Source organism: Poecilia mexicana, unplaced genomic scaffold (genome assembly GCF_051168715.1).
Source record: "Poecilia mexicana isolate PSO_F unplaced genomic scaffold, ASM5116871v1 scaffold_17, whole genome shotgun sequence".
NCBI lineage: Eukaryota > Metazoa > Chordata > Actinopteri > Cyprinodontiformes > Poeciliidae > Poecilia > Poecilia mexicana.
Genome location: NW_028263386.1, coordinates 22147968 through 22269023, shown reverse-complemented (window position 1 = coordinate 22269023; position 121056 = coordinate 22147968). Strand labels below are relative to the sequence as shown.

The 121056-nt window shown below is 40.5% G+C and overlaps 1 protein-coding gene across 1 annotated transcript; it reads right to left on the bottom strand.

Moving 5' to 3' along the window:
* Positions 1–8219: 8219 nt before the first annotated feature.
* Positions 8220–120257, bottom strand: carmil3 (capping protein regulator and myosin 1 linker 3). Its single transcript, XM_088014549.1, has 39 exons — positions 119290–120257; positions 110856–110950; positions 97636–97686; positions 95598–95657; positions 95394–95515; positions 92238–92332; positions 91820–91890; positions 90375–90448; positions 77989–78064; positions 74753–74841; positions 71900–71994; positions 69115–69201; positions 61381–61490; positions 60102–60179; positions 52274–52350; positions 48011–48115; positions 40901–40970; positions 40711–40792; positions 37415–37511; positions 37239–37293; positions 35317–35489; positions 34381–34449; positions 33880–33973; positions 32085–32183; positions 31893–32012; positions 28731–28844; positions 28136–28311; positions 27963–28050; positions 24480–24605; positions 23450–23516; positions 23111–23298; positions 20854–20933; positions 15827–15946; positions 13731–13899; positions 11523–11883; positions 10389–10492; positions 10097–10292; positions 9073–9144; positions 8220–8779 (listed from the first exon to the last, which is right to left on the bottom strand). The coding sequence occupies exons 1-39, from the start codon at positions 119837–119839 to the stop codon at positions 8475–8477; spliced, it is 4860 nt and encodes a 1619-aa protein (XP_087870675.1). The 5' UTR covers positions 119840–120257; the 3' UTR covers positions 8220–8474.
* Positions 120258–121056: the final 799 nt, after the last annotated feature.

Genomic DNA, 121056 nt, shown 5'->3' with positions numbered 1-121056 from the left:
GCCTCCATTTTGAAAACGTAAACACACACCAAAACAGAAAAGGCTTGCAGACACCCACACAAGCACACCTGGCCACGCACACACACACGAACACATGCGCACACACACACTGCTTTAATCTACTCTAATTGCCGGCAGCAAGACGGAGTTGTTTTTAGGGAAACAAACACGCAGGTCAGAGCGTGATGGAGCGAGGCGAAGGAAAAGGTTGGAAGAGAGTTCAGAGCCAGGCAAAATGGCGTGATGGAAAAAGGTGTAAGGGGAAAAAAAACACAAAAAAACAACTGCTGCCAGAGAAGAGTGATTCGTGGAAGCCGCCAAACCCGCTTCCTGAGATCATAAAGATAGGTCAACCTGAGCGGGGAGGGCTTTATGAACCTGAGAGGAAAAACACAGTGACAGCTGTGTCACGGGGAGATGACTGAGTCGTGCAGACTCGAGACTGGAGCCGGAGGAATCCGGAGAGCGCGTTTAGCCGGGCTGTGTCACATTCTGTTCTCTGTTCAAGAAGCTCCAAAGGGCAGCTAATAGAGATGTGGCAGGGAGACGGAGGCATTTAGGTTTATGGGCTCTCTGGTTCACTTAGCAGTTCTAATTACAGAACACTAACATTGAAACTGTCTATTGTGATTATGTTTGTTTGTTTCTTTTAATGGTATCTTGTGCAAACTCTATTTCTAGAGGGTCACACAGGGCACAACGGTTATGTTTTACATTTAAGATAAAACCAAGATGTGCTGGGATTTTTTTTTTCTTTTAGCTGCAGATGCACCCTTTGCTACAAATGAAATGAAGACATTCAGCAAATGTCTCATCTTCCAAGGTGGACACACGGAGTGACATCAAGCATGATATTCAGTGAATGGGGAACAGCTTGATGTTTGAGAATAAAGCTGTCAGGAGGCGGTGGAGATACGCCGGCTATTTCTTAAAGAACCTGCCTGACACGCTGCTGGTGCTGGGAGGAAGACCTTACAGAGTCCAATCTCCATCTGGAGTGTGGTCCTGACCGACTCCTAGCAGAACAACACCTACAAGTAACTTTTCAGTAAGATATAGGAGTTTGTTTCAAGTCAATGATTCCTTAATGTTGAGGGAAAAAATACTTTCACTGGCAGAACTCTTCACTCTCCATAGATTCTGGGTCAGTAGATAAACAGCAGAACCAGAACCAGAACCAGACTGCTCCCAAAAGAGCGTTAGCTTGTGGCCAGGTACGCCCTATTGAAATCCACAGATGACCCTACAAAAAATGTAAAGAAATCATTTTTACTCTTTTTCATGTCATACCACCTCCCAAACTTTCTTCTCAACACAATGCTTGCTAGTCTATGCCCCTCAAGACCAGCCTCCAAGTATGCACTCCATTTTCCATAGTCAAGCTAGCATCACACCACCATGGCCAGAGTCAGAGCATCAGCAACCGTGCAGCATCTGTTTTCCCTTGGACAGTCACAGCACCCTTGTTTCCAGGACCTTCATCACCTCCACTGTAGCCGTCTTCTGTATCGTGGTTCCCATGACTTGAAACACTTCGGGGATGTAACATCAGAATCATCCTCATCAGCAGCGGCGTCCCCTGAGCATCCCTCATCAAATCATCCGTTGCCATGCCCACAGCCTTCATCCTGTCCTGTTTGATAAATGGTAATGAATGTACTTCTCTGCCACTTACTATGATCAACTGCAATCAAGTAGTTTTTCCTGAGGCGATAAAACTCTTCATGGCGGCGTTTGTTCTCTAAGGCCTTCACCAAACAGCTGGATGGGATGATCAACCAGGACACTCAGGCGGACCCTATTAACTAATTAGGTGACTTTTCAGGATAAATGGCCACCCTTCATAGGGGTATCAGGTAAAATGGGGCTAAAGATAAAGCCACATATATATGACTTTTTATGTAGGATGTTATTTTGTTAGCTCATCTCAAAACATACACTGAAATGTGTTGTTACAACAGGATAAAATATGAATATGTTTGCAGGGCACTGTTTTTATCATTCCCTTCGTGAGCCACTTGATTCATAATACTCCCTCCTGACTGTTTCTAGAGCTTACAGCCAGCAATTTGAAGGCTGGTCTTCACACAGCTGAGCATAAATAAGAACATGGCAGCCTTCAGGTTCACTCTTCCTCCGTTTGCATTACTGCCACCGACTTGCTCAGAACTCCTGGATAAAAGCTGCTTGTCCGCATGTAGATAAGCCAGCGCTTAGGTGTTTCAAAGAGGATTATTTGCACTATGTAGCATTTATGATGACAGTACCTCACTCTAAAGGCAACATTTTGGCTCCGACGCTAAGCCGAAGTCTTTTGTCAGGTGTATTATTACTGAACAGAGAGCCTTGTCAGGATACAAACCTCTTTTTTTTGGACTTAACAGGCTGTTACCTGGTGTAACGGGCTCAACACCAGCTTTTATAAACTCATTACCAGACAACCAGTGTTTGTGTAGAGGGGTCAAATGACTTGCTGCTGACCCATTTGTCTTGGTTAAACACACGTAACACACACCTTTCAGCAAACGCCGTGTGAGCCAACCTCAAACCATCTGAGTGAATACAAGAAAAAAAAAAACAGCTTTATTAGATCATCTTTATGTTAATGTGCAGGTTTACTTACACTGTGATGAAGCATTCACCTGAGCATATGGCATGCCGAACCGGCACCATATGGGTGTGTGTGTGTGTGTGTGTGTAGAGACAAAGAGGGACTTAACTGGGCTTATCTGAGGACACGTAGGATGTGAATGCTACACCCCTGGCTGTGATGAGGCCTGGCAGTGCAGGAGATCAGGTGACTGCATGGAGGGAATTAAAAGCTCCTCATTGTCAGGAGGATCGTCATTGTCTGGGAAAAGGCTGATGGACGTCCAAACGCCTGGGCTCACTTATGCACAGAGGGAGGAGGAAACACGTGTTCATCTGCAAAAACACATGCCAGACACGTGAATGTCTAATTCATCATGGTCGTGATGTCGGTAATATTTGGCAAGTCTCCATCGGATCACAAAACACTGATTTATCCACGACAGTATCGATGGAGCATCGTGGCTGGGCATCCACAGTAAAGAAGTGCAAATCTGAGAGTTTCAGGCCAAATAGTCAGTCTCTGCTGCCACCTGCTGTACAACAGCGGGAACGCTCATTTCAGAGGACCCTCTACTACCATCTGCACTTGGCGCTGTTTTATTTCAGTTTTTAAACAGTTTTTAGGTTTTGGTGAAGCTTCGACGACTGTGGACGTTACATTTTCTAAACATTAGTTGTTTGACATTTTGATACCTGTGGATATAAACTTGCCAGCCTCTCTGGTTAGGTTCCCCCGTTAGTATGGAGTTGGACCCCGTTTTGCCTCCAGAACAGCCTTAATTCTCCATGGAACAGATCCAGATATTCCCCCAATATTTTGGTCCACATGGACGGGACGGCATCACGTAGTTGCTGCAGATTTGTCATCTGTTCATCCGTGACGCAAACATCTTATTCCACCATGTTCTCAAGGTCTCCGATCCCACTGGGATATCTTGACTGTGGAGGTCGTCTCAATATCAGGGTTTCTGCGAGCTTCCCCAACTCAAATTTAAGACTCCTAAAGACCACTATGAATTAAATTTAAGACCTATATTGTGACAGAAAAAATACAAAAGAATTGATGTAAAATAAACTAGCCAGCTACTCTGGCTATCAAGGGCCACGACAAAATGTAAGACCTGTGATTAACATGTCCAAGGCTAACTAGTATATTTTTTCACGAATTTAAGACAATTTAAGGCCTTAATTTAACAATACATGAATTTAAGACGTTTTAAGGCTGTGTGGACACTGACCCAGAATACAGTGTACTCAGTTAAAAAAAAAAAAATCAAATTGAGGCGATTTAAGGTTTTTGACAGGGTGTGTTGTACTGCTGGAAGGAGCCACCAGAAGGAGCCTCGCAGTAATACCGAGAGTCAGTTAAATATTTTATCTTACAGTTACCGAAATACTTAGTGACTGAATGTGTGCCAAAAATATCCTCTAAACTATTACACTATCAGTTTGAACCGTTGATATTGCAGTTTCAGCAGCACCGTTTTAAAAGGTGCTGCTAAAATCGGGTCTCAACTGACAAGCGAATGATTTTCCAAGGAGTTATTGGCAAATTTTAGCAACGATCAAAAGGAACAGAAGATCTGGCTTTGGCACAGCTAAGTTATTCTTTCTCATTTGACCCTCTTCCCCCTTTCCAATCAAGCAAGTTACTGTGGCAGCAAACTGGCTACATAGAAAATCCATGCCATATTGTCCAGGGGAAGATGAGACCCAACAATGCGGATGAATTGAAGGCAGCTTTTAAATGCAACCTGGGCTTCCCTAACATCTCAGCAGAGCCACGGGCTAATCGCCTCCACACCACTTGTAATAACCATCTAAATAAGTGTTTGAAATAGTTGTGTAATCAATCTTCATCTATTTCACTTTCTGAAAGGAGTGAGGAAAAAACCCCACTTAACTTTATGATATTGCAATTTTTTAGATGTACTTGTTTGTCAAGCTTTTTTTTTTTTTTTTACATTTCTTTGGAAATATCTTTAACCAACAAAAAAACAAAATAGTTCTGCTCTCATTTTGTCTTTTTAATTCTTACATTTGATTTATCGATTTTTTTTTAAACGTAATTTTAGTGGCACTCTTGTGGTTCCATATTTTCTGCTCTGTATGACGCAGAGCTTGTAGATGTGGATCGCTGTAAGACTCGAAAACAGGCGAAAACTTAACTTTGACATTTCACACACTGCTGCCTTCTATTAATTCAATTTTATTTATTCTGATTCATAGAAGCATTTTTAGAAAATATAATTATTTTCCAGCAATTAAAATCAGATTAAAACCACCCGCCAGCTGATTTAAATACTCTAGAAGAGATGGGAGAGAGCTAAGTTCATGGTAACAAGTTTTCCAATCAACATCAGCATACATCGAAAAGAAAAGGACAAAAAACAAACAAACAAAAAAAGCATACTCACAAACACAGTTATCAAATATTCTATTATCATAAATTAAATCCTGATTGTGAACTAACAGCAGTACCACAATGGTTAGTGCATTTGATCTACATCTCATTAAAATAAATACAGTACAAACTCACTTTTAATAATCACAGATTGTCAGTAAAAGGTGGGGGAAGGCGACGAGGAGACATCTTTTAACATTAAACGACTCGCACAAATGCATAAAACTCCCTTGAGCTCACTGGAGAACAGAACTAATGCGAGCGCGCGTGTGTGAAAGAATCTTCTCGTTATGCGAGAGAAACTATAACGAGGGCAAGCAGTTAAAAAGAAGGTATACAGAACATGCACTTTCAGCAACAGATTGATGAAATGGCGAAGAATCCCCTGGATGAATCCGTTTTTCAGTTCGAGTCCGTGGTGGGAGAGGAGGCCGGGGTGTTAAAAGCTCGTCTCACTCCAGTTCTCCGTTCTCCAGTCTCTTCTTCCCAGCAGCGTCTTCTCCGTCCCCAGGTAATGTCATAATGCTCCGTCTCCGTTACCGCCTTCGTAACCTGCAGGAGAAAACGTAACGCGAGATGGAATAAAAGCTGGACTTATTGAATTGTCTTGTTAAGGGATCAAATTATAGGCAACACAGAAAGGGTTTCTGTTACAAAAGCAGAAGCGGAAAAGCAAAAGGTCCTAATAGTTTAAAGTGAGAGTAAGCCCAGACGTCTGGGCTCAAGGTTTTGATTTCGTGGCGTTTCGCATCCCGATCTGATGAAGGGTTACCAACGCCCGGTAACGAAGTGCTTTCTTTCCCAAGGACTCACATTTAATGGGATGCATGGCCATGACAATAAATAAAATGTTCATTTTTTATTGCTCTGTTGAAAGCATTTCCTCGGACGACGACAGTCTGACATTTAGGAACCTTGAGCTCAAGCCAAAACCGGCCTCCCATGCTTCCTGCCTTCCAAAGCTGCTTAATTAAAGGACAGTTTTCTTTTGCCATGTCTCTGTGAGCAATTTTTCGCCTTTAGTCATGCCTCCAGCAAGTGACATGCAGGTTGATTAGGTAGCAATTGACTACCCATCATAAACACTATCCTCTCATTAACACTGATGTCCTGTGTGTAGAAAGCTGTTTAAACAGCCTGAACATGATGTTACACTTGGAGTTCAAATCAGAGGGAATTAAGCAGATTTTGTAAAAATAAAAATAATAATTAATAAAAACAAAAAATCAAGCCCCGTCATGTACATGAGGTAAATGTGTGGCTTCTGATGGGCTCCCATTTTGTGTAGTTGATGCAAACTGGGATTAATGTCGTAGACTATACAGCGCTATAATGCAGAAAAAAACTTTTACCCTCCTACTGACTTTCTTTGGATGAAAATTCAATGTTCTATTGATGGTCTTTGATTGCCTTAAATCCACATAATTATATGACAGCCTGACATATAAATTTGTATCAAACTATTTATGCTAACACAGCAAATGGAGGCATAATACTAGAGTCAAGATGCTGATTTCTGATCCCTGATTTTGCAAAGCTGAATCTCTAGGTTAGATTTTAGCCAATCCTGACATCTCTTGATGAATGAGCAAACGAAAAAGTGTCCAGTATCAGCAATAAAAAAAATAAAAAAATAAAAAAAAGAACATTAGAAACATCCTAAAGTTAGAGTTGTGTCTCTGATGACTGAACATTGACAAACATGCAAAAACTAAAATCTTCCTGGCTATGGGACATCAAAACTCAAAAAGTAAAAAACAAAAACAACCCAAAAACACCATATTTAATTTACAACTTTACAAGACACATTGAGGAACATTAATGTTTGTTCTTGTTTAAAGAGATCCATTCAAGTGGAAAAATCAAACAAAAAAAAAAAACACTAAAACTGAATAAAACTAGCTGTGTCCAACTGGACATTTTAAAAGACTTTGTGCTGGTTAATTTTTCTGTTTGATGTAACTATAGAGTAGCTTCCATGCGTCTCTCTGTGATTATGAATTATTTATATGGGGACCAGAGGTGATGTCACACTGTGTGCGTATAAGAGAGAGGGTCGTGTTTGTGTGACACAGCTCTGCAGGTTAAAGAGGATGTTAGGACTACTTTAAAACAAATACAAAAGGATTAGAGTTGAAATGGAAAGTCTCTTGAATCAGCACTTAGCATGCTGAGCGTATGCTACTAAAGTCAGTATTTCCTGTCGACTGTTACAAGACAATTAGACTTCTGAAAGATGGTCATCTTCTCCCAACCCAGCAGGATGGAAACACCTAAATGGTCAAACAAAGCAACATCAGTTTTATACTTTTATACATTCGGCTTCCTGAAGAGAAAAAACAAAGCAGCAGCCAGGAAACTTCATCTGCCTTCATTACGAAATGCTTCAATTAAGCTAAAAATAATTAACTTTAAATCTTCCTCCCTCAGTGGCAACTTCCACACCAAAGAGTGTTGTTGTTTGAGTGACATGTTGACAAGTTTCCCGATTGGATAAAAGATCAGGTTTTCAGTCAACCGATTTCTTAGTGGCTCTCTATAAAGGAGCCTTTTCTCATCCATCGATATCACTCAAAATGTTTTTATTCTGGGTTTGTGTTTTAGGGGGAAAAAAAAGTCAAAAAGCTAATTTTCCACTTTTCTACCAATCCAGAGTATGATCTGTTGTTTGACATTTTTAGGCTTTCATATCAAAGACTGGCTTTCTTTTTCTCTTGCTTTCAGTGACCGCTTAACATTTTAGACGTTTAGATAACGTAAATGACAAATCTGGAACGAACGCCGGTCGTCTCCCTTTGTTTCTTCAAGTGTCTGCAGGAATTTCAATTTAAAATTCCAAACATTGGGAGACAAAGCCGTTTTCATCAGTCTTCAGAGGAAAACCTAATGGTGATATTTTACTTTTTCCACCAGGCAGACGTGTCAAGTATTGATCTGCAAGAGGGAGAAACCGAGACCTCGGTGTAATAACTGAAGCAAACGGTACGAGAGCACTGAATCCCTGATATGACGGATCACAGAGGGCGATCAGACCTTTCATACTTGAGATGATTAGCTCTAATACTACAAAGTCAAAGATGTGCAACCTCAATATGTTGAAGATTTTCTGCAGCAGAATTTTAAGATGCGCCGCTCTGGATTACAAGGGAAATTGGCAGTGGGCTTCGCCTCATCATTAGCATTCTTTCAGTTCCAGCAACCCCGAGGTCGACGTCTCCAGCACCGCGCTGCTCAGAGTGGAAAATGATGATGAATCAGCTAAACTCGTCTGCCAATTATCACAATAATGGAACCAAGGAAAAGAATTAAGCACGAGAAGTAAAAGGTGGAAATGAGGAAGTTGTCGTCTGCTTTGTCCCCGGAGGGTGCTAATGGAAGTGAGACATGCCTGGAAATTAGCCAGATTATTCCTTTAAATGCTATTCTATGGTCTCTTACTTTGATCAATCATTTATAAAGCGACTGTGCGGCCTTGCTTTTAATGCGCAGGGTGTGACTCGTGCGTGAGGGGCTTAATAAAAGCGAGCTTGAGCAAAAATAGCAAACACTGAAAAGTGAAAAAAAAGAAAGAACATTTTTTGTTCAAAAACACATGCAGTATAAAATCGGGTGGAGGGCAATTAGTGGTCACACCACATGCATCAGAAAGGGAATGGAGCAGATACATACACCCAGCAGGGAAGTCCAGGGATCTGTTTCTGTACTGGGGAAAGGTGGGCTTTTTCACAGGGAACCTGCGATCTGAGGGCCTCTCCAGATCACAGGGCATGTCTCTTTCCATGCCTGAGAGGGGAAATGTCAGGAGACACACACAGAGTGGGGTGTGGGAATTAAAATAAAGAAAAGGAAGAAATAAAGGTGGAGGAAGCGATAAGATGCCAGCACAGTCTAAAGGGTTGGAAGAAGCCAAAATAACAGACCCATGCTGAGTTCATTAGGTACAGAAATGAAAGGGAAAAAAAGGCATGATGACACTGTTTTAAACAAATGTAGAAAGAGATGCATTTATACTCCAGCATGCACAAAGGAACGCCACAGCAGGGGGCCGGAAACAGACCATGTCAGAGGAGCAGTACCTATGTCAAATGAGTTGGACTTCCTGGTGTGATGGGATGTTTTGGGGAATCCATTATGATCTGCTTCCTCATCTGTGGGTGTATATGGAAGGGGTCATCATCATTATTCACCACATTCTGCCCAAATGGTTTACTATCTTCATTTAAGAACAGGATTCATCTGTACGAGTAGAAATGAAGGTGATAAATAAGAAACATCTGACTTCTGCTGATCGGAATGAGGAGAATGTCTGAAAATCTTCAATAATAATAATAACATGAACTACAGACGAAGTAAGAATGGACATTCAAAAATTAATTTGAATCGCCTCAATTAAATATGTAACGGTGATCATTTTTAAAACACTTAACTTGATACACAGAAACTGCTCTCAACCTCTGTGGATTTTTATTAAAATATATTCTAGGATGTGGTAGCAAAATAAACGGTGAGGTGTATATACAGCTGCCAATATCTGATTTTAACTAAAAAGAGTTTTAGTTGGAAAACAGTGACTCTGCTTTTGTAACGGCAGAGTCAACATCGGTTTACGGCTGCGTCCAAATTGTTCACTCCTTAGTGAGGATTATTAGGAAACCATTTTCTAAAAACGGTATTAAAACTGTCAAATCTAGACAGTAAACATGTTCCAAGGTGCGATATAATTTACATAGTAAAGAGAAAGGAGCAGTGTAGTGACTCAATCAATGTAGGAAGTGTCTGTTTGTAATGATTATACTGTTTCACCATTTTTTTCCTGGTATTCAACCTATTTAACAACGTCCAGTCTGAGTCACAGACCACGGGGTTAGGGTGTTGGGGAGCCGTTGTTCTGCAACATTTAGGTACATCCCTGGTCCAACATGTCTGATTTAGCATATTTAGACAAACTTAGTAGATTCAGGTGTTTTGAAGACACATCTAAAGTTGCGGGACTCCGAGGATTGAGGACCTGAAGTTTGAAACCTCTGGTTTGGAGACCAAGTTTCGTCTGAAATCTAAGATTCGAGTCCCGATCTCTGGCTACGACCATTTTAATAATACCGTGGCTGATGACGGTGGGATCGGCATCCTCTAAGCCAAGGCTCCTTGTCTCGCTGCTCACGTTGTCATCAGACGCCGTCTGAGCCGGAGGCGAACTCTTCTGGTCGTTGTTCTGTTCTTCGAGACTCGCAGGAGTTTTCGGTGAAGTCCTGGTCATTTCCGGAGAGGTCTTGTCTCTCTGGAGGTCTACACTGGGCTAGCAGCAGAGGATAGCGTGTGTTTATTCCATTTTTCATGTCTATTGGCCTGCAGCAGAAAAAAAAAATTAGAATCCTATTTATTTACCACATACCTTTTTGGGAATGAGAGGACGCTGTCCCTCTGGGCCTCGCCCTCTCTGCTTCTCTTCCTGCAGTCTTTCACTCTGTTCTTCTCCCTCTGGCATTCCTGCCTCTTCTGGTAACAAAACCACAGGAAACTCCATCAACTCTGTGATCAATCAAACCTCCGTTTCTGATTCAAAACCAAAAGCCCCGAAGCAGAGACTCTGACAGAGAGACTTTATGGGTTCCGAGACGCGAGCCATGGCTGAAGAAATGCTGAAGTAAAAACAAACCACCTGTAACTATAGAAAGCTGCTCAGTTTTTAAAAGACAAACAAGTTATTCAGTCCATAAAAGCCAAATATTTGTGGATTTCTGTTGCTTATTAATAATTTGCTATTTGGGATTCCAACCTGCAGTGGAGACTGCAGCCAATAAACTGCCAATAGTCCTCGACTGTGACTCTGTGAATCTGGAGAACATCCAGATCATGTCTGAGTCATTAAATCACTTCATTGTACGCTACCACAGCCTTACTCTATCCAGCTACCAGCTCATTCATTTAAAACAATTTCAAACAATTCTGACGAGGCGCAGTTCCCAGATGAAGCCTCTACGTTTAGACCTGACAGCTTTTCTTTGTGGCTACGCTATAGGCAAAGCGGATTGTCTCAGAAGGTTGCTCTGCATGTTCAAGTTCGCATTTCAACCAGTTTGAAACTGTGAAGTATGCAGAGCCTTCAATCCCTTTGCATCCACATGATTCGAATTTGAAGCGGTTCAAACAAACCGAGGTTTTTTTAGGCAGACCAGAGTTTGCTTTTTTCGATTGTGCATTCAGAACTCCCCAAACAACCTGGACTTTCTAGGTAAACAAACTAGAGCTAGATTAAAGCGTACTAAGCAGGGTTATTGTGAATGCACCCTTAATGTGCGAAGCTGTAATTGCAGTTAAAATGATTCCAGAAAAAGAAGGCTAAATACAAATGGATGATACACTTGGCTTTTAACTTTTTTTTTCCATACTTCACAGTCACGCCCTTCCTTGCAGGCATCTATCAGAAATCACGCTTTTGCAAGACGCTGCACACCACAGAGGCTTTCCCGTCTCCAACAATGTGTCTGCTGACAGATCAAACTATTTGCCATAGAGGTTGCAGTACCTGAACTGTCCTGCAGATGTCTCTGCCTTATCACAGCCAGACTGGGCTTGGAGCTGTGCGGAGGCGGCTCCGGCCTGGCGCTGCTGACGCCGCTGCTCTGGACATCTTCTCCCGCCTCGGTCCGCGACTCAGTCAGTGGGACGATCCTCTCCTGCCTGGCCGTCTCCATCTGCCTGTCCGTCTGGTGTTTGGAGGACGCCACATGTCCGTTACTCCGCGGATCTGTCAGGGCGTCCGAGATGGCGTTTGATCCGTCGGCGCTGTGCTGCAACGACTCTTTGATGTCGCAGGTGCTGCTGCTGTCGGAGTCCTCGATTTCCGCCCCGATGCAGCTGTACACCATGCTGACCAGATCTGTGGACTGCAGCACAGGGGGAAGGCCGCACGCAGAATCCCAGTTAGGCAGAATCACATAAATGTTTGCATCGTTCACACTCGCAACTCTGCTTTTTGTGGACGTCCTGGAAAGATTTTGTTGACAACAAACCGAATACCTATTATGATTCCAAATATCTAATTATTGAAAGATTTCTAACTTAACCTGATAGGGAAAAGAGTCGGAGCAGACATTTTGGTTCTGTAAGAGTGTGCGGCAGAGATTTAAGATAAGCCTTAATGTCTATGTTTCACACAAGCAGCTGCACAAATCCCAGACATAAAAACGCTGGGAATAGCAGGTGGTGAGCACAGCAGGCAGCTCTGCTCCATGTCATCACATGGGACTACAGAGGTGGGAGCAGGGTGCTCAGGAACTGACATCTTCATTATAAAGCAAATTTAAAGCCTAGCTTTTATTGTTCTTTATATCCCTTCTTTAATCATGCAGTAATCTTCAAAGCACCAACTATTCTTGAAATCTGATTGGCCACCCTGCCTCTTCCCCACCATATGTGTTAGCTTGTTCATATCCATCTACGTCAGTAGATGACAGAAATGCTCCTTTTCACAACCGCCATTAATTATTTTGTTGTCATTGATTATTTCAAGTTTATATTTTTTAAAAAAGGACATTACATATCAATTAACATTTACATGTTATACATGAGATTATAGCCAAGTGGCTAATTTCCATCCCCAGTTCCATTAGCAGGTTGATGTACTGCATATGGTAGATGAAAAAGCAGCCTCAGTCTACTACACACACAAAAAACACTCTTCATAAAGAATAAAAGGGAGTAATTAAATAGTTATTTGCCATTTGTAGTTTATAAAAAGCTCAATAAGTTTGACTTTAAGTTGATAAGTTGAATAGAGTTAGCATAGCGGCGCTAAAAACAGTTGTATACAGAAAAGCAGCCTCAGACTACCATACAAAAAGCCTCTTTACTAATGAGAAAACAGAGTTATTAAACAGTTATTTGCAATTGTTTGCCGTCTGTAATGGTTCAGTAACTTTGACTTTAAGTTGATAAATTGAGTCAAACAATGACTGAGGCTGTTAAATGTAGCGTCCCATATTAAACCTATACGCAACGACAATTTGGTCCGTATTCTACAAATGTGTGTGTATGTAATAATAAAGAATTGGTCCCCGAGTAGTTTATATAGTAGACTGCCTCAGTCATTGTTTGACTCATGGTGTTGGTGTTGTGATATTGTGCCCAACTGCTTTCTGGGTAACACACACTAACCAACACTTCCGCCACAGCACCCCGCTTTACATATATAGGGACTGGTCCCTTATTTTAATTTCTGAAAGGTGGCAACCCTAAGCATTAGCAAAGCGGCATTAAAAAATTTAGTTGTATACAGTTAAGCTACGCTTAGCTAAACAAGCTAATTGTGTGATTTGAAACGTTACCTTGTGCCCTAATCCACTGTTTTGTTGTGCTAAACTGAGCCATGTCTTTTATTTGGGTAAATAAATAGTTTTGTTTTTCCAGTTTTGCAGGACAATTAGATGAAATTGCAATTTTAGTGTGCCACCCTTCTCCAGTTTGTGCCCCTGTAAAAGGGGCATAAAGTGTAGAAAAAATAATCTAGACACGTCTGAGTGTAACTGATGAAAGAACTAAGATAATAACAACAAAGGTCACATCATTCCTTTTAATGCTGCTATCTGCTGTTGCACAGTTCGGCTGCAGAATAATTTTGTTTTTAAAACTGAGCACACAGATCCACTTTCAAGGATGCCCGGCTCGGTCTCCAAACTAATCAGACAGCGTGTCAACAGCTGCCGGCTCCCAGGGATGCTCCGTTACACTGTACCTGTCTTTGGATGGAGCAGGGGGGGCTGGCGGTCCTCAGTCCGTGAGCAGGTACGCCCTGAGCTGGCCGAGGTGAGGACAAGGTCCCGTTTGCTCCCGGAACGGCGCTCTCTGGCCTCCCGGTGTCTTTAGGGTGCTGAATCATGGAGTAGACGTTCTCTGAGGCGCACCTGGAAACACACAAAGCCTTAGTGGTGACCTGACAGCTGAGGTACAAATATGTTGGTCAGATGCAGCTAACCATTAGCTTAGTGATCGATTTTTATGTAGATCATTCTGACGATTAATCAATTAATCGGATAAAACTATTTCCAATTAAGTTTATTTTACACAATACTAGAAATGCAAATAATTCAGCTTACTTTTCAAATAAGAAAATAAACATTTTATGGCTGAAAATGCGGTAACATTTAATACTGTTTTGTACACTTGATAATTTGTGGCAAAGCGTGAATCTGCAGCTAAAAGTAAACTTGTATCATCAACATGTGAGAAGCGCAGCCCTTTCTTCTCGACTCTGCATAAATACAGTGTGTGGCTGATCTGCCGACCATTTTTTGATTCAATTAATAATAACTGTATGGCAAAAAGTTCTTAACAGGATTTATTTTTGACCAAATTTTGAACCAGGTGAAGCTAAAACTATCACTTAAGGAGTTCCAGTCAGAACATATTTACAAACATAACGATTGTCATCTTAAAATGAAAAATGTAATTTTAAAAAAAGTTTTGGCTCAACATTGCTCTGAGGGTGCTTATATTTCAGCAAATGGCACATTGTAGAGTCTGAATACTCCAGTTAGCGATGAATCAATCACTAAATTAGTTGACGATTATTTCATTAACCAGTTAATCATGATTATTCAGTTTAATGGCTTCAGCCCTGCCTGATTTGTTTTCAAATTGCATTACGCTTTTGCAGTTTAAATAATCTAGTAAATTCTGTGTGTTTATTTATTTTTTAAAAACAGTTTATAGAATAAACGCTGTTTAAGTCAGAAGGTTAAAAACCATCATAATTAGAAGGAAGGTTAATGTCTTGAGCTTTTAGTGAGTCACAAACTTTTTTTTTATTTCGGGGTCAATCGGTCATATCATAATAATGACAAAAAAAATTAATTATTTTTTAATCAATATTTGGCAAAACAACTTTGAACTTATTGTGAATTTTCTCTGCTGTCCGACATATTTGAGGCTTTTAAGCTTACGATGGATTTACAACAGAGTCGAGGCCAAGTCATTCCTCAAGCTTGATATTCATCCAAATCCAGCTTTATTGTTTGGTTGGTTCACCTTCGTCATCTTTGTTTATTCCAGCTTTACCCACCATCACAAGAAGTACGACGGCCTTCATGCCGTAAAACCTTTCACAAAAGTTGTTGCAAGAAAGGTAAAAAAAAAAAAGCCATTGTGAAAATGAAGAGAAGATTTGAGCAAAAGCAGCGACAAACATCCCGTCTACCAATTTATTATCCGACATTAAACAACGTCACCTGTTTTCCAAGAGACAAATTAATGGGCTGGCCTTCAAGTGAGCAACCTCTTTAATTCTCCCTCTGATTAGCTCGAAAGTTTATGTAATGTCTTTTCACTGCTCAATAGAAGTGTTGTTTACCGGCAGAGCTAACGGCGTGACCGGTGTTCTAAGCAGACCTGTGAGCAGAAAAACAAACCGGAGCCTTCGTCAAGTGTCACCTTTTCCTTCTTTGATCAGTGACATAGTTTAATAAGCGAGCTCCCACTGAGTGCTGCCCTCGGCTCTCTTCTCAGAGAGGGTAACGATAAGTAGGGGGGGAAAAAAAAGAAACAACAAAAAAAAACCCAGTTTGCCGGCTTGTATTTCCTCCATTTGGCAACGAGCCGCAGTTTTAAAAGGTTGAGGAGTAAATAAGACCTGCCTGAACGTACAGAGAGCCGTAAATTCAAAGCGAAAAACAGCTGAAGACAAGGAAAACATTTCCCTCCGCTCAAATATTTATGAATAGTAAACGTTGTGAATGCATACGGCTGGCTTCCTTCAGCAGCCATCACAACGCGAGGCTTATTCGCCGCGCTTAAGCGTCCCTCCGGTCGCCTGCTCCAACGCGGCTCACTCACTCAGACTCCTGGTTGGAGAAGGTGGAGTTGCGGTTCTTGCGGAAGCCGGAGAAAATGGACAGAACGCTGCGCCTCTTCTTTCTCCTGAGTGATTGGGCCTGATGGAGGGATGACAGCTGACTGGAGGAAGAGGGAGATGAAAACAAAAAAGACAGAAGAAGTGTGAATGCTGGAGAGAAGATTGGAGGAGGAAAGTTAGATGGATTTTTTTTTTTTTTTTGTGGAGTTGCAATGATAAAACCTGTAAGAAAAAGAAGTATTCAGACAATGCAGTCATAAATTTTTATGTATTTTCTCAAAATTTTAAGTGCAAGCAACACCAAAGTCACAAACGGCCTCCATAGTAAAACACGGCGGTGGCAGGGTAATGCTGTTGGAAAGTTACTTTCAGCAGGAAGAGGGAATCTGTTTTGACGTAAAGTTGAAATAAACTAAACAAAATATAAACATGAATAAAATCTGTTAAAAAAAACAAAGTTGCAAAGGATTTGAGACTTTATGGAGGAGGTTCATCACCCTGAGGCAAAATTAAATGACCTAGTTAAAGTTTATACCTAAATCTAACTGAAAACCTGCAGCAGCACTTTAAAAAATGTCTTTTTTAATAGAAATTCTCCATCAAATCTGAAAGTTTGAGCTGTTTTTCAGTTGCTTACAAACCACGGTTCATTTTCTTCACCACTTTGTTCTAAAATAGAAAAAAGATACATTCAAGTTTTTTTGTTGTAGCGTAGCAAAACATGGAAAGGAACGTAGTGTTTCCCATTTTCCGAGATTTCTGCTGATTGTGAAACTCCAATCAATAGTTATTTATTTTTATCTATTATACAAGCAAAACAAAGGATAACAAAAACTCCCTGAAAAAACAAAGCATCTTTTATGAAAGGATATCAGGGCTGTTGAGAGGATGAACTGATTATGTAATATCAACATAGACGTTTTTGACACTAATGTGTTTCACAGATTTTGAATGAAAGGTTTATAAAAGGATTATGTTGCACACAAATGTATCATTACTGGATCAGGAAAAAAGTTTTTGCTGAAATAAGCGTGAGGGACGAATGAAGCCGACTGCGCCTCCAATCTGAACGCCTCCATGTGTAAATTACTCAAATCAAATCAAGCAGACTAGACGTGACAGATATTGAAGACGGTTGTTTATTTTGCTAAAAATAAATAAATAAAGACCCGATTTTTGCAAATCGTAGACATTTGTTGCCGGAGCGGGACGAGCCAGAGGGAGCAGCTTCCCGTCTACAAGCCGCGATTAAGGCGACCGCCATTTTTCTGGAAGTTCTCAGTCTGGCGTGTTTCAGATCCACCGTTGCTCCAGTGTGTCTGATTTAAAGTGACGGGCCATTAAACAGCCGCCAGCGATCCCAATGACCTGCTGAGGGACTAATTTAATCATTTAAATCGTCTGCGATGGAGCAGAAAAACATCTAAAACACACAGGAAGGCAAGTGCAAAGGACGAGGACAGGTGAAGACATGGGGACGCACTGTGACACTGATTTCCTTCTCAGTCATTTCATGAAAGGCTTAGAAATGTATAGTTTTGTGATTTATTCACCAACTATCGAGCAGATTGTTAAAGGACCAGGATCATTTAGGAATATGGTGGCGATACCGACATTGATTTTGTTCTGATGATGGAAAATACTCCGTGTAAGGTCTGATGTAAAACGGAAGATGTGAAACTGTGGGAAAGAACATCATGCCCCGTTTTAAGAACAAAGATAAACGACGCGCTTGGTCTTTTTCTATTCCAGGAGATTTTAAGCAAAATTCTAGCAAATTCTGCTTTTTTTTTTTAAAAAAAAAAACTGAAATAGGATGGTTATTGTGTAATAGATGAATAATAATCCAAAACCTATAAACAAAACCAAACTTTTTCACCAAATCCAAAATCGACTTCTTCTTCCATGACAATCATTGCTTTCTCCCCTAAAGCAATGACCTTCACCTAGATATAGTCATCACTAGTTTGATCGATTGGCTGGAAATTCATGCTTGCAGCGAATCAACAACGAGTTTTGCGGCCAAGGCTGGATTCACACGAAAGAAACAAAGCAAAACTCAAACTGTGGAGTGAGGCGAAGAGGAAAGACCATCCATACTTTAAAGATGACCCTCTGTACATTTTAACCTTCGACAATATTAGAAAATGTCTAAGCATCAGTTTTTTTTATAACATTTTTACTGAGAAAGCATATTACAATACAATTATATAATTATACTGATTACGTTCACATTTTTACATGCTTTCTCTGTTTTCTAATGTTGGCAAGAGAAAGAAAAAAAAACAAACAAACAAAACAACAACAACCAAAACTTAAATGGGAGTGGCGGGGTAAGCATCAGTTTTAAGTGTGACATGTAAGCAGCAGGGTGACCAACAGCTGTGGTTAGTAAAAAAAAAAAGCAAAGAAAAAAAAATCTCAGTGTTTTTTTTTTTTCTTTTACTGAGAAAAATCAACACAAAAGTTTGGATTTCTATCTTAAGACATGCTAATAAATCTGCTACATACAGACACACGCACACACACACAGCTAATGAGTTAGCTCGTTCTCCTCATGCAACATGTATTTGAGTGTCCAGCTAAAGAAATCTGAAAACTCTCATCTTTTTTTATCATTTTGACTTGGGTAAAGTAATAATGTTTTCTTTTAAAGCATAAAAGACCATCCTCATGAGATTCTCTGCAGAGGCTGTAAAACTGAATAACAATCTGCGGATTCTCCCCTAAAGCAATGACCTTCACGTAGATGTAGTCATCACTAGTTTGATCGATTGGCTGGAAATTCATGCTTGCAGCGAATCAACAACGAGTTTTGCGGCCAAGGCTGGATTCACAGACTTAATGGTTTGAACCGCGGCCGCGCGGCTCTTTGATCCAGCGTGCCACAACTCAGCGTCTCTGGTACGGCGTCACTTTGCCACAAATGGAGGCAAGGTCACATTTTTACTACGTAAAAATTAGTGGCACATTTCCCGCTGTGGAGTTTCAGAACAGAAAATAATAATGTTAAATAGAAAATGATAGTTACATTCATAAAGATTTGGGTTTTTACAATAAGAGACATCAACATTTTAGTCTGTATTTCTATGAATTTACACGTAGATCTGTTACCTAAAGCTCAGAAGATAAAGTTGGGCCAACATATCGGAACAGACAAATGGATGAAAGTGCATAAGCGATTACAATTATTCAATGATTAATTGATTAATCAGATTTAAAAAATTGTCACTCAGAAGATTTTTTATTTAACCACTGCACACAGAGATACAGCACTCTGTGATCATTTGTAGCAAAGATTGCATCTGCAGTATTTTTGCTCTTTCAGCAAAAGTCCTTTCATAGAGTCTCGATATTCAAGTTAACAATTAATCTATTACTAAATCAGTTGAAGATTATTTCAAACATCAATTAATCGCCATTAATTGTTTCTGTTCTATAATAAATTCTTTGCTTCCAGAAACTGCTTCAAATCTCTGACCCGCCAACGTCCAAAAAAAAAAAAGAAAAAAAAAAAGAAAAGAAGCATTTGCATTCTTCTTGTTCTGTGACGCTTTCAGCACAACCTCTTTCAGTCGATCCTTATTTCTGTTCATTAATTCTCCTCTTCAGGAGCTAAAATGAAAACTCTGTGGGTCTAAGTGTGGAGAGTAAGTGTGTTGTTGTTTTGGCAGTGGGTGTGTTGGGTCATTATCTTGCACCACAATGAAATATCTGCTGGTTTTGTTGCATTTTTATTTCTTTTTCTCAAATTTTTGTTAGATGTTTTTCTCTTAGCTTTTTGGACAAATTATTGACTATTATTAGCTATTACTATTAGCTATTAGCTCTAGCTAATAATGTTTTGCATCCTCTGGTGAACCCTCTATAATTTGGCCCATGTAACGTTCTTGTGACTCACTCCTGCCCTCTGCAGGTTGGCAATCGCATCACCAATGGTTGTTTTAGAGGGATTTCTTAATGAAAGCTCTCAATGTCTCTGCTGTCAGCTGCTAAATTTGCTCCTCGCTCCAACAGTTTGACAGATATTCCAAAATGGTTCTTCTGCTTCTTTTTTTTTTTTCAGTGTTTGTATAAAAAGGTCTGATTGATTTTCCATCTTCACGTTTGCTCGACTTTCATCCACAGGCAGCTGTCTGCTTCTTAATGTTAGTTACACCTGTTATTATGAAAGACGTCTTCAGCGTCATGACCTGACAGAGTGTAATTTCAGCAATACATCTCAGAGACATATTGCAGTACTTTTGCCCTTGAACAGTTACACATGATGCCATTTTTTTTTTTATTTGTCTAGATGTAAAAACCTGGGGGAAAAAAAGCGTCTAATATGCTTTGATTTCAAATCTAAATGTTTGCAATCTACAGGATAAAAACTGAAAACCCCAGTCTCCGTGTTCCTCTAGATGTGGAGGGGGAAATGCAAGAAATTTGTACAAAGCTACACGTACAAAGAGCCGTAAATGATTCTTCTTTCTATTGCAAATTGATTGATTTTGTGTCCATGTGATGAAGAAGCGCATACAGAGGCAGTCCAAGGCTGTTTGGTGAAATAATTAATTGAGCGTACTGAACTGTTTGGATAACTAGGATCGGTCGGACTGAATGTGTGATTGAATTGAATTGACTGGGTGACATAAATAAACTGAAATGAATTGAGTTTAAAGAAAAAGTGAAGTGTGACTCAATGTGAATCAGTGAGAAAAAAAGTCTTTTTTGTTTACAGTGAGTCTGCAAAAATACTTTTAACTTTATCAACTTAGTCTGTTAGAAACCCTAAAGCAGCTAGAAGGACAGTCGCTAATTTAAAAGAAGAATAACTTTGCGTTAGTCTAGCATAAAAATGAGTCAGTGATCCTAGCTGCTTCGAAAATTACATTTCTCAGTTTTTTTAGTGCCCAGGTAACCAAACTGAGAAGTCATTCAAGAGAAACCCTTGAATGGCTTCTTTAGCAGGTCAGAGGTCATAGAGCAACAGGTCAAAGGAAATAAATCCGAAGTGTGACCCCACCTGTCAGGCAGAACTCTCTTGCTGTAGAAATCTGGAAGTCCATCCTCCAGCATACTGACTCCTCCGTTCTCAGAGCAATGCTGTGCACACACACACACACACACACGCACACACACGCACACACACGCACACACACACACACACGCACACGCACACACACACACACACATAAGAAGGAGAACAAGAAATGATCAATCTGCCAAGTCCACAAGAAGCGGAAAGGATAACAAAAAGGTGCGATCTTTTCAAAAGGCTGGCTGGCGGATCTGAATCCAACGCCAGCAGAAGTCCGTCTGTAAAACACCTCCTTTAACACGCCGCCCCAAATAAATTTGCACCGATTTAGAAATGAGCTTTGAAAGAGACTAAACAAACAAACTGCTGTTTGTTGATGCCCTGCGGTCTCCCGGGGAGACGGCGGTTCGCTATTAACATTTGAGTCACAGAGACACATGTGGCAGCTTCCTACTTTGAAAGGAACTTATTTTTGGAAGGTGCCTCTGGCAACAAACACAAAATGAATACCAAAAGTTCACACGTAGAAAAGGAGAGAAGGAAAAAAAAATTAAAAATCCCTCAAAGTGGCACGTGTTGGGATTATGGTTGAATCGCTGTTGATGTGAGCTCAAAAACAAACAAAGGGTCTGTCTGTCAAACCTCTAGAAAACGTCAACATCTTTTTTCTACTAAAATATCCCCAAAAAACATAAACATGCTTTGATCAGCATGACGCTGCCACCACCATGTTTTACTGTGGCGATGTCGCATCAAAACAGCGTTTTGAATGTAGACTAAAAAGTTACATTTTGGTCTAATTTAACCACAGCAACATGTTTGCTGTGTCTTCTGTATGTGGCTTGTAGGAAACTGTTGAGATAAATTGTTACAGTGCCTATGAGAAAGTATTCACCCCTTTGGATGTCAGAGCCTTTTTGTTGCTTTTGCAAATCAATCAACAAAATTGGGCTTTTTTAACAAACAAAAAGCTGATTTCTAAAAAATGATGACAATTAAATGAAATTCTTTCCATAAAATAAGTAACTGTGTTACTATTCACCCTCTTCAGGTCACTATTTAGTAGATGTGGCTGCAGCTGCAGCATGGAGTCTGTGTGGATAGGTTTGCACATCTGGACATCGATTTTACTCCGTTCTTCCTCGCAAAACTGCTCAAGCTCTATCAAGCTGAGTGGGGATCAGTTGTGAACTGGGCTTTGGCTAGGCCACTTCTGAGCATCCACCTTCTTCTCTTCAAACCATTTAGTTGGACGTTTCAGGTTTGCTCTATTGCTGAAGTCATGGTTCTGTTGCAGATCGAAACAGATTGCTTTTACTCATTTTACCTTCTACTTTTACAAGCCTCTGAAATCCAGACAATGTTCTTAGGTTTTTTTATTATTTGTACCCATCCCCTGACTTATACTTATTTGCTTGGAGTGTCTGATTAACCACTGAATGCACCTTCCACAACCAGCTGACTTTATAGACACAGTCTCATTTGATCTCCACTACTGGCTCCAGTTGAAAGGACCTCTGTTTAATTAGGTCAGTCACTCCTAATTAAACAAACAGGTGATTATTTATGTAATCACCTGTTTATGTTTCATATTTTCATTTAGATATTATCTTGTAGAAATCTGTTTTCACTTGGACACTGAAAGATTTCTTTTTGTAAATTGATTGTTTTGCAATTAAAAGAGTAAAGCATCCAAAGAAGGGTGAATACTAACAAGTAGAAACTGGACGGGCGTTCCTTGCTTTCTTCTCACCACTGTTCCACAAATGCCAAATTTATGGAGTTCACGACTAATATTTGCCGTATCAACTGATTCTCCCACTTCGGCTGCTGATGTGAGATGACGGGTCGGAACCGAGCTCTGCGAGATGTTCAAGTTCTTCGATAAGCCAACCCTTCCTCACAGCTGTATTCCTGACCCGTCTGCCAGGTTTCTCTGTCTTTGGGATGCTGTTTGCTAATGTTCTCAAACCTCAGAGATTCACAGAACGGATCTCTCTCTCATTGGAATTCTACACACTTTTGAAATTTTTATTGACTTAAATTTTGGAAGCCATGAACCATTTTCCCTCCGATTATTAATCATGCACTACTTTGTGTTTGTATATCAGAAGACAAAAACAAAAACAAAAAAAAACCCAACACCTTCAGTTTGTGGAGGTAACATGACAAATTCTACTAAACTTTAACGGGAGGGGTGCGACTATTTCTTCTGCACGTCACGTCAGAGGAGTCTACTCACAGATTCAGGAGGAATGTGTGCAGCTCTGTGTCGTCGCGGCGGGCGTGGCCTGACGTGGGTCACGTGACGCAGAGGCGAGCCATTGGTGGGGAGAGTGGAAAGGGACTCCCAAGAGGCCGAGTGAGTGAGAGACGCCGAGTGGGAAGGAGCAGAGGGAGTGGGAGAGGGACTGGGTTCATCACCTAAACCTGGGAGACAGGAATTAACTGGGACAGAGATCTCTCTATCCTGTCGCGTTTGACCTGCAGTACATTAATCAAATATTCCTCTGCTTCTGCTTCACTCTCCTTTGATCTCAGCTGCGTCAAAAGCAAGATGGAACAGAGGCAGAAGACTCACTCATTCTGGTGGAGACCGGACGGATCCTTCTGGTTCGGGAGCTCCGCTTTTTGATCGCCATGGTATCCTTTACCAGGGAAGATGAAGACACGACATAAGTACAGTGCATTGGAAAAATGTGCATTACCCTTGAGCTTTCTGGCTTGCATGAACAGCATGAGGTGTGGTGGAAATATAACACAGTATTCACTTAAAACATAGTGGTGACAGCATCATGCTGTGGGATAACAGCGTCAAAGCTGGAGACGCTAGGAAGACACCTGAATACAAATGCCCAACACACTAAAAAGTCCAACTTAAGTTTTCAGATGTAATAAAAATGTAAAGGAATATAATCGTATTGCAATAAGTGTTTGCTTTGCATACAAAAATGCAATTGATCAATATCAGAAATTGGTCTGGTATCAGCCAAATAAAGAGCATCACATGGGAAAAATGTCTTTTAAGTGAAATAATCTGCCAGTAGAACTAGTACTTTTCTTAATCCATATTAAAAAATTGTTTTAAGGCCTAGTTTGACTTAAAACGAGGAAAATATTTAAAATTTCCTGCTAAAAATTTACTTGTAAGTTGGTTTTGTCTTATTTCAACCGTTTTAAGATATTTGGACTTGAAAAACAGACAAAAAAACTACTTGGTAAGAAGTTGTGTTTTTGCAGTGTACAATCACTGCCCCAGCATTTCAATCCAGCAGCACTTGTATCCTGAAAGTAGACCCAGTGGTTCATAATAAATGGGTCAGTAGTTCTCATATCTTTGGTGTTGAGTATTATCACTTGATCAAGTCTTTTCTAACATTTCAGGCTATAAAATACGTATTAAACGTCTATGACTCGTGCTGATATTGTATCGGGTCAATATCGGTATCGGCCAACACTCATAGCGATATGGGTATCATATCGGGATTTTAAAAAGTTGTATCGGGACACAGTGGTAAATTTTGTATGGTAGTGGGTTCTGTGTTAAAATCTTCATCATGCCATGAAGACGATAAACATATTTAGACTTCCCGTCATATTGTAACACTTACTATTCCAAGGTTCACTCCAAAGTCCTCATCGGGGAAATCCAGCGATTCAACAAGTCTCGAATGCCTGACGGATCGCCTACCCGTCCCGACATCGTCCCAGCGCTTTGCCTGAGAGACCTGTCGTAGCTGACGCAACACACACACACACACACATCAACAACATTCAACAACACTGTCATTCAAGTGTTCACATCAATCAAACGACTGTCCTTAAATGTAGTGTCCTAGGAGAGGTGGGTCTGTCCTCTCTGCGTGTCGGGTTCACAAACAAAACAAAAGGGCGATTTGGTTTGGAAAGCCTGAGACAAACATGAATTACACTCAGTTTCTTGATCATCAAAGCAAAGCGAGGGAAGATAGAGGACAGGCTGGCACTGCAGCAAAACACAGCGAGGAGAATGAGACATAACAGTGGAGATAGTGAACAGAATGCAAAGCAGAGCTGGCCAGGCGGCGATGCTGTTAGAAGCCTCTCCTGGTCTGCTTTCAAGCCGTGTTCATTTCAAAGATTACATTATGTAAAGATTGGACCCTGCAGCATCAGATCATAAAGTTAACTACCTCCAAACCAGGTTTCTGTGTTGCTTGAGAGCATAAATATTTCCCCTACAAGGAAGTAAACATTTCTACTGATGATGGTAAACACTAAAATCACAGCCACTTTGACATAACTCCAGATATTACAGGTTTCAATTTCTTCAAAATAAGATTTCTGCTGCTGGTTTTGATTCACTTTACATTTCCATCATTTTCATCCCGTTGAGCTTTGACTTTATGCGGCACAATCTGCATCATTGAGATGAGAGAAGTCGCTTTTCAATATTTTCTCTAGCTTACATGAAGGTGTTTACAAAAAACAGGCCAATGAAGGTAATTAATTATATAAAATTATAACCATCTCCATCAATCATTTATGCTTTTAAGATGCTTAGCAAAATTGATCCATCAAAATCTCCTGAATTATTTCATTATTTTATTTAACTAAGCTTATTAATACAGTAACGACTTGACATCAGGTGAAAGGAGTTTTAATTATGCTTTGAAGAGGCTGATGAAATTGAACTTTGAGGCTAAACATCAAGAGTCTTGAAGAATTCAGAGCAGTTTTTGTGAATCACCATGTATGGTGGCCGCAGAAAACGTATTAGCATCTGGAAGAATTGAGCTACAGAGTAAATTATTCTTGAAAGTAGAGATAGTCTACAGTTAGAGGGAAAACTTTTTTTCTGGTAAAAAAGAAAAAGAAGAACTAACTCAACATCTGTAACATGACACAATTAGATAATTAGCCAACAGCTAGCAACTCAACATAATGCAATGTTAGCATAGCACCTAGCATACAGAATGTGGTGATATAATAAGGTGTTATTTACAGTCTAACTCAAGATCCTTAGTGTAAGGCAGAGTTTTTATAAAAAATACATTAAGGTTTAATAAAACTGAAACATCTGCCCAGTTTTCAAGATGAAATACGTTAGCATGAAACGCTAATGGCAACAGCTGAGCTCATTTCACTCATTATGTTCCTGCAGCTCAATTAAGAGGAGCTAATATACAGTAATTCGTTATTTCACAGACAAAACCGGCCAGGGAAAGAGATCGCCGAACAGCTCTGGAAAAATTCAAGTCAACAGCATCGAATGGACTTAATAAAATAAAATGTTTACCTTCTTGTCAATATAGTGCTGGGGGAAAAACGCAGAGATCGTAACTTGATAGCTTGTAGAAAAACCAAATTTCTAGAAATTATATTGAAAAATTTGGATGTTTTAACTTTATCAATCCTCATATTTGTGCAAAACAATAACATAATATTATTCAGTGATTCTTGAGAATAGGGAAAAAATGGGTTTTAATTTTCCCATATTTTTTTTTTATTATTTCTCAACCTTATGTATGCAGATATGACAAATAATGTTTAGAAAATATGAAGATGCTAAGGTACAGGCTCCCAGTTGCGAATTTTTAAAAAAAAATTACATTTTTAATCTTCCTGACCCAAAACTTTGTCATCACCATCTGACAAAAATAAATCTAAAATGATTTTTAAAATACCCCATTAGCGATATTTTTACTCAATTTACAGACAAATGCTTCTCAAGAAATAAAATAAATATTATTTAAAACAAAAAACAAGAAAAAGTCCATCTGATGGAGTTGACAGTGCATAACGGAGTTGACACAGAACTGAAGGTGGTGACAAACTAGTGAGTAAAATGAAAAACTTGGTACATGTGAAGTAATGCAATTCATGTAAAATACATTAAAATGAATTAGTTGCACAATTAAGTGAGATTTGACAACAATTTCACTGAAAGAGTCAGAAAAACTCTGACGGAGTTGACGAAATGCCAAACTACCTCAATTTATATGTTATTCTGAAGGAGGCCATATTGTAGCTCGTCAGGTCCATGAAATCTTTACATTATACCAAAATTAAGCTTTTATTTCGCAAAATTTCATCAAAGTTTTGTAAATTGTCAGTTATGGAGTTGACACATCATGGTTGTGACAAACAACTTAGGAATAAAACAGAAGAAAAAACTAAAGAACAACTTAAGCTAACCGGAGCTAACTAGCCCTCTTAGCAAAGGAAGAGAAAAGACAACGTCATGGGGTCCTCAGAAGTTCTGGTGCCCCCCAATAATGCCTGATTTTTTTACTTTCTTTTCATTTCTGACGGTGTTGACAAAAACTAAGGACAAATTTCAACGGAGTTGGAAAATATCTAAAAATTATTTTTAATTCAATTTATCGATACTTTTATAATTATTTATATGACTACTTATACTTAATTGTCATAATATATAATTTTAGTATTTCTTTAATTGTTTTAAACTATAAGAATGTGTTGAGTTCTGCTCCTGGACAAGGGCTTTTACAGGCATAATCCACCGACTACAATGTTTAAAATAAAAAAATATTCAGCAAAAAAAAGAAAAATATACATTGTTGTGCTCACATGACCCAGGTTAGTTTAGTTAGATATTTGAAAAAAAATATATTTTGTGTATATTTTATTCAAATTTCATGCTTTATCCATAGGACCTGTTTTGTCCCTATTCTCAAGAATCACTGAGTTTATTAAGGTCTGCACAACTCTCCCTTATGTAAGATTTTAAGGTTTTTCCACTTGTGAATAACATTTCTCACCATACCACGATGGACTTCACGTTTTTAGAAACACAAACGGTCTTAATTCTCCTTGGATTTGTTGACAGGAACTTGAATGTCGATACCTTCTTGGTGTTAACAAATCAAGATACCTCACAATACCGCAAATTAGGAAATTACCAAAGTCTTTACTTTTTACAAATGTGGACAGTTATTTTTTCTCCAGAACAGTAAAAATATTGTGGTGGTTACCATTTAAGCACTGTGTTTAGTTCTTTAAAAAATAAAACAGAAAACTACAAACTACAACAAACACGTGTTTTCTACCGTCTAAAAAGAAGTCATGCATTAAAGGGATATTACCAGTACCAGGGTTTTATGGGTGGTGTAGAGCTCCTGCAGGATCTGATCCACAATAGAGTTTGTCAGATAGGAGACCACGGACAGCTTCACCTCCCTGCACACGAAGAAACGACAGTTCAATCAGGATGTTCCCCAGAGTCCTGCGTGATTGGAAGCTTTGAATCTGCTGCTGTTCTCACTCCAGAGCCTGGTTGATGTCTTCGGCCGCTCTCTCCATCAGAGCGCTGCGGATGGCTGAGCGAGGGATGGAGACTTGCTCGGAGATGGAGGAGAGAGGCGGGCTGAGTCTCTCGGCGGCCGAGCAGGACATGGGACACAGCTCTCGGCAGAGAGACACCATGGAGTCGACCACCACCTGAACAAGACGAGAACCAAAGATTGTTGGAAAAGTTACTGTTGGTTCGTCGAAATGTATTCATGGCTGCCTGTGCAACGCAGCTGTTCAATGTGTTATTAAGCTAATGAATCATATGGTCTGTTCGCACAGATGTTCACTTCATCTGTTGGACGCAAACGGCTGAAAAAGACCAACAAGCAAAGTAATTAAACTTTGCAAAGTCTTTTAGATTCTCGAGACATCCGCATTTCCGTCTCCCTTTGTAAATGATTTTCATAGGAAACATTAGCAAGTTTGTCTTTTTTTTTCCCCCTGTGGATTTAAAATGCAACACTTCTTTTGAAGTCAGCACGCAGCATTAATAGGCAATCTAAATGCAACCAGTTCGCTCCTATTTAAATAACAGTCGCGTAAACGGAAATAAAGCAGTGATTTACCTGCAGCTCTTTGTCTGCGGCCTTGGCCAGCTCTCCGGCCAGCGTGTCCAGCCGCTGCTTGACGGGTCCGTCCACCGACAGGACGTGGGCCAGCTCACACAGGGACGGGTACAGCTGACGGAGACACAAACAGCCAGCGCTCATTAAATTAAATTCATTAAGTCTCTGAGCTAACGATTAAAGATCTGCAGTTGTTGCATCAGCCTTCCAGACCTCTCAGGTCTTCTGGTTCTGGTTCTGCTCTGCATCCCCAGAACCAGAACCAAATGTGGAGAAGCAGCATTCACCTGCTATGCACCACAAATCTGGAACAAACTTCTAGAAAACTGAAAAACAGCTGAAACACTGAGTGCCTTTGAGTCTAGACTAAATCTAATCTCATTTTGACCCAATTTCTTTTGTCTGTGGGTAGCAGTTTGGAAATACTTAGGATTTTCTAAAGGGGCAATGATCTCAAGAACACCTAAAACTGGTGTTGAAACAGATCAAAGTAGGAAGTGCTGTTGTGGCGCAGGGGTTAAGCACAGTCCACATATGGAGGCCTCAGTCCTTGACGTGGCCATCGCAGGTTCGATTCCCTGCCTGGCGACCTTTGCCGAATGTCTTCCCCTTCTCTCATTACCCACTATCCTGTCAACTAACTATCAAATAAAGGCCACTAGAGCCGATAAAACTTAAAAAAAACAGATCAAAGTAACGCATCATGAAACTTTAATCTGGGCCGTGTGTAAATTTGCGTCTATGACGGGGGAGTGTAAATTTACAAGCGATGGAAGCTTTTCATCTCTAGTTGTTGGCTTTAATAATTCCATCCTGGATGTTTCACTAGTAAAAATTGTGCTATTTAAATCTTTTTTTTTTTGTATCATTATTGTTCTTCTTTCATTTTTTTAAGAACCGGTCTGTAGCTGACAAAGCTAACCAGAAATTAGCCGACCCAATCACCTGTAAGTGATCCAAGAAAATAAGATGAAAAAATAAATTACTCAAAAAAATGAACAGGGTCGCTCCTGAACACACCAAAAAATGCTGACACCACACACTAATGGCAGCAGTGCAGGAAGGCTGAATAATTAGTCCACTGACAATTTGTTTGTTTTTGTTTTTCTTACTTGCTTTAAGCTGAAACAAAAGGAAGCTTCTGTGTTTGTTTTCACCTCTGACAGCAGGGTCTGAAGCTCCAGAAAGAGCCTGTTGGTCTGTACATCGGAATCAACGCTTTAAGCTGGTTCGCGATACAGAAACACTAAATAAAAATACTCCTGTACTGTTATTTGATTTTTCACAGTATTTTTTTTAACCTGTTGATTTGAAACCATTTCTCCAGTTTGAAATGTTGGTACAGTAAACGTCCTGGTTGAGCAGGAAACACGTGAAATCTCCATCATCTTCTTGTGTCATAACAGACCAATCTGTAATTCGCAGGTCTGGTTTACTAACAATCACTGGCAGCTGTACGTACAGTTATTTTCTTTTTTATGCTCCACTCCACATCCTCTGTTCCACCCCAGTCTGGGGCAGTGGTTCGGTGCATGGATATTTGGGGCATAAACACTTAACTGGTTAAACTAGAGTCAGCTCATTTGCTTTCATCTTCTACCAAGCGTAGTTCAACCACCGTTTAAAAATGCATGAAACCTTTAATAATAGCCATTTGTCTGTAGCTGCTGCTGATTTCATTTACATCTAATCAGAAAGAAACATCCCAGCGTTACCTTCCTGCTGTTTGAGCTTTTATAAATTCTGTCCTTACACCGCAACTGCTGACCTGACGGCTTATTTAGCTTAATTACCTGAATATCAAACTATTGGCGATTCATTACAGGGGAGATCCGAAGCTCGCTGAGGCAAATTCTTCAAAATTACCCTGTATGGACTTTTCATTACAGACTCAATAACGTAATTGGCCATGACTAATTAAGCACAATCAATGCCATTGATCATACCTCGCTTTATATCGGAACTATCCATCCCAAATCCTGCGTTGATGTATGAGTGTACCAGACCAGTGGGGTTAGTACGTCCAGAGCGAAACAGAGAGAACATTCTTGAAACAAAAGCTCTTAAGAAAACTTTAAAAGTTTGGATTTTTCATGTCCAACGTTGTATGAGGAAATGTTTTACATCTGTAGAAGCCAACGCGCAGGATTTCAGCTTGTAGAAGCAGTATGCAGACAGGCTACATGCCGAAACTACTTCAAAAGTTTTTATTCATGATTCATTTATTATGTATTTTTCAGGCATATGGTGCCACTTTATAGCACAATCAAGCAAATATTTTACCTTCAGATGCAAAAAAAAAATAAAAAAAAAAATTGCTGTACATATCAAGCACTACTTTTAAAAAAAATTGACTCTGTATCATAGCTGTATGTGATGAAATTGGCCCCTGTCTCTTTAAGAACTTCCTTTCGGGCAAGTCATCACAACAACGCTTTTCCAAGTCGTCCATTGGTGCCGTTTCCAAACGTTCTCAGGAGCTCAGCAGATCCCCACTTCCACCAGGTGTTGGCTAATTGCTGCTGCCGCTATTCTGGGGGAGTTCAGCTGGAGACTAAAGCTCTAAGGCGGAGTTTTGGGCAAATGAGCAGCGCACTGTCTGAGCAGGCGTTGAACCACACCCACGGTGGTTGCCATGGGAGATTCAAGGATTTCTCAAACATGCATGAATGAGTCAAAGCAACGCTTGGGGTATGTTTTTTTATGATTAAATAACTTCATAGCATTATACAAAGCTAAAAAATAGTTGATTTTGTACTATTTAAAGAAAAAAAAAGAAGAAAAAACTCAGGACTGACCTTTGTTATTTTATGTGTTCACTTTGTCCGTCTTTGGGAAAATGTAAACCTTTTATTTAAACTAAAGGAATACTTTGCTGTTTGTCCACTGCCGAGCTCCTTTTCATTTACTGTAGCACTTAAAACTTCACCAGATACAATGACTTGAATAAACATTCTTGATTTTGTCAGATTGCAAGCGTAGACTTCAACGTCTATGACTTTGACAGTCGAGCACTGAAGTGAGTCAAAAAAAAAACAAAATCCAGTGGAAATAATTCCTGTAACTCTCATTTGAAACAGTATGCCCAGTTAGCCAAAGTATGAGCTTTTCTCACACACACACACACACACACACACACGCACACACACACAGCTCACTCACAGCTCTTGAGTTTCTGGCCTCTTTGAGGATTTGTCTGGCAGTCTGGACCTCGTCTCCGTCCTCGCAGGACTTCAGGACACAAAGCTGCTGCTGCACCCTCACGCAAAGACGCTCCATCACCTAAAATACCTAAGTTAATTTCAATGTCCAACCCAAATATTTCACACAGGCCACATATTTTTAGACGCAGACCTGTTCAGCGGTGCTGGTGACGAGACCCTGGTGCAGCCTGAGCGCCTGCTTCTGAGAGAAGCGCTGAGTCTGGTTGTTCCTGAGCAGTGCGCGCTGGATCTGGCCCCCCCACAGAAAAAACAAAACAAAGAAAAAACAAAACACAGGTTTGAGCATGAGGCAGAAGACAAGTTCATTTGCATGGTAATAGGGAAACAGGATTTAGATCCCTTGCAATAGAAAGGAGTGACTTTGATTTGTTTTCCTGACTCAGCAGATGGAAAACAAAGGCTGGGTCATCAAATTTTGCAAGACAGAACATTACGCAGGGAATTATGATGTTCAGACAGAGCAGGGGAGGGAAAAGAAAAACATTATATATATATATATATATATATATATATATATATATATATATATATATATATATATATATATATATATATATATATATATATATTTAAATTAACCAGAGAGTGCTATTACAACAGCAAAGGTGACCCGGCATAACAAGAGCCGACATATATCGTGCTAAAAGTGCATTCCGGCGCAGATATGCTGCTTATTTTTGGTTTCTCTGGCAAAGCAGAGCTTGACAAGGAATGTAAACAGACTGCAAAGTCTGTAGATGGCACTAACACCGACAGAGGCAACATTACTGACCCATTTCGGAACCAAAAAATACTAATTCAGGAACGGATTCTGTCCGGATCAGCTGCTATCACACGCCTCCCTCTGTCGTCGTCGCACATTCACAGGTTCCATCCAAGTGCAGAATAAATTTTGAATAAATTGGACCTTACAGATAAAAAATTTATGACTCTGATGTGGTTTCATTGTACAAAGTACACTGCTCCGCGAAAATGATTTCTCACTAGGCCTGCAGGATGTCAGGAAGCCTGGCGCTGGGATCCTTTTGCTGAATATGCGACAGTAACAATGATTACAGTTATAGAATCACTTTTCTCACATTACAGCCACAGATTTATTGTATTTATAAATCACTATATTTTCTTTAAATGCATGTTTTTAGCATACAATTATATGTGGCAAATCGATCAAAGGTTAAAGTGATTTTTGGTACATCAGCGGGGAAGTCGACAGCAAAATCATCCAACAGGGTAAACATATTTCTGGTGTACATAATTTGGATGAATGGAACTTAAAACATAGTATTCTTCCAAAGATTTCATTATTTTTATAATAGAAATACTACAAACACTGATTACAATGAGTGAACTGAGAAGCTCAAATTCTTATAGATTCCACTTTTTTTTAACATTTTGTGACAAACTAATGCATTTTGTTCAGATTCTGTGCAGTCAAGTGACAACGTAGTGTTACTTTGAAAATGTAAAATGAATATGTCTTGAGGCTGCAGAATTTCCCCTCTGTATGACAATAAAGGCTATTTCTGTTTTATTCTAAATGATACATGGCTTTATACTTTTTAAAATTAATTAATGGAAGAAATTTTAATTACTAGAAATGCGAGGCTACTATTAAAACCACAATAAAACTAGCTGCTGTACATGTAGCTACACCAACTGTTGACTGAGAAGAGATGAATACAAGTGGGCACCGCATTCTTTAAATTATTTGTAAAAATATATATATATTCAATCCATATATAATTTCCCTTCCACGTCACAGATATCCATCCTTTTGTGTCAGTCTGACACATAAAATCCCAATAAAATACACAGAGTTCAAAAAAGTTCAAGAGGCACCACAATCGAAATGACAGCATTAAAACGATAAGTACGTTAACCACACTGTGAAGTAAGTAAGTGAACGACGTGTTAGCACTTCTGACCTTGGCCAAGGCTTGTTCGGTCTTTTCCGGGGCACCGCGGTACGCCTGAGCGATGTCACAAAGGGGGAGGGGCATGAACTGCAGCGTGAAGTTGCTAAGCGATGGAGAGAGAAGAGAAAGAAAAGCCACTTTTGCATGGATGAAAAGAAAACGATCTTGATGCAAACTAGAACAAACAAACAATGCCCACAGCTCCTCTCTTACAGACGTAGCCGGTTCCCAAAGATGAAAAAACAAAAAATGAAAAAAGAAGAAAAAAAAAAAAAAACACCCACATGCCTTTGTGCACACAGACAAGTTTAGAAACTTTTGCACTTCCACAGATCTGACAGGCACACCAGTCAGAAGAGTGATGAAATGCTGTGAAACAGTAAACACTTCAGAAGGATGGTTATCTGCCTTTCATATGTCTCTGTGAGGGATCTGTTTTATGAGGGAGCCCCTTGTCTTCAAAAGGACAAAAAAATAAAAAACGGCTGGTATACGTCGCGTTCGGCTTACTGCTCCAGCGCTCTCGCCACGTCTTGGAAGCCGACTCCCGTGGTGTTGTTGCGATCCCACGTCACGCTCCTGAAGGGTGGGGGGGAGACAGACAGACAGGAAATAGAAAGGGACAGGCTCAGAAATCAGGAGGAAGTCGCTCAGCTGCCTTTCACACCTTCCTGCTGTAAGACGGTCACAGTAATTGGTTGGCTGTAGGACGATGATTGGATCGCTCTTTCCCTGCATTGAGGGAATACGGGACGCGAGAACAATATCCAGCCGTTTAATGAGCCCCTGTGAAATATTCTGCTTCCATCCAGCATCTGTCCAACCTTTTTATACCAGTTCTTGTCCATATTCCCTTTTTATCCGTCTCCCCGTCTCCGCCCCAACACGCTTTGCCCTAGAAACTCAAATCAACAAAACCCAAATCTCTCACTCTCTCCAGGTGGTCTTCCATCCCCGTTCCTTCCCTAACTTTCTTTCCTTCTTTCTTTCATCCCCATTTCCAACTATTCAATCATCCACTCCCCCCAATGTGGATTTTGTCCTCATTTGCGGCTTCTCGAGCTCCCATTATTTCTTTTCATACTTGTATTTCCAGGCACCTAAAGAGCTACTCAGCATCATTTCTCATATAACACACAGGATGCCTGAAGGACTTTTATTTTCTTATGATGATTCATCGCCGAATTCCCAGGAGTGCTCGGTTACATTTTCACCCCCTGCAATGGTGAGCCTTTCCTCTGAATCTCTGCCTCTAAGCAACTCTCCTGTCTGCGCTCCGCATCTTCATTTTTCTATTTATTCATACCCTTTCATCCGTGTCGACCAACTTCTGCAAGTTTGGTTGCTTGGTTCTCCACGGAAAATCTGTTGGAAATGCTATTGATCCCCTTAGAATTATATACATACAGTATATATATATATATAAAAATAAAATCAGGTGCATACCTGAGTGTCGTATTGATCTGCAGAGCCTTGCTCAGCATCTTGGCCCCGGAGTCCTCCAGCAGGTTGCCGCTCAGGTCCACCTTCCGGAGGCAGGCGTTGGAGCCCAGGGCGTTGACCAGCACTGTTCCCCGGTGGCGAAGCCTCGAGTCGGCCAGAGAGAGAGACTGCAGGGCCTGCCAGATTCAATGGGGGAAAAAAATGGGACAAATCTAGTAAAGGGTTAAGGATCTTTAGATGACAACTGTGGGAGAACAACCAATCAACGCCCAGGGAGGTGAACGGTGCTGCTGGATTGGCTGCTTTGTGAACGCCAGCCGATGTGAGTCAAGTAGCATTGCACCTTGGTATTTCGAATTCCCAAGCTGTGTTTTTTTCTTACAAATACTTCAATATCCTCTATGGAAAAAAAAAATGAAAATCTGAATAGGCATTTCCATGAATATTGGCAGGAAATCACAAACTAAAGAGAAACAAAAAATCCTTCAGCAGATTCTGGTTTTAGATCCAAATGAATTAATATTCATATCTTTTAATAACTTCTCCAACTTTGACAAAAACGTCTGTGCCACGGAGGGAAAATTAGTCCCCTAGCATGATCCTGCACCATTAGTTAGCATGCTAACAACTGAGAGCCACATCTTTCAGTGAGAGACGACTTGTGAATGGAAGAGACATGAAATGCCCCTTACCCTGTGAACAAGTCCTAGTCTAAGTTCAGCTTACGCCTTCTATTTTTCCATAAGCAGAACAAGAAGGCAGTTTATGAACTCATTAAATGCTATTTCTTCATTAGCAGTTTCTATTCTCACCTTTACGTTTTATGGCAAATTCCTTATACTCGTATACTTCATTATTAAAACAAGATAAAGAGTTTCTACACCTGATAGTCCAGGAGACATGATTGGGTTCGACTGTGGACCAAAACTGCAACATTTGTTACATTTTGTCAAACAAACCAAACCCTTTAAAAAACCTATTTCCCTTTTTCCCTTTGCCTACGGTGGAGTAACACCAAGAACCACTGAAGTCAACAACACGGAAACCTTCAAAGAAAAAACAGCGTCAGATTTCAGAGGTTGTAGGATTTCTCTTTGGTAAAAGACCACGAGTCATTTCTCCTGCTAGCACAAGACTCGCATTTCTGTTTTGCTTGTATTTACCCAAAATGCCTTGTGCTGTAGCACGCTTCCTGCTTATGGAGCAGTCGTTGATTTGCTTTGCATTCTTGCGTGTATTCAAACCACAGAGAGAGACCTCGGTTTTTGGGCGGACCAGAGTTCGATTGTGCATTCTCGCCTCCAAAACGGACCGAACTAGACTGATTAAAACACAACTCATGTGGATCCACACTGAGACTCGACGTTCGACACTTTTAAAGTTTGTGTCATTATCGCCTCGGCGTGTAAAAAAGGGACAGGCTGCCATGCGGCAAACTAGTCCAACCACGCAATCCCTTTAAACGTGCTCATTTACACTGATAGGCGCAAGAGTTCACGCGCACACGCTTTCGTTTTCACTGTGTGAAAGAGCGCTGTCGTGAGCCGCCGTCGCCATCAACAGCGGTAAATAATTGAGTAAGCGAGTTGTCATGCTGGATTTGCAGAGCTGAGAAAAACAGAGAGCCTCTGGAGTCTCCCGGATAGACTGAGACCAAACGAACCATTCATCAGGCCCGCAGACAACATGACTTGCGAGGATGTTTGCACCTTGTGTGTGTGGCAGGTGGGGGATTGAGCTTAAACAGGCATAAACGAGGACAAGGATTCAGCTCGGTGACAAGTGTGTGTCTCTGGGCGTGCGAAGCGCACGCGTGCGTGCGGCGACAAATTTGTGAGGCGTGTGTAGGCGTGCATCTGTGCATAACACCACAGAGAATATCTGCATGCGTGCATGTGTACAATATGTTACATAATCGAACTCACACACTCTTCTTCTTGCACCAAATGAACTAGTTTCTGCAGGATTTCATCCAGCACCCTGAGGAGGCATAAATGGGAGGGAAGGGGAAGGAGAAAGAAAAAAGAAAAAACATTCATCTGCATCAACTTCACCACCATCTGTGCCGCCGCTCCCCCGTACCCCCCACTGCGGTCCGTACCTGCCCTTGATGTTGAAGTTTTTCCCCAACATCACGTGTTTGAGGGAGGGGTGCCGGGAGAACGCCGGGATGACAGCCAACAAGTCGGCATCCAAACCTGAACCAAAACAGAGAAGCGCATCGAGTCAAAAAGCCAGCAGGACTAAGCTCTGTGGAGTCGTTCTGAGATCCCGCTTCAGAGAAGATCTTTAATCACCGCCATGCAAGTGCCAATAAAGCATGAGAACAGGTGTTCAACTTTAAGCGTTTTAGTTCTGGAAAGGAAAATAATAGCATATTCAGAGAATAAAAGTGGGTTTTGCCATGAGCTACAGTGCCGTAAATAAGTACGGAAATTTCTTGTTTTAGCGTTAAACAAATATAACCAGAGTTATAAATATATATATCATGTTCAAAAACACCTGGAGTGTTGTTTTGATTCTTTCACACATTCAATTCTTCCATCTCCCATGGCAACCACTCAGCTGTACAAAACGTCCGTTTGGACCAAGGACCACAGATCCTCCTCGCAATCGCAGTTTCCGAGCTCCTTCAGACTAGCCAGCAGCAATTAGCAAACACCTGGTGGAGCTGTGCATCTGCTCAGCTCATTATACGAGCTACTTCTCAGTGAAACGCTGGTAAAAATGTTGTTAAAGGGTTTAAAAGAGGAGCAATGTTGTGACGGCTTCCTGAAGGCGGATTGTCAGAAAGAGCATGAGTTTTTAGAAACAGAGGCCGAATTTTAAGGCATTAAATCAGGAGCCATGTTTGATATATGCAGCATTTTTATAAAAACTGAAGGTAACTTGATTACACTATCAAAATATCTCTTAAATTGAACCCATCCAACAACATGAAATTACTGTAGGTCTCAAAAAGCAACACCTCATAAATCGATCTAAAGAAAAAAGTGGTGAACCTTCCAATCAAACTTACTACAAAGGTGCATCAGTCACTCAATCAGATTGTTGCAAAAGATCTCAGAGCAACATGTAAAGTTCTGCAGCTCTCACCTGCCTCAATTAAGGTCAGAGTTCATGATTCAACAATAAGAGTAAAAATAGTATCCATGAGGAAGTTAAAGTAAAAATCTCAGCTGAGCAAAAGTGAACATAGAAGCTTCTCGTAGTTTTGCCAAAAACATCTCGGCGAGCCTGAAGATTTTTGGAAAAAAGTTTCTGTGGACTCATGAAACAGAAGTGGAACGCCTTGGATTCTGTGTGATTTGTTAAGTTTATGACGCAGCTAAAAGTATTTCTGAAACACATCGACATACTTACAGTCAAATGTGGTGGTTTATCAGTCAATCAATCGAGACTTTTTATTCTGATGCCGTTTAGTCGGAGATCTGATGGCTTTTTGTCTATGCACAGGAGAAAACTCAAAAAGACTCGTCATTGCAAATTATTGATGACTGTTCACCCCATCAAGTGTGAAAAGAACAGCAATTATGTTTAGTGGGCAATTATCACTTACACAAAGAGTTCTTATTAAATATAACAATTTGAAAACTACTTTTAATAATCACTTAGATTGTCTCAGATATTTAAAAAAATTTAGCGGTCTGAATCGTTTAAGTGTGACAAGTAAATTAAAAACTGAGAAAAATGGGGAAATACTTCCTCAAATCGCAGTAGGTGTGTGTGAACTTGTTTGTTTTTAATAAGTATGAACGGCTCAGAGAGGCAGTTTTTTTCTTCATTGTGAAAATGTCCAATTTTTGAAGAGAGAGAGACATTTTCACAATCCGCAAAAATTCCAAAATATTCCCAACTGCACGCCGACACACACCTACTCACCCTTTTTTGTAAAATGAGGGAGAAAAAGAGAAAGCGGTAACCATGGTAAAATGTGACTCCATCCAAGACTGAAAATGCTTCATTCAGAGAGCAAAAAAGATTATATATATATGAAGGCAGAAAACAGCTCAGATGATTAAGCGGGAAAAGGCGCAAAACTTATTTTCTCCACAGGTTATTGAAAAGACTAGTTTGATGTTACCGATTCTACGAAAACAACTCAAGGATTTATGCATGTATTGTCTTATGTGCTTTGTTGTAAAAGGTTTGCAGAAGTCAAACGTATTTGCTGTAGCTGTTGCAACATCATAGAATCTAGTCTGGTCTCGGCATGCAGTAGCTTCAAGGTGAATGGGAGTTCTTTCGAGTTTCATAACATTCCAGCTCTCTGGACATGAAATACTTGGAAACCCGCTGTGCATTACAAGGATAAAATGTTGAAAAATCAAAGTGCACTGAAAAACTGGAGATTTGTGGTTTTCTGTTACACACACCTGACACTACCCTGCACGACTGTTACAGGCACAAATATTACAGCGATCTGTTAACGTTTAGTCTGAGAGACTAAAAGAAAGCAGTACATAGTCGAAGAGAAGTGGGACGAAAATATTCACCCCTTTAGATGTTTTACTCTTTTTCATGCTTTTACAAATCAATCAGGAGCGACAAAAATAGGCCTTGTTGACAAAATATTTACCCAAAAAATAAAAAATAAAAAAATCTCCTCAATGTCAACGTAAAAACTGATTTCCAGGAAATAATGACAATTAAAACATGTCATTATTGTCATTCTTTCATGCATCTGTGAGAAATCCTTTAATCTCTCGTGGCAACCAGTCAGCTGTGCAAACAGAGCGCTGCCTTCGAGATGTAGCTGCGGTCTCCAAGCTTCTGCCTCACAGCCCTTCCCCACGGCTTCTCCATTCAGCTCCTTCAGACTAGCCAGCAGCAATTAGCAAACACCAGCAGCTGCTCGTCTCCGGAGCTCATTAAACGAGCTACTCCTCAGTGCAACACTGGTAAAAACGTCGCTAAAAGGTTATCAACATCAGAAGGACGATGTTGAGATGAGCATCAAAAAGAGAGCAAGAGTTCCTTAAAGAGACAGAGGCCCAATTTCAAGGCATTACATCAGGAAGGAAAATTTCTTTTAAGACATGTTTGACATATACAGTATTTTGTATAACAACTGAAGATAACAGTTAAGTGATTGAACTATAAATTGGCACTATGTGGTTGGAAAACACGTAATACTGCCTCTTTAAGGTTGGAACAAGACAACGTATATTAGTTCAATCTTCCACCATCTATACCCACCGTCAGCAGTCCGCATCAACACTTTCATATAAACATTAATGATTTGTACACAAACTGAAGCATTCACCCCTCAAATTTAAACAGGTGATATATGATGTATTTCCATTCGAAGCCTCTTCTTGTACGACTGAAAACCACCTCGGCTGTAACAGATAAAAACGCGCTGCGGGAGTGTGCCGACAGATTGAAGTTTCTCACCGTTATCAGAGACGTCTAAAGTCCCCACACACGAAACGCGAGGGAAGAGCTCCTGGATCACGGCGGCACCCGCCGACCTCAGCTGTGGGGAGGAACAAAAAGTGGAGCGGAGCATGATGGGAGGCTTATCTGAGAAAGATCACGAGTGGATTCATGCACATGCAAGCAGAAGAGGGCCGGCGGACGATACCTCACAGCCGCTGATGTCCAGGTGAAGGTCGGAGATGTGAGGGTTGTTGGACAAACCCAGGAAGAGAGCTCTGAAAGAAAACACGAGAAAAAAGAAAAGGGTGAAAAAACAGAGAAGAAAATAACAATGGCGGAAAATGTGTGTGGAAGAGGTGAGAACGCTGATAAGAAATGAAGAGAACAGGTCATTAAGAAAAGAGAAAACTGCAAAAAAATTTTTTAAAAATTAAAGATTCCTCCTCAACATAAATCCAATCTCAAATCTCCTCCCTCTGAGAATCTGAATGGGATCAACACCCTGGTGCATCTTGTTGCATATATGGCCGTGCACACCTAAACGTTTTAGAGCCTTCTTAAAAGATTAGAGAAAAGTAGCTTAGAAAGAAGAGTTGCTTCAAAAAGCTTTCAATATTTATTAAGGCCAAACAGCCAGTTGTAATGGGACATAAAAAATTATGCAAACGCACAAACTCAGCTGGATGCGTCAGCACAGCAGGAGCATGCAGGAAATTTATCTTCCTGTGAAAAAAAGAAGAAAAGTAAGAATGATGCACCAGAAGGAGGTAAGCAGTAAAAAAAGTCTGTTCCATTTTGGCTGGCATCCATCATGCAGCATGCAGCTCTCTGTTTGCTGCCAATTTTGCTTTGTTTTTTCTGTTATTGATTGTGGGGTTTTTTTTGTTGTTGTTATTTTTTGGCTCTTGCTTGTTAACAGCAGGCTTGTGCACCTTACAGGGGCAACTGGAAATTCACTGCGCTCCCCTTTATCCCTGTTGGAGAAATTCTCTCTGTTTTTGGCCACTGTGGTTTCAATAGCAGATCTCCTGAAGCTGCCGAGAACAGAGTCCAGTCGGCCAGGAAGCTTCGGTCCGGACCGTCTGATTGAAGGCCAGTCCACACGAACGTGTCAGTCGACTGGATCTACTGTAGAAGAAAACGTTGGAAGACTAATGCACAGATGGCGAGGGTGCAAACAACCCTCTGCACGCATGTGCTATTTTAGTCTGCAAACCTAAAACAATATGCAAAGAAAAAAAAAATCATCCACAGAAAGGAATGAAGATTAGTTTCAATGGTATAAAAATCTGAAGGCAGTCGATAGTCGATCTTTTAGGTCTCTATAAAGGCTCCCTCAGTCTAAATAATGCAGATATGAATACAAATTGAGAAAAAAAAAAATCCAGAGATGTGGAAGAGTATTTGCTCACTTTGGTTTGTGTTGTTTTTACTTTTTGGACACTTAAATCACACCTAATTTATTACCAAACAAAGACAATTTAATAACCAAATGAGAACTTAGAAAAAAAAAGAAAAGCTATCCAAACCAATAACGCCCTTTATTAAACCGAGTTATTAACCACATTTTTTGGCTCAGTTTTACTCCAAGGCGTCACTTCGAAAGTACCTGTTTGACAACATGAAATAGGCTACCAAAAGTCTCAAAAAGCAAGAAGTCCTGATGTGAAAGAAAGGCATGCACAGACATAAGAATAAAAAAGATCATAAATAAATGTTTTATGAAGAAAACAATGCCTAATTCAGAGAAATAAAAAAAATATGTCTACTTATGGAGAAGTAAAAGAGAAAATCAAAAAGACATCAAATTGATTATGTACGTAAAAAAAAATCCAAAATTACAAAAGTAAATGAGTAAATAAAAGTTCAATACCTAACGTGAAACATTAAAGCAGAGATTAAAATTTCTGACATTGTAACACACTAATTATTACCTAAATTAATCGTTTTTATGACTGCCGCCGTCACCGCTGCTACTTTTGTATTCGAGTTCTCACTCCAGCTTTAGACGTCGTCAATGTTCTCCTCAAGGCTTTTCACCAACAGCGCCTTCCAGCATCGTAGGTGGGTATATTTTTAGCAGGAGCGTCTCCGTGCAATGACAACAAACATGTTCTGACATTTCTACCAACCTTGACTGACAAACAGGTGGATCTGTCAAGACTGCTGAGGGATTTATTCAAGATGAGAGTGATGGATTCAATTAGATTTAGTTGTTTAGTTGCTAGGAGAGCTAATTCAGACTCTTCTTTTGAGGCTAATAGCATGTTGTAGTCTTTTTTTGTTCTTGTTTTTCTTTGTTTGTTTGCTTGCTTGACAATTTTGATTTTCTTTCCCAAGATGATGTCACCCATGAACTCATCTGATCAAATAACACTTTAATTCAAAAGTAGCGAGTCAGGTTGTTTTTAAAAGAAGAGGTTATAAGACCATGTCCCTAATCTTGCGTCTTATTTTTACAACACTCAAAACTGTGCAGTGAAACTCCCGCATGCACACATTGCAAAAACACAAAATCTTACCAAGTACTTCTGATCTAATATCAAGTGCAAATATCTCAGTACACTTGGAAAAAGACAAACTAACTTACAAGTAATTTTTAGCAAGAAATGGAGGATTATTTTAAGTAAATAATTCCTTAATATTGAAGTACTAGTTCCATTGGCAGATTATTTCACTTATATAACAAGACATTTCCCCATGTTACAAGTTAATTTTTCTGCCAATGAAACTAGTACTTTTTCATCAATATTAAGGACTTATTTACTTAAAATAGTCCTCCATTTCTTGCTAAAAATTACTTGTAAGTTTTTTTTTTTCCTAGTTTAAGTGTACTAAGATATTTGCAATAGAAACTAGACCAAAAGTAATTGGTAAGATTTTGTGTTTTTGCAGTGCGGAGTTTAAGGATGACAACCACCTACGAAAAGTTAGAATTCACCAACACGTGAGACCCCTTATAGGAACGCCTGTACCTGCTTTTTGCAAGAGTTCAAACACTAACGTTACCTTAACATGTATTAATATGCACAGTGGGAACCTTCTCAGAATGACCATGGAAGCTAACAAGCTAACACATTCCTTATTTTTGTTTTTGGGACGCCAACCAGCGTCAAGAAAAATCAATGACGCTCTTGGATTTGCTGCTTTGTGTACGTCAGCCAAGAGCATGTAAAGTAGCATTTCGCTAACATACTTCAGCAGCCACGTTCTTTCGAATATTATATGCTCTTTAAAAATAAAAAAAAACACAAACGGGCAAATTTTCCACAAATAATCTGTAGTTACATTCCACAAGAAAATAAAAAAATCAGAAAGAGCTGAATCTGCAAATACAGAAACACAAAATCAAGTTTGGTGAAATGTTACTTTTCTCACTTTTGATGCATTCAATGAAGAGAAAAAAAATCCTGATTTGTCAGTCACCACCGGTAAGAACTGTTGGCGAGAAAACCGGCTGATAACGACCACCGCCTGACTGATATGCGTTTTTTAAAACTACTTAGATATTTACTGTATGGGATCAAAACTGCTTGTATTGCAGTTTATTATTATTTTTTGCCAACTAAGTAGATGCCTCTTGTTCAAAGACATTCCAAATGAGAGGAGATTCAATTACCAAGTGGCTGTCACAGGTGGTGAAACATTAATCAGAGCGACACAGTCAGCAGAATGTTCCCAATACAGGCAGAACAGGAACACCACACACAATCAGTATGTTATATGTACATGATTAAAACAGAGGATATGGTCATATAATGAACAAGTGTTACATATCAGACATTATTTTTGTTATTTGTAACACTAAATCTTAATTGTGAGTTCAGCTCAGGGTACAGTTACCCTCACATGAACAGCATTAGATCCCATATCACACAGATCTCCATCTGCTGACTGCAGGGGCCCCGATTTACTGCTGGGTAATTAGAGCTGTGTGAAGTAGCAGAAATATGATCATTAAAGTGGTGTGTAAGTTCATCCACACAAATTCAGAGTTTTATTTCTAACCCCCATTATTTAATAATTCAAAAATGCATCTTTCTCATTTCTTCAACACTGAGCTTTTGAGCTTGTACAAAACGCAAATTTAAAGGCACTATGGCTCTCCATGCAGGGTGCCAAGAATTATGGGATTCCCCAAACATTCAAAATATTTAAAAATAATAATAATAAAAAAAAAAACTAGTGTTCACGTGCTTACAGTTGGAGAGTGGACAGTCCTTTTGTTGCGCAGACTGTAAACTCTTTGAGAACTCTTTGAGAACTGACGCTGCGTAAGTGGTAAATTAAAGGGTCATTTCAAACTAAAGGGGTAAGTAAAACGGTCTGGAATATGCTTGATCATGTATAGTTCAAAAATACTAAATATATAAACTGGTCAAATATCATTTGGATTGTTCTACACTGAAGAGAGATTCTTTAAAATACCAATAGAGATTCACAAAAGCCTTAAGGTATTTGTGAAAGTACAAAAAAAATGGGAAAAAACAAAACAAAAAACAAAACATAGTCTCATAGTCATCTTTAAGATGACTATGAGAACTGGAGATGCACCTTTCCAGCATCAATATCCGTCTTGGTCGTGATACTGAAAAAACATTAAATGTGCCAGATCCATACAGGCAGATCTATTCAGTCTAACTCTATGCTTTGTGCTCTGAGTAACATCATGCTTTATTTTTTATGCTACATTTCACTTAGATTCCTAATTGCACTTTCTAACCCATCTGACAGAAGGTTTGCTGAAGTTTTAATTTTATGTGTTTAGTCAACCTTTTGGTTTTTTGTCTTTATTATTTATTCAACATTGGCTGTTACACTCTTAGCTGAACTGACTAAACAAATTAAAGTTGTTTTTACATGTCTGACCAAGTGTGTGTGAAGTTATTGATGTAACTAACGTGTGCTGGATTGGTGCAGGGTTATTAAATTAATTTGTAATTCAGTATATTTATATTTGTATTTAAAAGAAAGAAACGTTTTAAGTCAATTCAGCACTCAGATTTAGTATCAGTTTTGGTCGATACTAAATCTGAGATATCTAAATTAGTATCGGCTGTAAAAACAAATAGAACCATGTCATACAGATTACTCAAAGTTGGACTTCTTAATGTTATCATAGATGCTTTAAAACACTTTTGGATTAGTGAAACTTGAGTATTGATTAAAGGTTTTGGAGATATTTTAGTTTCTCCAAAATATCATCTGTCGATAAATACAAACTAACGCTATTTTTAGTTCAGAATATCTTCAATTAAATTTTTTTTGGTTGTGAGTTTGTGAATTAGGTGACAGAAGAAAAGCACTCGGATAGGTTGCCTTTCGTGGAAGAACCGCCACAGCTGAGAGCTCTTTTTTTCCCCCTCAGGCAGTGGGAGCAGCTACAGGATGGTATTCCTTAAACTGTAAATTTTTGGTGAAATAAATAATATATAAATGAAATAAAATCCTATACTTCTTAGATGCAAGAAGTTGTAATCAAAGTGCTTGGATTGCAAGAGTGTCCCAGGCAGCAATTTCTTTTACTTGTGAGTTCAGCGAGAGGTGAGAGGCTGGTGGAGTGTGTGTGTGTGTGTGTGTCTGTGACATTCAGCATAAAAAGTAAAGAGAGATGAACAGCACTGCACAAGGGTTATCAATAAGAGATAACATTACCATTATGGATGTTAAACATCGTGTCCATGCATCAAGTGGGCAGAAAAACAGCTTCTTCACCGTCTTTAAAGAATCCACATTCATGTCAGTGAAAAGGTGTTTGTGTCAGTTCAAAGTGCCTCTGTGATTTTGGGAGTCTGCCTCTCATTTTTTCGGTGCCACACTGAAGCTTTCTGGATATTTATCTGCTGCCGTTTTTGCATCTGATAGTCTAGTAGACTGGGCTTGATTGGGGACCAAAATGGCAACATTTGCTACATTTTCAGCTGGTACAGTTTGCTTTCACACTGCACTGTGTCAAACGATCCAGTGGAGTGTCGGCGGATTTTAGCGGTTGTAGGGTTTCTCTTCTGTCTTCGGTGAAACATCGTGTGTCGTTACTCCAGCTAGTGGAAGACTTGCGGGTTTGTTTTGGTTGTATTTACCACTAAAACAAGCAAAGTGAACAATATTGCGCTGCAACTGGATGACAAATTTACTGAATGAGACGTTTCTAGTGATTTATAGAGAACCACCGGTTTTTCTCAGGACTTAAGGAACAAATCCACCCACAAAATCTTTGGAGAATTAAACACCTATTTTAATACTTCAAACAACAAATACACCTTTAATAAGTATTACACACAGTGAGCACCGTCTTAGCACGACCGCAGAAGCTAACATCTACAGGTTTCTTTATCTCCGCGATCATCAACCAATCATTGCCAAGCAAAAGAAAGGCTGCTTCTGGATTGGCTGCTTTGCCAACTACAGCCAATAGTGTGTCAATGAGCACTGCATCAAGGTATTACAGCTTCCCTAGCTGCAGTTTGTGTTGAATATTTTAGATATGCCCTATTTAAAAAAAAAAAAGTAAATAGGTGGATTTTCCACAAATAATTTGGGGTCAAGTTCCATAAAAACATCCACAAACAGGCGAATATGTGAATAACTAAACCACTAAAAGGTGGAAGTCCGCTGTAATTACAAGGGAATAAGCTACTTCTCTGGCTATGGAAACCCAAACAGGTCATTTTATGGAAGCAGTTGGGTTTAGTTCAAGCAGCAGTCCTTGTTGAGAACTGGAACAGTTTTAGTAGAAAATCCCCTTTATTCTACAGCGTGTTTCCACTCAGTCTTTATCTCCCCTGGGCTCAGGAACAATGCTCTGCAGACATTAACTAGAGATCGTTTGAATACAAAAGGCTAAAAAAAAATAAAGAAAAGCTTCCTCTGTGTGTATTCTGAGGGATCTGCATCAATAGGCTGACTAAAACCGTGATTTACACTTGCAAGGTGTACGGTACCTATGTTTTATAGAAATCTAATTTTGTAGCTACTTCACTTTAAACTTTAATGCGACTATTTTTATAAATGATCTTAACACGCCGCATTACTGACGATACTGCTTTACTGCCTTCATTAGAACAGAGTCTGGCAGGGATGCTGATTTATGCATCACTTGAAAAGCGACAGATCTTTAAAAGGTATTCATTTATTATTTTACAGGTCACTTTGTCTGTAAAACCGGCTTTTAAACTGAACGCGTTCTTTCGAAATTCAATTAAAAACGATTAGAGAATTAATTAATTACAGCCGCTTTGTCCAGCCTATAGATGTCACTTGCAACAAAGTCTGGCTGGCAGACTTTTGAGAGAGGCCGCTGAAGCCCACGTCTCACCTCAGAGAATCCGGCGGGACCTTCATGGAGGCCAGGCTGACGTGGGTCAGGCTGAAGGCCGAGCTGAAGAACTGGCGGAAAGTCGGCAGAGAGTCTCTCCCTCTCCTGGGAAGGGAAGGCACAACAGAGCAGAAAAAAAAAGAAAGAAAGAGACGTTTAAATAGAGAGAGACGGATCACAGCCAGCCAGACACGACAGTACATAAAAAGTGCTTAGATGAGAACAAGAACAGATGGAAGACTGAACGAGAAACAGAGAGAGAACGACATAAGGAAGAGGAGGGGGGGGCAAAAAAAGCTTATAAAGAGCGACGGAAAGCGTTCAGCAGATGAACAGGGAGGAAATGTGGCTGTGCTAAAGCAGACAGATGCCGGCGGAGACATTTAGGTCAGTATTACATCCAGGAGGCGCTATATAGTACTGGGTCTTGGCATTTATTACTGCCACCACCTTAAAAGGTAAGAATAACAAATCAGCCAACCATCTGCTTGGCAAATACAGTAAATTAGCCTGTCAACAGGGGACAGAGAGAGAGGGAGAAAGAGCTGGTTCGGATGTGTTTAGCACTCGTCACGGCAACCGATCTGCCACTTCTGCTTCCCGCAGTACGGGTAATTCACCCCATCGGTGGATGGGGGTAAAAGGGTTTCTTGGGAATGCAGGGTGAAGTGATGAGCGGCAGAGGAAAGATGGAGGTGGTTTTTTTCAGGAAATGATCACCTGCTTCATCTTTTTTTTTCTTCATGAAGCTGGTATTTTGAAAAGATGCCTTTTCCTGTCTGTTCATCCTGAGTTCATCTAATACAGCGAGGTTAATCAGAAATACCCGGCCTGCAGCCACAGCTGTAATATCACCTGAACCTTGGATATGGATTGTCAAGCTGCACTCTGCTCTCCTCTTTGATTGCTGAGCCAATTTAAAAATAAAAAATAAAAAATTCCCCACGTCTTCATGCATTTGCCACAGCTGGTGCGTGGATATGAAAGCGGTAATGTAACGTATTAGGAATAAAATGACGAATCATTCTGCCTTCCTGGTCCCTGGCTCAGTTCAGAACATTTCATGCTCCGTGCCCACCCCGCACACCCACCCCCACCCGTCCCGTCCTTGTGTATGTCGTGACCCAATGCTTTATGATGATTAGGAGTCAAAATTAGAACAATCAGAGCTTGACTGATAGCATGCCAACTTGGGCTTTAGGGATAATGAAAGATTACAAGCTTCAATGGATTTTGTTTTGGATTGTGTTTCGTTTTATTTTTTTTTCCATTTCCACAGGCTGTAGGTTCACACGCACGCACGCACACACGCACACACGCACGCACGCACGCACACACACACACACACACACACACAGGATATTACTAGAATGAAGGATCATTATTTTCACTATAACTCTTTAGGAATCCTCCCATCTTCAGCCTGCGACAGATAAAAACTTTATCTTGTAATAATACTGAATAAAAGCATCTTGTGGTTATTGAAAAAAAAAAGTAGGATTAATTAGGTTGCAATGCCTTGAATTGTTTAGACAAATAAACATCTTTCATTTTGTCAAATACAAATAGAAATCTGAAAAGTGTGGTGTGAATTTCCATTTAGTCCCCCGATTCAAAATGAATTAATTTTTTTGTACATCGTTTCCAAATCAGCTCAAACTGTGTTGAACGTATTTGCATTCACAACAGTTGTGCTTATTCCAACTCAATCAAGCTCTCGTTTGTTTGAGGAGGTGTGGAAGCCTAACTGGACGCTCCAAAAAAGTGAACTCTGGTCTGCATAAAAACCTAGGTCTCCGTTTGGTGGAAGTGAACTCAGGCGTGGTTCAAATACACATGTGGATGGCCAAGGCAGCTCCAAATGCAAGAAGTGGACTGTAGCGCAGGGCCTGCTGGGTAAATGCAACCAAAACAAAAACGCTAGCGCTAGTGGGAGAAACACCTTCCAGTCTTTTGACAGAGACAAAAAGAAAAGTCCTATAAGCTCTAAAATCTGACGCCGCTCCAATGTTTTTAACATTTGGTGAAGAAGAAAGCAGCACTTGGTAGCTGTGTTTTCATAAGCCATAAAATTACACAACCTGAAATCATAAAAATAAATTTGCTTCATGTAAACATATCAATTTTGAAAACAAAACAAAAACAAATCAACAGAAAGTAGAAGGAGGAATTGGAGATTGTGCTTCTGCTTCTGGCTCCACCAGAGCTCTCACAGCAAGGCACAGTTCATAACAATTTTGTGTCATTCAAATGTGTTGAATCCATGGCTCTTCTGTGAGATCACAGACTACAATTTCCCCAACACGATGCATATGATCCAAATATAAGGTCCGCCTGAAAAATGTCTGCTCTGATGGCTGACAGATGATGGTTGAAATATTAATATGTGTTTATATTCGTCATTTTTAATGACTCATCGCGTGAACAAGTTCATTCACATTTAATTGTCATTTCATTTCCTAGTGGAAATTTGGAAATTCCCTAATTGTAAAATTGTGGGGGTTTTTTTTACCACCTCAGCAAAAGATAGACAAAGATTTGCACACATTTGTAACGGAAACGCAGCTGTTGTCTTCTTCAGAGGTTTTCTTATCGTTTCCTTCATCGGTTCTTGGTGCAGCGCCACCACAGGCGAGGAGGTGAACAGGTTTTTCAAAAGGTTTGGTTCATTTGACAGAAGAGCAGTATGAATGCAAATTGAAAATCTAACAAATGCTGCAATTTTGGTCCCCAGTCAGACTGAGTCTGCTGGACCATCAGGGGTGAAATGAAAACACCCTGACAGAATTTCCTCAAACCTGCATAAAAGCTATGCATCATCTTCCTTACGCTTGACAATTCTGAACCACTTTGTCTCGATTCTTGTCCCAATGATCCTGGTAAAATCCAGATAATGGCTGTAAAGTGACAACACACGAAATCCTCTAGCATATTCACCCTGCAGAGATAAAAGCATGTTAACTTGGCACGGCGATAAAAGTGAATAAACGAGGCACGAGATAAAGACGGAGAAAATGGAGAGCAAATGAAGTTATGCAGGCTAAAAATGGAAAGGGTCAATAGAGAAAAGGAAGACAGAGCCATCGAGATAGCTATGAGGGGAGAAGCAGGGGAGCCGCATTACAGCCGCAGTTAGAGCGATAACCTCCCTCTCTTCTTTTTTTCGGTTCATTTCTAACGATTAGCATACAGCTTGTCGAGTCTCCACAGATACACAACGGCTTGTGTCGCCCGGGCAGATACGGTGTCGCCGTCTCTCTTGCGCTACGCTCCCCGGAGAGCTTTATCAGCAACTCTGAGCCACAAGTACGTGTGTGCGCGTGTGTGTATGTGGGTGTGTGTAGCAGCATCTACACAGGCGGCTTCATTGTCTCTCGAAAGCGGAGGAGACACGTGTACGTGTGCGGCGGACAGCAGAGGTGATCCATGCCCGGGTTTCGTATTCATGAGAGTCATCGGCCCCGGCCGTTCCTTATCGGCCCCGTTCAGCCTCGCGGTTCCATGCTGTCACGGCAACACCGGGGCCACCTTACCGGAAGCGTGGATTAAAACGCCAGAGGACCAGCGGGAGGTGGGAGGGAGGAACTACGGACAGGAGGAGGGAGTGAAGAGCTGGGAAAGATGATGAAAGGTGGATGGGGCAGAGGAAAAAAAGAAAAAAAAAAAAAAGAGTGGTGAGGAGACATAAAAGAGATCCAGCAGATGCAAAGACAGAACAAACACACACACAAATGCATTCATGGGACCCTGGGGCCTGCAACAATAATAATTCCCCATCTAAAATTAGTCTCATTTTTCACCAACTTCTCCCACTCTGTAATTCTGTAATGCAATATGCTGAGCAGGGAAGCTCCCGGGCCCCTGGGGGACGCGGTCTGTCGAGAGCCGGAACCGCTCCAGCCTTCCAGCAAAGGTAAACAGAGAGACACGCACACAGTTAAAAAAAAAAGAAAAGAAAAAAAACAAAAAAAAAACTTGTGGGCATCCAAACGAGCGCCTGACAGATTGAAAACTTGTTGGCAAACGGAGACGTGTGCATGGACAAAAAAAAAACCACCAACACATTCTGCAAACACATACGGGAAGAGAAGAACGAATCAACGGAAGACGAGAAAATACACTCAACTCTCAGCGTAGGTTCCAGACAAAACATTAATATAGCTGAGGGAAAAAAAAGATCTCTTAAAAGTCTCCTGAGTTGTTTTTTTTTTTCCTTCTTTTTTTTAAAAAAAAGATAAACAAAGAAAGATATCTGATGCCCACCTGTGAGAGAAGGAGTTCTTGGACAGATTCAGGTAGGAGAGGTCGGCGCAGCAGCCTCGCAGCAGGGCCCCGAATAGCTGCCAGGAGAGAGACAGATCAATACCAGAGCTCTGTTCACAACTGTTCGGCGATCGTGTTGCACAACAGTTATTTTAGCCGTGCAGAGAATGCCAGAGCGCAGACTGAAGGACATCGAAAAGCAAAAGCATCACAGGTGAGACAAAAATCATCCGGTGAGAAGCGTTTGCGATTTATTTCTGACATGCATTTCTACGCTTTTTCATCAAATTGTAGAAAGTTTCCAAGTTTTAATTTCAGTAAGGTAAAAAAGCAATTTCCATATACATTAGAAATGACTGTCGGCATACATACTTTGACCACTGAATAATAAGAAAAACAACTTTTTAGTTCCAAGAAAAACACATGGCTTGGTTCGAGAAAACCAATGGGGGATTCTGGATCAAGTAAGCTTTGTTTCCACATGAGTAAAGGCCATGAGACTTCTTATAATTAATTACTGTTTGCTTTTCAACTCGCCTTTCAATTAACCTCAGGAGAACCCTCTGAACTTATCTGGTGACATTCTGAGGCAGACCAAATCCACCGCCGTCAACGACTGGTCCCAAAGCGCCAAAGTACTTCAAAATAAAAAACACAAAACAAAAGAAACAAGCGACGACTGAAAGGAGCAACCACAGCTATAATTAAATGAAGAATAAACCAGCTTAATAGAAAAGATTGAGCTATGGCAGAGTTCTCCTTCTTCTCCTATATTTTAGAATGTCATTACTGAGCTTGTATAGTTCTGACTCACTTTAAGATGTTTGTTGAAATAAATAAGAGTAATCCTTTAGCTGCGTTTCAGAAACAAATACGGGACATAAAACATGTGAAAACGGTGTTGCATTCATTGTATTAATAATTTAAAAGAATTAAAGAAGAAATTTAAAAAGAAGTTTACAGTAACCAACATACAGAAAACTTTGCTCTTTGCCGTTAACTTCTGTAAAAACATGCCTGAGCAACGATGAGCAGCTTTTTCCAATTTTTCGACTGGTGTTTTTACAACTCGGTCCACAAAAAAGTCTCATTTTTGTTTTCAGATGTGTTGCAGATGTTTAGGTGAAGGCTCTTCTATAAATCTTTCAAATGGCTTTAAGTAATTATTTACACAAGAGCTCAATTTATGGGGGAACAAAGTGAAATCTCTTCGGCGAAGCAAGAAGAGATTAAAATTAAAAATTTAAAATTGTCCTGAAGCAGGAAGGGTAAAACTATTTTATGAACACAGAGGCGAAAGTTTTAAGCTTTACCTATGCCGGAGACTCTTATTTTGAAAAGAAAGGGAAGGAAAGAAAGCAGATTTTGATTTGTCAGATTTGGCTAACAAAGACAGATTGGGAAAGCTGACAACAAAGTTTATTAGAGTAGCAGCATTCACTGTACCACACTCTTAGTTGTAAATAAACATCTAACTCAAAAATCAGGGTTTCCAAAACAGCAATTGCATACTACAACTAAGAGTGACGTTTTTTTTTCTTTTTTTTTAATTAAAAATCTTTCAACCTTGTCAGAAGTCTGATTTGTCTGAACTCCACTCTGACACCTTGCTTGCTGTAAACATAGTATCGCTTTAATTGATGTAGAAGACGCTGTAAGAGAGTAATCTGCTGCAGTGGGGGTTGCACAATATCCGGTAAATATTTTACCGCGACACCATCGCTGTAAATTTTAACGGCAAAATTAATTCCACAAAAGATAATATTCCTGACATTCTCCTTTATTTCCGATTACACAATGACCTCACTGGTCTCTGTGTGCTTTTAGCATCACAGCTGTAAAAGCACAGACGAGTCCATCCAACGTACCAAATACATTATAGATGAATAAAATCTTTCACAATTGCAATGTGCCTCACAGAAATGATGCTATGATAGAGCTGCATGTTTAAGCTACAACACAGGATTCTCTTATTTTTGTTCATTACTTCACACAATTTCAAATCACGCTGAACTTTTTACTAGCTGCTTATATTAAATACCATGTGTGAATTTGATTATGAGTTATGACTTTTGACACTATTTGCACTACTTATGAACCTTGAAATTTTGCATTGGAAACAAATAAAATCATTTGATTTGGACAGAATTGAATTCTCATTGTTTTCACTGCAAAAACACAAAATCTTACCAAGTATTTCTGGGATAGTTTCTGGTGTAAATATATTAGTACACTTGAAATAAGACAAAAACCAACTAATAGATTGTGTTTCAGCAGGATATAGGAGATTGTTTTAAATCAATAATCCCTTAATATTGATGAAAAATTACTACTTCTATTGGCAGATTAGTTCACTTATAACATGTAAAAGAATATCTCGTCATAAAAGTGAAATAATCTGCCAAAGGGACTAGAACTTTTTCCTCCTCAATATTAAGAAATTAGCTCCTACTTCTTTCTGAAAAGTTACTTGTGAGTTAATTTTGTCTTATTTCAACCGTACTGAGAAATGTGCACTAGAAACTCGACCAAAAATATATATATATATATATATATATATATATATATATATATATATATATTTTTTTTTTTTTTTAATGAAATTTCTCAACTGAATTGCTTAATCCATTCACCCATCCTTACCACACTCCTCCTTCAGACCGACTCCCAAAGCGAGTAGCCTTTTAAATAAAAAGACACACCGTCGGAGATATAACTATAACTTATTTTCGCCAATTATTTCTACACTCTGATCCATCACTGGGTTAATGCCGCCCGGCTCCAGCAGCCAGCGTTCCCACCAATCTGTCAACGTGCGTACGGAGAGCGTTCGTCTGTCAGATATAACTGCACTAATTCTCGCCAGAGGGACCAAATGAGCAATAAGAGTTTAATCGTATAGCACTGAATCAAAGTTGAGGCCCATATCGGGAGGAGGGGGGAAAAAAAAAATTAATTACCTACTGTTCTTCAACTTCTTATCGCACATATTCATCAAATGTACAGTTTTACATTAAATAGGAAAGACATCCTCAGAGACCCTTAAATTAAGCATGCTGAGACACATTCGGTTCCTGCGCCTGCAGTGAATAATCAATGTAAACCCATAATGCTATCGTCCATCTATCGATGGGCGTATTAAATCAGGCGCTCCTCTTGTGAAGGTTTTTGGTCAGCTTTAGATAAAGAGCTTTAAATGAACGGAACAGGGAGCCAATTACTCTTAGAACAAAATGACCCGAATGTGCTTGTTGGACTCAAGAGGACAACGTTAACGCTTAGAGAGAGAGAGAAAAAAAAAGGGAGCGTCTCATCATTAGCGAGAGGTTACGCTATCGGACAGGTTCAGGTATTTCTTGACAACGTGATCCATCACGCAGCGTCACTAATTAACCACAGTCTGAAAACGCATGCAGATTCAAATCAGAAGCTTATCAGTAATTCAATTTAAGATGCTAACGCCAAAAAAAAAAAAAAAAAGATGAGTCTCCCTGGGACTTTTCAAGGATGAATGAAATGAAAATGGAGGACACGACAAGACGAGCGGATCCCGGAGAGAGGCGAGTTTGAGAAAATATAAAAGAAAGCCGAATGAATTCAAAACAAAATCTGTGTCCCACATTAAAGAGAGATTGGTTTCTCAGGGCAGGCAATTTTTCTGTGAAACGGATTCCTGCTTGACAATTTCTTCTCTAATGGGGTGTTTAAAGTGTGAGGTGAGGCGCTGCAGGAAAAGCAAACAAACAAATCACAGAAATCCTGAAAACTAGAAGACCTGGAGCAGATAAACTCATTGGGACAATGTTTTATAAGTGAACACAAAAAAATCCATCAGAAAGAAAAGTCACGGTTTCAATGTTGACGTGAGAAGTTAGTTATCCATCTTACAGAACGTTTAAATATTTCCAATGACGCAACTGAGATCAAATTTAAATCAGATGTTAGCAACTACCTAATATTGCAAATATTAGTAAATCGAAGGAAATTAATTCAACACATGAAGTTGGAATGGCGTAAGGAAAACGTATTGCACGCATTTGCAGTATTTTATCCAATACTTTAGGGAAAGCCTCTCAACATTTGACACATTCTTCCACACAAACCATCTGCAAATCTTGAAATCTTTTTGGCCTTTCCCTGGATTTTCAAATCAGGTGATTAACTGGAACACTCTCATAGTTTTGCTTTGTTTCTCCCAAACCAATTAACAGTTTTCTCAATTATGTGGTTGGGACTATTGTTTGTATGTGGCCAGGGAACTAACTGCGCTCATTTTAACATTCACAAAGTTAAATTACGTGGCTGTAAACATTTCCATTAGTATTATTTTGCAAAATTAGGGCATTTTTACTGAATAAGCAATCTCTCTACGATCCTTAGTTAACATTAAGCCCACTAATATTAATTTTCATTTTCACATAGCAACAGTAATGTTTTCTAAATGCTGATAGATTTCAAATGGCTTCTTGGCTTTCTATACCTTCTTACTGACAACTGGTGAGACTTTCGTATCAGTGCTTCCATAAAAAATACTTAAACAGTTCAGTCCTCTTTTCGCCTGTATCTGTGTAGATATTATTCAATAGCTCTTTGTATTTGTGTTTACAGTTTGGTGTAAGTACAGTCTTTTCTCTGATTTGTGTATTTACACACACCTTTCGAAGTCAAAAAGGATTTTTCACGTTCATATTTACAGCACAGTCCACATTAATTTGCACCTCTGGTTAGGATGTGTGAAAATGAGTAAAATCCATTTATCTTTTATAATAGCAGCGTGCTTCTTGTCACTGAACATTTTCAGTATTTAACAGTGAATTTTGGAGGTTTGTTTTCCCCCTCTCATCATCCCTCTCTCTCTGTGCGTACAGGAAAGATAATAATGGACGCTCAGTCAGCCTGGCTTGAACAGTTTCCAGTTTTATTTTGTTATTAGTTGGACAAGTTTAGGTTAGTACTGGAGTTGTCAGAGGATCTCAGGCCGTGAGATATTTTGATATGAAAATACAAAATACAATGTAACAATTTGTGAAACCTCACCTGGAATCTTCTTTCTGTAGATTCGGTGTTCTCTGTATGAGTTTTAGCTCAAAGTTGAGCTAATCCTCAACTTAGCTCAACCCCATATCAGGGTCTTCCCTTCCTGAGTTAGATGCATCACTACACGCCTTCTGAAATGACTTATTGATTTCCTCTGGATTATTTCTGAACTCTCTCCTTCTCCAAAACCCATTTCCCTGGCAATAGTACAATGAAACAGGGACAGAAAAAATACAAATAATTTGAAAACGCAGACCATAAGCCACTGCTAGCGCTGAAGCTCACGCCTACTTTAGAGCTTCCTAATGGTGCTTAAATAAAGAGCTTGTTTGCACTTTAATAGGTCCAAACTGTATTTTTTTTTCTTGAGATGAAACTTCAAAAAATAGAGTAAAACATAAAATATATAAGAATTAGATCGTTGACATTTTGCAAACAGAAATAACTTTTGTAATTCTAATCGATGTAAATTTGGTTTAACTTCAGGGAGTACGAATAAAAAAATGTGTTTTTTTATGCATGTAAACTTCTGGATCGAATTATATATGGAGTCTGCTTGATTTATTAATTTTTAGAATCAAATAGCATTCAGGAAAAGACAAAAGAAATATCTTTTCACAGTGTGCACAAACAAGAGGTGCTACATTTAAAACATTCCATTTTGAAGGAATTGCAGAAAGACAAGCCAAAAGCATTAGTGTTGACAGCCATCAATCATGTGTCTTTTTTTTTTTCAGTACTATTGGCCAAAAATATATCAAAAGAGGAACAGAAGCAATACGAACAAAGAAATGAGGTTGGCTGCTGCATCGAAGACATAAAAAAATAAATAAAAAAATTGTTTTTCACTGACCTTTACTCACACTTTAAAATGAATAAATATATACCAGGTTGAAATTAGATACTGTGTAAAGTGAGCAAATGCAATATTTCATGGCATTTAGGAAATACAAAATATGTTTTTCAAATCATGACTTCCTTTTTTATAAATGGGAAAGGCTGTCCAAAGAAAAACTAAGGAAAAATGCTGACCTCCTGAACCCAATAAATGGCTTTGCCACCCTTAGCAGCACCAGCTTCCATTAAATGTCCACAAACCGTGTTTTACATCAGCACGGAGGAAGGCTGGCACACTTTTCTTGGCAGAATTGCTATGATTCGCCCACAATAAAGCGTTCTTCTTATTTTTTTTGAGGTTATGCCATCTCAAAGAAATCCAAATCCAGACTTCAACTAAGCCACATCAAAACAAAATATTTTTTTTATTGTTTTATTTGATTTTTTTTCTTCGAGCCACTGAGGAGTGGAGTTTCTGGTGTGTTTTAGATCATTGTCCCGCAGCAACGAAAAAACAAAACAAAACAAAACAAAAAAACAAGTGTGTTTAAGTATGAGAATACAAACTCTGAGTAATTCTCCTTCAGGATAGCATTTATACTACACTGTAAAAAAATAAAAATAAAAAAAAACTTAGATTTGTCTAAGACGCAACAAACTAGACCATCCCTGTCATTACCGCCGTCATAAATGGATTTGGTTTTTATTTTGTACAAAGTTTTAGACCAAATAGAATATATTACTTTCCCACACACTGATAAAATAAACCTCATGTGAATCTCTCTAGTAAAAATTTAATTTGAATAGCGGTCACTGCCTTTTTTTGCTTTACTCACTGACAACTTGGAATATTTACTTTTCACGTCATTTGAAAACCTTCCTCGTGTTTTTGGAATGACTTACAATGTTGGCTTTGGTTCTTAAAATGATACAATTTATCTGAACCAATAATTTGATATTTGGACCAAATAACACTAACAAAAATTGTTTAATTTCTGATGAATAACTTGATTTTAGTATTAGTCTTACCTACACAGTGCCTAATCTTGTATAAATATTTGTATCTAACAGTTTTTACAGCATCAACTCTTGATTTGTTTTTATGTTCATAACGTTGCCAAAAAAGAAAACGGTTTGTGATTGGTAATGAGAAAAACAGTCGTACATGTCTTTTTAATTTGGTGTATGTAAACTTCTGGTTTCAACTGTCCCTGCAGCCGACGCCAATATGAAAAGAACCAGGAAAAAAAAAAAAACATCGTCATCGTCGCCCAACCTTAATAGAGCCGCCAGTGCTGTGTGCCATCAGCATTAACACAGCACTCATGAAACAGACGCGAGGAAAGGGTGAACAATAAACGCGACCTCTTAAGTAGAGAGTCAGACGTTTTTTCCCTCTCCCCATAATGCCTTCGAAAATAAAGACACCAGAATGTACCGACTCCCGCTTTGAGCTGACATTTTGTCTTGAATAAAAACAGTGACACAATCCGAAAGGCCTTATCAGGCGGAGACATACGGAGGCAGACACATTCACAGACAGTTACTGAACTCTTCTCAGACAGAACGCACTCATACCCCGTCAGCTGCTAGCCAATCTGCTAATGGGGTGAGACGCTGCTGGCGCGTAGATTTGTAAGCTTAGACGCAGGAACAACAACTTTGTCACTTTGCCTTAGAGATATATATTAAAAAAAACACTACACGTTTCATAAAAGACGTCTGTATAATTCATGAGCGGCTACGGATTTCCGAGGCGGTGCCTCCTTGGAGCTTTCGCAGAATGACTCTATAACCGAGGCAGCCGAGGTTTGTTGCATGATGGTGCTATTCGCATTCAGGACAGTAGCCCGCTCACTTTTCTTGGCCTGAATCCCATACCGGGAGATGAAATCAGACAGCTCTGGGAGGACGGAAAAAAAAAAAAAAAAAGAGGAAGGAAGGAAGTACAAACCGAGTCCACGGTGCAGTCTGTCCCTGACAGGTCTAAATGGACCAGGCAGTTGGGCTGGGCCAAGAACAGGTATAGGTTCTGCAGAGGAAGGAAAACAAATGATGTGTTTCAGGCAATTAATACATTAAAGACTTTTAAAGGACATTTTTGTGAGATAATTCAGGTGTGTTCATGTTATGCAGACAAACTTCAACATATTTTATTTGGATTTTATATAACAGACCCACACAAAGCAGCACATTGTTCTGAACTGGAATATAGTGTGGCGTGCCTTCAGCCCCCATATTGTTAGACCATAAAATCAAATCCAGTTCAATCGGCTGTCCTTACAACTGACATCTGTGAGTCGAGTCCAATTTAGGGTGTTTTCACACCTGGTAGTCTGTTAGTCCCTGTTTGACTGGGGACCAACAGAACCAAACCCTTTGAAAAACCTGTTCACCTCCTCGCCTGGGGTGGCGCTGCACCAAGAACCACTGAAGGAAGCAATAAGAAAACCTCTGAAGACGACAAGAACGCAACTTTGCTTTACGCGAAATGTAAGCAAAAATGGAGTAGCGTCAGATTTTAGTGGTTGTAGGAGTTCTCTTTTGTCTTTGGTGAAAGATTATTTCTCCTGTTAGCGCTAGACTCTCGTGTTTGTTTTGGTTGCATTTCCCCAGAATGCCTTGCGCCACAGTCGGCTTCCTGCTTTTGGAGCGGTCTCCAGTCCGCTTGGTTTTCACATGCAGTGCGCATTTGAACCGCGCCAGAATTAACTTCAACCGAACCAAGACCTAACAGAGTCCGCCTAGGTTTTCAGGTGGACCAGAGTTCCTGTTTTTTTTTTTTTTTTTTTTTTTTTTTGACCACATCAGAGATTGACTGGGCATTCACGCCTCCCCAAATGAACCAGATTTTCAAGCACAGGTGAGCTTCAGAAGGTCTATCTGTAGACGCTCTGCAGACTGGGTGATTCATTTTTCATGCTTTCACAATATTGCCAGAAGTAATGTAAGAAAGCTAGAAGAATCTTCTTTGGTGTAGTGGGGGAAAAAACCTGAGGATTTTGGGTAGACTGAGATGCCGGCAATGATTTTCGGTGTTAAGTGGGATAAATTATGGTACATTTTTCAACTCCAAAATTTTTGAAATTTGTCAGACATGCTTCTTGGTTAGTCTGAGATGCCGATTCTAGCAGGTCTGATTCATCCAGTCGGTTTCTATGCAGCTTTTCCCAACACAAAAACTCCATAAAAACAGCAGAGACGGTCCGTGTAGCTTGATAAGAGTCACTCACCGTGGCGTCCTCTCCAGACAGAACCCCGGGGTTCTTACTGAGGTCCAGGTGCAGCAGAGAGTTGGAGTAGTCGTCACTTGAACACAGAGCTTGAGACAATGAAACAACACCTGGTGGAATAAAACAGAAATGAAGGGATGCATCATTTAGCCAGCCAATGACTGATGATCACATTCGCTTTTTTTTTAAGTGACAATTTCAACACCGTCGGTGAGCAATAAGCAACTGTCGATTATAAAGCGTCAAAATGGACTAAAAGAGGCAAAATGGGTGAAAACAAACAACTAAAGAGGAGGGTTTTTTTTAAAAAGAAGTTTTCATAAGAAAGGAGCTATAAAAACCATTTTCTCTCTGTCGTACTTTCAGAGTGTACCCTGAACCAAAACAAAGGTCAGATCACAGAGGTACCTTTTGTTGCACAAACGCACAATGCAGCAAGGGAATCATTACATCAATACATCAACTCTACAGAAGAGATACTGAGAGGTGGCAGTAACTAACAACAGGAATCACCAAAGCCTGCCGTTTGCTGTCTGGTGCATCTTGGGCCCCCAGCAGCAGGTCCAGGAAGCCCGCTTTGCCCGTTCTATTGCTTCAAGGAGCATCTGTGCTAGAAGGCAGATATGGCACGTGTTGCTCGAAAGCAGACGAGGCGCTAAGCTCCTCATCCCTTAATTTGTAGCGATTAAGAGGGAAATGACGGGAAGAGAGGACAGAGAGTCTAATCCTTCCCCCACCATCCATCTAGTCATCAGCTGCTGTGAGCGGGGGGAACGTTGGAAAGCCATCAAGATGACCCGACTTTATCGCCAGAGTGTGTACATGCTGGTTTTCTGGCGCACACGTACGGCATCTTTCTACATTCTGTCCTGCTACAACCTCTAACTTTATGGACGAGACGAATAAATATTGAGGTTGAAGAAAATGTCATGTCTACGCTTTTCTACAGCAGTACTGTACGCTGTCAGGAGATGATGGAGCTGAAACAGGGGTAACCCTTAAAAATTTTATTATTAGAGGCTGCAAAGGTCCTGGGCTGGAGGTACATGTTCCTAAACAGAGCTACAATGTTTAGATCCAAGCATATTCATGTTAGAATGACCCAGTGAGAGTCCAGACAGAGCTCCAACTAAAAATCTGTAGCAAAATGTGAAAGCGTACGCTGACAGAGGCTGTCCAACTAATAATCTGACAGAGCAGTCGCTAGATGAGCCGAGCTGGTTTTACAAAGCGCTGATCAAATACAGGACACGCCATCTTCAAATTGTCTCTGGAAAAAAGAAAAATGTTGAAAGCCATGCATCCTTTTTGGTTCACTTCACAATTAATCACTGCTTTCTGCTGTTCTATCACGTAAAATCCCATTGATATACATTAAAGCTGATGGTCGTGTTCTGACTAAATGTAGAAATAATGAACTCAAAAGGCACTATCCTGTAGGTGTTTAAGAATCACATGAAAAGGAAGAGTACGGGGAAGAGAGAGAGAGAGAGATCTATAAATATTCAGCAAAAAGTGGTCAGCCTCTCCAAAGTCACGCCAACAACTACAACTCAAGGTCAGACCAACTGCATCCTGCTGAATCACTGTCTGATCTAGCTGGCTTTTAAAAAACTCTCATTTATAACACGCTAACTTGGTGTCAGGGTCACTATCTGGAACACACACGACACTTTTAGCCTTAAATATTGCATTTAGCCTATCCTTATTTAATCACAGGAAAGCTGCCTAAAGATGAAGAAAAACTGACTGGGTGAATACATTTGCTTAACAGAAAACACTTGATCAACTTTAACAAATGTGAGACAGAGTCATTGACTTTGTGTTGATATGAAAAATCGTGTGTGCGCGTGTGTGTGCGAACTCTATGTCACGCACCGCAGAGAGCAAAGAGGCCATTTTCAAACAATCTGTCATCCATTGTTTAACAAAGAACAAGAAAATACTCAAGTGGGGAATATTTAGGACAGTCAATGTTCCCAGAAAAAGGACAGGGTTTATTTTCAAAGACATGAAAGACAAATGCTGTGAGTATTAGCAAAAAAAGGTGTCATTTTGCATGAGGTGCCATTTATTGTCCCTTAACAGGACATACATGACTTATATTTGCAAAATCATGTCTGAACAAAACACGGATTTTTAAAGCAATGTCCTTTAGACAGATGAGACCCAATTGGTGTTAAACTACATAAACATCAGATACCGATAAGCGTCGATTGCTGGAGAAGGGGTGATGTTGACTTGTTTTCTAGCCCCTTAAATTTGGTTCAGTTGAGTGAGCCAATGAGATCCACTTTACTCTTAATCAGGCAAACTACTCTCAGCCAATCAGATGTCAGCAACTCAGAGCATTTAGGCGTCTGGGCCTGGTGTAAACAACTTGTTTGGGGATTTCAACTTTTATTGTAGGAGAGTTGTTGATATTTTGTCAGTTTTGTTACCGACTGCTAAGGCTACCTTTTTCTTACCACAGTCTATCCTCTGATGGCTACTCCAGCAGGATACTGGATAGCATGTTTCTTGACCAATGACTGTCCATCATTAGCCTCCACAGTTACAAGAGCAGAAGAGAAAGGGAAATTCTTATCATGGGTGTCTAGCCAAACAGCAGTGTGTCAATGTAAACCAACATGTCTGACCAACGTTTCCGACACCTAGTTGGATCTATTGCACAAATAAAGTGGTCAGTCTTTATGGTCAAACATAAAGCTATCAATTGGATAGCTCTTAATTTGACTCATGCAACAAGACAGCTGTCTTAAACCACAGCACATCCACAACATATTGACTCTAAAAAAAGAGAGAAGGACTGAAATGTGAGAAAGTTGTCCAGTTTAGTTCCTGCTCCCTATTGAAATGTTGTTGTGGGATTTAACAAAAATGTTCAATAGTGAATGTCCACAAACTTTTATACAGCGAAGAAAAGCTACAAAAGAGGAGCTGCTTCTGCAACCACGACCGAAACTGGGTCAGAACGCTACAGGACTTGGTCAAAAATATGCCAGAAACATTTCCAAATCAATCGTCTGTCTCCTCTTGGACACAACACATCTTTGGCTCTGACGTCAGCCATGTTTAAACGTTGCTCTTCGGGATGATGCCGTACACAGAGCAGGCATCGTCAAAAATGCTTTGTGACCAATCAAAGAATCAAAAAGCTTTAAAGAATCGAAGATCATACTTACACCGCTGCACACATCACACAAAAACGTTGGGTTACTTAATGTAATCCCTGGTTCTTTGATAACAGAGTGAGGTGTTTCACTATGGGAATCGCCTCAGCGTGACCCAACTATGGAAGCACCAATGACATCACGTCTGTCCGTGACAGACAGGTTGAGCTAAGTTGTAGTGCATGGAGTTCACCGTGCTTGCTGGCCGTTAAGTCGGATGGGTCTGACCGCTTTTGCACTGATTTTAGAAAAGTTAACGGGGTCACAAAACCAGATTGCCACCCGCTTCCTCGGATGGAGGATTGTGTAGATCGAGTAGGCTCCGCAGTGTTTGTGACAAAGTTAGATCTGCTGAAAGGCTATTGGCAAGTCCCGTTGACAGAGCGAGCCAAGGAAATCACTGCATTTGTGACTCCAGATGCATTCTTGCAATATACAGTGATGCCATTTGGCGTGCGTAACGCGCCGGCAACTTTTCAGCATCTGGTCTGGTGTGAAGCTTATTTAGATGACATTGTCATTTATTCAGACTCTTGAGAGGAACATCTAGAACAGGTGAAAAATGTGTTTCAGAAATTAAATGAGGCCCACCTGATGGTTAATCTCGCAAAATGTGAGTTTGGTCGTGCCACTGTGGTTTATCTGGGTAAAATGGTGGGTAATGGACATGTTAGACCAGTGGGTTCAAAAATAGAGGCTATTTCATCATTTCCCATTCCTTCCTCATGGCGTGAGTTACAGCGCTTTCTTGGAATGGCTGGTTATTACAGGAGTTTCTGTAAGAACTTTTCCGCCGTCGCTTCTCCTCTCACTGACTTGATGAGTCCAAAGGTTCCATTCAATTGGTCCCTGGAGTGCCAACATGCGTTTGAGTGCGTTAAAGCTCTCTTGAGTAGTGCACCGGTTCTTGCCGCACCAGTGTTCACGGTGCCCTTTAAACTGGCGGTGGATGCCAGTGATACAGGAGCTGGTGTGGTTCTTTTGCAGGGCGGTGCAGATGGGATAGAACACCCTGTGTGCTATTTTTCGAAGAAATTTAATAGATACCAAAAGGTGTACTCTACAATAGAGAAGGAGGCACTGGCGCTGATTATGGCTTTGAAACACTTCGAGGTCTATGTGAGCTCCTCTACATTGTTGTTTGCACCGATCATAACCCGCTCGTCTTTATTCAGCAAAAGCGTAATTCCAACCGGCGGCTGATGCGGTGGGCCCTTTAACTTCAGTCCTTCTGTTTGGAAGTAAAGCACATAAAGGGTAAAGATAACATCTTGGCTGACGCTTTGTACCGTTCCTACTACTGATGCTGCATGGTGTACTGAAATCCCCATGCAGCATTTAAGGGTGGAGGTGTGACGGGCTCCTGTCACTGTTGTGAATGAATCCCTGTTTAATTGCTGTTTTCTTCTTGCAGTTGATTGGCTGGGGAGAGTTTAAAGGGATCAAGCCCCACCCACCAGAAGAACGAGGAAGTTTGGAGGTACTCCTGGTTGGTGGCGTGTCTCAGAGCCTCGCTCCTGCTCCATTGATGCCATTTCTTGTTTGTTAATCTCCCTCTTGTGTTGTTAGGTCTGGGGATCTTTGGCCAAGCCGAAGTTTTCCGGTTTTTGGTTGTAGGGTGAGTGATCCGGTGAGGCAGGGTGAGGGGAGCGGCCCCAATCCGACGGTCAACTGCTGGCTGGTTTGTGAATGCTCCCACGATTCCCCAGTACGTCTATGTCCAGCCTTGGATTGAATAAAACCCTTTTTGTTTTATGTAATTTGGTCTGGACTCATTATGTTGTGTGTCCTGTGCGGACCGTAACAGGGGGGTAAATGGCTATGTGGAAATATGCATCGGAGAGGTCGATGGTTACAAACCAATCCTCCGGACGAATTGAGCGACATAGCGTCTTGTGTGTTAACATTCTGAATGTATACTTGCGTAAGTGTTTGTTTAAACACACGCAGGTCCAGTATGGGCCGTAATGATAGGCCGTCTTTCTTTGGAATGAGAAAATAGCGTGAGTAGAAGCCCTGATGAACCTCTTCTTCCGGCACTACTCTGATTGATCGTTTGGCTAGCAGGGATGCGATCTCGTCCTCCAGGACGTGCGCCGAAACCCTGTTGGCCACTGAAACTAGCACTCCGTTGAATCTCGGAGGTCTCACAGCGAACTGCAGTCTGTACCCCACTGGAAATTGTGGTCAAAACCCATGGGGAGACTGCGCATGCGCGCCACTCCTCTGTCTGAGCAGAGAAGGGGCCCGCCATGATGAGTGACGTCATCCCCTCTTCACTGCTGAGCTCTGCTGTCATGCAGAGAGCGCCAGCTCCCTCTGTTGGGTAAAGAGGGGGACGACATGAATTTATTTTTGCAATTTATTTCTTTTTTTGTGGGGGGCTTCCTGCCCTCTGCAACATGCCTGGTTGCAGAAAAGCTTCTTTTATTTCCCTTGATTCCCCCAGAACAGAAAAATGTGTGAGGGGGCACTGGTGAGTGCTTGGTGACACTGACAAAGTGCTGTGAAGTGTTACGTGACAGTTTTGAAGTGCTGGAAAACACTGCGTTGTCTGTCTCAAAATTTCCTCTCTCTGAACACAAGGGGGAGAATTCAACAGGACTCCCGATGAACTGGGAACCACAGGAGAGTTTGAACACTGGACAGAGAGGTTTGCTCTGCTGTCTGTATAGCTATAAAAGCAGCCCGCCTTGACGCGATAGCTGCTTCAAACGAAAAAGAAAATGCTTCTTTGGAAGCACTTACCCAGCACAGTCCAGGCCTGTCCTGGTACTGCGTCCAGCGGTGTCTTCCTTTTCGGAAGGCCCAAGAACGGTTAAGCAAAGCCAAGCTAGCCTGAATGTGCTGAGGGAGCTTTGTTTTAGTTCTTCACACAGGAAGAAAGCGAGAATGAGTTGAAAGGGGTAGGTTGGCCATGATATTGGATGGTGGGTGGAGCCACAGTCACGGCTCAACCCGTCTGTCGCGGACAGACGTGATGTCATTGGAGCTTCCGTAGTTGGGTCATGCTGAGGCGATTCCCATAGTGAAACACCGAGCGAAGTTAGAAAAAGAACCTTTAACTACTGATAGTCAGAACTACGGAAAGAAGACAAAAGGTGCTACGTGACAGGTCAAAGAAATGCATTGGTAGAATTGTAAAGCAAAAAAAAAAAAACTTCCTGGCACCTTGAAGCAATGCTAAGACTTTAGGAAAACGTATAAGCCCAGGGAGTCTCCTTTTTTGTCTTTCTTGGTATGACACATCCAGATGTCAGTTGTATATTTTTTTCTCTCAAACTTCTCTTTTTAAGGCTGAAGTCGGTCTCACTCAAAGTGTGTCTGAATTTAAACTCTCGATGACGTAACTCACAGATAAGGTTGGAAATTTCGTCCTTTGAAATGAATGAAAGGTTGATGAAAGGAAGATTCCTTTAAATCATTGCTACCTGAAAGTTATTGAATCAATAACTGTAGGCTTGACATTGTTTCTCCCTTTAGGCTGAGTTTATAATTTGAAAACATTTGGCAAATATTTGCATTTTTATTAATGCAGATTGTTCAAATTTGAATGAATAACAGAATATGAACTTTTTTTGTTTTATTTATTAGGTGCTTACGATCTGTAGCAACACATAATGTTGATATGCATATTACATCGATAAATTATTTAAGCTAAGGTGGATAAGATCTAATAACTTACATTTAGTCGAGTAATTTCGGGAAAAAAATTACTCGACTAAATGTAAGTTATTACATTTAGTCGAGTAAATGTATATATATATATATATATATATATATATATATATATATATATATATAAATAAAAACAAAAGTACTTTTAGGAATACATTATGTACTAGTTTAATACACAAAAATATTTGAAAAAGTGTTTCTTCTTCCTTCATTTGATTTCTTGCATTCATGTCATTTATTTACATTGAAAAACAAAACTGGTCTTATAATTAATCTGAAAGCCTGTTAAGTCAGAAATAGAGACATATCTATGTTACAATGCAGCTTAACCCCTCATTTAACTGTGAATGACATTAAAAAGGTGCGTTATTTTTATTCATAACAATCATTGCAGCCATTCTTTAGCATATTTCTATGGAAGATAATAAATGCCAAATTAATATACATATAAATGCTATAGAAGATTTAAAAAATGGCTTGAAATATAATCTAAAAAAAAGAGGGCTATTAAGAATATATGTGGATTTGCTTTCGCACACACATAATCCTTTTGAATCAACGGTTTTGTTTGAGGACGTCGTATTGTTGAGGATAAAAGCAACTGGGGCACCGCATACAATCGCATGTAGGCATTAAATAAAATAAATAAATAAACACTGCTTATAATTCTGACCCCAATATCATTTTGAAGATGAGTCATGCATAAAACGGGTCTGTTGATCTGTGCGAAAAAGGGGCAAACCAAAAGTATTTGAGGCATTGCTGTAGATCAATAACAGACCTTTTCTTCCACCCTCGACTTTGTGCCACGTCTCATTACGTTTAAGAAAGCTCAGCAATGTCCCAGTGAACAAGGTTAGGCTCAAGGCCTTGCTCTGCCTACCCTTGGAGGAGAGAGACGTCTTGGAGAGATTCAGGAGTCGTAGACCTTTGTTGAGCCGGCAGACTTGTTGAATTAGGTTGGAGACTCCTGGATGAAGACAGAGAGGTGAGGGGAAAGAGAAAAGATGAGAAAGGGCCTCCATTTATTAAAAACGATGACTAATAATACACAGAGAGAGGGCTGACTTATTCAATTTAAATATTTCCTTAAACATTTAAAACAGGAAAATAAAAGAAAGGAATGCCAAGTAGCGTGTGTTGAAAACCTGACATAAATCAGTTAAAAATGAAAGAAAGTTCAATTATGTATCTGATTATACGGAAGAAACGGTGAATTAATAAAGGCATCACAAAAATACTTAAGACTGATGGACAAGACTGTCAGCTAAAAAGATATTTTTCAAAGAGAAATGTGCATTTATGTTTTAAATCATCAAATAAAATAAACATGCATAAAAGCGAGTGCCAAATGACTTTTATCTCTGTTTTCCTCTGCATGCCGTGGATGAAGCCAGACGCAGACCATGTGCTAAGCCAAATTACGTAATGCAGTTTCAATTGATTTTTTTTCCCCCTTAATCTACAGCAATCACGATGGACACATAAAAGCCTCTTCCTTATTAAAAATCTGTTTATTTTTATGCTTAGGATTCCTGTGTGATCCTTAGCTTTTTTTTGTGATCATACATCTTATTTAGTGGCTGCTGCTGTGTTGCATTTGTAATCACAATAAAAAGGCCTGCACACTGTCAATACTCATAAACACACGCCGACACACCAGGGGGGCTGATACGTGTGAGCGCAAGGAATCCACTGAGGCAAGTGGAAGTGACAAGTGTCAGACGGAGGGAGAGAGGGTGTCGGGTTGGGGACATAAATTAGCTAATGAGGGACGGTGGCGTGCGTGCGAAAGCCTGGCTCTGGCTTAACACAAAGCTCAACAGTGTCTCCTTGTAGGGGTAAGCAATACAAGGATGATGGATTGTGAGGGATTAGAACGGGTTGAGGATCCGCCGAGGCAGCGAGATCACAGGGTCACCCGAGGCAGAGGCTCCCAAAATTCATTTAAACAAAACAACGTTATGAGGAGAGTCGTGAAAGCAACGATTGGTCAAATGCGCTGGCGTTAATATCGAGTCAATTAAACCAGAGCAAAACGACAACAACATTAACAGGTGGTGTTAACTTGGACCGTTTTAGCTTGGATCTTTTAACCTGCTAGCATAACAAGTCAGAAAATGGTTTGTTAGCTATTAGCTAGCTAGCTCAGAGCACAGAACAGCTGAAGCGCTGATTTTTCTCGCTTATTGTGTCAACTCGCCCCTTACTTCCTGCTTGATTTCCTTCTTAATGTTTGTTACAATAATGATATTATCTACACTTGCATGTTTACTTGTTTGTAGGTGAAACATGGCGCGTCTATGAGCTAAAACCTTAATTAGCGTAGGGTGCAGACTGGTGTTTTTGAATATTTCCAAAGAAAATAATGTGCTAAAAAAAAAAAAAAACAGAGAGCAAAGAGAATTGTTTTGGGGGATGCTTCAAAACACTGTCAACAATCCTCAGTGTTTTATTTATATGTGTTCATTTTAGTTTTTATGCTAAAGAAATAAGAATACTTGCTATAAGAGCAATTACACAAAAATCTCTTAGAGGGCTGACTTCAAATTTTATTACATTTTCAGTTTGACCTCTGACTTTAAAATGTTAGCTAAAATAAACACATTTCTTTAGCGTGTCGCTGTCATGAGTTTATAAAATATGGGGCTAATTTTAAAGTTGTGTCAGTTAATAAATGTATAGATATATATAAAAAAAAACTATTCTGCATCCCCAGAACCAGAACCAAACAGGAAGGCACGGCATTCAGCTTCGGGAACAAAATCTGGAACAGATTTCCAGAAAACTGCAAAAGAGCTGAAACACTGATTTCCTTTAAATCAAGCCAAAAGCCCCACATGTTTACAGTTAAGTGGAAGATTGACCAACATATTCAAAAGCGCACTGATGATTATGATGATGGCACTCGACAGAATGTAATGTTTGTTCCTGGTTTAATTGATGACTTTGTTGTTTTTATGATGCCTTGTTGCTGAAATATGCTATACAAAAAAACTTGACTGATTGAACATAAATTTAATGATCAACATTTAGTATTGTTATAAAATTATATTATGCATTTTTGCTTTAAATGTTCTCGTTAACACCATCTTGTAGTGGTATTTTTACTCAAGACTGTCATAAAATTAGAATGTCATAATCGCCTGCTGCCTAATTATTATATAATAGTTGGGGTTTATACATGCTGGTAAAATGGCAGAAACACATTAACACCTTTTAAAAGTGTGCTATGACTTTGTTTATGCTTTTATTTAAGGAGTTGGGATTTTTTGGTGATGCTCACAGTGTTGTGGTAAAAAATAAAAAAATAATCTGAATAGGATCATTTTCCCATATGTCCTACCCCTTTGTCTTCATCACTTGTGTATGCACCATAAGATAGCAATTTATTTCTACACGTAAAAAAATAAAAAAATAAAAAAAGTTTCAGTTGTGACGACAAAAGGAAAAAGAAAGAGCCTTTTATCATGAGAAGCGCAGATAATCAAACACAATGAAAGGTGGATGGGAGGATCGCCGAGAGTGAGGGAGCTGCAAGGACAGTGATTGATTCAGGGTTCTTTGAAAGCAAACAAAAGCTTTGCTCAAGTAATAGTCAAAGAACAATAGGATGTGCCCGCAGAGAGGAGTCAGTGGGAGGGAGAATGAGTTCACCGAGTCGCTACCTTGGTTGTCAAGTGTGTTATGAGCCAGATTGAGGGAGTGAATCACGGAGGCTGGGTTCTCTGATAAAGCCGACGCCATCTTCTGTGGAAAATCCCTGGAGAGAACAGGAGAAACAGGAAATTGAATTCCCTGGAAAAGCAGTGGGTTCCCTCCTGCTTTCAGCAACTGAATTAAGCTGAACTTCTGAGGTCACTTTTTCCCCCACATCCACAAGGTCAAAGCATTTGTAATAAAGTGGTTTTAACACTAGCACTTCTTCATGTCTAAAAATCTATCTTATCTAAAATACAGAAAAGGTGAGCATGGCTGTCAACTCTGTTATTTTAAACATTTCTCCTCAAACAAGTATCCGTTAAAATAATTCCCGCTTTTGTCGCTGGCATTTCTCGTATTGACCCACCTGCGGAGGGATTACTGTCCCCATTTAGTCCCAGTTTGAATCACTTCGGTAAATACAAACAAAACTTAGATCGAGCCAAAAACGGGAATTAGGTTGAAACTTTCAAAACGGTGAAAGCACGGCAATCGAAGGATCAAACATTTCTCACAGAGCTTAAAGGACGGACGTCACTGGAAGTTATATTTGTCTGCTGGCCAAAGACTGAACTCGGAGTGAATACTAATGCTCGTTCATAGCTGTTGTTTGCCAACACTTTTGTATAGATCGTTTATCCCCAAGTGCCATAACAAATCAATTATACAATACGGGCTTAAAAAAAAAAACTTCCAGGCAAGTTGAAATAATAAAATAAAACATATAAAAACTCCTATAACCATTCAAGAGTCAATTACGCTAATTTTTGCACCACAGAAATTTAAGCAGCAAGACGCCACTGGATGTGCGATCTGAAGCGTGCATTGCAAACCACACAAGTTTGGAAGCAACTTCCAATTCCTTTTCGCTATGCCTTAAAATCCGGCGTGAATTTGGAGGATTCCGGGATGCGCATCACACTCTTTTCTGTCAATGCTAAGCATAATGTCCTCAGTTCACCTTTAGGTAAGCATTAATGTTGCCAGAGCATCGCCGAGTGTTGACAAAAAGGGGCTTTGTTTTAGGTCTGAGAAAATTTGCACAACCTGGGAGCAATAGTTTGCATATTTATGTTTGCAATGCTGTTGCTAAAGTCAGAGGAGGTCACGTTGACAAAGAAAAAAAAAAGCAAAGCAAGAAAGATCTGTGTTCTGACACATGAATATTTATGCAATAGCTGATATTATGGTGAAGTGAACATATTAAGCATATCTTTAAGGATCAGTTTGATCTTGCATCCAAACATTTGGTCTGATGTAGGTAATTTGATTCTTTTAGGTGGGTACTTGATTTGTCAAAAGATTCAATACCACTTGGAGGGGCCATTCATAATAGACATGGGCATCACTGCCATTGATATGGAATGTATTTGCAAAATATGGCTGCGTGGTTTTATTTAATCTCATGCGATGCTGTGCAGACGGTCTGTCTGTGCTGATGAAAATTCATTCTGGGTTTTAGAGACAACCTGCAAGCAGCAACAAGCCATAGGGATGTTTTTCATACAGTGTTGTTGAGCCTATTTATTGCATTTTGTGGACTGGGGATAAGCTGGAATCCATCAAGAAGAGGCCATGTTTGCAAAATGCTTTTGAAAAAGGCGAGTCAACAAGAAAATGGCCTCAAACTGGCCAGTGAGTGAGCAACATCTTTGGGTTCAAACCAACAAGTGTAATGTTATGGAGTGACCAGCCCAATACCCAGACCTTAACCCAATAGAAAACTAGTAGGAATGACTTCACACATGCTGCTTCTGAGGATAATCTCAGAAATGGAGGAACTGTGGAATGTTGTCCAATCAAAGGCGCCAGAAGTCAGCCGTCTCCATGCAACACAGATATGAAGCGGCTCTCAGAAACATGGGGTTATGCCACCAAATATTCATCCAGTGACTCACAGCAACCCTAAATCTTTAGGCATTTTTAAAGATGTGGATGGAAACGTATTGGTGTCATCTGGAATACAAATTCAGTTTTGCTTATTGTTTATGTGGCATGACTGAGGTAGTGTAATTGGATTTATTTTTGCTAAAGCAAAGGTTTAACTTGTCTAAGATTTAAAAAAAAAAAAGATAGAAATGAACTATGAGCACTACTTGTGTTGCATTTCTCATTGAATACCCTTTTCAACTCCCAAATTAAAATAAATTCAGGATGCTAGTGCGTGACTTTATATGCGACATATAATTTCACTATTCAATTGAAAATATCTTTTTTGTTGTTGTTTGTTGAGGGCAGGAGTGTTTTTGGTGCACTTCTACTGCACAAAATCGGTTGCCTTTCCCACTCAGAGCGTCACTGCCAGGAAAATATAAAACCCTGCACCTTTATGAGGCTGTAAATTATTTCTCCCTGAGGCAGCAAATTCATCTCAATTAATGCTAAATAAGAAAAATGCCCTGCTAAGTCTTAGCAGCATTGCCCCGCAGGTGGATGGTCCTGCCAGCTATTGCTCGTGATTTCTCAGTGATTTCGGCAGATAAACACTGCATTCGCCGTCAAAAGACAGACAGGAGGCTTTAACGGAGCTTTGCTGGATGAAAGACTGAGGCTGAATGGAGGTGAGCGACGGGGAAGAGGGAGAAGAGGTGAGACTGGAAAGGTCAGGCCATCAAAGAAAAGGAAGAGAGTGAGGCGAGACAAGAGGGGATAAAAGAGGAAAGAGAGAAAGGCTTGAGTAAAAGAACAGGGGGGAAAAGAAGGGGTGAAGGAGTGATTCAGTGGTAAAGGTGCGAGAGAAAATAGAAGAGATTAAATTGGAGTCAGCTAAAAGAGGTGACAGGGTAGGCTGGTCATTTTTCAGGGAAGTGGAAACCTACGCTTTAAGTCCGGCGTTCTCCAGCGTGAGCTCCTCCAGACTGTTGGACTTGCTGACCGTGTGCAGAATCTGGTCCACCACCTCTGACCCCTGTTGAAAAATGCAAAGCAAAATCTGTGGCTGAGGTTTTCTGGTGGGGAAAAAATATAATAAAAAAATAAAACCTAGTCGGCCTTGATGCACATACAGAAACTAGTGTGACGGGAGTGATTTATCTCCATAATGTACATTCATTTAAGCCAGTAGTTTACAAAGATTTTCTGGGCCCCCCCTATGGATTACAAATCAGGAGTTAGACTCCTGCTGTCTAGTTGAACAATGTGTGTGAGCAGGGGGGGCGCGGACTTCTGGTTATATGATGTGTGTCAAACTCAAATGCCCCACAGCGTTCATCATTTTTTTTTTTTTTTTTCCTCCATTCATCCATACCGCTTCCTGCGACCCCCTGCAATGGCACGGCCATTTTGTTATTTCATCTGCTGGCCCCCTAGGGGGCGCGCCCCACAGTTTGGGAACCTCTGATTTAAGCGAAAATAAAATCTGAAAAGTTAAAAACTAATTGCATTTGCATCCCCTTCCAGACAACTATTGCTTTTTATTTATTACAGAAATTTATTATAGTAGAAATTAATATGCAGCAAAATCAAAATGCAATTCATTTCATCTTTACCAAAACTTTAAATAAAACTATTTGAGCTATTTCGTTAAGTTAAAAGTTAAAAATGGTCAAGTTAAAAATGTCAATTCCAGAGGAGAAGTTAAAGAACAAGAAAAGCAGAGTTTTGGTCGTCTAATCAGTTAAAATTTTATGGCAAACGTATGAAATTAAAGCAACTCTCAGTATGAACCCAAAACTATGAGCACTATAAATAATTAATAAAGACTTAGTGAGTCAGCTGGAACGCGCAGCACTGTCCTCTTCAGCCTTTGCTTTTCAAATTGAATCTTCCTTCCTCGAATGGTCTTAATAACCAACCGTTGTGCACGAATGCATTTTCTAACGTGATACATCGGTACCGCTTCGCTTACTGCAAAACAGTTGCATTATGTAGATTTTTCAGCTTCTTACTAAAAATAGCTCAATGCGATGCCTCAACTTTGATGTGTAAATCACAGTTACGAAACGCAGCGATGGCTTCAACTTTGAGCGTCAGGTGTGATAAGAGTGTAAAAAAAATCTTAATGAGGGGCTCAGGTTGGTGTGTGTATTAACTAGGACAGCATCAATGACACATAATTCATGATTTTATGCAAACATTTTGATATGAGTCACCCACACAGCAATTAAACGTTGGCTGGAGGAGAAAAATCAATTCAGATCAGAAGCTTACATGCAACTCTGAGTAATTGCAACAGTGAGGTCAAACACCGATGTTGGACGTGAAGCAGTGGCTCACAGTCTCAACTCTAATTCACACAGAATGTGTTTTGTGAGGTCTTGGATTTGCAGACCAGTCCAGTTCTTCCACCCCAAACCTAATCATCCACGTCTTCATGGACTTTGTTTTGTGCTCTAGGTTTCTCCAAACTGTTTCCATAAAGTTAAAAGCATGAAATTGTCCAAAATGTCCTTGTAGGCTGCCGCATCAAGATTTTATCTTACTTAAACTAACAGGCCAGGCTCTATTCCTCAGAAATACTAACATTATTTACCCATCTGCACCAAAGTTTGTATTTGACACAATGCAGTCTCCTGGACAGATCCTTAGGAAATATACTTTGATCACACACTTTTTGTCAGAACCGACATGTTTCTTGCTGGATGGTTCATCACTTTTCTTGGCAAAACTGGAAAACGAATTTAAATTGTCTGTTTTCCTTACAAAGACCTGCCTTTTAAGGCTAACCCACCAACTTTTGATTGGACTAGAGATGGGTCGAGTTCCAACCTGCTTTAGTAATTCCAAAACCAGTTTTAATGTGTGATTGTGATTATGTTGGAACTACATATTGTGCCCCAGTTTCAGCCATTAAATCCAGTCTGTCACCTTCAGATGAAAGGAACTGTGGATGTTCAACCGGAAAGCTGCCAAAACGCCAGAGCCACTGTTCAGAGTGGACTCTGAGAGTTTGTGCAGAAAGAAAGAAGGCGCTACTCTAAAATTGACACGTTCAAGCTCAAATGACATTTTCATTGACTCACTCGTACAATACAGATGCCTTCTGGAGAAAAGTTGGTCAAACAAGACAAAGGTTGAGCTGTTTGGCTACAATGACAAGAAGAATATGTGAAGTTTTAATCAGGCTTTTAAACAAACACCTACTATCCAGCATGGTGGTGGTAGCATCATGCTAAGGGTCTGTTTTACCAGCAGTAAAACTGTTGCATTAGATAAGATGGATGAAATAACAAAATACAAGGATTAACTTAACGTTCTCCAGCTGAACAGAAACAAAACTGAAGTTATTATCTTTGGGCCTAAAGAGGAACATTCCAGCGTAGTTTTAGCTATTGCAGCTAGAAAAGAGCGATCAGGCCCAGAATCTGGGTGTGGTGACGGACTCAGACCTGAACATTCAGAGCCACATAAAGACAACAACAAAGTCGGCCTTCTGTCACCTGAAGAACATTTCCAGGCATAGAAGTCGAATGTTGCAACAAGATTTAGAGAAACTCGTCAATATGTTTATCTTTAGTCGCCCTGATTACTGCAACAATGTCTTCACTTAAAAACAGCCAGACAGCTGCAACTGATCCAGAACACACTGCTGGTCGCATTTTCACTAAACCAGGAAGATGGAGCACATCTCCCCCGTCCTAAGGTCCTTACACCGACTCCCTGGAGCTCAGGTTTGTTGCTTGTTTCATAATTGATGAGTGCCTGATGTTTTCATGATGCAACTGCCTTGTTGCTGAAATGTGCTACACAAATAAACTTGACATATTAAAACTGGATTTGAAATTGAATTGAAGCCACTGAAAACCCCCACCCAAATATTAGTGGGCTGCATGTACATATTTAAGCCTGTATGTATAATTTTGGCCTTGAGTAGATAAGAGAAAATCTGAAATGACTTAAAATTGTTTTATGTAATTCTTGTTTTTAGAAATATTTCTAAGTTGTTGTTTTGTTATTTGTTCAATTATACAGTGAAAACCAAAAATCATATCATTAATAAAATTATTAATAATGCCAGCGATAAGTATCTAATAAGTCTAGGCCAGGTAATCACAGCATCTGGTACAAAGGTTTGGAATGGATAAATATATGAAGAAAAAAAATTAATTTTCATTACTATTCTCATGTCTTTGCAGTACAGCTTGGTGAACCAGGTGTTGTAAGCAATGGATGCCACAATCACTGCCAAGTCCCTGGAAGAAACAAACACACACAAACACACACAAATTAGATAGAAAATTCAAATGTTTAAATTAACCAACGCCATCTGCTCAAAAACATTTTATGTCAACCATCTATAAATTCCCATTATGTTGGGGCAAACTTTTACTTTGCTCTCCGTTTGGTAAAAGAGCAGTTTGTCATTGTGACAGGGAGAACACCACGGGCGGGGTTGCTTTCCTAAAGATGACTGATACTGCAGCTCCACCGTGGAGGGGACATGAAAAAAAAGAACAAGAAAAAAAAGGGAGATGAGGGAGATCGATGGATGGGTCAGTGGATTATTCATTAAAGCCACATTTTGAATCCGGCTACGGACCTCAAATACTGGTCCGTAGACGAATCTGTACCGAGAGCACAGGTTCGCGCGTTTGAGAGGGAGGAAAGGAACGGAGAGGGAGGGTTGTCGAATTCTCCGAGGTCCAACTAGAACCGTGCTGCCTCTGCACCCGCTATACATCATCTGACAAACAGGTAGCCAACATACGGCGAAGGCACGAAGAAAAAGAAGAAGAAGCCCACAGACTGGAAGGGAGAAAGATGCAGCGATAGGGAGGAAGAATAAAAGAGTAATAGAGAGGGAGAAAAGGTTAATCTAGTCAGGAAGGGTCCAGTAGGCACAGAATTTCAGATATCCCTGCTGCTCTTGGAAAATAAAATCAGCTACAGGCTGCGTTCCCGTTTCATTACCAAGCGCAACCGTCATACCAGTCCATTATGACTAACAGCTGAGTCGGTGTTTGTGCCCGAACAGATGGAGCGCATGTCAAGATCCGTCATCAGCGCTGAATCGTACCGACAGCGGGACATGTAACTGACCTCTCACTGAGCCAAGGGGCGTGGCGACTCGCACTGTACACGTCGACAGAGAACGCACCATTGACAGAGATCGTTTTCTACAAACTAATCAGACAAATTCAACTGAACCAGCTCGAGAAGCGAGAGGGATCTTTGCGAGCCTCTGCAGAAGCTATGACTCACGCAAAGCCCTTCCGAAACGGACGGATTCAGAGGTGTAGTAAAGAGAGGACAGCCTATAAACTCACTGAACTGAAGAGGCAGTGGTTGGAAATGATGCACAAAATGCTCTGGAGCAAGAAGTGAAAGTCTCTCCGGCAGCTTTACAAAGTGACGACAAGCTGTGATACTTACCTAAGGGAGTGCTGGTCAGTGGTTAGGTCTGAAAGCCTTGGCTTCGCACCGCCGTATTTGTTAGGTTTCAAATGTACAAGATGAAAATTAGCGTGCATCCTGCGTAAAGTTGGGGAGCGAAAGTCCCCATCGCTCCTTTTCTCATCGTATTTTATTATTTTGCAGTTCCCGTCTCTATGTGCAGCAAATATTCCCTCAGATATGTTTGATTTAACCCATTTGAGGGCACTCAGACACAACGGTTTGGAAAATGAAATTATGATAATATTAATATATTAAAAAAAAAAAAACACTAAAAGGTGATACCATCCCGAAAAGTGGAAAAAAGTAACCAGCCCCATTTCTTTCCGTTTTAGATATGCCAACCTATAAGGCGAGATAAGAGGAAGTGCAGCAGCGGCTTAACTTTGTTTCGATCAGTTCTGAAGTTGCTCCGGAGATAAGACGCTCAGGCTGCTTGAAATCAAAGTTTCCGTGTTGCGTGAACGTGCTTGCAACTTTTTATGGCAACGAGCCATGTTAATTAATTACAACAGAGTGAGTTTTCACATGGTTTTCTCTTTGTAGAGCAAAAAAAAAAGAAAAAAAAAACTTTTGGCAAATGTCAAGACAATGCATCTAAAGGTGTCTGAATTTGCAGAGACAGAGCAGTCGGCAGGTTTCACTGGAAATAGCTCATCTGATAACACATGGATATGCTTCAATGCTGCTATAAATCAACACTAAAATCTAGAACTTTAAGCATCACTCACTGCCTGCAGTGGTGACAAAATTAGGCCACTGGTTATACATTGTTGTCCAGATGAAATTTTGTTCAACAAATAACCTCAGGCTATGACAATCTGGAAACCTGCATCTGTTGGTACATGCTAAGGCGCACATTAAGAGAGAGAGAGTGACAGAGAGAGAGAGAGTGGCAAAAAGAGAGAGAGAGAGAGAGAGAGTGGCAGAGAGAGAGAGCTAGAGAACTGACTGATATGTCAGAAGGTGCCAAAACTCTTTCCTGAAACAGAAGGTCTTAGCCATTTTTACAAGCAGAACATATGAAAGCGTCCAAATGCAAATTTGACTGGGAAAAAAAAAAAAAAATCACATTGCTCTGCCGTCTCTGCAATGTGTTGTCATCCTGCAAGAGGCCAGACAGAATGGTGGCAGGTAGGGCCCGTGACTGACTCAACGGAGAAAAATGGGTCAAAACAAGTAAATTTAGGATAACAAGAGGAGATGGGAGAGGCAGAAAATAGTCGTCCCCTTTCAGTCAACAGCAATGACCAAAGACAATGTTTGGACGGACGTCAACCAACGGGGAAATAAAAAGCATCTCCCCGTCACTCATGGCAACGCAAGACGAGATCAGACGGGAGAGAGACGGATGGAGTGAAAATGTGCCAGGACAAAAGGGGTTGAGAGGAAAAGCGGCACGCTGCAAATAGGCTCGGGCCTGCGAAGAGTTGCCTTGAAATGCCAGTTGATTATTTCCTAACAGTTTTGCTTTGACAACCCAAAGACACATCGCTTCGCTTAAGGGAGTAGCATCTTAAAAGGAAGACATTATTTCCAGTGGAAAAAAAGCTTCCAAGACGGCCCTGATGCGGTTTCCGTTTTGCCTCGATGTTATGAGTAAAGCGAGAGGAGAGCCGGGATCAGGGGTGGGGAGCGGAGGGGGAGGTTTTGGCGTTGACCTGCCACTGATGCGTCTCTAAGGCGACAGCAGCAGTCACGGAGCTGAACTGGAGTGCATCTGTGAAGTGATCTCTGCTGACTCTGTCATGGGGACTTGTTTGGCACACACTGATGCGGCGGCGCAGTGACACGTTGAGCTTTTTGTGAATTACCAGAGCATATCTGATGCAGACATCTTCATTTCACTGATACGGCTCAACTAATTTGCGAAAATGGGGCTGATGTCAGAAAGAACCGAAATCAGGCAGCGATTTCAAGCAATGACTCATTGCAGAACCGTATTTTCATATCTGCCTTTATCGTTTATCAGCTTGCAGTGTTTTTGAAAAGGTAGTCCTAGTTTGAAATGTTGTCACCTTGTAGTCAAGGTGACGATTTTGGTCATATTAGACCAGGGATGTCCAAAGATTTTCACAGACAAATAAAATCTTCTTAAACATTTATTTATGTAGATACAAGACAAAGTATTTTCTTTTATTAACAATTTGTCTGTTTTCATTGATTACAGTTTGCTAAAACCAGCAAGCGCTGCCTATTTGTTGCCAAGTGTAAAATAAATAAATAAATAATAATAAAATTCATTAAAATAATCAATCTAAAACAATTTTTGGGAAATATTTACCTTTTATTTAATGCTGCAACTTTCCAAAATCCAGTTTATATTTTGGATCAACTCTGACAGATTCATTTTCTACAAATATTAGACTACTTTGCTTAATTAAGATATTGCCCATTTACTATGTTATCAAAGAGGTTTTAAAAAACACCAAATGTCCTAAGAAATAACTTTAAAAAAATTTTAATTAAAAAAAAAAAAAAAAAAAAAAAAGAAAGTGGTCCGGGAGTTCTCTCAACTCAATTTTGTGCCTATTGCCAGAAGGTTTGGACACCACTGTACTAGACCAAATTTTGGTATTTTGTAATCACAAATTGATACTTTTTTTTTCCAGGGACAAAGTAGTTACGTAAATGTAAAGTGGCATTAATAGAATACACAGTAACACAGTTTTGCATTGAATGTAGAAAAATGTTGCATCGAAATATATTCAGTCACTTTTGCTCCTAATTATATTCCAGATCATCAGATGTGATTTATTTTGTACCCGTTCGTAATTCCATTACAGTAAATGAGATTGGTGAGATTAAATAGCTTTAATGGAATGGTTTAGAACAAAGCATATTTATGTCTTAGAATGGCCCAGACCTAAATTATTTGGAGAGCATGTGTTAAAAATATTTGTTGCACTCCAGCCAACTTGCCAAGCAGCTATTTCATAAAGAATAGCAGCTTCGTTTCTATTTCTAGATGTGCAAAGATCGTCCTTTAAAGTATCCGAATCAGGGGGGTTGAATCCAGAAACAAATGCCACACTTTTCAGATTTAAATCAGTTAAAAATGTTGAAAACCGTGTAACCTTTCCTTTTTACCGTTATATGCTGCTTTGCTTTGGCTCATCACAAACAGCTTCAATTGAAAAGAATGAATGCTGCGTTTGTAATGTGACTTTACAAAAAAAGAGAAACAAAAGAAGAAGAATCCAAGCAAGGCTTCACTCTTATGATGAAAAATAGAAAATAAGAAAAAAAATCATTCTTGTTATTGTGAAAGCATTTCATGTACTGGGAGCAACGCAGCTTATAGCAGCTTCGGCGCTATAAAACGAGCCTAAGAGAGCTTTTCAGAGCAAAACATTTATAAAACATAAGATAAGGATGAGAAAAGCAGTCAAAATAATCCGTCAAATCATTTTAGGAACAGCAAAATTCTTGAAAATACACACTCTAACCCAAAAACCTGAGTTAAGAAACAAGAGATTTAAAAAAAAAAAAACAAAAAAAAAACAAAGGAGTGAAGTGAGCACATGGCACGTTGCAGCTGTGCAACTCCTTGATTCTGCCTCTGACAAGCATATCATCCCCCTTCTGTGCTCCAAGATTACCAAACATCTACAAAAAACACGCAAAAGAGAGCACAAGACAGAAAGGGAGCCAAGGACTGAACAAAAGACTGACACTGAATATTTTACCCAGACAGGATCTTATTAGATTAAAAATACTCCACTGTCATGTGAAGTGACAGCTGATGAGACGCCATGCATCATCTGGGAAATGCTTCTGCTCCAAATGCCATGATGCGCAATAGAAATAAAAAAAAGAAGTTTCACAAAACAAAAGTCCAGCCAGAAAATACTAGAGCAAAAGTGATACCCCAGCCTGCTGGGGGTAGATACCAACCTACCTGCGACCCCTGCCAGGATGAGAGGGTTGAGATAACAGATGGACACATGAATAATATTTTAGTGTTTTCAGGCCTGTACCAACAGATTTCATACAAAACAACAGCGGAAATATCAGCTACATTTGACATCCTAGGAAGTTTTCTGTCAGTTTGCATTGTGACCCGACTTCAGAAAAAAAGTGAACCACTTTGTTCGATGGCGCTCGAGAAAACTCGAGTTCAGTTTTAAATGCCATGCCGTGATCTTTACCCTCAACCATTTCTGTCAAAATTACTGAGTCACAGCCGGAACATTGGTATTATTATCTTTAATTATCATACTTTTTAAACCACACAATAAGTCTGCAATGGGAGGATTATTTGGGAATATTTTTGGTTAATACTAGAGGTGTGCCGATCGATCGGCCACCGATCATAATCGGCCAATTTCCGTAAAAAAGTGTATGATCAGTGATCGCCGATCACGGTCTCTTGTTGCCGATCACACAAACCGATCGGCAGACCAGGCTGCTTCTCATTTCCAGCCTGCCTGTGCAGCTGGTCTCCTCTTTCCTTCACACTGCGCAAACAGGCAGCAACAAATCCTAAGCGATGTGTAACTATAACGCACTGAGTAAATGGGGAAGTTTGCGTGTTGCGGCAGAAAATTGAAGCACGTCAAAATGCATCAACACGACGAATCTAGTATGGCATAAAAACAATGCCATACTTGACGGAGTTTGGCTACATCGAGGCTCACTGCAGTAAAAAAAAGACGATCAGCTAGCAGGTAAAGCAGCGCACAGCTACCAACACTCACCCGGATTAGCATGACGGTCAGAAAGCTAAACAAATAACCGGGAAAATTATTTAAGTCTTCGAGCTGCGATGTCAGACGCTGGTTCTGCTCTCACTGTTGAACCGCTGCTACGCTACAGGTAGTAATATTTCACAGACGGAGCTTCGCTTCTGCTCCACCTGGTAGTGACTCTCACACCGAACCTGCTTAAAGCTGCAGCATCTAACTTAAAAAAAATAAATTTTACATACGTATTAAAACTTTCACTGTCCTAACATGAGACAGATAATCTCTAAAAAAAATAATCGATCTCCTCCCTGTCCTGCATAATTACTCCGCTCAGTCAGAAACAGCCAATCAGAACTAGCAGTAATCAGCTAGCCGCCATGCTAACAGGAAGTTTTCATTCAGTAACTTTGGATTGTTTATTGTATGGAACCTGTTTTTGCCTTTGAATGTTAAGTTTTATACTTGAATTTTTTGGCAATGTTGAGAGGTTTTATTTTGACTCTTTGCATTATTTAGCCTCTTCAGAGCCTTCATATGTTTTCAGTCTGTTAAAGATAGTATTACTATAGCTGTGCAATTTGCACAATGCCTGTTTTGTTTTTTTCTTGGAAAAAGTTATTAAAAACTAGTTTTTGTCTAAATTAAGGTGAATTCATGGTTCTTTTTTCCACATAATGTAACCGGTAGTGTTTATGATAAAAAAAAAATATATATATATAAAAAAAAAAAATTCTAAAATTCTCCTCTCACCCTCCGTGGGTGGTCTCTTTCATCCTCTGAGCTCGGGTCCTCTACCAGAGGCCTGGGAGCTTGAGGGTTCTGCGCAGTATCTTGGCTGTGCCTAGAACTGCACATTTCTGGACTGAGATGTCTGATGTTGTTCCTGGGATCTGTTTGAGCCACTGCTCCAGTTTGGGGGTGACTGCCCCGAGGGCCCCGATGACCACAGGCACCACTGTGGTCTTCACCTTCCAGGCCTTCTCCAGTTCCTCTCTGAGGCCCTGGTATTTCTCCAGTTTCTCATGCTCCTTTTTCCTGATGTTGTGGTCACTTGGTATTGCTACATCCACCACAACGGCTTTCCTCTGTTCTTTATCCACCACCACAATGTCCGGTTGGTTCGACATTACCATCTTGTCTGTCTGGATCTGGAAGTCCCACAGGATCTTAGCTCGGTCATTCTCCACCACCTTTGGGGGTGTCCCCCATTTTGACCTCGGGGCTTCCAGTCCATATTCTGCACAGATGTTCCTGTACACTATGCCCGCCACTTGGTTATGTCGTTCCATGTACGCTTTCCCTGCCAGCATCTTGCACCCTGCTGTTATGTGCTGGACTGTCTCAGAGGCCTCCTTGCACAACCTACACCTTGGGTCTTGTCTGGTGTGGTAGATCTGAGCTTCTATTGCTCTGGTGTTTAGGGCCTGTTCCTGGGCGGCCAGGATGAGGGCCTCCGTGCTGTCCTTGAGTCCAGCTTTCTCCAGCCATTGGTAGGATTTCCTGATATCAGCCACTTCAGTTATTTGTCGGTGGTACATCCCATGTAGGGGCTTGTCTTCCCATGATGGTTCCTCCAGCACCTCGTCCTCTGTTCCCCATTGCCTGAGACATTCGCTGAGCACATCGTCCGTTGAGGCTTTGTCCTTGATGTATTTATGGATCTTAGATGTTTCATCCTGGACAGTGGCTCTCACACTCACTAGTCCTCTGCCTCCTTCCTTACGGCTCGTGTACAGTCTCAGGGTGCTGGATTTGGGGTGGAACCCTCCATGCATGGTTAGTAGCTTCCGAGTCTTAACATCCGTGGCCTTCATCTCTTCCATTGGCCAGCTAATTATTCCGGCAGGGTATCTGATTACTGGTAAGGCATAGCTGTTTATTGCACGGATCTTGTTCTTGCCATTGAGCTGGCTTCTCAGGACTTGCCTTATTCGTTGGAGGTATTTGGCTGTGGCTCCTTTCCTTGTGACCTCATCGAGGTTGCCATTTGCTTGTGGTATTCCCAGGTACTTGTAGCTGTGCTCTATGTCTGCTATCGTTCCCTCTGGGAGTGAGACCCCTTCTGTGCGGACGACCTTCCCTCTCTTTCTAACCATCCGGCCACACTTCTCTAGTCCGAATGACATCCCAATGTCAGTAGATCCTGGTGGTGTGGATCAGTGAGTCGATGTCTCGCTCGCTCTTGGCGTACAGCTTGATGTCATCCATGTAGAGGAGGTGACTGATTGTGGCCCCATTCTTAAGTCGGTATCCGTAGCCAGTCTTGTTGATGATTTGGCTGAGGGGGTTCAGGCCTATGCAGAACAGCAGTGGGGACAGAGCATCTCCTTGGTATATGCCACATTTGATGGACACTTGTGCAAGCGGTTTGCAGTTGGCTTCAAGGGTGGTTTTCCACAGCCCCATCGAGTTTGCAATGAAGGCTCTTAGAGTCCTATTGATGTTGTACATCTCTAAGCATTCAATGATCCAGGTGTGTGGCATTGAGTCATAGGCTTTCTTGTAATCAATCCAAGCGGTGCACAGGTTGGTGTGTCGGGTTTTGCAGTCTCGGGCGACTGTGTGGTCTACAAGGAGTTGGTGTTTGGCTCCTCTACTATTTATGCCGATGCCCTTCTGTGCCGTGCTCATGTATTTATCCATGTGTCCGCTTATCTTAGCCGCTATGATGCCTGAGCTTCCATGTTGTAGAGAGACAGGTTATTGGCCGATAGTTGGATGGGACTGAACCCTTTGAGGGATCCTTCTGGATCAGGATTGTGCGCCCTTCAGTTAACCATTCAGGGTGAGTCCCATTCTGTAGCAGCTGGTTCAGTTGAGCTGCCAGTCGCTCATGGAGGGCAGTGAGTTTCCCATATGCCTTTCCAGTATTGTTCAGTCTCCAGCCTTGGTGGGTCTGCTCTGTTGTTAGTACCCTGCCATTGAGAGTACACTTTAGCTGGTTGGGTGGAGAAGAGCCGGTTGATCCTCCTGGCTCTCTTGTGTATCTCTTTAGGCTCTTTGTTTGGCAGTTTCGAGTGCTTCAGGTATGGGCATCTGGCTGTACTTCTTGGGTACTGATCTTTTCATTGCACCCCTTAGGAGCTCTGACAGCTGGCTCACTTCCCTCCTTGTTATCTTGATCTTAGCCTCTAACCGTCTTTTCCATGATGGATATTGGGTCTCATGGTTGCTCTTATAGCCGAGCATTTCAAGGATCACTGATGCTGAGTTGTATATCAGCTCATTGGTTTCTGTTATGGTGTTGGTAGGGATTGTTCTCAATGCTGCATTCACATCTTCAATGAGACTTTCTGATGGTACTTCACTCAGCCGTTGTAATTGGCGTCGGGGTTGCCTGGTGTTCATTCGGGCCACGATTCTCTCTCTCAAGTCAGTTGCTGTCTCGTTCAGCTTTGATAGTTCGTTCATTGCTGGGGCTGCATACCCAGTCTCGGGGTGGGGAGTAGTTAACTCCCCCCTGACCTTACCTTTGGGCTCCTCCCTTATGCCGTAGCATTTGTGTTGTACCTCGTCAATCTCAAGTTGTGATAGCAGTTGCCGTTTGCGGATGTTGGAGCACTGAGCTACTAGTTGTTTGGCAGTCATTGTAGACTGTGGGTGTCGAAGTAACCATTCCACCCTCAGTCTTTGCATGTAACCCCTCTGACTAGGGTTACTTGAGTAGTAGCATTCCAACAGATCCATGTTTTCATCTCTCGCCCATTTCCGTCTTGTTCCAGTAGCCCATTTTTCATCAAGGTGCTCTGGTTCCCCAGCACCTGACGCAGACCTTGTTTGGCCGGGCGACGTCTGAGCCGGCATGTCATGCTTATCAGTGTCTCTCATTGTATGAGGTAGGCTATATAGCTCCAAGGGTCTTGCCTAGGGACCCACACTGCATAGCTCAATTGCACTGTTGTAACTTGCCCCAACCTGGATTCGAACCCCGGTCTCCCAGGTGGTAGACTGGTGTCTTACCCACTGAGCTATACAGTCAGCTATATATATATATATATATATATATATATATATATATATATATATATATATATATATATATATATATATATATATATATATATATATATATATATATATATATATATATATATATATATATATATATATTATGTGATCACCCCTCATGGGTGATCGTAATCGTAATCGGCAGGAAAAAACCTGATCGGCACATCTCTAGTTAATACTTCAAAATCTTTGCAGACATTTGGGGTCAAATGAAACCGTGTTTCAGGGAAGCTTATTTCTATCCAATAATGTGGACAAACAGCAGCTTTTATCTTGGTATGGACCAAAAAGGTTACACTGCTGCTGCTGGAAGTAAAACATTAATAATATATTGAAGAGTGATTATTTCATGGAATATAGAACTAGTGTTTGAGTCTATGTAGTTGACCTTTAAGCTAAATATCAAGAGGTCAAAAAAAAGAAATGGTTAAAACGCAAATCGTGCAGAGTACCAACTTGTATGCTACTCCAAATATAATCTTGGCGTTTAGAAAGTAGTTTGAGAACACTGCAAGAAAAAAACTGATCAATTTTGGGTTTTAGAGGTTCACTTTTTGATATGTGGGTTATAAGTACATTGCTTGTTACAAACTTACTTTATAATATTGTGGTATATCTTTCAAAACTAATATAAAATTAAATTATCAGATTTTTTTGATCACCTGACCGCATTGGAATATCCAACAACACAGAAATATGGTGATATGGAAAGGTTTTGTGCATAGGCATGACATGGTATGTTCATGAGTATAAAAGGGAAAACGACTAAATAGTGTTGCAGGAGTAATTAAAATGAATAGTAGGTGCCTATGGCTGGCTTTCAAACAAAAAGAACCAAAACAAAAACGAGTCCTGTCTATTTGCAAATTCAGTGTCAGTGTCTGATGAAGACACGACTGGACAGATATCAGACCAAACGAAGCTTCCTGACGGGGCGAACAGGAGCAGGGATTGTTTTTAAAGACCAAGGCTGGAGTAGACCAAACCAAGCAGGTTTGCTTGGTTTGGTCTACCACAAACCTGAATAACGTTGAATGCTGCCACATTCAACGTTATTCATAAAAAAAATTAAAAATTAAGAAATCTGATTTGTACCACTTCCAAATGTGGCGCTAAATCGGATTTTTATCAGATCGTTTTCCAAGCGGCTGAAGTCAGAACGGTCATGTCACTTTTCATCCAACTTTTGTCAGATAAAGTCGTATCCCGACAGACCTCTCTGCAGACGTTGCAGTCAAAGCTTCACAAAAGGTCATCACTATCCATTGTACCTTCATTTTTTTTTTCTTAGCTTCCTTCGTCTTCTGATCTTCTGACAATACTGTCGGCTCCCACTGCTCGACAACTGCTTCAAAAATCGCTCCATTATCACGTCTAAGTTATTTTTCTGCGCTTGTGGGTCACTTTGGAGTCACAAATTGTTCACCCACAAGTCTGATTATGTGTAACTGCATTTAATTAGTAGCATGATCGACCACGCAAAAAAAAAAAAAAAACGCAACAAAAAATCGTATTTCAGCAAGAGAATCAGAGTTGAGCGTCAACATCTACCGTATAATCGTAGCCATTAAGACGCCTAAGACGTGCAAACCTTTTTAAGGCAACGCAGGAGACCTGGAGCAGTAACTGCAGTGAAATTTGGCTTGCATGCCACACTCTTCAGATTACAACGTGTGAAAATTGTGAGAACCGAGTTCATGAGCAGTTTCTGCAAAACCCAGGCCACCTACAAATTTCTCAGTTCAAAGTTAAGTGGAGTAAACAGCCGAACTCAACCACTTCGCCACAACTTAGTTCCAAGTCTCATTTAATTTGGTAAGCAATTACTGCTCAAAACATTGGATGTTTTCTTAATTCAGATCCAGCGCGTAACGCATCGCGCTGATGAAAGGCTTTTTGAAGAACGTCAGGATTTCTCATTTAAGCATTAAATGAGACATTCTGAAGCAGTTAAGAAATATTAGCAAATCTCACACCATCTGTGACCTTGATGGTTAATCACTTTTACACCGACTCATTCAGCTGCGTCTCTGTACTGACAAAGACATGGCTGAATGTGTGAATCAGAGAGGAGAGAAAGAACGAAAAAAAAAGAAGGAAAAACCAGGCAGTCGTGTGCAACCCACAGATGTCAGCCAGATATGGACCGCAGCAGAACTGACAAGTATCAAATGTGTGTTTGTTATTTTCCTCCGGTTGCTAAATGGCCCTTGGTGGGGCTGTAAACAACCTTCATTTATTCATGCCTTTGGCCTGATTTCGGTGCAACGCGTCAAGCTCGATGTGCCAGAGCGGTGTGGCGCCGCAGCCGAAGAGTTTGGCTCGACCTGACGGCGGTCTTTGAAAGCAGCAGCAGACGCCGGCGAGCCTTAACGAGTCTGGAGGTTTTTCAAAGTTTGGATAAGTGTGTCACCTGCTGTCGAGGTGGCTGAAGTCCAGCAGGTTGAACTCTCGGTTGTCCTGAGAGTGATAGATCGTGTCAACATCCTGAAACGACAGAGAAGCAAACAAAAGTTAAAAAAAAAAAACAACAACTTTGAGAACAGGGTAATTGAGATATATGCATTCATTATTATTATTATTCCCTCAGCTCCACTGCAGTGTTCTCTCTAGTTTTTCATTTTCATTTTGAGTGCCTAGAGCAGTTTTCTGACCAATCAAACACAATTTTACCACGGTCATTAAATCAGTCGTTGGGCAGGCTCCAAGTCCCAGTGAGAAAAGAAAAAAAAGAAATCTGCATCTCAGCAAAGGTTGTCAGTCAAGAGAAACAGGAAGTTCTCAAAATCTTGAACTGGACCTCAAGCAGCATTGATTTTGTTCCTTTTCACTCTCCCACCCCCGCAGACTCTGGAGTATTTATTTCCAAATGAAATACAAAATGTACTTTCAGGGAGAAGTTTGGAGCACTAAGCAGATCAGCTTTTTTTCTTTTTTGTTCCGTTTATTGGAAGTAAGAAGAAAAATTTCCTAAAACTTCTTAAACAGGTTTAAACCGGACACAGTAAACCCTGTTTCTTCTGCACCGTTTTCTATCATGTTTTCCTTTCACTCAACTTTCTATTAATATTCATGGATGCAGCCCTCTGAACACCCAGCTTCTTTAGTAGTGACCCTTTAGTTGTTTATTCTCCTGGCAGAGGATGTTGTGATGAACAAAATAACATGATATGTTATGATAAAGCATATCTACATTAGAAATCCTTGGTCTTATGCAGTTAATATTAAATACAATGGTAATTCAGTAAGAGAGGCTCATGTGTGGAATAATAGTTGAGAGATTGAAACTGTTTTTTACTTTTTAAATTAGCAAATTATTTTTAATAAATTGTTTTAACAAATACAATAAGATTTGATTATGATTATTTGTTTCTTTTCTTACAAGTTTGACTTCAGACTCGGCTGAAATTCCTAGGAGGAAAATATAAAAATATACAGGAAAGATTGGGTTGATCTGATTTGGATGATGCTGCGCGTTTAAAAAGTGAAAGATATTACATAATATTAGAAAATAAGCTTACTTTGTGTATTTAAATACTACATGTCTGTTTCTGTACTAGTTGTCTCTCTTTTTTTTTTTAAGATTTTGTGCCCTTTTTCTTTTTATGACCCGTGTATGGAAAGGTTAAACTGACCAACACAAATAAATATAACACTTAAAGTTTCTGAGAAACAAAATCATCAAAAGCATCACTTCATGTATAACCAACCTACACGAGTTTCAATATTACACTGATTAGCCAATGACATGAATACGTCCACATTTTGGTGATATCCTAACTCACTGAGGTGCATCTATTCCATCAATATTGATCGTATCAAAAAGGAATCGAATTAGCAACAACATGTCCTTCTCACCCACTGGACTTCTTCTTTGCAGCCAATCCCATTGTAGTCGCAAAGGGCAGCGTACGTCTCAGAAAAACCGCCTGAAAAGATGAGATGCGTCCACAAATCACAAACAGACGAGGTGCAATACAAGAAGAAGTTACATAGAAATCTGAAGCTTAAAAGAGATGAGGTGCATTAGTTAGTTAGGCTGCGGTACGGTGAGATGAAAGACCACAAGAAGATCTTCAAAGAGCTCTTCATGTAGATTAAGAAGATTACAAGCAAAAGAAAGAAGAATAATTCGGGCTTCTCACCCACTTTCAGCCAAGTCCTAAAAAGATTTTTTTTTTTTTTTTATGGTGTAACTGTCAGAGCGGGGAAATGGACTCTCAATTGCAGTCATTGTTGATCTCCAGTTACGTGGGCATGTGTGTGCAGAACTAACCACAGGTCTTAGGAGGCTCCAACGACGATTCAGAGTTGGGTGAAAACTTATGGCTGCCATCAGGCACGTCTCCCTCCGCTCGGCAAATCGGAGGACTGAAAAAAAGAAAACGGAAAAAAAAAAAATGTGTTCAGCCGCACACAAATCTACAGGCAGGTCATGTCGAGCTATGCTGCAGCTTAATGTTTAATACCTGCAGTGGAAAAAGAAAATAAAAAATAAAAAAACAAGCAGATTTTAAGTAGGTGTTTCACTTGGTTACTGTCCTGCAGCCATGTGTTGGCGTGAAGAAATGTGGTAATTGCAGTTATAATAAATAGTTTCTCCCTTACAAATATCTTCATTTTTTCTTTGCCAACGTTTCAGCTGTTTCACCCGGATTCAATCTTCCTTTTCGTGGCATTAGATTTAATTTAGCAAGTGACGAGTAATTCAATCTAAAACTATTTTCCCACAGGTTTTGGGCTGTATTTCACAGTAAAGATCCGACTAGGTATCCCCTTGCCGCAGTCTGTCAAACAGTTAAAAACAGAGCTGACTAATCAAAAGTGTTAATAGTTAAACAGCTAAAAAGCCAATAACAAAAACTAAAAATCATTGCAAATTAACAAATCACTGAAATCAGTTTTAGCGGTAATCAATCCAACGGTTCGTAAAACACCCACAGCGCTTCAGGCACATCTAAGCTGACACAGATCGCTCCCAACAGGAGCTGCGAATTAAAGTCTTGCTGATTTAGTTTCAGGTCGGACAAAACGAGCAGACCGCTCTGCAAACGACTCCCGTTTTTTTTCCCTTTTCAAAGGCCTGGCACAAGGCAGCTTTCAAGCTTCGGCGCAGCCCACCCGTTTATTGCCGGGCAGGCTTCTGCTATTAGCAATAATAACAATAATGCATTTCTCCTTTCTGGCTGAGTTACACAAGCGCACAAAGAGAGCACTTTAACAAAACTACACAAACCTACACGGCTAAATTCTGTAATATTTTTTTAAGGTTATTACAGAGCCCTGTTTGCACTGGGGAAGAGGCTCATTTGCAGCAGGCTCATTTTTGTTCATTAAAGATACTTAAGTCAGAGATGCATCAATAGCTTCTACAAAGTCAAAGCTGATTATGACATTGTGCACTGGTCATGAATAAATAAAAAGCAGAAAGGAGAATTTGATTCCTGAGACGCTGGTTGGCAACCTAACAGAAAATACTTCTGATACTATTGTTTCTTTCCTGAAAACTGACATTCAGTATGCAGAGATCTGTGAGAAACTGGGATTTTAAACCAACTAAATACATCAAACACACCATAGTGTACTGGAGGGAACATGACTTTTATTTTTGCACAAATGAAAATAGGTTGGATTCTGGAAAAAATTAACATCCAGAGCCTTGCAAAAGCACAACATGCCTAAAACATTTTCACATTGCCACATTGTACAAACAATCTTCAAAATATCGTATTGAGATTTTGGGTGATGGACCAACAAAATGTAGAGCCAAGTTATGAAGCAAAAGGATACAAGGGTTTTCAAATGTTTTTACAGATTAAAATCTGAAAAGTGCGGTGTGTGTTTGCACTAACGCCTCTTCAGTCAATACTTTAAAATCGCCTTTTTCTGTAGTTCCAGCAGCAGGTTTTTGGGGTTCGAACATCTAAGTAAGTGAAGTTTTTGCTCATTCTTCTGTGCAAAATAGCGAAATCTCTGTTAGTTTGGATGGAGAACGCCTGAGGCCATCAATTATCAAGTCTTTCTAAGGATTCCCCGAATGGATTCAGGTCTGAACTTAGACTACCATGTGATATACCGAATCTGCTTTAACAACACCATGTGTGTGGTGCCATTTAGGACTCATTGAATAATCTTTTGGGGGTTTTTTTAAACATGGAAAACCAATATTTAGTTTTATAACTCACTAATATTTTTGTCTTTCTTTTGGTTTGTTGTTTTGTTTGCATTTCCTTCTAATTCGTGTAAACCACCTGGAACTTCAGTCTTGTTGTTGAAAATGTGCTACATAAATAAAATTACCTTATCTTACCTGAAAGGTCAATTCAAGAATGGTATAAATTTGGCCTGCCAGAGCAAGCAGTCGATGCAGATGGAGATTTTTTTTTTCTTATTCTGAGATTTTAATTGACTAATTTAAATCTTCTATAAATAGATTTTTTATTCTGGTTGCTGTGAATAGACTTTGCTCCATCCATTTCCCCTTTTTCTCACAATCATGCACTATTTTTTTGAAAATGTCAAAAAAACACTTTGTAGCTTGCGATCATAATGCCACCAAATGCGATTTTAAAAAAAAGTAAGAATGCTTTTACTGTACTGCACATGATGTTTGGTTGCATCTGCTTCCTTTTTGTTTTATGAAAGAATTACATCATGCTGCTGAATTCAGCACACACCACGCTTAATCCTGTTTGTCAACAAACCGCACACACCTGACCACATTCGCGACCTTAATCCTTACCTTATCACCACAATCATCATCGGGCGCGAGTTATTTTTACACCACCTGCGTTTTCCACTTCGGCGCAGCAGAACCAATCAGTGACACGGCTGTGCAATCAAACCCACATCATCATCTCCCCCTCTGTTCTCTCCGCTCTTTAGTGTCTTTAAATGTGCTCGCTGGAAGCGAGCATCTGACGGGAGCCGGATGAAAAACAGCCGTTAAAGTGCGTGGAACTGGATGGACGGGGCATCGCGGCCCTGAGCGCGCCAACAAGCAGGACGAAGTCAGGAACATCAAAGACTGAGAATCCTAAAATAAATCAGACTTAAACAAAAGACAATCCACTCAGGACAAGAGGCCAGTTCAAGAACGGCTTCCTGTATGTAGAGTGAGGGTTTGCTGCTAAGTCACTGCCGGTGGGTTTTACGGCCGGTGGGTTTTACGGTTCATGTGTGGAAGATCTTCATCTTCCACACATGAACCTCTTTAAAAACAGCAACTGCTGCCGAGTCCTAAAGTGTACCGAGGCAGAAATAAAGCCGCTGCAAATTACAGCGCCGATAAAAACAAATCTAACGGCTAAAGAAGAAAACGATACGACGATGTCGGCTCGCCGACACGAAGGCGAGTGTTTGTCTCGGAAGACAAAAAAAAAACAAACAAAAAAAAACACTAAAAATTCATTTTTTCTCTTTCAAGACTTACGCATAAATTGAGTTGTTAAAGACACGGGAGAGGGCATAGTTGATGTGGTTGACCACATGATCCAGCTGCTCCTGCGTCTGAAGGCGTAGCGAGAAGGTGGTCTTGTCTGTATCGATGACCACCTGCATATAAACACGAGATCAGTTTTTCTTTCTGTAACAAGTTACACTTACTGTATGGTTCACACACAGGTGAGCTTCTGACCTGGAAGTCTGGATAGGTGTTCATTGCTCTGATTTCCAAAAAGTTGAAAGTGACTTCCACCTGAAAAAAGAAAACGGGAACAAACTATCACTTTGGTTTTCAGTGATGTCCATAATGTATGCACATTTTTTAAGAAAAACAATCTGTTAAGGATTTCTACAACATTAATTAGACCCTGGAGTTTAAAAAATATGCAAATGGGGTTAAAACAAGAAGTCACTGCCTGCTGAACCCAGAAGACAATGAATGCAAATTGACCCATAACAATTTCGACTAAGTCTCGTCTTACACCTTAAATATCTATGATTAAATTTACATCTCATTATTTCTTGTATAACTTTTTACATCAACTTAAAGAATGCATTTCTGTTAAAAAATAGAAAAGCCAATTTACAACAAATGTCATCGTGAGGCTCTTTAAAAGTCAAACAAGTGCAAATCAAATACAGTTCTGTTATGTATAAAGTCACTTCACATGAGCCAGATTCATTCAAATTAAAGCCAAGAATACAATTAGATTCAGATCAAATGAAAAAGGGGAAGTTGGTTTTATGGTAAGAGACATGACCTTCCAAGATCATTTCTTCTTAAACTTCTTCTTTCATTGTTTTTGGGCTGCAGTCAGCATCTCAAGGGTCTTTTTGAAGGGTTGCCATTTAACATTTTTGCCCCAGAGCCTTCAGTAGTAAATGTCTTGATGGGTCTAACCTTAGAAACAAAGACTTATTGCTGCTCCTGACCAGCAGATTCCACAGGAAAATGTCAACCACGATGAGTCCACAAGGAAGACTGCCTCAACCTACGTAATAAGTAAGATAGGTCCTGAAAAGAGTCCAATTTATCAACCCATATGCTTTTCCAGTCATCAATTAGCCCGCTGATGAAAGGAGATATAAGCCCCTGATGTCAAGATGTGGACGATTCTTGTAATGCATGAAAGGTTCTACCCAAACTCCGGCATCCTGAGATTGTATGTCAAGCAGATGGAGGAATTTGAGGACTAATGAGTGACAAAGTCAATATTTAGGGCATAACAGCAAAGAACCAGGAGTACATCAGGAAGATGGTATGTGCTGTAAAGTGAATGTGTCAGGCCTGAGAACAAGAACAGGACTAGACGACACCATCAAGCGACAGGCCTCTACATGGCGCCAACAGGGTGAGGGAGGTAACCAATGTTGAAAACTCCCACCAATAGCCAAAGAGGCCCGAACTGATGGACAACACAAAGGCACCAACTATTCCAGCAGGTTTTCAGCACAAGAATGGTAAATATCTGGGTTTGTCACATTATACATGACTCAAGATTCAGGCAGAGCAAAGATGACCCAGGAACAGTCCAGCACATAATAACTGGGTTTAAGATGGCAGTCAGGCAAAGACTTCATGGGTCCCCAATGAAGAGTAGAGGAGAGCAGTGAGCAGAAACAAATTAAGGTCTCAAAAAGGAAAAAGAGAAGCTGTGGAGAGTCGAGGTTTCATTGGTGCCAGTGATTATTGGTGCACTTGGGGCTATGATGACCCTGAAATTGAAGAGGTTTCTGCAGTAGATTGCACGAACAACCTTTAGGATCAGCTGAGATACTGCACAGAATAGGAAGCTTTACTCATGTCTAATTTGAGTTTTAGACTCCATACTGAGGGGACAAATTAAAACTATCTGGATTAACTATTTACATCAAAAGCAAAGACAAGGAAGAGGAACAAAGATTCTCTTTATGTCTGTTTCTGGCTTACACGCAGATCATCCTGTTTTATTGGGAAATAAAAGTTTGATTTGCCTCAAGAATACAAAAGTTTCTTTTGGGGTTTTTTGTTTTTTGTTTTTTTGCTTTCAATATTTAAGATACCTTTCTGTTGTCTTATACCAGTGGCCACATATCACTTTTACGGTCAGTATCATTACATACCATCATCGGAGTTGTAAATATTACGTCTCCCTTCTCTGCTGAGGATTTTGTTTTGCCTCTGCATTAGCGTGAGCTCACGTCTGGCAAGCAAAAGGCATTAAATTCCACTGAGAGCGAGGAACATTTACCTTGGTGGGCACTTTGACAGCGAAGAGATACAGCCTCCATGTTGCCAGGACCTGAGGGGGAGAACACATTTATTTATTTTTTCTGTCACTGAGCCGCAAAGGCAAGATGCAAATCAGAGCAAACAAAAAAAAAAGCACGGCACAAAAAGAGCGCGAATCGTCTCCGCAGTTCATCCAAATGTCTTCGCAAGTCGAACGGAGCACTCTAAACATTAGCCTGCTAATGGCGGCGGGGTTAGGCAGAATGTGAAAGAAATATAATGATGAGCCTGCGAGTCATGTGACAGACTAATTTATTTCAGTAAGTTGTGTTGATGGAACTAAGTAGCAATTATTCAACAGATGCCTCATTGTGCTAGAGAGAGAGATGGAGAGGAAATCATTGGTAAAACAGGAGGGAGATGTAAGACAAAGACGAAAAACAAAAAATGAGAGGTGCTTTTCGTTGGCAAAAGAAAAAGGGGGGCATTACCATTTTAAAGTGTCTGGGGTAAAACACGAGAAGCAAAACGAGAATATATTAATATTCTGCCCATCCTATTAATCTCATTTATAATTCAGAAATCCACAATTAGCATACCCCATGTATGCACTGTGCATCTCTTCTCCACTCTAACCCTCTCTATTAGTCACACTTCCTCTGTATCTTTTCCAGTCTAGCGCTTAGTTCTTGTTCTGTCTCAGTTCTAATTCTCTTTCTTGTTTCATGTCAGTCCATTGGATTTTTTTGTTGTTTTGTTTTCATCTTCTTGGCCTGTCCCTAATTCCTCCCATCTCCATGTGCCACACTGTACGTCCTCTCTGTCGGGTTTGTGCCCAGAACCCCCGACACCTCACTCCATCCCCTTGTGCCCTCAGCCCTTTTCACCCTCCGCTCCCTTCGCAATTCAGTTTTTTCTATTCCTTTTCTGCTCTGTCGCTTTCAATTCCTCAAGGCCTTTCTGTGCTGAATGGCTAATGGCGCCCTGCAGAGAGGCGGAGAGAGGAAGAAAGAAAATGAAACGTACAGAGACAGAAAGAAAGAAGAGGGGAAGGGCAGATAGAAACCCAGAGACACTCGATTTTTTTATTTTTTTTCCCTGTTAATGGACTCTTCGGATTCCTCTTAACAATACCACATCGTCTCCCGGCAGAGACAGCGTTACACATCAACACCCGGTGTCTTAAATATACAGACACGCATAACGGACTCCGACAGAGTTCTGAGGCGAAACAAAGGGAGATGGAATAATACCTCCCATCAAAACGGGAACAGAAACCAGAAAACGAATGCATCTTCTCTCAAGATCTGAAGTCAAACAAGAAGCTTGAGGATAAGTCTACAAGCAGCCGTAAATCCAGAGACGAGCGGGGCCCTTCCAGACGGAGCCGAGCCGAGACATAAACAACTAATTATAAAGTGACTAATAAAAGCTTTCAAAAGGCCCCACAACCTGACAAAGTCATCAATAATGTAAGCTCGCTCGCCAAAGGGCCAGCTGGAACCTCGGAAGTGAGCTTGTTCTGAAGACTGTCCCTCCATCATTGCCTAAACAGACAATGACGGGTCATTGTCTGTTTAGGCCCCATCAGGGACGAACGCAGCAAAAGTATCTTCACTTTAATGTGCTGCGTTAAGTTGAGAAATCTTAATGGCGTTAGCTTAGCGTAACGGAGACAGTGAGCAGCAATGGCAATTAACCTCCTACGCATGCCATAATTCAGCTAACCTTCCAGGAACCTCTAACAAAGCAGCGCACGTCAATCAGACAATGAAGTCTTTATGCCCCTGTCGCGATAAGTATGGTGCAGTCAGTACAACAATACACTATCATTAGTCCCGTAGTAGCAACATTTATTTGACATAAAGTAACATTTGAGTAAAAGAAAGCAGTAAATGTAATTGTTCTGAAATGTACTGAACGAAGAACGACTTGGGTCACAGACTTGGCGTTAAAAGCCCCAGGTTGCATCAATATGCGCCCCTGTACACTACGCAGGGCGCCTTAGGCTACAGAATGTCAATCTGACACTTGTCAAACAGCGAGGGGGGGGGGGGCGTTTGCGTGTTAAATAAATAAATGATAAAAACTTATATGAAGAAAACCTATAATAAAAGGTGAATTGAAGGCTGCCTGAGGTGACGCTGCTGCATGACTGTTGTGGAAGAAGTTAAAAAAAACAAAAAAAACCCAGATACTCTGAAATTCACCTTGCACTCTCAATAATCTAACATTTGGGCTTAATAGTTCAATGACACGACAGCATTTTTCATAAATTACATCAGAAGTATTTTGGGCTTTTTATTAGGACACTCTTACAATGATAATGACGGCAAGCTACAGGATTGTAGCCACAGCTACCATGGGGCAGGTTGCTACGCTGCGCCATCGGCCCTCCTGACTGACACCAGCAGGCAAGGTGGGTGAAGCGTCTTGTCCAAGGACTCAATAATAGAGACGGATACAGCAGGGGCTCAAACCGGCGACCCACCGATTGCAGGACGATCCCCCATCTCCGTCACCGCCATCGAGTGTCAAATTCTGACTTACAATGGATTAAATAGAACATTATGTGTTCTTAAACCTGGCATGTCCCACAAAAGTGTCGCAAATCTTTCAATAAAAAAAAAAAGCATCTGGGTGCTGAGGTGGCGCTGGGGTTGACCACAACCCACATGAGGAGGCCTTAGTCCTCGACACGGCTGTCGCAGGTTCGGACGGTGGATGAGTGTGTGGTTGTGTGTTTATCGTGGCACTGAGCTGTGACAGCTTCTACACTAAAGACTGATGCTGTGTACTGGTAGCTCTTGTGAGTGTTCACTGATTGGATTTTTTAATTTCCAACAGCCTGAATAAGCTGAAAATCAACTAATTCCTCATGTTGCATCTTTGAGTCCTTTTGTGGGGTGGAATTATAATTTCCCTCCTTATCCATATTTTATACTTGCAAATATAAGTGAGTTGCGCAATAAAATGTGTGGTAGATACACCCTAAGGTATACTTTTTATACCTTAGGGTGTATAAGAGGATTGTTGTAATTTTGCATGAAGATTATGTCCTTGGATTGGGAGCACCCACTTGTCTTCAGATAAATGAGTTGTCTCAAAACCACAAATTAAGCCACAAGAAAGAATATCCAGCAATTTATTATTAATTAGCCCTGCCAGCCAGGGCTCAAGACAAACCCCGGCAGTCGAAATCAGACTATTTGGCCTACTTGTTGCATTCTTTCTGCCAACACTCATCCTAAAGAGCTCAATCCAAAACGCCTAAAAAGCTGCTCAAATATTGCTCTGGAATGATTGGAGATGAGATGGTCAGCTTCTTTGATGTGGTCAGCCAAGCAGCCAGCAAGTGACAGTTTGAAGAAAAAAAAAAAAAAAACGGATGAAGGAAGTGGCAGGAGAAAGGACTGGAATGTAAAGATGACAAGATGAGAGGTACAGAGGTGCCCTTGCTGTGATGTGTGAGTGTCAGAAGCTCCAGTTCAAAGAACCAACCAGCCAGCCGGCGAGCCGGACCCGGCAGCGACGCCGCGAGAGCGGGACGAGGCTTGTGTGTCACTCAGGAGTGCCTCTGCGCCACATGCACAAGAGAGCAACTTTGTCTCTCTTTTCGCACACACACACACACACGCACACACACACACGCACACACACACACACACACATTCATGAGGGAGGTTCAGAGGGTGGGGGCTTATATTAATCTTAAGCTGTCAGGCTCTTGCACTTCAAACGAGATGTGGTGGAAATCAAAGCATTTCACTGGATCGCGTGTGATTGCACACGGACGGGCGTGCGCCGCGCCGCGCCGCGCCGTGACGTAGCCTCTGAGGAAACAAGCAGGGGGGTCTGTGCCAGATTTGGTCACCAATGGTATTTTTGGCCCGTCCACAAGGGCATCTCAAAATGAGCGCACAGAAAAGCCCCAACACGCTCACATCGAAGCGGACACATGCTAACATGTCGCACATTCATGAATATACAGCGACTGGAAAAAACTAGTCGTTCCCCATGGACTGCTTCATATTTTATCACGTTCCAACCACAGTCTTTGATGCATTTTAGGAGTATTTTATGTGATGAAACATTAAAAAGTAGTAAAAAGAATTTTAAGTTTAAGGATATAACTAAATATGCAACGTGAACACCAGTTACAAGAAAATATATACTGTAGGCCTGAATCAGGTAGGAGGGTGAATAATTTCGTCTTAACTGTTGTTCTTGTGCTGAAACAATAAGCCATTGTAAAGAAAAAAAAGAAAAGAAAGAAAAAAGAAAAACTGCACAACCTAGTAGCTAAGTAACTCAAGAAATTAATTCAGCTTAAAAAAAAAAAGAGCAAAACCATGTCGTCCTTCAATCTGTTAATGATCGGGAAAATGGAGATGTCCCTGATTCTGATGTATGACAAAGGGATAAAACCAAATGAGGAAAAAAAGAAACGTAGAACTTGAAAACATAACAATGCGCTGGGGTTTTTTTAGAAGAACTATAATCCACAGATTTCATTCAGAGGTTTAAAAAAAAAAAAGTCTAACTCCTGGCAAACTGACAAAGCCAAGATTAAAAGAGGACAGGAAGGGAAAAAGAAGACTGACAACGTGTAAACGTGGTGCAAGATAAATGCAGAGAATGACTGGGGTTAAATGGCTGCAGACAGACGAGACGGAGAGAAGGACAAGTGTCTGGAGTGAAAAGAGAGACGGGAAATGAATAAGATGCAGAGGGGGCAGAAACAGTCGCAGTTTGCCTTTAAGTCCTGACAGTGCATGCTCACACTCATTCACACTTTCCCTCTCTTTCCCTCTCCCTCCACCACGAGGGAAGAGAGAAGGTCAGCAGTCACACTTCACACTCACTCCGCCACAGGCTACCCAACATGTGTTAAGATAATCAAAGGAAATTTCAGTCCTAATTACAGCGCCGAGCGCTCAGCGAGCACCATCAGATGGTAAATCTAGAGGCTTGCCGAGAAAAACGACTTTTTGGAGGCAATCTCCCAGGGACAGAGACATACAAAAGAAATTCATGGAGATGTTCGCTATCACACGAGCGTATTATGTTTCAGAGAGGAGACTGCCGGAACGCGGGACTCGGCCCCAAAGCACGGGCCGTGTCTGCTTCAGAGCTTTGTGCTGCGCCTTCCTCCAGAGCCCCAGAGCACAGCTGGAGGTCTCTGGGAAACTGAGTCACCTCGCAGGCTCACTTTCACCATCTTGAATTATGTAATTCTCAGAGAGCGCTTTAGGCTTTATTTACTATCAGAGCGGACTTGTGGAGTGTCAGACACGGTTTTTCTCAACGACGGCTTAAAATGCAGAGGACTGAAAGCAATCACGAACAAAGACTGTGAAGCTGATGATTCAAGGGTTTTTTTGTTTGTTTGTTTTTAGTAAACATCTGACAGAGTATTGTTGAGTCGACCTTCTGAAAACAAAAAGAGAATAGCAGAACCCAGGGAACGAGAGCATTAACTAGAACAGCAGCCAAAAGGCTCCTGGTAACACAGGAGGAGCCAAAGAGATCCACAGTTCGAGTTAGGCGGTGGCATTTATCGTATTCTTTATCGTTTACCGGGATACATTCCTTATCGTGATTGCTGTCACACGTTCACAGTCGTACGGTTACCTAAAAAAAAAGAAGAAGTAATAGTTTTTTGTTATCACTTATCGTCATCACTACATTACCACAAACTATCTTGATAAATCTTTAAGTCCATACCGTTCACACCTCGTTCAGGAAGGAGGATCTCAGGACAAATATCGGTGCACTCATCAAATTCGGCCCCATGCAAGTGTTGCTAGGCGATCTTAACGTTTTGGTTTAGCAACATACTGCCAAGAGCATGAAGCTTTTTCTTCAGCAGGCAGAGAAACTGGACAAACGTTTTCTTGCCCATCATGTAAAGCATTATGTGTGGCAGAAAATTAACTTTGCCTTTTGCTCTGAGCAAATCACCCCACTGGATTAGGGAACATCACAGTGTGGGATTTTTTTTTTTTAATCATTAAGAACTGAAAATCTGATCAGTGCTGATTAGAAAATGGATAAAGTTAAATACAGGGAAAGAAAACCTCCAAAAGATTACAACAGAGGTACGCCTTAAAGCAGAACAACAATGCTGCACAACCACAACAACAGTGGAAAAGTTTAGATCGAGGTAAGTAATAGAAGATTTGAAAACTGCTGTTCAAAGATGAGCTTCATCCCTGATCTCAGATTTTTATGACTATACTGTACAATTTAGAAAGCAAAGCATTTTTCCCTACACAATAAAACGCTACTTTATTTTACACACAAAATCCCAATGAAACAGAGTTTTGCGGCAAAACAGGACAACTGTTCAAGGAGTTCAGGGCACTGCAAGTGTGAAAGGCACTGGCCGTCTTCCAGCTGGAAGACAAAGTTGCAGACAACATTAAACTTCACACACAAGGCAACTTATTCATATTGGCAGCCGGGCGCTTCCTGCTGACGATGCAGCACCAGGTGTCACTGGGGTGAAGCAATGAAGTTTGCAGGAGGAGAACGCTTGCTCAGAAGCAGGTTTTCAATTACACAATTTCCCAGAGTACAAGCAGTGAGCTTTAACTTTCCAAGTTTCACTCTTGAACTTAGCTTTTTGCAAATTACACCCAGTCCGACTTACTGCACGACGAGCTCAGGTTGGTGGGACGCATTCAATGAGTAAATGAGACACGGCTACTGAACTCTGGGGGGAATCATGTGGAAAAACGAGACATTTTCTGGACTTGGTATTATATTTCTGATGCGCCCATAAATACGTCAAGAGGTAGAGCGGCGAGGGGCGCATCCGCTATGTGGCATCTGTATGTGGCAAAACAAAACATCGATCTATGCATGATCCGTGAACACGCATTTTCCCATCCACTAAGAAACAAAAAGATACGGAGCAATGCCTCAGGAGAACCTCTCGTTCTCTCGCTCGTGTTTTTTTTTTTAAATGAGATGTTCAACAAAACTCAGTTTTTTTTTTTTTCTTGTGAGCATGAAAACCTTAAATATGCATGAGATGGCAGTACAAAAAAAAAAAAAAAAGATGAGGATTCAGATGAGGTTTGTCCCCCTTGCAACAATCTGGAATCCCTCAGGCGGCTGCATGCTACAATTGCTCACCGTTTTCTTTACTGGAGCTAAAAACACCAAACGCTGAGGCAGCATTAGGAGCTGCTCTTGCCTATCGGTCAGGTCAGGTGTGTTGAACAGCTTTGGTGAGCTGTAGTGGAAACGACGCTTCCATGTGCCATTTAACATGTCTGGATAATGCGCTGCACCTTGTTGGAGGAATTGAAATTAAATAAAACTAACAGCGTAAAGCAAATCAAAGCCTCCCAGAAGACGTGCGCGCTCTCCAGAGATCGTCTGAGGAACTTATCGTTCACGCACCGCTTAGCAGATTTCCGAGCTTCGCGTTCCGTGTACGGCCCAACTCTGCAAAAAACTGAAAATATATGTCGTCATTGATAACTGGAGTCAATGCTGGTCTGTATTAAAATCGCATCACCTTTTTGTTCTTTTTTTTTTTGTTTCTGACCCTTTTTCTAAAAATGTTGTGGTTGCCGTTTTCAGGTTGGAGTAATTCAGTTGCAGCTTTTACATCACTTTAAATGCTGTAATTTCTCTCACGGCATTTAAAGTTATTGCATCTAATGTGCCATAAATGTACACTATGGATACATGATATCAGAAAATTATGCAACGGCGAACTTTTTAATCCAATACTTAGACAACATAGTTTGGGGTGAACATTTTGCTGACTCCTTTGTCTCTCGTCAGTCATTTTAATGCTCGCTAAATGAAAAACTCTCTCTCGGTTGACCTTTAGTATCACAGACACCATCATCCGCTGTGGGTCTCTGCTGCAGGGACTCCAACCTGGTGGGACATATTAACATCGAAAGTGTACGTTCCTATTTTGATGTGGTGATTTTATATTTGTGTACATGATATGTTGCTTTTATGTTGTTCCTTGTTATTATGTCAAAGTGTCATAAGTTGTGTTTCCATTAAAAATGTGTGTAAAACTTTCCTGATATTCTGCTGATGTTGAAAAAACACAATTTCGCTATTGGGGTGTTTCCATTAAGTAGGAAATGCAATTAAAACCACAATGAATAAGTTTGTTCATCTGATAAGCCATTATCAGATGAATTGCAAGTAATTGCATTTAAGATCAAGTTCAGGTTGTTTCGTGTAGCTTTTTTCTTTGATGAATATAATTGTTTGAAAAATTGCTTGACATTTAAGTACATTTCTCTGATGATAAAATTTATCAAAATTTTGGAAATATTTAACTGTAGGTTGGGAAAAAGCAGCAGGTTGTTGACAAATCATTGCTTCCTGGAGGCGTGGACTGTGCTACAGTTTTAAATGTGCTAAAGTTTTAAATTTTACCCAATCGCTAGTGTTTGGTCGTGTTCTTCACTTCAAGAACATAATTTTAAAACTTCGTAGAAAATCAAAATCTATCTCCCCCAACTCTGATTGACCCGGAAAAAATTCAACCAGAGAAATTGAGCTTAATGAGAGAAATTCCAGACAGAGCACTGAAGGGAATGAGAATTGGGAAGAATTGGGTAGGAAGGCAATGGCCAGGGAAATTAAAATGCAACAAAGGAGCAAAGACAGAAGAAATTTGTAAGAACCAAATTACTTTTTCAAAGCATTGTATCTTTCTAATCGTAACAACAATCTGTAAGATGCGTTACTTTTATAGCAGCAGGAATAGTTTTTGCTTTTGTGTTCTTCAATTTTTCCTGAATTTCTGCAAATCATAGTAAGTTTACTCATGATAAGATGAGAATGTTGAGCTGGCTCAGTTATTCTTCTCAATTGTTAAAGAGACAAGTGCAAAGGTCCTGTGACCTTGTGATATTTACTCCAAATGACTCAGCCAACCTTGTATTTTTATTGCCACTAAGCAATAGATTTTCAATTTCTTTCAAAGAGCTTGATTTTTTCCAAAGGTTTCCTTTTTTTACCCAACACCAACACTAAAATACATTCTATTTACATCGTCATAGTCATTCCTTGCCGCAATCTCATTCAGGCTTTCATGGTTTCATTTTAGAGGCAATGTTCGGGCATGATTTCACACGGCTCCACGTTTTGAAAGGCGGCGTTGCTCGTCAACATCTGTTTCTGAGATCCACATGAGGTGATTCAGTTAACAGATCCACTTCCACAGGGGACGACAAATGGCAATCCAAGCTACCAAGGAGCTGCATATTTATCTGTGGCTGGATGTGAGCTTCCTACCGATGCAGGGCTTATAATAATAATAATAATAATAATAATAATAATAATAATATTGCATTTGATTTGACAGCACCTTTCAGAAAACCCAAGGACACCTTTCAACATTAAAAACACAAATTAAAACGGTAATAAATGTCTGTAAAAACCCAAAACCATGAGATAACTAAAAAAATTAAAGAGAGAAAGCTTAGTTTACATTAGACATATAGAAGAGGGAATTCAGGAAAAGTAATGTTCCTGGTTGTTTTTGACCTCATGTTTTGGGGTCATTTCGGCAGGATGGCCCCCTGGGAAGCTTCACCGCCGTTCTGCTAAAAAATAATGGCTCTCACTGTGATTCGTTTGATTTCCAAACCCTCAGAAAGGGCGTCTGCATCCGTTTCCAGACTTCAAGAAGTCAGTGATGTTGCTTCTCATCAGTTCTTCAGTTTATTTTTATATCTGGGCTTGATGTATCACTTCTACCTACATTTTCACCTACTTCAGTCATTTTTCACATAGTGCCAGATTGTGGCATTTATTCCAGTCAATTGTTTTATAATATATATTTTTTTATTATTGTTAAAAGTTAAGGTGTGACAAAAAAAAAAGGCAAATTAAGACAGCAATGGTTCACCAGAGCAGAAATCTTCCAGAACTAAATCCTGGAAAAGCTTAAGGATGAGCAAAAGAATACAACACCGAACTCTGATTCTTGTGAAACTACATTGGAAAAGAGTGAGTGCTTTCCCAGACAAAGGAGGTAATACAGAGTACCGACAGAAGGGATAATAACAATCGTGCTACAAGTGGTTTTGTTAGAAACAATATTTTATCCATCCTGCTTTCCCTGCTGTAACCTAACAGATATTTTTAGACTGTGGGAGGACACTGGAGTGCAGAAAGACCTCTGGCTGGGATTTGAACCGAAGACCTTCTTCCAGCAAGGCAAGAGTGCTACAACTCTACCTAACACTATCCAACCCAACAATTCCTGAGCATGAGGTTTTTTCCAAGTTAAAGGTGGCATTCTAAAATGTTTTGGTGCGAGACGTTTCGTGCACATAACAGGAATTTATTCTCAAATTTCCGCCACATCTTTGCCGGGCTGCTAACAAACGAAGGCAGCGCTGCGTCATAGTCTACGAGACGAACCTTCACCCATCAGGATGAAAGTTCACTTTCACTGCAAACATCTCATTTCAACCGGTTTCAGCTTGTAGAGTCCAGAAAACGGGGAGCCACTTACACTTATGAATGATTTATGTGCAACAGGGGGACTTTAAAAGGCAATTCAAAGCCATAAATCATCATTACATATTACACCCACCACGAGTTTCATAAATTACAACCCTGCTGTAAACATTGCACACACCCACACCCTCCTCCCCCCCTCAACCACACAACTATACAGTCACTGAACATCCAAGCACAACTAAACCTTCAGACGGAGAAGCAGCTCTTAGCCGACCTCGGCTCTTTGCGCCGAGCAGCTTCTCTGCGTTAACCGTAGAACCCTGGGCAGGGATGAGCACCCGAGTGTGTCCAGGACTGTCAAGCAGTGACTCGCTCAGCAAGTAATTGGCCTATTATTGGTGAGAGCACAGAAACCGCAGAGTCAACAGAGGATGAAACGGAGCAACCGATCAGGATAAATAAGTGGCGGAAGAGCCAAATCGGCAAGTGGGGCATCACAACACATCAGAGATTTCCTCCGCACTTTCTCTCTTTCTTTCTCCCTGCTCACTCCATCCTTCATTCACACTCCTCCAGTAGGAATCCCTCCCCTTTTCCTCCATCATATTCACTCCCCCCACCTCACCCTCTCTGCCTTTGAAGATGCTTTGTTTTCTTGACTTGCCTCTAATCTTCAAATAGGGTGATCTAATAATGGCCGCAGGAGTGTGTGTGCAAGCGAGTTCTGTAGCTCTGAGCCTTATGTGAGTGTGTGTGTGTGTGCGCGCGTGTGTGTGTGTGTCTATGTCTAAGCGTGCTGTACATGCCAATCTGCACGCATGTTGTATGTTTGGATGCGATAGATGCATGCGTGTTGACGCGTCCCGACAAGTTGCCCTGGGTGCTGTTTGGATGTCATGCTGTGCCCTCCCATGGTCTGTCTGAGGTGTGTGTGTGTGTGTGTGTGTGTGTGTGTATGTGTGTGTGTGTGTGTGTGTGTGGGCGTGTGCGTGTGTGCGTGTGTGTGTCACAGAATGACGGCTGGTACAGTCAACACACAATGACAGTTGGATATTAACAAACCTCCAGAGGGGGGAAAGGGGGCTGGAAGAAGGAGCAAAATTTAGAACAAAGGCTTAATGATATACATAAACCAGAAGCATAAAGCACCAATCTATTTTACTCTACCGCCATAAAAAGTAGGGAAAAATGGAAAATGTCGTAATGACGGCTATGATCTTGACCAGTTCGTTCCAGTTCCACATGCAAAGAAGGTAAAAGGAGCAAGTTACTGCAGCCTTTTCCTGCAGGTTCAGAAAATAAAATAAAATACATTGCCATGTGAAAGTAAGAAAATGTTCTGTGGTCAACATTTGGACTTATGAAAATCGTAATTTTCAATGTAGTTTATTGGGATGTAATATGGTACACTTACAAAAACATTCACAGAAGATAACGGTGCATAATATTTAATCGTTTTGGGGTTTTTATGCGCGAATTACATTGGTCTTTAACCTCCCAGGGTACGAACACGTCTGCAAAACGCCGTACGCAACGAGTCGACTCCGTTAAACAGACGCTTCCTTTCACCCCTTGCGACGTTTTCCAGATTCTGGGTATTTGGCGGCGCGCAGCGTAGGCTGAATAAACCGCTCCGTTTACAAGCCCGTCTCTTCAGTCTTCATACAGCCAGATAAACGCATTCATTAGAGCAAAAAGATTACCTTTAAAGAAAGACAGACCTTGACAACGAGCTGGGATGAATTCAAATAGTCTATGAGTTCTCCCTCCTCCCCTCGCTTAGCAGCAGAAGCGGCCGGGGTTTATTTGGATAGTAAAAAAATAAAATAAAATAAATCTTGTAAGGCAAAGACCTAATTGAATTGCTTTGGATGGTAAGAGGAGCTCAATACCCCTTAACAGGTTTGAGGGAGGATGAAGGGAAGGATGGGAAGGGCATGAGGAGAAGAGGCACAGGAAGTGAGCGTGGTGGTGGAGGGGAGATGACAGGGTGGAGAATAATCGAGATGGACAGATAAGGAGGGAAAGAGGGGGGGGAAGAAAATAAAGAGAGGGGGGTTGGGCTGGAACAATAAAAATATATGCCAGAATGGAAGACGGATAACAGATCGAAAAAGGAAAAAACAAAAAAGAGCGTGGAGAGCGACTAATTCACTTATCAGCATGTGCATCTTGCTGTCTTCAGGGGAAGGTAATGAGCTCACTCCTGTGCATAATGACACCATGTGAGTAAGCGGTCGGTCACTAACGCCGCTGACTAATTGTCACTTTCTCATAAGCAGCGGTGGCCTCGGCGCCGGCAGGTTCCTCCGGCGCGTCGCGGGCTGCCCACAGGCCTTCTGGCATCCACATTTTCTTTACTTTAAAACAAACTCAACAAACGCCACGCCGGCACACGACGCCTGGGCTTATAAGCTCTCTCTCCCTCACACACACACACACACACGCACGCACACATACCACTACCGCCTGTGGCATTAAGGTCATCCTGCCACATCTAATAAACTCTCAGCAAGGACTCAGTCGGCAGTGGCATGGTGTCCACTTTGCTCTGCTTAGGCGGCATCTGTCCTAAGCCTGATTTGCAACGCGTCTGTCGGACGTCTCGCGAAGCAAAGCGCAATCTGCGACTTCTTACCACTCCCTCCGTTTCTTGGAGTTCGGTCCGACTGAAGCGCTTAAATATCAAGTTGGGTTACTTTCCCCCCCCCCCCCAAGCTCATCTACCAGCGTTCACAAATATGGTCTCTGTTGGTGGAAGAAAACGAAGGCTCTTACCAGGATTCTGTCCTCTGACTTGCCGCCTCTCGTCTCCTGTTTGATGGCTCGCACAAACTTAACGGGCTGTTTGTCCAAAACCTTCCTGATGCTCTCTGGGAAAAAATGTGAAAGAGGAAAAACAAAACAAAAAAAAAGAGACAGAGAGGGAGAATATGAAATAAATAGTGATCTAACAGATTAACTTATAAGACAGCTAAAGGTTTTTACAAAGAAAATGTATACAATATAAATATACAGCCGGGGCTGAAAAATTTGTGTAAAAGCTCGTATAAGTAAGCACCATATTTATTGATAATCAATATTGGCTGAAGTCAAAACGCTGCTTGCCAAAATATTACTGTTTTCTTCCTTTCTGCTCCCAGATGGGTCCTTACCCAGTCGTTTCCTCACACGCAGCGTAGAGACATTGAAAGTTACTTCAACCACGGAAACGGTGACAGGTTCCCCATTCATAAATTATTTTGTAGTGAGTGATTAGAGTCGTTCGGTTCCAGGATTGTTCAGAATCAGTCCCATAGTTTGATGTTAGCCTGAATCATCTATTCCAAAACCAGTTTTCATGTATGCTTGGTGTCAATGTCTCGTCAGAAATTCCAGCAGAGACAAAGTTTTAGCCATCCTACTGAAACCGTCAAACCCAGAAGACAGGAAAACGGTTGGCATTTTGAGTAACCACCCAAGAACCATTAACACTCGAGCCTCTAATGAACTGGAAGCTTCTGGTACACCAGTGTTACTGTCAACATGGACCAAGAAAGTGTGAACCGGGAGAGAAGCCCATACTCCCAAACCTTTGAATTTGACAGTGATTGACAGCTGCTAACAGCCAAAAAGTCTCCTACACAAAGGTTTTATTGTAAGAGCAGCAGGGGCGCTGCCAGGAATCTTGGGCCCCATGACAGAAAATGTTATTGGGCCCCCCCTTATGCACCTGCTGTTATAATTTCTTGAGTGTATCTGAACCATCAAAAGCATCACAATTTTAAAGGCATGCAATTGCCTTGCTTTCTTTGGTCCAATACTGATCGTAGCACAGTATTTACTGCTCGTGAATTTTACATGCAACAGTCCGCATACAATGTGCAAATAGGTTGCTTAAATTTTTTTTAATTAGATTTAGATTACTGAAAGATCTCTCCCCACCAGCAACAGTCACAGGCCACGTGCAGAATATACATGAAGCAATCCAGACTTCTCAAAAAATGCTGTGTAGTTGCATTTTATTCAAGCTGTAGTATACAACTTTAATTTAAAAAAATATATACTTTTTCTGTGTCATGACAATTTGTTATGAGACAGATAATCTGAGAAAAAAAATCAATCTCCTCTACTTTCTCCCTGAGATACTATTGCTGGCTAAAGATTGTGATTAACGGCACTAAAACCCACCTCCTGGTTCTGATTGGTTGTTTCTGGGGAGCGCAGGGAGAAGAAAAAGGAGATGTTTCTCAGATCATTTCTCCGACTGTCACGACAGCTTTAACAAATATGTAAAATTTGTATTTATTTTTTTTTTATAAAAGTGGCATACTGCAGCTTTAATTTCACTTATGAAGGGGCAGATCATGAGGGACGTGGGAAAAGATGTCTGTAATTTAAATGCAAATTTAGGTAAAACTGTGTGGACTGGCTCCAGTACAGACAGGAGGCTGTTTTGTCATTATCATTTTAAAAAGATTGTTTGAGTTTCAGTAATATATTGCTTTTGTTGTGTAATTGTAAAAAAAAGAAAAGAGAGAGAAATCCCTATAGATTCCCTGGAATGATGCTAACTAGCTTGTCAGTGTTGCTCATCTTTTTCACTGGGGGCAGGGGTTACAGGTTATGCTGATATCAGGGACCAGAGCTGCTGCTGACTGCTCACCTGTTGTTAAGTGTGGTAAAAGGTACAGGTACAAGTTAAATGTATGACTATCTTGGTATGTTATTCCTTAATTCATGAAACGCCAGTAAAATGGAGGCAAACCGAAGTCTGTAGCTAAGCTAACTATGGTTAGCTACGGTTGACATATTCACACAGTCTACTCATCTCTCTTGGAGAAAAACTGGGTTACAAATTGACTATTTTTTTTTTTTTCATAACCTGACTATAATTTTTCTTGGCAGCATAGCAACATCCACAGTTGTTCGTGTCTTCTACTAAATATAGCTGAACACGTACGTCACTGTCAAGTGCGCCAAGCAAGAACAACCATTTAACAGATCCAAGGGGGTGTTCAGGGCAAATTTGAATGTGTGCTTTTTGGTCTGGGAGAGGTAACATTTAATTTTTACTGCTAAAAACAATTTATAAAGCATGATATGATTAATTTTGTTATTGACACTACCCTCATTTTTTTCTATTTCCGTGAAGAAGAAAAAAACTATGTTGTCGGGGCCCCCAGTCGGTCAGGGGCCCTAGGAATTGTCCTACCTTTTGATATATGTGTAGCCATTTTACAAAAAGAGCAGAATGTTCAGGGGTCAAAGTGAGATTTCCAAACCAAAGAAATGGTTGTGGCTGTATCATGCTCTTAAGCACTTGTACAAACAGTACATTATTTGTGCAACTAGTTCACTTGATAAACTGGATATGACAGTGAATAAAAATAACTACTGGAAATTCTTCAATTTCACCTCAAGTCAACATGATGATTAAAACTTTTAGATGTCCCAGCAGGTTAACAATCTTGAAAAAAAAACAGGTTAAAATGGTAAAGGTCAACATTAACCATCTGGAGAGGCCTTCTCATAGCGCCAACTTTAGTCAGTAACTCAGTGAGAATACTTAAAAAACATATTTAAGTGAACTTCCCTAATTAAGCTGGGAAGATTGGTCAAATATACAGAATTGCGCCACAAGTAAAAAAGAAAAAAAAAAAAAGTGAGATGTTGAAATTGAACTTCAAGTGACCCTAATGTGTTTTAGGAAAAATTCACACTAAATTCACGCTTCCAAATTTTGTTTCTACAATTCACTGAATCTGTTGTGCAACCATTCCACACTTGGGGGAATGGTTGCGTGCTTTAATCATGGAAAGCACGCAGTGATTTACATTTATGCAAATGTTGGTTATATGCAAAACTGCAGAAAACTACAAAGTAACATCTTGAGCTGCTATAGCAACAGCAGCAGCTCAAGATGTTATGAACAGAAGAACAGAGGCGCTCCTGTTGTAATGGGGTTTATATATTTAACGTGAAAACCACAGTAACGATTGTAGCAATACTTTGCTAGAGTGACGGTTGTTATTCTCATCCTGTTAGTTTTCTGCTAAAGTTAAATCCCTGAAAGTGAAAAAAAAAGCCAATTTCCCATGTGAATTCAGATCCCACCTTTCACTCCGACCCCTATTTAGTTATTTAAATTGATACGAACCTTTTAAAGCTAAATGCTGACAGACAAGTACAACTTAATATGGTTTAATTCACTGCCAATATAACACGAGAATTATGACTTCTATATCAGCACAGATGCCATTTCAGCACGTTGGGTCTTCACCTCCGAGTGAAATATTTGTAAATCATATTCTGAGCTTTGGCGTTAACAGCTCTCGAACATGATCAACTGCGCTTTCTCCATTAAGAGTGATTTACTAGAAGAGGGAAATAAGATTTAACAAAATATGAAAAGGCATTTTGTGCATGCCATGATAATCACCATGTAAAAATGTGCTTTATGTTGGGGTTGAATAACTGAACAAGGACCAGCCAGAGAGTGTAATATACAATAAGAAGGAAAGATGAAACACTGCTGGCGACGGAGCAAACAATTTGGTGCTTGGTTTTGCTTCACGTCGTAATTTTCTCAACATCTGAACAGTGAAAACTTCTATTACGATCCAGAGATAATTTGCTGAATGGTGTTTCTTCCATATCAAAATCGTCCTTAAAAGGGGTTTAAGTTTCATTGCAAATGTGAAAATAAAGAAAGATCACATTTCTTATTGTTAATATGGATTGCTCATTTAAAGAGAGCCATACAGGAGACGTACAGTCAGAGACAAAGAGCTTGTGAGAACAGCCACATGGAAAACTAACAATGTGTTCAAGAATGGATGAGCTCCCTGCTTCGCTGCAGTGGATCGGTTTCAGAGCTACAGCGCCTTTCAGGAGTATTCTTACCTCCAATTTTCTGCATTTTGTTACGTTGCAACCGTAAACCTCTGTGAGTTTTATTTGGATGGAGTTTATGTGCCAAAAAAAAAAGAGCGTGATTGTGAAATGGAGGAAAAATACATTGTTTTTACACATTTATTTTAGCTTATAGTTGTGATCGTCCCTCTTAAGCCACAACTTTGTAAAACCACCAGCTGCCAGGTTTCAGAAGTGTCTAACTTTCTGCTTTATCTCCTTTGCAAAGTAGCTCCAGCTCAGCCAGACTGGATAAAGGGTTTCTTTGAACATCAGTTTTCCTAATTGGATTTAGATTTGAACTTTGATTACACCATTCTAACACATGGATACGCTGTGATCCAAATCATTCTTTTGTAGTTCTCTGTGTTAAAGGTTGCTCTGATAGAAAGAGGACCTGCACCCCTGTCTCAAGTCCTTAGCAGACTGTTTTTTTTCTTTTCTACCAGAATTGCCCAGTAATTAGCTTGATCTATCACTTAGCATTTTGTATTTTTCAAAAAAAAAGTCAAATTTTGGTCTCATTTGGCCAGAGAGCCTTAGTTCACGTTTGTTTTAACCTCTGCATGGATTGTGTAAATTGTGATTGTATGTCTATCTCTTTCAACAATGATTTTTTTTCTGGCCACTCTTTAAATAAAGAAAGAAAACATTTGTGGAGTGACATACCAGTCCTGCCAAAAGATTCCTCCACCTGATCAATGGATATTTCAAGGGCTGGTCCGAAACGATTGCTACTGTGATTAATGCTCTGTTCCTTCCTCGTGAGTTCAAGCGGATGGCCATGTCTTGGTAGTAGATTTGTAGAGAGCTGTCAACAGATTCCTGGCTCTGGTTTCTCTCCAGTTAAAGTTACCAAAGGATTCTCGTCTGCTTTGATTTATGCTCTCCTTGCCCAGTCTGTCGATTGTAGGTTGAAAGTCATGTCGTTGGTAGATTTGGAGGTGTACCGCGCTATTGGTTTTCACATTTATTGAACAAAGAACAGTGAGACGTGCCAAGCATTGACTATTGTTTTATGACCCAACCTTGCTGTAAACTTCTCCATCGTTTTCTCTGACCCGTCTGCCGAGTTTCCTTGGTGTTCACGAAGCTGCTTGTTCACTTTGGTTTTCCAACAGACCTCAGAGGCTGTCACAGGACAGGACTGACATGATTAACCGGATTAATCGATTATTGATGTAACAGTCAACTGATTTCGTAATTGATTAATCGCTAACTGAAGTGTACAGAGTCAAAGCATAAGGTCATTTGCTGGAAAAAAAAAATCAATGTGTTCAGAGCTTTATTTACACCAAAACTCCACAAATTATGCCAACAGTTTGCATTTAAGATAACGCTTTCAGATGTAAATATGTTTAACCCAAAACTCCTCAGATGGTATAGTTTTAGCTTCACCTAGTTCAAATTCACTATAGTTATAATATTTTCCTGCATTTTAGGCAGTAAAATATTTTATTTTCGTATTTGATGCATTTCTTATATACATAAAAAAAGCTTACGTTTAAATGAAAAATTTGCAAAATGTAAAAATCTTTATTAGATTAATCATCAGAATAATTGATAGATTAATCGATTAGTTGCACCGCTAGTATACTATTGCTGTTTAATTACATTGATGCCATATACTAATAAGGAGACTTGATGCCCCTGATTTCATTTTGGGGCATCACGTTAAGGGGGGTCAACAGAAATGCTTGTCACAGTTTTCCATTCTTGTTTTGCAAAAACAAAAATTGAAAACCACCTCACAGTCATGCACGACTTTATTTGATACTACATAGTGCTGTGCTGCTTAATAAGGTTCACAGCTGCAATGTGGCAAAACATGAAAAAGTAAGTCTGAGTTCTTTTAAAAAGCCGATGCACAACCTGCGAGAGAGTCACACCACGTCAAGCTGATCGACCCTCCTGTAACTCACTGAGACGCGCTCGAGGTTTCCTCCATTTACATTCAATTTCCAGTGTTGAGCCACAACACGTTCCGCTATTACACAAACATAATGTCAACCTATATCTTCTGTCGGTAAACACGCGCGTATGCCAACAAGCTGCGAGATATACCCGCGGCCCACATTCCAACCGAGCCCGCCACTCGAAATGAGCACTCATGGAGCTCAGCAGATGGAGATGCAGCGAGTCGTGCTGTGTCACGACACTCCATTGTGTCAAATTCTCCCAGACTTCTCCCACCAGATTGCAATTCTCCCCCGTCCAGTAGCGGCGGTGGAAGTTGGCTGTCACGCCTGATCGAGCAGCGGCAGATGCGGGGAGGATGAGGCGGAGGTGGGGCGGGTGCAGGGAACTCACTGGTGGGTTGAAGGAGGGATCAGCTGAAGGCAAACATGGAGTTATTGGCATTAAGGCTGGGTAAGACCCAATCACTTAAACCATTTAACTTACTATGCGGCGCCCCAGTGGCCTGCCCATGTGACCTCAGCTTCTGCTCACGAAGGTGTAAAGAGGGACAGTAAGACGGGGAAGGATAGAAGCAAAAACAGAGACTCCCATGCTCACTTCCTCTCTGAAGGTTTGAAAAATTGACGTACACTTCAAAAATGAACGTCGCAGGGCAGAAAAAATACTAGCCACTTGTGTTATTTGCTTATATTCATATACATTATATTTCAAACAAATATGATATTCAATAGTCATTGAATTCTAAAATTAGCTGCTTGTTAGATACCAAATACCATCAAGACAAAAAGTTTGTTTGTGTAATTTAAGGCTCAAATATTTATATGAAGTGCTGAGGAAATCTTTCAACTTACTAAATAAAAGTAAAATAAAACTCTCGTAAGACTTGGAATTACGAACGATTGAGTGGGATCAAGATTTGTGGTTTGCCTCCAACATTAGCTAGCTTAGTGACAAAGCTAACGCTAAGATCAAGTTCGCTAACAAGGTGAGTTTTTGAGACCCTAAAGCAGCAGTGGTCATTAATGGCACATTTTAACTGTGGTTGTCAAGGCAAAAGTTGGAAGTGCACCTCTTGTGAATAAATTTTAAGAGTCTAATCCTAATTCAGTAGTACTTAAAGTCTTGCATAGCTTAGCAATGCCAAAAATGCTAAAGTCAAACATGCTAGCAAGTCAAGTTTCATAACCCTGATGCAGTTTGTTCTGATGATGGAAGCTGAGTTGCATGTTGAATAAATCTCTTAACTTACTAATACTTAAAAACATTCATAAGTCTTGAAATTAAGAACAATCCTACGCCAGAGCATTGCGGTTCTTCTCTAATGTTAGCTGGTTTAGTGACTGAGCTAATGTAAACGTCTAACGTGCTAACAAGTTGAATTTTGCAACCCTGAATCAGTAGTAGTCTGTTAGGGAGTACATTTCATCTCTTAGAATAAATGTAAGCAGTGTATTGCTAATTCAGTAACATTTTGTTATACACTGCACCCCACACCATCTTTTGAATGCAAAGCTAACATTCGTCTAGGCCTCATCTGACCTGATAACCTTCTTCTGAATGCTACATTTTTTTTTCTTTTTTTTTTATTGTTTTCTTTTGTCAAATCCACAAAGTCTTTCTACAATTTCCAACAGTTTTCTCAGAAGCTTTATCTCCACCCCCTTCTCCACCTTGCCCTCCTCTGGCAGGTGAGTTAATGAACCAAATGCCGCCTGGTGCTTAGACAGAAGGGGCTTGACAAGGTTGACCTGGTAAACAGCGGGACTTAACTCGCCGCATCAGGATAATCAACAGTGAGAGACGCGCCTTCTCCGACATGCCATCGTCCAAACATGTTGATGTGCTTTGTGGGCTGCACTGTCCGAGAACTCACAGTGTAAGACACACACACACACACACACACCTCCACCATCACCCTCCCCAGTGCATGCTGCTACAGCCTTCTGCACGCAAACAGCTCCCAGTCACATCCCAGCTCCCACGCACACGCACAGAAGAGAGAAGGGGGAAGAAACTCATAATGAATCCATAAAGCGCAGCGCGTTCACACTTGAAGGCTTAAAAATAACTCGGAAAATAAACTGGACCCAGCGCGCGCTTCCAGTTACAAGGCAGGTTTAGTTTTATGGACAGATGAGCGCCAGAAGTGAGCATCCAAGCACAGAGATCGATAGGACCACAGTTCACGCAAGCAAGCGTGACAGTTTATCTTTTTTTTTTTTTTTTTGTTAGTTTGTTTTGCGCTTCCAGCGACCGCATGTGGCGTTAAACTCCTTTTAAATCAAATTCAGAGAAAGAGAGGGGGGTGGGGGGAAACATTCAGTGATCTGTCCCCCTGCGCATCCTCCTGGTTCGTTTCTAAAACGTCTCGACCCCACTCTGCTCCTGCTAAACTTACCTGTGATTTCCCTGCTAACGCTGACGAAGCCGGCCGCTGAGTTCTCCTTTGAGGCCATGGTGCGCCGCGCCGCGGTCCGTCCAGCCCTTCCGGCCGCTTCTCCGTCCTCTCTCAGACGTCCAGTCGCTGCCCACTTCTCTGACGCTCCCGTCTCCCCCGATCCTGTAAATATCCGGGTTCCGGCAGGTGCCCCTCGGTGTGGCAAAAGTCCGTAAAGTGAGACGCGGAGCGCTGGCTGCCGCGGTGCGCACTTGCAATCTCCACTTCGGCACTCAGGAAAAGAGCAGAAAGAGGGAGAGAGATCAGGAGAGAGAGGAAAAGAGAGAGAGAGAGAGAGAGAGAGAGAGATCAGGAGAGAGAGAGGAAAAGAGAGAGAGAGAGAGAGAGAGAGAGAGAGACGCAGGCACACACAGGAGAGAAAGGGAGACTGATGACGATAAGGTGGTGGATGCCTGTTTTTGTTGTTGTTTTTTTGTTTTGTTTTTTTTTTTGAAAATGTAAAAGAGCTCTGGGGCCACATTCTGCCGGGCCTAAAACATGTGGCTCCCATCCGGTGGCTGCGACAACAAAAGTAAGGGAAATGGAAAAAAGGGTCTTAATATGCAGCTGCATAGAAAATTGTTAAAGTTAATTTAGTCTACATTATACTTAAACAGTCAAATTTACATATTAAATAGACCATTTACACACAAATTAATGTAGTCCAAGGTTTCATTTATGGGAAGAGGTGGTAAACTTTTTCCTGTCAGATCATGAATGTCCTCAGAGAGCCGCTTGTGGCAGAATGCATCGATTAAATGACCCTTTCAGAGACTTAAAATGTTAGTTTTCTCTGCGTTCGATTAGTACATCTTTATTTTCAACATCTATTCACATTGATGTAATTTGGTCCAATACAAATATTTGACTGATACAATAATACAAATGACCTGATATTAAAGATCAATTTCTGTCGCCCTCCAGACTGTAGAGGGAGACATAACTTATGTGTGTGGCAGCTGTGATTTATAGTCATGTTCCTTAGAAACTTTGCATTTTAAAACCAAAACAAAATTTTATTACACAAATCTCAACCTGAAACCTCAGACTCACACAGTGTCCAGTATTTTCTTTTTTTGGGGGGGATGAAAAACTGCATCAATTGACGGTTGTGTCATCTGCCGCTCGCCGATGCATCACAAATGATCAATGAGGACCAGTCACCAGTCAATCATCTTCTCAAACTCTTTAAAACTAGTTTTGTTTTTGTCCCCTTCAGTTCTGCAGGAACGTGCAATAAGCGTGAGCTGAGGAAAGAATGAAGTACTCTAAACCTCGATGGCGGCGCTCACTTTCGACGTGATTAAGAACGCAGATAATCTCCACCTGCAGACGAAACTGCTCCCTACATCACACTCTGCTGTTGGGAACTTCAAGCTGGACCCAAAAGCAGATTGACTCTTTGATCGTCCTCCAGACTCTGGGACTTTGATTTCCAAATGAAATCAAAATTAATCACAATCTTAATCTATGATTTACACTTTAAATTAGAATTTTAAAAAAGCGTGTAAAATTACTGCACTGCATAACAGAAATAAAAAATACTTTTAAATTGATTACTTTACATCAGTGTCATAAATTGTGTGGTTGAAGCAGGAACAAATTGCAGAGAGCAAACAATTAAGACCACGACAAACTTACAGTAAGGACATAGACTGAGGGCAGGGTAGGAGGAAAAACCCAGTGAATAATGAGAGCCAGGAAGTTTAAATGCAGAGGAGATGTGAT

Coding starts and splice junctions, on each gene's coding strand:
- carmil3 (XM_088014549.1), bottom strand. CDS start 119,839: ATGGGAGCCACATGTTTTAGGCCCGGCAGAATGTGGCCCCAGAGCTCT. Junction 52,351..60,101: donor CAGACTGCACCGTGGACTCG/GTTTGTACTTCC, acceptor CTCTCCTGGCAG/CTATTCGGGGCCCTGCTGCG. Junction 33,974..34,380: donor GTGGCGAGAGCGCTGGAGCA/GTAAGCCGAACG, acceptor TCCATCGCTTAG/CAACTTCACGCTGCAGTTCA.